General features: G+C 32.2%; 5 protein-coding genes across 9 annotated transcripts in view; 1 reads left to right on the top strand and 4 right to left on the bottom strand.

Moving 5' to 3' along the window:
* Window positions 1-26,320: 26,320 nt before the first annotated feature.
* Window positions 26,321-42,355, top strand: LOC143085546 (uncharacterized). The gene is made up of 4 exons (XM_076261971.1): window positions 26,321-26,381; window positions 28,865-28,900; window positions 30,395-30,594; window positions 38,806-42,355. Exons 3-4 carry the CDS (start codon window positions 30,451-30,453, stop codon window positions 40,114-40,116), a joined length of 1,455 nt encoding a protein of 484 aa, XP_076118086.1. The 5' UTR covers window positions 26,321-26,381; window positions 28,865-28,900; window positions 30,395-30,450; the 3' UTR covers window positions 40,117-42,355.
* Window positions 42,356-51,806: 9,451 nt separating this feature from the next.
* LOC143085529 (sialin-like) lies at window positions 51,807-74,744 on the bottom strand. 5 transcript variants are annotated; one of them, XM_076261948.1, is made up of 8 exons: window positions 74,596-74,744; window positions 63,073-63,200; window positions 62,534-62,763; window positions 57,029-57,262; window positions 56,684-56,771; window positions 55,469-55,564; window positions 53,102-53,241; window positions 51,807-52,006 (listed from the first exon to the last, which is right to left on the bottom strand). In XM_076261948.1, exons 2-8 carry the CDS (start codon window positions 63,134-63,136, stop codon window positions 51,908-51,910), a joined length of 951 nt encoding a protein of 316 aa, XP_076118063.1. In that variant the 5' UTR covers window positions 63,137-63,200; window positions 74,596-74,744; the 3' UTR covers window positions 51,807-51,907. The 5 variants fall into 5 exon arrangements, with proteins under 5 accessions (XP_076118063.1, XP_076118073.1, XP_076118053.1 ...); XM_076261958.1 differs by having other exon boundaries at window positions 63,073-63,138; XM_076261938.1 differs by lacking the exon at window positions 74,596-74,744 and adding an exon at window positions 74,277-74,335 and having other exon boundaries at window positions 51,808-52,006; window positions 63,061-63,138.
* Window positions 74,745-80,659: 5,915 nt separating this feature from the next.
* LOC143085552 (sialin-like) lies at window positions 80,660-125,004 on the bottom strand. Its single transcript, XM_076261983.1, has 11 exons — window positions 124,984-125,004; window positions 98,314-98,379; window positions 97,790-98,010; window positions 95,813-96,046; window positions 94,976-95,063; window positions 93,841-93,936; window positions 91,913-92,052; window positions 90,611-90,760; window positions 88,011-88,143; window positions 87,498-87,739; window positions 80,660-86,705 (listed from the first exon to the last, which is right to left on the bottom strand). The coding sequence occupies exons 2-11, from the start codon at window positions 98,375-98,377 to the stop codon at window positions 86,517-86,519; spliced, it is 1,557 nt and encodes a 518-aa protein (XP_076118098.1). The 5' UTR covers window positions 98,378-98,379; window positions 124,984-125,004; the 3' UTR covers window positions 80,660-86,516.
* Window positions 125,005-129,054: 4,050 nt separating this feature from the next.
* Window positions 129,055-130,570, bottom strand: LOC143046637 (protein meiotic P26-like). Its single transcript, XM_076219787.1, has one exon. It carries the CDS (start codon window positions 130,561-130,563, stop codon window positions 129,145-129,147), a length of 1,419 nt encoding a protein of 472 aa, XP_076075902.1. The 5' UTR covers window positions 130,564-130,570; the 3' UTR covers window positions 129,055-129,144.
* A 10,374-nt stretch (window positions 130,571-140,944) lies between these two features.
* The window catches only part of LOC143085519 (elongation factor Tu-like), a 6,665-nt gene continuing 3,430 nt past the window's right edge, over window positions 140,945-144,179 (bottom strand). The window contains exon 2 of the mRNA XM_076261908.1: window positions 140,945-142,280. Within this exon, the coding sequence (XP_076118023.1) occupies window positions 141,298-142,280 (983 nt within the window). The 3' untranslated portion in view covers window positions 140,945-141,297. The remainder of the gene's footprint in view (window positions 142,281-144,179) is intronic.

Genomic DNA, 144,179 nt, shown 5'->3' with positions numbered 1-144,179 from the left:
ACTATGTATGTATGTATGCAATTTGGGAATTTAAAATATTCATTTCTCCAGAGGGGTATGGTTAATCTAATTAAATGGTACATAATGACTTGACTATACTATATGTATTATTTATACATGTTATAATAAACAAATCATTTAAAAATTGTATGTTTTCGAATATCAAAAATATAGTGGTGATAATGAATAATCAGTCCCTTGCTTTAATGAAAATGAAAAATCTTGCTTCAATAGTGCAGAAAATGAATAATCTGTCCTCTTAGTTTACAAAAATAAATAACCGATCAAAAACAAATCCTCCATTCCCCCCCTCCCCCCTCCGAATATCAAAAGGTCCTGCCCTAAGAATGGAAGAACTTTTAGACCATCGATGTTTGATTCAACAAATGCTACTTGACGGAAGAACACACCAAGACATTTCTCAACACTTGACTTCTTTAGGAATCAAACATGCATTAGCGCAAACAATAAGCCGTTTTTGTTCTGAAAATGAAATTAATAGGCGATGCAGAGTAGATGGAGGGGCATTTAATCGTGGCTGAATGTTTCAAACTTAACATGTTAGAAAAGAAGGGAATATATTAGAATATTAGATATTGTCTATGTCAGTTTTTGTACATGCTCACGGAACAGGGTTCGCGGATGAATTGGGGTGGGAAGGGATGGATGTAGATGTTATATTATTCTGATAAGTACATGTATTTGATTTCAAATTTGTATTTTTCTGCATTGTACAGCATTTCCCATATTTTGAATCTGTTAATACAAACATGTTTTTCCCAAGCTTATAATATCACAATTCTCTGTCGCAACATATCAAATAAGCATCATCTAAATAATAAAGAAAAATATGAAATTAACTTGCATGCATGTATTTGTGGTAAACTTATATTTCGAAGGATAAATGACTTCTTATATTTGCTTTAACCGGAAAAACAAATGTAGCAAAGAATATATCATAATTATGTGAATAGTATTTCAACAAACATAAGACAGTTCCCATGAGGTTCTGTTTTATGTACATTCTATTACCTTTTATTCAATATGATTTTACATCTTTAATATGTGAAAGAAAAACGAGTATTGTCGGACAAATAGGTCGACACAAAAAATGGTCTCAGTCATTGACAATCTTCTTTTGAAATAAAAAAAAAAAAGTAAAAAAAAACAAAAAATCCAGATCGACACAGATCGACACAAACGTATTCAAAACCATATGCATCATGTACATGGAATATATACTAGTAGTTACATTTAAAACATGCTGTGCGCATAGTGTGTGTTATTTTCAAGTTGGACCCACATACGCGGTCGTAAAATGATGACAGGCCATTTATCAGGCAAAGGAATAAACAAGTCTGAGGCTAGAGTTGGTAAAGCATTAGCGACAGTTAATCCTCGCTACCATCATTTACGACAGCAGCAGTGGCGGATCCAAAACTTTTCATTTAAAGGAGGCACTGACTGAACTTAAAAGGGTGCGCTCCAGTCATGCTTCAGTGATTACCTATATAATCAACCAAATTTTCCCCACAAAAAAAAGGGGGGGGCACCAACGGAAAAACATAGTGTTTTAATTTCTGCAAATGATGACAGCGTATAGTACACATTGTCAACGCTTCCACAAAGACAAGAAGTAAAGGACGACATAAAAAAAAACTTAATTCACATAGTTTTTTCACTGACACCCCCACTTTTTCTTAACTTAATTTGGGAGAAATTTATTGTAAAATATGGACATATGTAAAATCGATTTTGGATAAACAAAATTCGCAGCAATTTTACACCCCTCCCCCTCTCCCACCCAAACTATTTGATTGAAGTTTTTCATCCTACATTCCGTCTGCTTTCGTGACTGTTACCATGATCGGTCATGGATTTTGCGTTTTATTCGGGACATACAACATCTCTTTTAAATAGCCTTAATTTTTGTTTGCTAGTCAAAAGAAAGGTCAATAAAAAGTTAATATGTAATAGATAAATCTTTTGTCATTGTACAAGTTTCGTGTGTGTGTGTGTGAAAATCGTCTTCTAGTGAGTCGTGTCGCTTTTTTCTTATATATCATTGTCTTGGTAGCGTTCTTTTCTACTCCCAAATGACATGACAGAGACTTGAACCCGGAAGTTGACATAATATATGTATAGAGACCCCTGTCATCTGTTAAATACAATATAATGTAAGTGCTTCCCAAGAGACTGTTGGTTATGTGTTTAGTTGGGTTGTTATTTCGTTGCCGTGTAAGCGACATCTTTTTCTGTTCATATCAGTTTATATCAAATCATCGTGTTTCGATGTAATAGAAAAAAGGTATGAAGAGAATTATAAAGCCATAGTTTTAATAGAGATTCTGCTCAGAATACAAACTTACAGAAAAAGATTGATAAAAATTAACTGTCGATCTATTTGATACATAATTGATTTATAATCCTAACAGGTGTCGATAATAAAATTATCGTATTTTGTTTTTGTCAAAATCCATTGCAATTCTACTGACTGATTTTGTAGACTCAGACACATGATGGTTTATAGGTTGTTATTCGCTTAGAACTTACCATCACAAACTTCAAGCACGTTAGTATCTGTACTATGCGTTTAGCCTTTTTAATAACTTGTTTCTTGGTTTTTATACGCCCGTCTAAAATGGGACATATTATGGTATACTGTTGTCCGTCCGTCCGTCGTCCACACTTCAGACAATTAATGAAAAAAACGCTTCCACCAACTTTTATGAAACTTTGTTGAATTGATTATTGACTATTGACGTAAGCTCCCTTTCGATTTTTATGAATTTCAAATTTTTAGTTTCCATGTTATGAAATTTTATCCTTAAAAAGGGGTGATTTTCCAGTTTTCGGACAATAATTCAAAAATGCTTCCATCAACTTTAATCAAACTTCGAAGAATTGTTTATATCTATTGACGTATGCTTCCTTTCGGTTTTTAAAAATTTCAGATTTTACGTTTCCGTGTCATGAAGTTTTATGCTTTAAAAAGGTTTTTTTCTCCAGTGTTTGGACAATCACTCATAAACACTTTTACAAAATTTTATGAATCTTCAGTGAATTGTTTATATCTGTTGACTTACATGTAAGCTACCTTTCATGTTTTTCAGTTATTAAACTAAGTACCCTTTTTTTTTTTTTTTTATATAATTTCTGATTTGATATTGTACAGTTGTGGAATTTTTCTTCTGTAAAAAATGTCGGAAACGGCCAAGGACATTTATTCGTTGAGAAAATTCATTTCAAACATAAGGACAAGGGGAGTAGCATGGGCTTACAGCGTAGCCCTTTATTTATTTATTTATTTACAAGATTGATCGTTTATATAAATATACAGTGTTAATTTCCATTGTTTAACCCAAGCGTACATTTTAGATAAATAAATTGAATGAAAACTACGGTTCCTAATTTGTACATTGGGATTAAAAATTCGATATGTATCATTAGTTTCTTTAGTTTACAACTCTGTCTTGTATTTTTCTGGTCATACTATTTCAAATATTCAATTTCATGACTGTATCATGTGTTTCCATAAGTTTACCATAGTACTATCATATGGTTGGGTTAAAAATTAATGGTAAACCCTTAGGCTAGTTTTTACTGTTTTATAGTCTAATCTTACCGTTTTAATTTCTTGACATAACTGCACGACTCGATTCTCAATTATCTATAATACTAAAATTACGAGGTCCAATTTGTCAGCCGTCATCACGTAAAAACGACGAATCACAGAATTCAACTTTATATATAACTAATATAGTACAAAGGTGTAGATTAAAAATTACACCACTCCAGGCCCTTTTGTTTTCCACGTAATTAATATTGCCAATAATTAAGAAGTTCCGGGTCGAGTCCGCTACCGATACCAATAGTATATTCACCTGTTACCTATTACCTTATCTGTACGTTCCGCATCTGACAGGCGCACCACCAAACGTTGTATTCAGGATTAATATGCTATATACACGGGTCATAACCACAGGGTTGACACTACTAAATTGTCAAATTGTTACCTATTGTAGTATTTTAATCAGTAAGACTTTCTAAGATAACAATACGAATACTAAAAATCTGGACTAAAAATAAGGCGTATAGGTACAGTTTTCAATTTGTTAGTGGGCATGAGGTAAAACAGCGAAGCAAAGAATTCAACTTTATTTATAACTTATATAGGACAATGCTGTTGATTAAAAAATACTCCATTCCAGGACCTTTTGTTTTCCAAATAATTAATGTTACCAATAATTTATAAGTTCCAGTTCGACGGGTTCAAACAGAAAGACTTGAAAGCAGAGAAAAACTGTGTATCTTATAATCGGCATGACTTTATCAGATGACAATACTAATACTAAAATAAGGCTTGCGCATAGTTATATACTTTAATTCAGTCACGGACCCGTGATATCACGGGTGTGTTCTAGTATGTGTTAAGATGATCGTTGCAAAGAATCCTGCTCAAACTTTAGTAAAAGACGGGGTTAACTTTGCATTGTAATAAATTGTTGCGATAGTTTATATTCTTTGTTGAAGGCAATTGTAGTGACCTGCAATACAAGTACCATTCAATTGAGTTTAGTTATATGTCTTGTGTTTCTGTCTCTGCGCTAGGTTTTCTATATTTTGCATGTGTAGTGAATCATGACATAAGACATTGTTACGTGTACCATGATGAGCTTTCGTGCAAGACTGCTCTGTGTATTTTTTACATGGAACATTTGATCAGACTTTGACTTTTTGACTCCTGACCTACATGCATGCATATACATGTGTGTCATCATGTTGCAGTGTGTTCCTCGGTATATTACCTTGACCTCAAAATATAATTTTCAATTGACCTTGCTTCTGAATATGTGGCATGTAGATGTATTGTCATAAGATGATGAGTCTATTGGCACGAGAAACTTCATGTAAGCTTGACCTTTGCCCTCAATGTAAAACTTGTATATTTTGTTTGAATTAAATGGAGAATTAACTGTATGATTGGCACTCGTACCACATCTTCTAAGATATATTAAATACATAAGATATATTGTTAGTTTTGTGTACCACCATGACCCTTTTATCAAAATCCGCTTTGGTTTTTTTTACAAGGATCTCTAGACCAGACTATGACTCTTGACATTTGCATATTGGATGTGTCTCTTGGTATGATTACCTTGACGTCAAGTCAGGAGTCTCTGGTTTTTGTTAGTCTTGTATGTTTTTAATGGTAAGTTTATTTTATAATTTGGAGTTTGAACTGGTATAAATTTTGTTAAGGGCCATCCGAAGCCCGCCTCTGGTCGAGGGATTTCTCGCTTTGTTGAAGATATAAAAAAGAAGATGTGGTATGGTTGCCAATGAAACAACTATCCATAAAAGACCAAAATGACACAGACATTAACAACTATAGGTCACCGTACGGCCTTCAACAATGAGCAAAGTCCACACCGCATAGTCAGCTATGAGGTCTCATAAGTGGCCTTTGACTGCTTTCTGCTCTTTTGACATTGTTACTGTCTCTTTTACACATTCCACATTTCCATTCTCAATTTTTAAGAATGTTTGGTTCAGATGAAACTAAATCCTTTAATTTCCGTGAATATCAAGTAAGAAAATTTACTGCTTCAGTAGCATCGTGTGCTGCCAGTTGTGATAGATAATGCAAAATGTTTCAATCATTTTACCTTAGATTTCATTTCATGGACATGTAGGTGTGGAATGTCTGCTTTTACATCATAAAAATTCACACAGAAGGTATACGCATATCAATAAACTGAACTCAATGCTAAGAACCATTAAAGTACACTAAGACAGAGAGCTCAATCTAGTGAAACACTTTGTTAAGTTGGTCACATTTAACTTGAAATATTACTGTCTGTTACCAAACTGCACCGAGATCCTGAAAAAAGAATGTGCAAGTTAAGTCTATTTAAAAAAGAATTCAATGGAAGTAAATAAGCTGATTACTGAAATAAATGTAGAATATATCTATTAATCACAGATGCCCCTGCTTGTGAAAAAAAAATAGTAAACGTCCACATATAGATGCAGGATTCGCGTAGTTTTGACCGTACTAAAAATGTGACCATAAGCATTGCGAATAAGTTTCAAAACATTTGGCTGAGGCAAATTAAAGTTAAAGAACGGAAACACTAGATTAGCAGTTTTCCTATCTCAAGGCTCCGGCTTGACATTTGTATCATTGGTACTCGTACCACAACTTTTTACATCTAAAACAATCATGTCCAGTGACGCCATCGGGACCCAATATTGAGCTTCATAGATCTGTGTTATGGGGTAATGTGAATCGCGTATAAGGTTCCTTACATTTGATTGAGTCAGACTTATTTAAGAGAAAGGAAACGAAAGAGTCAGCACTTCTTATATTTTTTAAAGGGACATGATAACTCTTGAACGGTAAAAGTGACACTTAAAAATTTCAAATTTGATTTGTGTTGAGGTGGGGATCCCGCTTACATGTTCAACCCCTCCTTATTCGGTATGTATGTGCTTGTGGTAAGTCAAGAGCCTGTAATCCAATGAATGTCGTTTTTTATGTGTTACATACTTGTTTTTCGTTCATTTTTTGTACATAAATTTGTTTGTTTATTTTCTCGTTTGATTATTGTTTTACAATGTCATTTCAGTGCCTTTTATTGCTGACTATATGCGGTATTTACTTTGCTCACTGTTGAAATCTGTATATGACCTATAGTTGTTAGTGTTTGTGTCATCTGGTATTTTGTGGAGAGTTCTCATTGGCACTCATGCCACATAAGGGGGAGGGTTGGGATCCCTCTAACATTTTTAACCGCGCCTCATTTTATATGCACGTGCCTATCTTGTTTTTCGTTTATTTTTTTGTACATGAATTAGACCGTTTGTTTTCTCGTTTGAATTGTTTTACATTGTCATGTCGGTGCATTAATAGCTGACCTTGCGGTATGAACCTTGCTCATTGTTGAAGACCGTGTGGTGACCTAGGCTACATTTTATAATTGTTAATTTCTGTGTCATTTAGTCTCTTGTGGAGAGTTCTTATTGGCACTCATGCACCAGCTTCTTTTATATATTGTGTTTAAGTTTTGTAGTATTTGGTTGAGGGAAACTAAAGTAAGAAGTGCGGAGCCCGTTTGTATGGGACGTTCGGGACAGACGGACTAGTACGTGTAACTCTTCATATTCCTAAATCATGGCGCTAACACAGAAGTTCTTACTATTGTGCTGGTGATACACATCCCACTAGCACTGTCATTAACACATGTACATATAATTTTATTATAAAAATATTCAATCTTAATCTTGATTTCTTTTTTTTGGTCGAATGATTATATGCATGCCCTTCACAACGACTGAATGAGTATCAAATTTGACAAATTTATTGTACATAATTATATATTTTATTATATTTTATGACTTTTCTTCCAACTAATGAAAGCTTACCAACTTATTGATCATAACTTTCCTTTATATGTCTTTTAACATTCTGTTTTGAACAAAAAGATTTCTTACATATACATCACATGTATTTCTTTCAAATCTGACATTATTAAAAAGCCATTAAAAAAAATTCAGTCGAACTTGATAATAAATGTGCAATCAAATATATATGCAAGTCGTCAACTGGTCAAGTGGCTAGATGCACATATCGTTAGCCATATAAACATCATGTCCTAATTGGGTGGTTTTAAAACTCCTAGCATAGGCGCCACCCCCACCCCCCCCCCCCCCCCCCACCCCCCCGCCTTTGTGGGAAAAATTTTGTTGATTATATAGGAATCATTGAAGCATGAATGGAGCGGGCCCTCCTTAGGAAAAGTTCTGGATCCGCCACTGTCTAGACATATTTACGTAAATAAGGGATTTTTAAAGGGGAAAAAAAAGAAAACAAAATGACTGAATTAAATAAAAGGATGTTCGATGTACTGAATACTTCGGTTTGTTTTAAAAATCTATACGATGCTGTATTTTTATCTAGTTTTCTTACCAAAATAATTAAATTGAGAAGATAAATACCTTATAGCTTCCTTTACCGTCGATGCTAAAATGTTTAATGTTATAAAATAATTTTAGCGTCTTTGACCTACTTTACCTTTTTATTCGGAGACTTGCGGTTATCTTCTGTTATTTTCAACGGGAACATTAGAATGATCTAGAATAGAACCCAGATGGAACCAAGAGGCGGATCCAGGGGGGGAGGCCTTCGTGGGAAAAATTTGGTTGATTATAAAGGGAATCATTGAAGCATGACTGGAGCGGGTCCCTCTTCGGAAAAGTTCTGGATCCGCCACTGTCTAGACATATTTACGTAAATAAGGGATGAGTAAAGGAAAAAAAAAGAAAACAAAATGACGGAATTAAATAAAAGGATGTTCGATGTACTGTATGTATTATACTTCGGTTTGTTTTAAAAATCTATACGATGCTTTATTTTTATCTAGATTCCTTATCAAAATAATTAAAATGAGAAGATAAATACCTTATATAACTTCCTTTACCGTCGATGCCAAAATGTTTAATGTTATAAAATAATTTTAGCGTCTTTGACCTACTTTACCTTTTTATTCGGAGACTTGCGGTTATCTTCTGTTATGTTCAACGGGAACATTAGAATATTCTAGAATAGAACCCAGATGGAACCAAGAAGTTGGGTTGCTTTAACCAAACAACCCGGATGTTGAACCAGTTACCATGGTTTCGAACCAAAGAACCAAGGTTCAGAACCAGAAAACCCAGATGGAACATAGGTTTAGAACCAGAGCGCCCGGATATAACCTAATTGCATTCGGAATTCTCATGACTTTTTATACCTTCAATGTATTGTCCAAATCATTTATTTATTTAAGTATATTTATATATAATTTAATGAGTCAAATCTTTTCAACTGATTTTATAAGAAGTTTTATAATATGCTGTTTATCACTGTTCAATGTTAAGGGGATGGTTGTGCACCTAAAACGAGTTTCGTGATCTTTAATCACTTAGCGTTCTATATATGAGCCGTAAAATTATTTTTTCTTGAATGAATTGAATTGTTTTAAATTTTTCATTTTGGAATCTTTTGTAATTTGCTGTGAGGTATTGGTTTTCCTAAGTGTTGAAGACTGTACCATGAATTATACTTGCTTACTTCATCATCATTTAATGTCTGGTGGGGAAAAATGTTTCTCTGGTAATCATTACACATCTTCTTTTTTTTTATGAAATTATGAATAAAACAAACACTTAGTTTAGTACTCGTCAGGTCAGTTAAAAAGCACGCCATTCACGAATAGAGTAAATGAATACACGGAGAGCATGCGGCAGCGTTATATATTTTCATGTGCCATATATATGAATTTTTATAAATGTACATGATCATATTTTATAAAGGTTACTTTTGAAACGAAAAGAGGATAGAAATAGAGAGAACCATGTGATGCACCGGTTTGCCCCGCTCTCGATCTACGAGCAGCGGCGGGTTAATGTATGTTGCCATGATTAATGTTTTGTAAATATGCTTGATGAACTGTGATTGTATATATGTTAGATGGAAAAATAAAGTATGTGAAAGTTCATGTATCCAGTCTCGTGTATTGATTTATAACTTTCCGGAATGGACCCACTGTCATCTGAAACGGGCCTAGATCATTTGGATTGTCAAATACTAATGGTTCGTGTGTTTAGTTTTCTCGGTTAAGTCTGTTTCTTAGAAACTATAAGAAAAAGGTCAATTATACTTAGTGATTTATTGTAAGGTGTACATGTATTTCTTGTTGTGTTTAAATGATCTTGGCCTAATTTTCTTGGATCATGTTAAGTTTATGTGATCGTTGTAGGATATCTTTATATTTAGGACTATCATAAGTGAATCAATATTAAAGCCAAAATATGCAAACTTTAATGACCTGACAACAGTACAGTAACTACAAATGTATATCCCTTCTTAATAAGTCTGTTTAAAGGTTTTGTTATCTTCTAATGTTACTTGTTGTCGTTTGTTTGTGTGATTCATAAGTATTTCTCGTTCTGTATATAGATTATACCGTTGTTTTTCCCGTTTGAATAGTTTTGCACTTGTTATTTTTGGGACACTTTATAGCTTACTGTTTGGGGTGAACCAAGACTCTGTGTAGGGACCGTATTTTGACCTATAATGGTTTTTATCTTAAAAATTGTGACTTAGAAGACGAGCTGTCTTATTGGCACTCATGCCACATCTTCTTATATCTAGAGAAACGTAAATTAGCTTCACATTTGAAGTTCATTTATAACTGAAATGCCACCTCACATTCATTCTAAATAATAGAAAATCTGTCTCAAAATGAACAAAGTAATCAGCAATATCAGTCTTGACAACATCAAACCTATTTTACTATACATTTACCAAATAAACCATAATATAAAAACAAAAGACAACATGAACAATTATACACCTAGGTTTTAAAAATTGTCTTCTAACGACAGTCGTATCTTTAGTCGACTTCATTCCTGATTAGTTTTCCAAAAATAATGTATTTCAGTTAAAAACAGAAATTAAAATCAACACCCTGCTCGCGGGACCAAAAAGTAACCTGAGTAATTCTGAACAGCTGAGACGATGGATGCCAAATGTTAAAGCACTATTGGTATCTGAATAGCTAAGTAAATAAATGAAATCAAAAACAGTGAAAAAATGAATGTTATCTAGTTAAAAAATGACTTCCAAAATAAGCCGTATTTAGAAGGAATATGGCACATTCATCAACTTTATACATGGAGATTGGGAAAAGAACAGCTTTCCTAGGTGTTGTTTTTATCTTTACATCTTTTCTAGGTTGTCACCGAGGATATTACCAAAGTACGAAATTTTAATTTATTAGAAGTCCATCTTACATTTTTTTTACTTTACATTTGTGAATAACTCTCTCTTCTGTCGTTGGGGCTTAGATCACTTTGTTATTGTTACCACCTTTGCATACTCATTTAAAAAACCTCAAATTCGTTTTCAAATCAGGCATAGTTATACCTTGATCATAACACTCATAAATGGCTCAGATCATATATTAAATGTTTATTAACTTTTAAAACAATACTTAACTTGAGAGTAAAATTAAATATCTTTATCAATGAATTCAACATACCAATATCTATTTGATTTAACAGATACATATAGAATATTAAGATAACCTGAATGTTAATAACGACATAGGAAGGGAAATAAAGATTGCATGATATTCTGTGCCACATCAGTAAAAAAATTGCTGGTGCGTTACTCTTCTCCTATCTTTTCGGGGTTAGGTTATAAATGTGCATTTACGGGTTCACACATACACACATGTGTATTATATTTAAAGCATAAAAACAAAATTTCTAAAGTGTTAACAATGAATGAAAAAATAAATAATTTGATTATCTATTTTTCAATATCTTTTATATCAATTTCTTTAACCTTTTTAGAGCATTTTTCGTTTTGTCAAACGATTACAAAAATTGAAAAATGCTACACACAAAAACATTTTTATTTTTGAGAAAATTTTCTAAAAAATAAAATTCAACCAATATGGGGCATTTTTCATTTTTCAATATTTCATGGCAAATTGAAAAATGCTCCAAGTTGGAGCATTTTTCATTTTTCAATTTTTAAAGGCAAATTGAAAATGCTCCACGTTGGAGCATTTTTCATTTTTCAATTTTTTAAGGCAAATTGAAAAATGCTGAAGGTAAGCAATTTCAATATTTTGTTCTTAGGAAGGAGATTGAAATTTGGTTTTTTTTCTAAAGCAATCAAATTCAATTGTTTTAATTTATTCAAACTGTTGATCAGATGAAATCTTTTAAAGACAAACTTATCATTACTTTTTATATTATCCTCGTGAAATTAAATATTGTAATATCATAAAAATTACAAATTTCTAATCTCAAAACGAAAATGATTTTTCAGAAGTGAATTCAACAGTTTTTGATACATTTATCAAACCAATAAACTTTTAAATTTGTAGAGTATTTTGCAAAATCTATTTTTTCAGCTTAAAATGAAAAATGTTTGGCGTAAATATACACGGTCTGAGTTAGTAAATGCAAAAATATTCTAAATCTTTCTTTTCTATGGCTTAATAAACCAATTGAAAAAGGGAACATTTATATCGTTGTAATTCTATATTTTCATGTTCATGTTCCTTTCCGTTTATGTTTTTCCGACACTTTATCTCTATGCAGGTTTAAATATGTACACCATTGGGTTTTAGTATCTGTTTGATGGTGACCTTGTGGCTTTACTCTGAAGTATAGCTACTGAAATCATAAATGATAAGACTATAAACACTGGACACTTTAAATTTGCAAAACACTCATTTGCAAATCCGCCGCCGCCTCAAATAAGAGCTACAGTGTCATGTATATAACCAAAATGTGCGGAATTACATGGGATTCAATAATTTCATTGGTTTTCTACTGTTACTATTATATTTATTTTTCTATTTGATTTATAAAAACATGGGATTTTTAATATCCCATGGGACAGGGCAAAATCCCATGGGATTTACCATTATCCCATGGGATTTTGGTTAAATCCCATGGGATTTTTTTTGGTCCCATGGGATAATTGTAGTCCCATGGGATATTTGTTGTCCCATGGGACAAAAAAAATCCCATGGGATTATTATTATCCCATGGGATTTTTAATATCCCATGGGACAAAATAAAATCCTATGGGATTCAAATTATAAATATATAGATATAAATATACAGTAATGTGTATGTTACAATGTATCCTATTTGGTAGTAAATTGTTATAAGATGAATCTTTTTAATTGAATATCTTTTTTCTTTGGAAATTTTATGTTAATTCAACATATTGTTCTATAACTGTCCAAAACTAAACTTTTAAACAACAAAGTAGATAATGTAAGTATTAATATATGTTTATTTATGAAATATAGAATACTTTCTTGAAACACTATTATTTACCATTTGAAATCAATGAAAAACTCTAATATAAGGCTGAACATACTAGTACTGTAAATTCAGAAATTATTGCGTGCATTTATTATTGGATTTTTGTCATTTAAGACTAATATGAGATTTTAATTTTTTACGATTTTGAGATCAGTTTAATTCATATAAAATATTTCTAAATGGGAGTTTAAATTATTGCGTTTACATCTGTGTTGCAATTTTTGCAAATATAAACCCTCACAATAATTCTTGAATTTACAGTAGCTATTTAAGTAAATCTATTTTTTTCACAATATCCCTCCACACAAAACATTAATAGTTTCTTATCATCCAGCATTGTGTGATCTTTTAGTCCACTTTTTGGTCATTCAGCGCACAGAACATTGACATTATTGTGGTTTCAATATCTTTGGTATTTAAAAGAACTTTAAATCATTGACTGAGTGATGAAAATAATAGCTGATCCAACTTTTGTCTTTGAATTTATTCTGGTCTTGTTTCTATGTTTTCTCCATTTATTCTAGATGATGAATTTCAATCCTTCTGAAAAAGAACCAATAAAATCTGAAGTATTATATAAAATTTTTTGCATACATGTAGCAATAATATGATTTTTAATAAAAATAGCTATGTGGTATGGATTTTACTGATTGTTAAAGGTTGTCCAATGTCATCAGTTGCTAACCTCTTACATCCTTTGGTCTCTGATGGAGAGTTGTCAAATTAGCAATATACCACATCTTCCTATTCTAATACTACCGGTATATAATAATCAATTAATTTATTCTGCTTTATAACATTTGGGTATTTTCCTAAGTTATATATATCATATATAAAGATCAATGTTAAAACTTTAGGCAGTTATAATAACATATTCCATTATTCACTAGAATTTCAATATATTATACAAAATGCAGACAACAGAAACAATATATCTTTAAGCTTTTGAAGTTCTGACAGAGTTCAATTTGTGTTTTATTTCAATGTAAAAATACCTTGAAATCTTCGGACATATTGGAAATTATAACATTGATACAAAAAAATATATTGTTTTATACTTATTTTTTGTGTTGTTGGCTTGCTGTCTCATTTTACAGTTATACATACATCAATAATCTTCTTCTTTATTAAAAGTAAATATGGGATATTTTTTATTTTTATAATCTGAAAACATTATATTTCCATAGAATAACTTATTACCAAGTTCACAAACACCAACGTGTTTGTCAGATACTAATTTTAAGACATGTATAAATGTTCTAGACCATATAAGTATTTGGACCGTACATTTACGGTCCCAAACATATAAGTATACTCTTACAGTCCGACCATATGCATACAATCAGACCATTTGAGTATACCCGGTACTTGTACTGTCTAATACCAGAGCTCAACCAAACATATATTTTTATTTCTACTGCAATTAAACTTTTTGTATTAATCTATTAAAGATTTCAGTTATGTTGATCTGTAATGTATATTTGTTTCTAATAAACTTGACCAACTTCTTAAAATTGGGCAGACGTACGCGTAGTCTAAATACTCATATGTTCTGGAACATAAACATGATTAACAAGCATTCGACAGGATGTCATGCTAAAATCCCTTAATATTAGTACTAAATTTTGAGTATATATATGTAAATCCACAGGCTACTTACTGAAATTAAAGAGGATACAATTTAGAGGAAGGACTGGACAGATGAATGCACAAACACTATTAAAACAGAGCATAAAACTTACCAAAAACAAGATGTTTTACATTTATCCTTCAGAAGCAGGAAAATTGAAAAGTGTTTTTTTCTTTCTCTGCTGTCCATGGTATAAACTTTAAATTCATTCATGCAAAATATGAAAATCTGCAAAAGTAGGACCTTGAACCTCAGCTTATCCACATTTTGACTTTTGAGCTGCATATTTTTTTTTCTTTTCATCTTGCTGACAATCTACATGATCTAAACATAAAAAAATGATAAAAACATAATTCTAGATTAACTTTGTGTTTTTATTTTTGTTGATACAAACAATTTTTCCCAGCTTAAAAGGAAAACATCATCACAAAAAAGGAGGTCATACTAACCTCCTAAATATTTAAACAAACCAAAATAATTACTTGATTAAGATCTTGTCATAAATTAATAGCATTGATACTCTTATTTTTGAAGACCATATATATATATATATGTCTTTTGCATACTTATATTCCTTTGTACAACAGTATGCATATTAAGATTGATTCCGAGGACTTAAAAAGGGTTTTTTCTACTCAGATCAGAGAACACATTATTACCACCAGAGACTCGAAAGCAATCGATAATCGATTTATTTCAAGGTGCAACGTATACCACGCGTATTTAAAGCGAATAAGGAACGAATAAGTAACAGGGTATCAGTCGAGCGCTGAAACGGGTACATATGTTCTATTAGGGTTATTTCACCTCTTAAAACCGACAGTTACCACCAAAGACACAAACATATTTCTTTTTTTAAAGTGCAACGCATAACACACGTTTTATTTTTTAATTTAAACATATTTATTTATAGTGGATTGGGAAAAAAGTTTTGCAACTTATATTTACCCCTTTTCGCTTTTCGGGTGCGAGTGCTGCCTTGTAGCGGCATCAGCCTACTCTTTTTCGAAATCTACAAGGGTGTCTTCAACGTGCAAGAGATATGGCTCTCTCTTAACACGGGTCAGCCATTTATCGTCCCCTTCCGACGGACTATCATCGTTTCCTGAAGACCATAGTCGCAAATGGTGTCAAGGGAGAGCCAAAAATTAATTCCTGAAATTTTCATCCCGAACGGGAATCGAACGAGGAACCATTGTGTTAGTATTCCGATGCACTAACCGCTACAACACGTTTTATAAGCGAATAAGAAACGAATAAGTAACAGGGTATCAGTGTTGCGCTGAAACGGGTACATATGCGCTAATAGGGTTTTTTCACTTCAGAGAACACACAATAACCGCCAGAGACATAAAAGCAATAGATAATCGATTTATTCCAAGGTGCAACGTATACCACGCGTATTAAAAGCGAATAAGTAACAGGGTATCAGTCGAGCGCTGAAACGGGTACATATGTTCTATTAGGGTTATTTCACCTCTAAGAACCGACAGTTACCACCAGAGACACAAAAATATTTCTTTTTAAAGTGCAACGCATAACACACGTTTTAAAAGCGAATAAGGAACGAATAAGTAACAGGGTATCAGTGTGGCGGTGAAATGGGTACATATGCGCTAATAGGTTTTTTCAACTCAGAGAACACATAATTACCACCAGAGACATGAAAGCAATCGATAATCGTTTTATTTCAAGGTGCAACGTATACCACGCATATTGAAAGCGATTAAGGAACGAATGAGTTACAGGGTATAAACCGAGCGCTGGAACGTGTACATACACGCTAATAGGGTTATTTCATCTCCAAGAACACATAGTTACCGCCAGAGACAAGAACACAAATGAAAATCATTTTCTAAAATGTTCATTTTTATACAAGCGCTCACCTCTTCGAACCAAGAACCAGATCTTCAAACATACGAATATAAAACATTTAAAAGGTAGAACGTATAAAAATCAAATAATAAACAAATAAGTATCTAACATAAAGCAACAGGATCGGTTGAGCACAAACACATATAAATAGGTCATAAGAAGGTCATTTACCTCAACAAATTTAGATCTATAACAAGAGATAAGAATATAAACAAGAGTGCACACGCTGAAATGTCTCGCCTTCTTTACTAATCATTGATATTATGTTGATAGTCTTAAGTATAAAGCTTTATAACAACTGTCACATAACTTAACATTAAGCAAGATAACAAAAACCAAATTGAATGAACCATGAAAATGAGGTCAAGGTCAGATGAAACATGCCAGACAGACATGTAGAGCTAACAATGCTTTCATAAAACAAATATAGTTGACCTCTTACTTATAGTTTAAGAAAAAAAGACCAAACACAAAAACTTAACACTGAGCAATTAACCGTGAAAATGAGGTCGAGGTCAAATAAAACCTGCGCGACTGACATACAGATCATATAATATTTCCATACACCAAATATAGTTGACTTATAGCATATAGTATTAGATAAAAAGACCAAAACTCAAAAACTTAACTTTGACCACTCAACCATGAAAATGAGGTCAAGGTCAGATGACATCTGCACGCTAGACTTGTACACCTTACAATCATTCCATACAACAAATATAGTAGATCTATTATGTAAAGTATGAGAAAAAGAGACCAAAACACAAAAACTTAACTATAACCACTGAACCGTGAAAATAAGGTCAAGGTCAGATGACACCTGCCAGTTGGACATGGACACCTTACAGTCCTTCCATACACCGAATATACTTGCCTTATTGCTTATAGTATCTGAGATATGGACTTGACCACCAAAACCTAACCTTGTTCACTGATCCATGAAATGAGGTCGAGGTTAAGTGAAAACTGTCTGACGGGCATGAGGACCTTACAAGGTACGCACATACCAAATATAATTATCCTATTACTTAAAATAAGACAGAATTCAACATTACAAAAAATCTTAACTTTATTTTCAAGTGTTCACTGAACAATGAAAATGAGGTCAAGGACATTTGACATGTGACTGACAGAAACTTCTTAACATGAGGCATCCATATACAAAGTATGAAGCATCCAGTTCTTCCACCTTCTAAAATATAAAGTTTTAAAAAAGTTAGCTAACACCGCCGCCCCCGTAGCCGCCGTAGCCGCCGCCGCCGAATCACTATCCCTATGTCAAGCTTTCTGCAATAAAAGTTGCAGGCTCGACAAAAATTAAAAAGGGTGAAGATATCAAAAATTAAATAAGTAACGAATAGGTAACGAATAGGGAATAGAGAATAAATAACGAATAGGTAACGCATAGGGAATAGGGAATAAGTAACGAATAGGTAACAAATAGGGAATAAGTTACGAATAGGTAACGCATAGGGAATAGGGAATAAGTAACGAATAGGTAAAAAATAAGTAACAGGATATTAACCGAGCGCTGGAACGGGTAGATGCACGCTAACAGGGTCATTTTATCTCTAAAAACAATGTTACCACCAGAGACATGGACACAATTAAAAATCCTTTTCTAAAAGGTGCAACGTACAACAAACGTATTATAAGTGAATAGGTAACGAATAGGTAACGAATAGGTAACACGGTATTAACCGAGCGCTGGAACGGGTACATGCCCTCTAATAGGGTCATTTCGTCTTTAAGAACATATTGTTACCACCAGACACATGAACACAATTACAAAACGATTTATTTCAAGGTGCAACGTATACTTACCCCGCGCATTAAAAGCGAATAAGGAACGAATAAGTAACAGGGTATTAACCGAGCGCTGGAACGGGTATATATGCGCTAAAATGGTCATTCCATCTCTTAGAACACATTGTTACCACCAGAGACATGAACACAATTGAAAATCCTTTTCTAAAAGGTGCAACGTACAACAAACGTATCATAAGTGAATAGGTAACGAATAGGTAACGAATAAGTAACAGGGTATTTACTGAGCGCTGGAACGGGTACATGCGCTCTAATAGGGTCATTTCGTCTTTAAGGACATATTGTTACCACCAGAGACATGAACACAATTAAAAAACGATTTATTTCAAGGTGAAACGTATACTTACCCCGCGCATTAAAAGCGAATAAGGAACGAATAAATAACAGGGTATTATCCGCGCACTGGAACGGGTACATGCACGCTAATAGAGTCATTTTATCTCTGAGAAGACATTGTTACCACTAGAGACATGGACACAATTGAAAATCCTTTTCTAAAAGGTGCAACGTACAACAAACGTATTATAAGTGAATAGGTAACGAATAGGTAACGAATAGGTAACGAATAGGTAACAGGGTATTAACCGAGCTCTGGAACGGGTACATGCGCTCTAATAGGGTCATTTCATCTCTAAGAACACATTGTTACCACCAGAGACATGAACACAATTAAAAAACGATTTATTTCAAGGTGCAACGTATACTTACCCCGCGCATTAAAAGCGAATAAGGAACGAATAAGTAACAGGGTATTATCCGCGCGCTGGAACGGGTACATGCACGCTAATAGAGTTATTTTATCTCTGAGAAGACATTGTTACCACTAGAGACATGGACACAATTGAAAATCCTTTTCTAAAAGGTGCAACGTACAACAAACGTATTATAAGTGAATAGGTAACGAATAGGTAACGAATAGGTAACAGGGTATTAACCGAGCGCTGGAACGGGTACATGCGCGCTAATAGGGTCATTTCATCTTTAAGAACACATTGTTACCACCAGAGACATGGACACAATTGAAAATCCTTTTCTAAAAGGTGCAACGTACAACAAACGTATTATAAGTGAATAGGTAACGAATAGGTAACAGGGTTTTAACCGAGCGCTGGAACGGGTACATGCACGCTAATAGGGTCATTTCATCTCTAATTACACATTGTTACTACCAGAGACATGAACACAATTGAAAATCCTTTTCTAAAAGGTGCAACGTACAACAAACGTATTATAAGTGAATAGGTAACGAATAGGTAACAGGGTATTAACCGAGCGCTGGAACGAGTACATGCGCGCTAATAGGGTCATTTCATCTCTAATTACACATTGTTACCACCAGAGACATGAACACAAGTGAAAATCCTTTTCTTAAAGGTGTAACGTACAACAAACGTATTTAAAGCGAATAAGTAACGAATAGGTAATGAATAGGTAACAGGGTATTAACCGAGCGCTGGAACGAGTACATATGCGCTAATAGGGTCATTTCATCTCTAAGAACACATTGTTACCACCAGACACAGGAACACAATTGAAAATCCTTTTCTAAAAGGTGCAACGTACAACAAACGTATTATAAGTGAATAGGTAACGAATAGGTAACGAATAGGTAACAGGGTATTAACCGAGCGCTGGAACGGGTACACGCGCGCTAATAGGGTCATTTCATCTCTAAGAAGACATTTTTACCACCAGAGACACGAACACAATTAAAAAAAACGATTTATTTCAAGGTGCAACGTATACCCTGCGCATTAAAAGCGAATAAGGAACGAATAAGTAACCGGGTATTATCCGAGCGATGGAATGGGTAATATGCGCTAATAGGGGTATTTCATCTATAAGAACACATTATTACCACAAGAGATATGAACACAATTGAAAATCCGTTTCTTAAAGGTGCAACGTACAACAAACGTATTATAAGCGAATAAGTAACGAATAGGTAACGAATAGGTAACAGGGTATTAACCGAGCGCTGGAACGGGTACATGCACGCTAATAGGGTCATTTCATCTCTAATTACACATTGTTACCACCAGAGACATGAACACAAGTGAAAATCCTTTTCTAAAAGGTGCAACGTACAACAAACGTATTATAAGTGAATAGGTAACGAATAGGTAACGAATAGGTAACAGGGTATTAACCGAGCTCTGGAACGGGTACATGCGCTCTAATAGGGTCATTTCTTCTCTAAGAACACATTGTTACCACCAGAGACATGAACACAATTAAAAAACGATTTATTTCAAGGTGCAACGTATACTTACCCCGCGCATTAAAAGCCAATAAGGAACGAATAAGTGACCGGGTATTATCCGAGCGCTGGAACGGGTAATATGCGCTAATAGGGGTATTTCATCTATAAGAACACATTATTACCACAAGAGATATGAACACAATTGAAAATCCGTTTCTTAAAGGTGCAACGTACAACAAACGTATTAAAAGCGAATAAGTAACGAATAGGTAACGAATAGGTAACAGAGTATTAACCGAGCGCTGGAACGGGTACATGCACGCTAATAGGGTCATTTCATCTCTAATTACACATTGTTACCACCAGAGACATGAACACAAGTAAAAATCCTTTTCTAAAAGGTGCAACTTACAACAAACGTATTATAAGTGAATAGGTAACGAATAAATAACAGGGTATTAACCGAGCGCTGGAACGGGTACATGCGCGCTAATAGGGTCATTTAATCTCTAAGAACACATTGTTACCACCAGATACATGGACACAATTGAAAATCTTTTTCTAAAAGGTGCAACGTACAACAAACGTATTATAAGTGGATAGGTAACGAATAGGTAACAGGGTATTAACCGAGCGCTGGAACGGGTACATGCACGCTAATAGGGTCATTTCATCTCTAATTACACATTGTTACTACCAGAGACATGAACACAATTGAAAATCCTTTTCTAAAAGGTGCAACGTACAACAAACGTTTTATAAGTGAATAGGTAACGAATAGGTAACGAATAGGTAACAGGGTATTAACCGAGCGCTGGAACGAGTACATGCGCGCTAATAGGGTCATTTCATCTCTAATTACACATTGTTACCACCAGAGACATGGACACAATTGAAAATCCTTTTCTAAAAGGTGCAACGTACAACAAACGTATTATAAGTGAATAGGTAACAAATAGGTAACAGGGTATTAACCGAGCGCTGGAACGGGTACATGCACGCTAATAGGGTCATTTCATCTCTAATTACACATTGTTACTACCAGAGACATGAACACAATTGAAAATTTTCTAAAAGGTGCAACGTACAACAAACGTTTTATAAGTGAATAGGTAACGAATAGGTAACGAATAGGTAACAGGGTATTAACCGAGCGCTGGAACGGGTACACGCGCGCTAATAGGGTCATTTCATCTCTAAGAAGACATTGTTACCACCAGAGACACGAACACAATTAAAAAAACGATTTATTTCAAGGTGTAACGTATACCCTGCGCATTAAAAGTGAATAAGGAACGAATAAGTAACCGGGTATTATCCGAGCGCTGGAACGGGTACATACGCGCTAATAGGGATATTTCATCTATAAGAACACATTATTACCACCAGAGATATGAACACAATTGAAAATCCTTTTCTAAAAGGTGGAACGTACAACAAACGTATGAAAAGCGAATAAGTAACGAATATTTAACAGGGTATTATCCGAGCGCTGGAACGGGTACATATACGCTTATAGAGTTATATCACCTCTAAGAACCCAAATCTACCACCAGAGACAACAAAACAATTGAAAATCATGTTTTAAAAGGTGCAACGTATGATACACGTATTATAAGCGAATTATAAGCGAGTGATGGAACGAATTAAACAAGGTAATAGCATGCTCCGAGACGATGTACACCCTGCTAACATGTTTAACCCCGCAACATTATGTTAGTATGTGCCTGTCCCTAGACAAGAGCCTGAAATTAAGTAGTTATCGTTTGTTTTTGTGTTACATATTTGTTTTATTGTTTATTGCTTATCGTTTATTTTTTTGTATATGAAATACGGCCGTTAGTTTTTTTGTTTGAATTGTTTGAAATTCTCATATCTGGGCCTTTTATAGGTCACTACACGGTTTGGGCTATGCTCATTGTTGAAGGCCGTACATTGACCTATAGTTGATAGTTTCTGTGTCATTTTGGTCTATTGTGGGTTGTTGTCTCATTGGCAATCATACCACATCTTTTTTTATGCAAGCGCTAACACGGTGATTTCATCCCTTCGAACCAAGATCCATCTTCAAACATACGGACATAAAGCAGTTAAAAGGTAGAACGTATAAAAATCAAATAAGGAACAAATGAGTATCGAACATAAAGTAAAAGGATCGGTTGAGCACAAACACATATAAATAGGTCATAAAAAGATCATTTTACCTCAACAAATTTAGAACTATTACCAGATATAAGAGTATAAACAACAAGAAGTAATTGTAACAGGATGCTGTTACGAAGTCTCCCAAATAAAGCTCCCATAACTCGCTATTCATATGGTCCCATGTTCATTTGATTTGATTTTTTGTCCCATACAAGAATATATATGGCTTACTGGTGGGGATCTCCACCATTTACAAGTATTCAAACAAGAGGGGGTGGTGGTGACCCCCAGGGACTTTACCTACATTTCATTTTATTTGTTTTATTGTCCCCTACAAGAATATATATGGTTTAGGGGTGGGGATGTTGACTGTTTACAAGTTTTCAAACAAGAGGGGGTGGGATGACCCCCTCAGGACTTCCTTTTTATCTCATTTTATTTGTTTTATTGTCCCCTACAAGAACATATATGGTTTAGGGGTGGGGATCTGGACCATTTACAAGATAATAGTACATTTTCAAATTGAACGGGGTGGGGTTGACCCCAAGGAACTTCCATTTAATTTCATTTGATTAGTTTTATTGTCCCTTACAAGAATATTTATAGTTTAGGGGTGGGGATGTTGACCGTTTACAAGTTTTCAAACAAGAGGGGGTGGAGTGACCCCGTAGGGACTTTCCTTTTATTTCATTTCATTTGTTTTATTGTCCCCTACAAGAATATATATGGTTTAGGGGTTGGGATCTGGACCATTTACAAGATAATAGTACATTTTCAAATTGAACGGGGTGGGGGTGACCCCCAGGAACTTCCATTTAATTTCATTTGATTAGTTTTATTGTCCCTTACAAGAATATATATAGTTTAGGGGTGGGGATGTTGACCGTTTATAAGTTTTCAAACAAGAGGGGGTGGGGTGACCCCCTAGGGACTTTCCTTTTATTTCATTTCATTTGTTTTATTGTCCCCTACAAGACAATATATGGTTTAGGGGTGGGGATCTGGACCATTTACAAGATAATAGTACATTCTCAAATTGAACGGGGTGGGGTGACCCCCAGGAACTTCCATTTAATTTCATTTGATTATTTTTATTGTCCCCTACAAGAATATATATAGTTTAGGGGTGGGGATCTGGACCGTTTACAAGATAAAAGCACATTCTAAAATTGAACGGGATGGGGATGACCCCCAGGGACTTCCATTTAATTTCATTTGATTTGTTTTATCGTCCTTTTCAAGAAAATAAATGGTTTAGGGGTGGGGATCTGAACCGTTTACAAGATAATAGTACATTCTCAAATTGAACGGGGTGGGGATGACCCCCAGGAACTTTTATTTAATTTCTTTTGATTAGTTTTATTGTCCTATACAAGAATATATATGGTTTAGGGGTGGGGATCTGGACCGTTTACAAGTTAAAAGCATATTCTCGAATTGAAGGGGGGAGGGATGACCCCCAGGGACTCCCCTATATTTCATGTGATTTGTTTTATTGTCCTTTAATCATTTCTGAAGACTGCATGTATCTATCACTTACAGTTTTCAAGTTATATTCATTTGAAAATTTTAGAAAATAAAATCCCATAGGGTTCTATAGTAAACCCCTCCCTTCTTTCTGCCCCCCCCCCCCCAAAAAAAAATACCCCTTAATAGACCCCAATGCACAAATGAACGATTGATGGCTCACCTAAACATATTAGTCTAACATTTTATGAAACCCTAAGTAAATCTGACAAGTAGTTTTGGAGAAATGCTGCGGACAAGTTAATTTTTAAAGTGGCGGAAGAAGAAGAGGAAGAAGAAGAAGAATAAAAATAATAAGAACTGAGCAAAAACAATAAGTCTCCAAACTTTGTTCGAATAGGTAACGAATAGGGAATAGGGAATAGGTAACGAATAAGTAACGAATAGGGAATAGGGAATAGGTAACGAATAGGTAACGAATAGGGAATAGGGAATAGGTAACGAATAGGTAACGAATAGGGAATAGGGAATAGGTAACGAATAGGTAACGAATAGGGAATAGGGAATAGGTAACGAATAGGGAATAGGGAATAGGTAACCAACTTGACGTCCATGTTTTTTATCCCTTTTATCCCGTCTCGTTTCGGGTTGAGCCACAGATAGATAAGATGTCATATGTGACAATGAGACAACTCTCAAAAGGAGTCACAATTTATAAAAGTATACCTTTATACGTCAAAATACGGTCTTCAACATGCAGTCTTGGCTCACACCGAACAGCAAGTTATAAAGGGCACCAGTGTAAAACCTTTTAAACGGGAAAACCAAATCTTTATCAAGATGTACGTAATTAGTGGTGAAGTGTCATGGAAATGGATAAAAAAACAAGGATATGGAAATGGATAAAAAAAACAAGGATAAAGATCCCTATACGATTCATTAGAAATTTTAAAAATGGAATACATTTGAAATAAATTTTATTTCTATTGAATTTATTTAGAGTGTTTTAAAACCAAACTTTCCTCCGTAAGTTAAGGCTTTACAGCTAATTTCCTAATGCATGTAAAGCAAACCTTTGGTTGACTTGATTGCTTAGTTTGTATAATTGTTTATACAAATTTTGTAAATAAGATTGACATCTTTAAACAATATGTATCGGCATAGTTTAACCTGTATTTATATAATTATTATATTTGAATTAAATTGGGTGTTATCATAATGATTGTACAAAAAAAAACAAAGCAAGCACGCTTACTGAAGTCTTGCTTTACATGCTTAAAAAAATACGCCGTAATAGATAAAAAAATAAATATATCATACAGTGAAAATGCGCCGCATATACAATACTAAGGAATCGCTCTACAGTGAAAATGAAAGAATAGTATCATTATTCGACAGTAAACATGACTCGCATAAAGAAAGCATCATAGTGGAATTCAGTTCAATATGAAGAAACTGAATGACAAAACCTATTCTACGTTATACAACTTTAATAATTGTGTTGAAATGAATATTTTTTCTGCAACAACATCTTACCTGTTAGTTTTAAAACACCTGCACGATCTGTTCGTGAATTGTCCTAAATATTCACCTATTTTGGTATATATTTCACAGCTATTTGGATTTAGGCGCGAAAAAAAACCCGTTCGCATCTCTTACTTTGTTTTATTAGTATTATGTGTTTCTTAACATATACTTTTTAACTAATTTTCTTCATTTTCTTCAAAAATAAAAAAAGTCGTCTGTTTATTTACCATTCTACATCAAAAATTTCTGGCATATACAGTGAAAATGATATTTTACGATCCGCACTTTACATACACTGTTGAACTAGTTAGGTGAGGAGCGAAGTACCGTTACGGTTGGTGTGAACCTTGTGACTAAAATGGCTGCATATTCACCTCAACATTTACTCTCTGTACAGACAAACCTGATTATCCGGATGCATTGTAAGACGTGAAATGTTCTAGGTAAACATATCTTGTAGAATATTAAAAAAATGAATTTTGCATTTAACCTTTTGTCATTTCATCGGAAAGTGCCAAAATAAAAAAGTTCGTGTGAAAGAATACTCACATATTATAATTGAGGTAAATTGTATTAATTGACATGGACAATAGAGGTACAATAGAAAAAACAGACAATATAACAAATACTAGGAAGTAAAACAAAAAAGATATAAACAGTCCACAAAAGCACCTGTATTTCATGCTGATCCGCCCAAGTGTATAAAATTCATCAGATGAGTCACAATATACACATCTTTTTTAGATCACAAAAGTTTTTATTTAAACAAGAACTGCAATGAAAAGACATCTTTAACACAGAAAGGAGGTACGTGTAGGGAAGCAATTGATTTGATAATTGTAAGTAGGTACAGTATTGATATTTGCAAAAACATTTGCTGCTAAACATGTAGCGTAAGTTTTCTGTATTCTGTTTTCTGTACTGTAGAATATTACTTTCGTGGTTTTACATCCTTTTGCCGTGGTTTTGCCAGTTTGTTTCTACTTGTTCAAAGTCTATGATGTTATTTGGGGTAACTTTAGGCCTTTTGTTTGAATTTTGCATTACATGATAGTTCGTTTGTGTTATAAGAAAATACATTTTGCCGGTCTGTTAAAGAAATATACTATACTTGACATATTTTCTATAACACTCTCTTGTTCTCCACAATTTTTTTTTATCTAGTTGCAAAGTATTTCAAATAAGAGCTATTTTTTTATCTTAAGGTTCATCATAAGAATTTTTATGGACAAAAGTGCGTTAGTTTTTCCCTACACATAATTTGTTAGTACTGACCAAACTGGGCAGTTGGAAGTGTAAAGCCTTGCATCCATTAGATCATTAGATATATAAAAATAGTATGATAAAAATATTTACTCTAATGTTAATTAAAAAGAAGCCCATAAAACTGTTAAATCAAAGATTATCAACAAACGGAACAAGTGAAAAACAACTGCCATTCGCATGGATTATACAGTGAGTGGTTTAGCTAGGAATAAATCCAGGTCTGATCCACTATGTTTACATAAGGAAATGTTGCAGAACGATTAAGTCTTTTCCTGCCATTTAGAAAGGCATTTATTTTGTTGGTTCTTGCAGATGGTGTAAAAATAAACTAAGTCGGGGAAATTCTCTGAGATGTCCCCTCTCGGGTACCAACGTGTTTTATTTCATTGATCACATATGCACATTAGCACAATATATATGCACACAACAATAGATGATGTTTTAGATAGTTCAACGGAGGTATATTATCATATGTTACTCAGATAGTTGTTTATTTTTCATTATCTGTTGGATGAATAAAATATTATGATGAACGTTAAATGATTATTCATGAAACAATTAAACATTTATAACCATATTTGGGTCTTTTTAAAATACCTTTGTTTTGTAAACATTTTTTGTAACTCTCTTTTAAAATTTGAGGTTTTTTATTTAAAAATAAATGCATTTCCTACCAATTTTGGATTTTTTCAACTTGATCAAGAAAACATAATGCTGTGTCTAATATATTGGACAAAACAAATGACACGGGGACAAATCAATCAACTTCTATTGTATAAATAAAGGCAACAGTAGTATGTCGCTGTTCAAAAGTCATATTTCGTTCGAGAGAAAACAAATCCGGGTTACAAACTTAAACCGTAGGAAGCAAAAAAACAAACGACAATGAAACACATACAGAAACGGGACAAGCTGACCTTTTAATTCTCTGGAACAATATCTGTTTTATAGTTTGACTGTTATAAGTAGTTTGAATATCAATATTGTTGTCATTTTTATAAATTTCCTGTTTACAAAATTTGGAATTTTTCGAAAAACAAAGAATTTTCTTATCCCAGGAATAGATTTCCTTAGCCGTATTTGGCACAACTTTTTGTAATTTTGGATCCTCAATGCTCTTCAACTTTGTAGTTTTATAACTTTATAAGTATTTTGATCTGAGCGTCACTGATGAGTCTTATGTAGACGAAAAGCGCGGCTGGCGTACTTAATTATAATCATGGTACCTTTGATAACTATTGTTAATGGCCATCACTTAATTTTCGATCTAACTATCATTTCGATTACTGTTATATTGTGGAAACTTATGCGTATTTAAATTTTAAAAAAATGGAACGTTAGACGGATTTGGCTATACTTTTTGGACCTTTTGGATTATAGCTCTTCATCTTTTACATAAACTTTGGATTTCAAATATTTTGGCCACGAGCATCACTGAAGAGACATGTATTGTCGAAATGCGCATCTGGTGCAAGAAAATTAGTACCGTCAATTTTATTAGAGAATTTGAGTCTCAAAACGATTTAAATTGGAGTTTACGTCTTTATTGTTTGATTCTGTACCTAAGGCTACTGTTTGATGTAGCCATGGTAAGCATATATAATATGTTTATTCTACATCTATAGAAGTTTCAATGACCAAAGTTGTGTTCCAGTGTTTCATAAGCCATCTACATATTTAATGCTGTTATTATTACAGGTTTTTCTTTCAACACATCAAGGGTTATTAATTTTATCTTCACGTTTTCAGAGGTCTAGTTAACTAAAGCTTACATTCTTCTGTGTTGCACTAGTGTATGGCATTTAATAATGAAAGATTGAAAAGCGATACATGTCTTCAAGGAATAATCAAGTTTAATGTGTGTCATTAAAATATGAAGATGAAGTACTCTCCACCAGAAATCAAATGATATAGGAGTAAATAAGCTGCACATTTGTTGATTATATTAAGATAATTTGAATACATTCATTACAACAATAAAGAATTATGAAAAAAAAAATATCATCAACTTTTTACATCCTCAGGTTTTGGATCAAGGGTATCTTCGTGGTTCAGATCAAGTAAGTATCATCAAAATGCACCGCTTATTGAAGATTTGTTTCTTTATAATGCATCGAAATTAATGGCAAAACATAAAAACTATTATATCTGAAAAAAGTAAAATCACAAAAATACTGAACTCCGAGGAAATTTCATAAAGAAAGTCCATAATTAAATGTCAAAATCAAAAGTTCAAATATATCAAACGAATGAATAACAACTGTCATATTCCTGATTTTGTACATGCATTTTTCTTACGTACAAAAAAAATGGATTGAACCTGGTTTTATAGCTAGCTAAACCTCTCACTTGTATGACAGTCATATCAACTTCCATTATATTTACAACGATGCGTCAACAAAACAAACGGACATAAAAGGTATGAATGTTTAATAGGAAAATATCTAATTATGTAAACAATTCAATCTTTTCTGAATATATTTACGATACTTAATAAACTTAATGAAATTCTACGCAATCAAAACAAAGATCGTTACCGATGTCCCTTTTTATATTAAAATATAAACTGTTGGAACGTTGCTTATTGTTTTTGTGGTTTTTTTCTTTCTAAAGTTATAAAAATATTTCATTATTTCAAGAAGATGCATTTGACTGCATCTGTTTCTCTTTAGTAAATGCAGATTTTAAAAAATAATTTAAAAGACACTTGTGTCTGTAAAATGGTATATACTTATCAACATGTATAAATGCAAAGAAATATAATATGTTATTATACAGATTCAGATTGCTCTGTTTACAGGTATAAAAATAGGAGGTGTGTTATAATTGATAATGAGACAAATCTCAACCTGAGACCTAATAAAAAAAATGACATAGAAGTTTACAAACATAGGTCACCGTACGGCCTTCAAAAATAAGAGAAACCCATACCGCATAATCAGCTATAGAAGGCTCTGAAATTTCTAATGTAATGTTCCTATTCGTAAAACCATCTTGTGCTAAAAACGATACATTTATCATGGCGGTCGATCGGTCAATCAAGCCATCATTTTAACATGACTAAAAATTTAAAACATTTTGTTTCTAATGTTTTAAATAAATCCATCTACATAAATGTAAATATATTGATGAATTTTTCAATTTTTGTCTTTGGAAGATGTACGCAGATAACAATATAGCATACCACTATCAGGAGAATGCAGTCTAGAAGAGATTAAAGGAAGTGTGATGCAAAAACTACGGGGGGAATGCCACCTTGGATCGTACCTGGAACACTTATAGACGGTTTAAATTCATAAAATGTCCAGCAAATAAATCAAAAACACCAGCACTACACAAAAATAATCAATGATGATTATATTTCTACAACTTACAAGCAAAAATGTCATTATTTAAAAATTGACGTTTAACCAGACGTACTCATCGAATAGAGTTGGTATGTTAAGCAAAGTTTTGCTGTTGCTACTTGAAAAATCAAAATCGATTTGTTGTGTACAGCATAAACCTGTCTTCAACGATTTAACCTACTCATATTCATAACCTACTATTTTCAGAGCCAGCTGTTCAGAATTCACTACCAATTACAGTAGGTGTAAAAGAAAAAACTATAATGTTGGTTGGAGCAACAGGTTCCGGCAAAAGTAATCTTATTGATGGCATGATAAACTATATCACTGATGTTTCTTGGGAGGATGATTTCAGGTTTTCATTGATTGATGTTACACAAGACGAAAAGAAACATCAGGATGATCAGGTAGGTTTTGTTTTCCTTATAGTTCATTGCATCAAAAATAATCTTAAAAGAGGAATGAAGATACCAGAAGGACATTTACAATCATAGATCGAAATAAACCGATACGTCATGGCTAAAAAAGAAAAAACACAAAGAGACAAATAATACTACACAAGACACAACATAGAAAACTTAAGGCTAAGCAACACGAACCCCACGATAACGTGGGGTTGATCTCAGGTGCTCTGGAAGGGTAAGCCGATCCTGTTCCACATGTGGCATTTGTGGTGTTGCTCATGTTATAACAATCCCGGTAAAGAGTTATTTAAGTATTTTTGGTCAAACAACACGGTAAATTTTAGTAGTGATTATGACAAACTACATGTATGTCGTTTTAGTGATTTAGAATAATCCTGTATTGTATTTGAAACTTGGACTTCATAATAGTAGATTGAATTTATCTAACGTTTTATGAAGGCCAAGCTTAAAAACAGTACAGTAATCTTCATTATAATGCCACAAATTCAAATAAATCCTGTTTAATAAATATTTAGCTTAAAATGTAATAATGAAAAAATTTGCGGAACTGTTGCATCGTCTTTGGTATCTAAACAAGGTGACGTCATATTTATACTCCCTATACAAAAACTATAAAAATAGATAAAATTAAAATGTCAATTGTTCTTGAACAATTGAGAGGTCTTTCCTTTCGTAATGTAAAATACATGTTCCAATAGACGTAGAATGTATTGAAAAGTTCTTACACAGGTTATGCCCCTTACAGAAAGGTCAAATCTCTTCGGTCAAATGTAAAAAAGTTGCGCCTCATCCACCTCAACGTCTTTCACTATTTACTATTTCTGTAAATACAATCGTTTTTGAGATATCGACTAAAAAGTTGTAAGGTCAAAGGTCAAGGTCAACCTTAAAAAGCTTTAAAACACACTGAAAATCCTTTAAATAGGTCAAAAATACATAATTCGCTATACATGTATGGGACATGACCTTGACCTTTGACCTTTGTCAAGGTAATTAGTCCACAATGTCATTGCTGAAGATCCCATGTGTCTAGAACCTTTGGTTATATAGGAAAAGCTAATTTTCTCTTTTCAGAAACTTAAAACAGGGGTTATGCCCCTTACAGAAAGGTCAAATCTCTTCGGTCAAATGTAACAAAGTTGCGCATTAATGACCCAAACATTTTCCACTATACAACACTTCTGAAAGTATTAAGGTTGCTGAGATTATCCCATAACAAGGTGTTAGGTCAAAGGTCAATGTCAACATACACATTTGACCTTGAGGTATTTTCAACGTCACATGAATTGATGATGAATGGTGAAGATCCTAGGTGTCTTCGACTTACGGATTCTGACTTTTGGTGGCCTACCGACACCGGTTAATTTTAATAGGGGCATAACCCTACCAATGAGACGTTGAATCTTTTCGATCCAAATGTAACGAAGAACCAGGGTCTGGTCCTGAACAAATTTTACCCTTCATTTTTTTTCTACCTAATACGGTTACGGTGTTGGAACGATAACAAGGTTTTTGGGTTTCGGAGAGATTACTCCGAACCGACAAAATATTTCGACTCACAGGGTGAGTTCCGGATAGGTATTCATGACACCGATACAAAGTGTGAACATGAAAGCGACACGTCTTACGGTTAAGGCTGCTAACTTCGTCAAATTTTGGCGGAAGAATAATAATAATAAACAGAAGAAATACAGTAAGGTATTTCCCTTTTGAAAAAGGAAAGACCTTAATTATAAACAGAAGAAATACAGTAAGGTCTTTCCCTTTTGAAAAAGGAAAGACCTTAATAAAATTAGACACTAGACGTATTTTTAATTTTCGTTTTGATATTGACAAAATGTGACTTTTTTTTTTTAAATTACATAATATTTTTAAAAAATCGGAATTCTCAATTGTGGCTTTCTAAGTGGGTACGTGCTTGTATAACGTGGAATAAAACCATTTCAAGTATGTGTTAACGTCCACTGAGAATAATTGCTACAAAAGAAGTAAAATTATTCGATAATTCGACACCTGAAGACATAAGAAAAAATAAGAACCAAACTAGTATCTCAGTTGTTTGTAAAACAATTGAAAAGTCTTTCATTCAAAAGTGAATGTTTTCGTAATGTACTTTGCACGACCTTTCGATTGATATACGACAATCATTCCATCTGAAACATTTCGCTTTTTACACTTCCGTTCCCCATCCGTTCACATTTTAGAGAGTGGAAATATGATATATGTAATGTAAAATCTAAAATTAAGAAAGGAAATGGGGAATGTGTCAAAGCGACAACAACCTGACCATAGAGTAGACAACAGCTGAAGGCCACCAATGGGTCTTCAATGTAGCGAGAAACTCCCGCACTCGTACGCGTCCTTCAGCTGGCCCCTTAACAAATATGTATACTAGTACACGGATAATGGACGTCATACTTAACTCCGAATTATACACAAGAAACTAAAATTAAAAATCATACAAGTCTAACAAAGGCAAGAGGCTCCTGAATTGGGACAGGCGCAAAATTGCGGAGAGGTCAAACATGTTTATGATATCTCAACCCTCCCCCTATACCTCTAGCCAATGTAGAAAAGTAAACACATAACAATACGCACATTAAAATGCAGTTCAAGAGAAGTCCGAGTCCAATGTCAGACGATGTAACAAAAGAAAATAAATAAAATGACAATAATACATAAATAACAACAGACTACTAGCAGTTAACTGAAATGCCAGCTCCAGACCTCAATTAAACTGATTGAAAGATTATGTCTTCATCATATGAATATCAGGCACACTTGATGATATTTAATTTGATATGAGACAACATGTTCTAGAAAGTTCGATTTTTGCACTAAATAACCCCATCCGACTAATGTTTGGAGGACAGGAATTTGATATTTGAAATGTAAAGGATAATAAGACCTTTCATGTGATATACAACAACCTTATCTTAAATGAACATTTATTTTTTGCACTCAATGACCACACACAACACATTTTTTGGGGACGTCAATTTGATATTTGAAATGTACGCTTTATAGACTTTCATTTGATATGCGATAACCCAACCATCTGAGAAGTTTGATTTTTTGCACTAAAATCACCTCACAATTCCAACTGGGAAGAAAAGGGGGTTTAATATTTTCATTTTTTAGTAGAGCTCATTAAGACCTTCAATTTTATATATCAAATGACCCAATTCGGCAAAGTGCCCAAAATGATGCAACATCAATTATATGAATTGAACTAATGAAACTTACAAAATTCATGCATGCAAAGCATGAACATTTCAAATCATTTTTTTATTTATTTAATAAATCCTTTAGTTATTTGGTCAAAGATCTTTTAGAGTACATACAATCTAACTCTCTTTCATCTTGTAACAGTATTAAAACATTTGACTTTTCTACTCTTTACACAAGTATTCCACATTCCAAACTAAAAGACAAATTTAAAGAGTTGGTATTACTTTGCTTCATAAAAAAGAATGGCCAACGTAGATACAAGTATCTTGTCTTAGGGAGGGATAAATCATACTTTGTAAAGAATCTCTCTGATTCAAACAAAAAATTCTCTGAAACCGATATTATCAAGATGCTTGATTTCTTGATTGACAACATATTTGTAACGTTCGGAGGACCTGTTTTTCAACAGACTGTCGGCATCCCAATGGGAACAAACTGTGCCCCTCTACTTGCCGACTTGTTTCTTTATTATTATGAGGCTGCCTTCATGCAGGAACTTCTTAGGAAGAAAGATAGGAAGTAGCAATATCCTTTAACTCTACTTTCCGCTATATAGATGACGTTCTTTCACTAAACAATTCAAAATTTGGTGACTATGTGGAACGCATCTACCCCATCGAATTGGAGATAAAGGATACTACAAATACAGTTAAGTCGGCTTCATATCTTGACTTACATCTAGAAATTGACAATGAGGGTCGGTTGAAAACAAAACTTTACGACAAAAGAGATGATTTCAGCTTTCCAATTGTGAACTTTCCATTTCTAAGTAGCAACATTTCAGCAGCACCTGTATACTGGGTATATATCTCCCAATTGATACGATATTCCCGTGCTTGCATTTCCTATCATGATTTTCTTGATAGACGGTTACTGCTCACAAGGAAACTATTAAACCAAGAGTTCCAAATGGTGCAGTTGAAATCATCCCTTCGTAAATTTTACGGACGCCATCACGAGTTGGTTGACCGTTATGGAATAACCGTTTCACAAATGATATCGGATAGGTTCCTTACGTCGTAACTACAATCCCCTTCCCTTTCATGAATGTGACCTACCGAATTAGACTATTTACCGGATTTGTAATCACATAAGCAACACGACGGGTGCCACATGTGGAGCAGGATCTGCTTACCATTCCGGAGCACCTGAGAACACCCCTAGTATTTGGTGGGGTTCGTGTTGTTTATTCTTTAGTTTTCTATGTTGTGTCATGTGTACTATTGTTTTTCTGTTTGTCTTTTTCATTTTTAGCCATGGCGTTGTCAGTTTGTTTTAGATTTATGAGTTTGACTGTCCCTTTGGTATCTTTCGTCCCTCTTTGGTCAAACATAAGTCATAGAGATATGGGACTACCACCATTCAACTCAGGCGTTGACCTTTCAAGTGTCACATGGTCACGGTCATTGTACACTTTGAAGGTCAAGGTTAAATTTCATCACGACTTGACATTGACCTCAAATTGAAGGTTTTGAATTATTGATCATCTTTGCAGTTTATAGTTGGTTGATATATGTTACCTTTTAAAAGATATACACATGTTACTATAGTAAAAAGATGTATGTTACCTTTTAAAAGATTTACATATGTTACTATAGTATACAGAATTATGATGATGTAACTTTTGAACATACAGTCGGACATTTTTTAGCCTCATGTATGAAATGTAGAGCTCGTCGAGAAAAACTATTTATACACAGTATCGTTTTCTGAATATGCAAACTTGAAATTGCAGCGTATTTTTTTTTGGCACTTGGTGACCTTTGGTGTAAATTGAAGGTCACATAAACTTAAGATTATTGGCGTAGGTCCTAAGTCTTTACGACTTTCAAGTTCTCGAAATACTACTTTGAAAAATTATGCATATTTTTTCAAGGGAAATAACTCCTTATAAGGATTAATAAAAAAATGATTGTATATGTTCATTAACGTTGTCATCTGTTCCTTTACATGTTGTAGTTTTCAAACCGATTCTATCTCTAATACTTTTTGAGATAAATGCAAACAAAAGAAATTGTTTCAAGGAGATATAACTCTCATAGGGGATGATGAAAGAGGAAAAACCTTGAATATTGAGACAAACTGAACATGCGTAGTACCGAAAAAACAAATAGAAATATATTTTTTGAAACATTAAGACAGTAGTAAAAAAACAATGGATGTCAAGTACGGCCTTATATTGTCAACCCAAACGATACAATACACAAAAATTGGTACGATGTACATAATAAAAGTGTAAAACAACCCCAGACATACAAAAAATAAGTAACGAGATCTTTTTCGGATGGATGAAGACAGTCTTTCAATTATCTTTTATAATAATTTAATTTTAGATATAACGCGTCTTCTGATTGGCTGACAGTGTTTTTTCTATCCGCTTATTGGCTTATCGCCACTTTGTCATGTGACTGTGATGTCATTAACGTTTTTTCATGACTTACTCCGGTTTAAAATGGAATTTATAATTAAATTTTAAGGAATAATTGTAATGTTTCCCTTATTCGAAATAACATAAAAATATGGTACACACGTTAAAACAACTCACACCTCTTTCATAGACAGAACACATTGTGAAGTCATTCTCTTAATAATATAAAAATCAACTATTTTAATGAACTGAACATAATTGGTAAAAAAAATATGCATCTAGAAAACTAAAATAGATAGGTAGAAACTATAACCTTTCAAAAAGAAGAGTTTTTCCCTAAAAAATGTTTATTTTTGAATTATGTCTGTGTTTTGACAAGTATCTCCAAAACATAATAGATTGATAAAACTGTTGACAACAAAATATTATCAGCAATGTCTTCGACATGTTCCAATCATTTTTTTGAAAGTATTCATCCTCCTTTGAAATGTTAATTCGATATAAAGTTTTATTTTATACTCTAATACGCTTTATTTCCTTTTTTCTGATCTTTATTCCACTTTATGAGTGTTTCAAAAGTGTTAAGTTTCTTGGGAATAACATTATCCGTCCATCATTATAAATAAACTCATCATAAATATGCAGACTCGAAATAGCATATGGAAAAATGCGTTTGATGTATTACTTTTGGAGTATTTCATTTTAATTTTTGCCACTAAAATGCTAAATTTTATGTTTATGACCTTTCAAAAGAAAACCTATTAAAATTTTCAAACGGAAAGAAATAATTCTATTCCTCAGTTAATATGCTTATAAGTAAGCTATTTCTTTGGGGGGAACTCTGATATAAAAAAAAAAAAGTAAAATCACAAAAATACTGAACTTAGAGGAAAATCAATTCGGAAAGTCCATAATCACATAGCAAAATCAAATAACAAAACGCATCAAAAACGAATGGACAAGAACTGTCATATTCCTGATTGGTACAGGCATAATATTCTTTAAAGAGTAAAAGATTATTTGCAAATGAAAGAAAATTTAGGTTCATATATATGTTTATCAAAATATTTTATGAATTAATTACTGATGATAGAAAAGTAAAGTGGCTTCGTTTTCCCCAATTGCATGCTACAGCAGCAGATTTTGCTTGCTGGAACAGCTCTTTCGTTTTACTGTATTGAAAAGCGCGGAACCGATTTGATGAACTACATTGTGTCTTTGTCCAAGCTAACTAAGGACATTTTTACCACGTGTGAAATTGTGGTTTGTCATTATGTCGGCTGGTCTTTTAATTACCGAACGTGACTTACTTTCGATTGTGACTGTTTTGTGGAGTGTGAATTCGCATTGCTATAAGACGTGTCACGGTACTTTTCTATCCCAAATTCATGTATTTAGTTTTGATGTTATGTTTGTTATTCTCGTCGGATTTTGTTAAATGTCTTAACGTTTCTAGTTGTCAATCTATTTCATTTTCTGTTGTATTCGTGTGTTATGGTAAAGATAATTAATCATCCAGATCATTTATTAGGTTTTAGTTTGGATCAACTAAATTTATACAATTTATTTGGTTTACAGTTTGATTCAGAAGAAATACCGACATAGCTAGATAATACAATTAATTATTTAATTACTACCACAATTTGATATTAATTAGTATTGTTATTTTCAATTATTCAAAATAATCCTTATTCTACCTTATTTTGGGAAATCTTTCTAAAAATTCAAATGTGACATCATTTTAGAAATTCAAATGTTACGTCACTGCGTTGTAGCTTTGGCTAATTCGGCTGTGTATTTTCATGTGCTAGTTTAAGTTGTTTTATATACTGTATCCGTTTTTATTCTGTACTTAGTCACTTTGGTTTTATGATGTATATCTATTATATAGTTATTATATAAAATTTACTATTTGCAAACGTATGAATTATTCTAAATAAGGATGTTCCTAACCCAGGCAGAAGACCCTGGCCGTATTGGTCGCAACGTTTTGGAACTTTTGGTCCTCTTTGTACTTTCAAATTTGTACTTTTTCGAACTTTTTCATCTAAGCGTCACCGGTCAGTCTTGGTCTGGTGTATTAAATTTCAAATCTGGTACCTTTTGTTAGCTATTATGCGTGTGTTTCTCTGTCCAATATGTTCTCCAATTTATTTGTATTGTAGTCCTGTTATGTAATGTTGTCATTGTAATGTTATATTCAACATTGCCATAAAAGTGGGAGTTTTGGCATGCCACAATACTAGGTTCAATCGACCATTTTTTCTTAAAATGTCCTGTACCAAGTCATTTTAAAATTGTGTTTCTGTTGTGTCGTAGATCTCTTCTTGTATTTAATGCATTTCTGTCAGTTTTACTTTCTAGCCCGGATTTGTTTTTCTCAAACGATTTATGAATTTGGAAGAGCGGTATACTACTGTTGCCTTTATTTAGAATACTTATCATGAACAGCAGAGAGAAGAAAAACCGCATTGAATTTGATTGTGTAACTATTTGTACATGTTACTTAACTGTATTGGATCCCTAAACGGCCTTAAAATAATTTCTTCATTTATTTACAATTTCATTTTTATAATATATTTTTTTACTCGTAGACTGTTTCACAGACAGAATGGATAACTACCTACAGAATTCCATGTATTCATGGAAGTAATCTGGATTATACCATAAACATCATCGATACACCAGGTTTCGGAGACACCAGAGGGATAACGAGAGACAAAGAATTAGTAGCACAGGTAACAAAACTGTTTCAGGCTAGAGACGCAAATGGAATTCAAACATTGGATGCCGTTTGTTTTGTTACACAGTCACCTTTAGCTCGACTTACACAAGCCCAGCTATATATTTTTGATTCTATCTTATCCTTATTTGGAAAAGATATTGAAAGCAATATTTTTGTTTTAATCACCTTTGCAGACGGCAAAACTCCACCAGTTCTTGATGCACTTGAAAAGGCACAAATTCCATTCAAAAGACATTTTATATTCAACAATTCGGCTCTTTTTGAGGCAGGTAATATTGATACAACTAAGAAACAATTTTCCAAAATGTTCTGGAAAATGGGAGAAGATAGTTTCAAAACATTCTTCAAGCATCTCAAAGTAGTGGAACCTAAAAGCTTGCAGTTGACAGCAGATGTCCTTCAAACCAGAAGTCTTCTGGAGGTAACGATTGAAGGTTTACAGAAGCAAATAAGAAATGGAATGATTCAACTTAACACAATCCGACAAGAAGCAGAAATATTGAAACGTCATCAGAGTGAAATTAAATGTAATACAAATTTCCACTATGAAGTTGAAGAAGTAGTAATGACACACATTGATTTAGAACCTGGAGAATTTGTAACAAATTGCCTTCAGTGCAACATCACTTGTCATTATCCATGTCACGTTAAAGCAGATGAAGACAAGAAGCGTTGTAGTGCAATGGGAAAAACGGAGAATTGTAAGATATGTCCCCAGAAATGTCATTGGACTAAACACAGAAATGCTAGTTTTAAATTAGAAGCTATTCCACAAACCGTCAAAAAAACTTATCATGAATTAAAGCAAAAGTTTGAAATTGCAAAAAAAGAGGCAACCAGTCAAACTGCTGTTCTAGAAAAGGTTAAAAGGAAGTTTCTTGACTTGAGAAAAGATGTTTATGATAAAATTACTGGTGTTCAAAAATACGTTAACGACCTTGACAAATTTGCTTTAAAACCGAATCCTCTGAGTAATTTAGATTACATTGATCTTCTTATCGCAGCAGAGGAGCATGACTGTAACTATCAATGGGAGGACAGAGTTAAATTACTGAAAAGTTTAAGACAAACAGCTCAGATGATCCACGAAGCAACATCCGGAACATTACAACCTTTTAAAGATACAGATGAAATTCTTAGAAGCTTTGACATCGATTAAAAGACCTTCAAAAAACTATTTATCTTTGAAAAAAATTATGTAAATTTCGAGATCCAGTTGATATCTCCTAGTGCAACAATACTATGATAGTTTAACATTCAATGAGTAGTTAATTGAACCATGAGTTTTATATTTACACTTAGAATTTAATTATAATGCAGTTTATTCATCTTGTAAGACACCGACCGAAAGTTTAAAGAAACATATCTTTAAAGTGTTGTAGCTCAACTAGAAACATTATTTGTGTCTCACCTACCACACAAGTCGCCAAATACTGTACAAAGGCATAACTACCCGGTGGCGGCTTCTTAACTATTTGTATATGTATATTTTCAAAGGTAGAAGATACTAATCACAACAGGATACCAATATGGTATATAGTTTCCTTACAATGTCTTCATGTCAGTCAGATCTCGACCACATTCCATGGATCAGTGATCTATGTTAAGATTACGTGACTAAGTGAGTTTCTTGGATACTAAATAAAGGCAACAGTAGTATACCGCTGTTCAAAACTCATAAATCCAGGGACAAAAAACAAAATCGGGGTAACAAACTAAAACCGAGGGAAACGCATTAAATATAAGAGAAGAACAACGACATAACACCGAAACGTAACACACACAGAAACGGACCAAGCATCAGACAAAACACCACGAGAATAACAAATATAACATGAAAACCAAATACATGAATTTGGGATAGACAAGTACCGTACCACGTCTGATCTCAATATCTCAAAAATAAGAGAAAACACAAACGACTCAACGTTAAAATGCAACACACACAGAAACGAACTAAAATAGTGCTATAAAATAGTGCTATAAAGTTGGTATGATAAATATGTGGTATATGGAATGATTGGGAGGGATACATGTCAGTCTGTTTAGTTGCATCTGGCATTGACATAATTTTCATGATTCTTTGGTGAATGTCAAGTTGCTTGTGCTTTTGTATTTTTTTTAATGCTATAAAAGAGGGACGAAAGACACCAGAGGGACAGTCATAAACATAGGCCCACTATGTGGTGAATGGTATAATTTTATATTAACTGGGTCGGTCTGGCAGGTATCCTTTGTCCTAGATCTCGTTTTCGTGGTTCATGTCATAAAGTGTTATTTTTGCAAAGTTTGGTCCCCTTCTGGGAAGCTATAAGTAAATGATTGGCTCATAGAATAATTGTAAAGTGAACATGCCTGTCTGTTTGACTACAACCTTATTTTTATGCGTTTTATTTGTTATTGTTTCCGGTTTAAGTGTGTTTCTTTTGGTTCTTTAAGCAAACTATATTTTTTATGGAATGTTTGTCTGTCTTCCAGGGTTTATCTGACCTTAACCTTTGTGTCGTCAATTAATGATAATTCTATTTTTATGTGATACTTGAAGACATTTTTATGATCCAACATGTATTCGAATCACTTTAATATACAAGTGATATAAGGGTTGCTTATCAAGTCCATTTACTAGGTTTTTTTACATATTGTCAGTGCCAGTCAAATAAGTATACGATTCGATTTTCATCTTCATATTCAATTTCTTAACGTTTATATTAGTAAAATGGTAGTTTAAAAGTTAGAAACAATCACATGGAGTCGTTTGATTTTATAAGATGTTGAATGATTTATCGTTTCGACGATGACGCATAAAACAAACCCCAAAACGAAGCAAGACATGATATATATCTCTTGAAATTTAATGCACCAACCATATTTGCGAATTGAGACTTGTGGATGCAGTAGAATGTATTCCCGTGCTTGTGGTGTATGACCTTATATTTGGCCACTATGGGTTGCCTGCTTGTTAGAGAACATTCCTATGTTTATTATATCTTTTTTCTTGTGAATAGGATGGAGAATTGATTTCTTGCTCGCATACCATATCTACGTATATCAATTTGTGTGTAAACATGTTACTCATATATTCAAGTATGCAATTACTAATTTGTGTCAAGATTAATCTGCTCATAAATATTTTTTGACAAATCGTTTGTCTTGTTTTGTCTTGTCTTGTGTATTTAACAATGGCTTATCTGGATGATCTAAATGGCTTATAATATGTATATAGCGGTCTGACACGATATGTTTTGATATATTGAGGCTTCCAAATGAAAAGAATGATATTAAGCGTGTGTATCTTTCGAATTTATAAGTATGCCTCATATACAGGTAAATTAAGAGGAATTAAGTAAACAGCTGTGTTAAACAATACATGTGTAGTTTTGAAATAAACATACTAAACTAGAAAATCTGTTTTCTCTAATTCTAACACGATTTATCCCTTTCATTATATGTAAATTATTTCTATTTAATCAAAGGGTTGTTCGTTTGATCTTAGATCTTCATTGGTGCAAATTCGGTTATGAAGTCAAATTATCTTGCTTTCTCCGGAAATATCTATTGTGACGTCATTTAAAAGTATGTTTCGCAGATCATTGGAAGGAAGGATTAAATATGTCCGCATATTGTTTAAAAGTCATTTGAGAAAGCATATTCCACCAACACATCTTTTTACGCGATATATATCCACTCTCGACGGTTAGATTTTTTTATCCGTCTCGTTTGGATAAATATTGTATCACACTCGATACAGTAGTATACTATATATGTAAACTTAAACAAATGCATAACGGAATGCTTCAAAGAGATACCAGAAAAATCTAAAAAGTAAATTACCAAAAAACGAATTCAAAGAAAAATTAAAAAACGAAAAACTTTCATATTCCTTAATTGACATTTCCTTAAGTAGGAAAGAGTGGATTAAACATGGGTTTAAAGCTTACAAAATATCTTACTTGTATGACAGTCCAGATATTCCATCATACTGACAACAAATATGTGAACAAAATAAACAGGCATACTACTGTCTGCTTGTATCTATACAATGGATAAAAAGGTCAAAAAAGGGATAAAGCAGTAAAGTTCATAATTCAAATAAAAACAAATAAACATGTCACAAAAGAAAAACAAAATGGCATATAAAGAAAGCATATAAGCGAACATAAAAACAAGGATTACAATATAATACAATGAGTGTTTGTTTAAGTATCGAGTCACTCTAAAAGGATATTACCAAAAATAGATACAATAAGAAAATGTAAGGGAACATAGAATTAAGAATGGAATTGAGAAATGTGTCAAAGCGACAACGACCTGACCATAGAGCAGACAAAAGACTACCAATGGATCTTCAATGAGCAAGAAACTCCTGCATCAGGAGGCATGCTTCAGCTGGCCCCTTAAAAAATATGCATACTAGTTCAGTGAATATGGATGTCATACTAAACTCATGAAAATCATACCAGACTAACAAAGGTCAGAGGCTCCTGACTAGGGACAGGCGCAAAATTGCGGCGGGGTTAAATATGTTTTTTGAGATATCACCCCTTCTCTTTACCTGTAGCCAATCTAGAAAAACAAACGTACAACAATACGCACAATAAAACTCAGTTTAAGAGAAGTCCAAGTCTGATGTCAGAATATGAAACAAAATAAAATAAACAAAATGACAACAAAACATAAATAACAAAAGACTACGACTGACATGCTAGCATTAGACCTCAATTAAACTAATTGAAGGATTATGTCTTCATCACATGAATTTCAGGCACTATCCTTCCTGTTAGGGGTTTAGTATTATATACCATCATGAAATATATGAGAAGAATATAACCCGTGTCATGTCAACAACTGGTTTTAGAATTAATGTGTTTAATGTCGATGCGAAGACCCTACAAGTCAATATTAAAGCAAAAATATGCAATCTTTAATGACCTGGCAACAGTATCGTAACTATATCCCTTCTTAATAAGTCTGTTTAAATGTTTAAAAAGCATGATAGGAACGACTGCTTATCTTCAAAGGGTGAGTTATATTTTTTTCTAAAAAAAAAGCTGATCTTCAATTTGATAAAAAAAAATGTTCTTGTTCAGCAGATGACAAAAAATATATTCAAAACGACCAATCCAGATATTCTCCAGACGATACACAGCATAGAAAACTTAAGACGGAGAAAAAAGAACACAAGGGTGATCTCAAGTGTTCAGAAAGGGTAGACAGACCATGTCACACATCCTTGTTTCATCAGTGAAACGGATATACCATAACGGTCAACCAACTTGTGATATCGTCTGTAAACTTACGAAAGAGGGGCAAACGATACCAGAGTGACACTCAAACTCATAGATCGGAAATAAACAGACAACAACATGGTTAAAAATGAAAACAGGCAAATAAAAGTAAACAAGACACAACATAGAAAACCAAAGACAAAGCAACACGAACCCAAACAAAACCGGGGAGTGATCTTATGTGCTCCGGAAGTGTAAGCAGATTCTGCTCCACATGTGAAACCCGTCTTGTTGTTCATGCTATTACTAATCCAGTAAATAGTCTGATTCGGTAAGTCACATTTGTGAAAAGGGAAGGGGATTGTAGTTTCGAGTTATGGAACATACCCGATATTATCTGTGAAAAGGATATTCTAGAAAGATCAACTTACTCGTGATTGCGTTCGTAAAGTTTGCAAAGGGATGATTTCAACTTCACCATGTGGAACTCTTAGTTTAATAGCTTCCTTATGATCAACAATCAAGGAAAGCATAATAAGAAATACAAAACCAGGAATATGGTATCCATTGGTGGATATATACTCCGTATGCAGGCGCCGCTCAAATGTTGCTACATAGACATGGAAAGTTCACAATTGGGAAGCTAAAATCATTCATTTTGTCGTAAGGTTTTATTTTCAATCGATCCTCATTGTCAATTTCTACATGTAAGTCAAGATACGAGGAAGACTTAACTTAATGTGATGAGATGATTTTTCATTTCCTATTGTTGATTATTAATTTTATATGGTGACGTGTCCTTGTCGCTATCTAATGGTGTTCATACATTTCAACTTGATTATTAATTTTATATGGTGACGTGTCCATGTCGCTATCTGATGGTGTTCATACATCTCAACGTGTTCGAATTGCTCGTATATATTAAAAAGGATTTGATTTTAGTGAAAGATTTATCTGTGGAACGGAAAAACAATTACATCAGGGTTTTCTTTATCACAAACTAGTCATAACATTTACTTAATTTTATCATCCTTACAAGGCCATTATTTGTATATATAAATCAACATGCAGACATCTTAGGTCGTGTTTACACCAAACCTCATGTACAGTAAACATGTTTACAATTAGTTTACCGTAATGAACACTTGTTTCACATTAAATTTGTTCACATCTATACACCTTGTTTAATTACCTGTACATAATATAATATAAGATTTGTTCACACTTGTAAACTATGTGTCATTTAAATGTTCATTACGTAGAACCGAATAAATTTTTTTCGGACAACTTTTCTAGCAGTTATGGAACGATCATTTGACTTAAAAAAGGGAGGAGTGTTTCTTGAAAAATATTCTTATCCCCAATTTCATAGGACATGTTCTGGTTATACAGATGATAAACGATAGATTTTGAACCCATACATTATGGTGATAAATATTGAAAACAAATATTTGATTGTTAACATCGAAAAAAACTGAATGAAAACATTCGCGCAGAAAAAAAAAACATAACTCCCCTCCCTCCCATTTGAAGTTATGTGGTTGCTCCTTTCTGAAGTTTATTTTGATGATTTGCAGTAGTTTAAAGATACTAAAGATGTGTCGATTACGCGAAGAACATGAAGGCTGCAGTTGCGTGCTAACAAACGAAGAAAAAAAATTGTGAGGTTTTCAGGATAAATATATTTCTTTTTCTTTTTGTTTCTTCTCCGAGGAGTATTTTGCAACAGGGATTGGGTATTTTTATTATATTTCTAAGTGTATTTTAACGGGTCTGAGATACTAGACAATCAACACAATTTATCTCACACTTTTTAGTAATGCATTTATGAATAAATCGTTGTTTGAGTGAAGGTTAGTGGCAAATATTTCTGTGTACACTCAGTCGGTTCGGGAAAACCTATTTAAATGAATCATATAATGTTTTTTGCAATGATAACGCTTTCAGTCTCGATAAGGGGTTAATAAAGCTACGTAAAGTGTTTTGTTTTATAACAAATACATGTATCAAGTTTAAACAAATATTTCTGTAAAGAACGTTATTAATACTTGCCACAAACATCCAATTTTATTCAAAAATTGTTTCTTCCTTTAATATACATGGTAAAAAAAATGTCAATGCTTAGGCCGTGTTCACATTGACCTAAATTCGGTGTTGTGTAAGTGTAACTCACACGTAAACTAAACAAAATTACGTTCCCATTGATAAAATTCAATGTTTACATGTAGTGTAAAACATGTTTTGTCTACATGCAGTCGATACTCGATGTAGGCCTTGTGTAGATTAAGTGTACACAAAACTAGGCATTTAAATCATTAGTTTCACTGTGTATATTTAAGGAAGAAACAATTTTTGAATAAAATTGATATTTATAACAATTATTAATAAAGTTCTTTACAGAAATATTTGTCTAAACTTGATATATTTATTTGTTTTTTTTAAACTTAACGTAGCTTTATTGAAGCCCTTATCAAGACTCAAAGCAGCATCATTGCCGAACACATAATTCATTTGAAAATTAAGGTCTTTCCGAATCGACTTGACTTGCACAGAAATGTTTGCCACTGGTCTTTACTGAAACAACGATTCACTCATAAATGCAATACTTAAAAAGTGTGAGGTAAATGTATTGTTTGTCTAGTACATGTATCTCGGATCCGTTAAATTACCCTTAAAACTAAAAAAAAAAAAACATTACCCCCTCCCTTTGTCAAATACTCCTTGGAGAAAAAATACCATTTGAAACAAACAGCAAAGATAGGAATAATATGGTGATCCCTAATATATCATTCCCTCTTCTCCTTCAATCTCTGTACCGATGTAATGCATTGGCTTTATGAGAATAAAATATATATATTTTTCGCCTGTAAGCACGCTACTGCAGCCTACGTTTTCTAATGCTTAATCGGGACATCTTTATTATTTTTAAACTACTGCAAATCATCAAAATGGCTTTCATAAAGAAGCAACCACTTAACTTAAAAAAGGGAGGGGTATTTTGTTAATTAATCTGAGCCAGAAATTTTCCCGCGCAAACGTTTTATTCCGGTTTTTTTTTCGATGCTGGTAATCAATTTTTTTTCAACATTTAACGCTATAATGTATGGGGAAACTCTTGATTTAGAATATTTTTGTATCATCGGTAGGACCTTTTTTTTTTTATCCCATTGGGGTTCAAAATATTTCCATCGATACCCCCAGTCCCCGATTTGAAGTCAAATGGTCGTTCCCTTACTGCTAGAAAAGTTTCCGAAAACTTTGCATTCGGTTCAACGTAATGAACATTTAAATAACATAGAGTTTACAAGTGTGATCAAATCTTATGTACAGGTAATTAAACAAGGTGTATAGATGTGAACAAATTTAATGTGAAACTAATGTCCAGTACATTAAACTAATTGTAAACAAGTTTATTGTACATGGCGTTTGGTGTGAACACGGCCTTAGTCATGTGTACACTTAACCTACACAAGGCCTACATTGAGTATCGACTGCATGTAGACAAAACATGATTTAAACTGCATTTAAACATTGAGTTTTATCAAGTGGAACGTAATTGTGTTTAGCTTATGTGTGAGGTACACTAACACAACACCGAGTTTAGGTCAATATGAACACGGCCTTATTCGATCAGATACTTCACATTCAAAAATGTATGGCAATATTCTTTACAAAGCACAAATTAGTCGGCATATTCTTATAAAATATCAAAACATACACATATACTATAAATCAACAACACATAATATAGAATCTAATATATCACAGACACGTTGACTTGCTCATTTTAAAACACATTAATGAATAAAAACGCATTCAAAATCACTTATCGTCTTCATCCAGAAGATTACCAGCATTTTTCTCCTCAGGTGGAATCGTTATTGTAAAAGGTTCCCGAGCCCATGGTTGTAATTCACCACTAGCAAATATAATATAAAATATTGCATCAAATAGATAAATGGCTGCTACAATGTAGAAAACTATCTGCCACGGGGCTCGAGTTTGTGCCTGTAAAAACCAATACGTAATTTAATGGGTTAATTATATTATAAACCAGTGCCAAAATAAAAAAAAGACAAACTCAAAGTCGTGTTATTGTTTTACAAAAGTGTAAATCCTTTTTTGTGAAATGGGTATAGTATTATTTCGTTGTCATTCTTCTAAGAAGAAATAATGGATAGTATGTCCGAATATAACGCATTACAAAACATTATATCACAAACAAACAAAGAAAAACACAGACACAAACAAAAAACCCAAACTATATTCAGATTCTTATAATTCACCACTATCAAATATAATGTAAAATATTGCACCAAATAGATAAACGCCTGTTGCTTTTTAAAAATGCATGATGTGATACCTTTTGATAATGTAGAGGATCATATTTTTTATCTATCTAACAGGTTAATTTTAATCAAGTGAACTACGTTTATTCAAATTTCAAAGAACATTTATAACATGTTACAGTTGAACGCCAAAGTCTGTGCTGAGTGTGCCATGGATTAGAAGTTCCTTTATAGTGGAAATTCGCATAGAAACCAACAAATACACCTTTACAGCTTCAGCGTACGCACGTACTTTTTCGAAAAAGGGTGGTTGAAAAGTTTTTAAAGTTAATTAAAGTTTTTAATCCCATTCATCTGATGCATTGTCTGTTGATATAATCAGTGATGTTGAGTTGAATTATGCTATAGCGTAATATGACTGCCTGTAAAAGGGTTTGTTTCCTTTGATTCCTTTGTTTGTATTATTGCGTTGTTCTTTCAATGACGAGTATCACTTTTCCGTTGAGAGATGTTCCATATATCACAGCATTAACAAATAACTTCATATGATTACAATAAAAAAAGTTCTCGTACATTTTTTTTTCTTTCAAAAACTTATCTTTTCTGTGATTGCTCCTTCTGCGATTGCTGTGCTTGGGGATATGATTCCTGTCGTAGACGCCAGTGAATTCGATATTCAAAGTAAGTTATGATTGACAACACATCCACTATACTGAAATCCTGCCGAACTAACAGCAAGAATTACCAATACAATGACCAAGGCGGTGTGGAAACAGTCGACATAACCTAAACCAATCAACATCGAAGCAGGAACTAATTTTGCTGAAATAAATTATATTATACACATTAGTAAAATTAGGTAGAGTATCCTCTTATTTCTAATGGATTATGTTCTATCTATTTGAGAGGGCGGAATGGTTTAACCAAAGATTTGGAACGTAATGATTTCAGTCATGAGTTTTATAAAAATAAATATTAGCATATATTTGACAAACATGTTTTAAATATTAGTATTTTTAAATTTCGGAATACTACTTTAATAAAAGGTGGGCAATTTAATTAGACTTACCAACAGTGTCAAATACTTTACGGGTATAAGTAGTCGATATTAACTTTCTGTTCCGGAAAAAATCAGCAAGCCAGCCTCTCAAAATCACAGTTGCCCAGAAAATAATATATGGTAATGACGAAAACAGTCCATTCTGTAAGTTAATTTTGTATCAGTTACTTCAATTGATCAATATTAACATTACTGTATACTACAATAATTGATACAAAAAGTACTAAAGGCACTTGGTTTATATTTTCCAAACTTTAAGCATACCTTTCAATCGATCCAAAGGGACTGTTTACAATAAACAGTGAGTCAGTTTGAATATAAAAGGCCCAATTCTATCACAAATTTGAGTTTGTTTCTATGTTTTGTAACTGTTCTATGCATTTTATTAGATAGCACTCATATCAAATAATCGTTGATGGTTGATAACAAACTACAAATGAAGTCATTTCACCCCCTGCAGCACACAATCATTGGACTCATTGTTGAAGAAGAGGGGCAAAAGATACCAAAGGTACATTCAAACTCACAGATCGAAAATATACTAACAACGGCATTACAAAAAAATAAAAGACAAACAGACATATAATTGTACACAAGACGCAACATAGAAATCTAAAGACTAGGCAATATGTTAGTATGGTTTCGTTCAGAATACGAAGTCCAGGAGAATTATGAATTTGCATGTTGTTTAGCAAACGGACGTTGATTAAACATTCATCAGTCAACCAATCAGCCCAACTCTATTATTGCAGAATCAAAGGAAAAGTGGGACCGTTGCGCGATCCTTTAGATTATTGGCCATATAATTTCTAACATGTTTATGTATCTCCTTATCACGTATAGCAAGATTGACTATCCTCGAATTTTAAGAGCAGGGTTGTATTCCTCAAGGCAAATAAAGTATGACTGATTGCTATTATAATTTTCTAGGTCATCCTAGGAGGGGTTGTATTTGCTTGTGAATATTAAAGTTAAATATTGTTTTCGTTATAGTCCTTAATAAATATCATTGAGCTGTACAAAGTCAAAAAATTGTTTTCCATTCGTTTCATGTTTTGGCATTTGCTTTTGCTATATCATTTTTTTCATAGCTGCATTCAACTTCAAAACATTGATTGAAAATTGATCGCTTACATTTCAGAGTAACAGTGACATGCTTTGTTTAGATCAGTAACTTTATTTTTAAAAGAGACCCACTTCCAAAAATATCTGGCCCTGTAAGAGAAGCTTTGACATGGTTTAAGGGATATTCATACCCAAAAGTCGAAATCAATTTGACAATTCATGACACAATGAGAAGAACAATAACAAACAACAGTACAGAAAACACAACATAGAAACTAAAGACTGATGAAATAGTTAAAAAAAAATATGAATACAACTTTCCGCTATATAGGTGATGTTCTTTCACTAAATAAATTCAAAATTAAGTGACTTTGTTGAACGCATCTATCCCATCGAACTAAAGTTAAAGGATACAACAGATACAGATAAGTCGGCCTCAACTTGACTTACATTTAGAAATTGATAATGAGGGTCGGTTGAAAACAAAACTTTACGTTAAGAGATTATTTCAGCTATCCAATTGTGAACTTTCCATTTCTAAGTAGCAACATTCCAGCAGCACCTGTATACGGTGTATATATATCCCAATTTATACAATATTCCCGTGCTTGCATTTCCTATTATGATTTTCTTGATATAGGGTTGTTGCTCACAAGAATGCTATTAAATCAAGGGTTCCAAATGGTGAAGTTGAAATCATCACGTCGCAACTACAATCCCCTTCTCTTTCATGAACGTGACTTACCGAATTAGTCTATTTACCGAATTTGTTATCCCATAAGCAACACGACGGGTGCCACATGTGGAGCAGGATCTGCTTACCCTTCCGGAGCACCTGAGATCACCCCTAGTTTTTGGTGGGTTTTGTGTTGTTTATTCTTTATTTCCCAAGTTGAGTCATATGACTTTTGTTTGTCTGTTTTCATTTTTCCTTTTTAACCATGGTGTTGTCAGTTTATTTTCGATTTATGAGATTGACTGTCCCTCTGGTATCTTTCGTCCCTCTTTTATCTAAAGTTTTACATTTTTAATCATCATTTACAGTAAAAAGGTGCAATTCATTATAACCATAATGCAATCAATTATCGAAAGAGGACTGCTTTTTAAAAACGATTATGAGTTCACATTTTAAAAACTTTTTCTACGTTGTTTCCTACATACAATCATTACTTTTTCACAATAAACCGAGAGATCATTCTTGCTGGTACATTGGTCTTATACTTTTTTCTGATTTATCAAACATTGCAGTTTCTGTGATTACAGTTGTGATATCAAGCTTCAGAACATCATTCATGTAAGTTGGGATGTGTGTTAGCAGTGTATAAAGACCCAATCACATGTTATATTAGTTACCACTATGGCATAATTCGGCATGGACTGTGCAATCTCCAACCAGGGCACCTGTAGTTCCTTTAAAATCACGAATAAGAGTTTCAAATATAAATCTCCAGCCTTCCTAGCAATTTATTTTGAATAATGCATGTTTTCCATTTTGTGTTTTTGCGACTCTTTTATTACTTATATTATTTATACATGTCTTTTAAAGTACGTATTGTGTTATTCATTTTCTTATCTCCAGTTTTTCATAGAAGAAGATATTAAAAATTTTGACAAACAATTAAAGAAAGTCTTCATACTTAGTTGAACAGTTTGTTGGTTTGATTTTGTAAGAAAAAGGTTTAAGTACAAAATCAAAAATTGGTCTTGGAAAACATGGTTTATTCGAGTAAAAATTTAACTTTGAACTAACTGTCATTAACAGCTATGTACTCCTAGATCGATACATTTGTGCCCTTTGATTTTGTTTGTTCGCCGGCATGTGGTTACACGTTATTATTTACATTATTTTTTTTTGTCTTTGTTGGATAGTTGTAGCATTGACAATGACGAAATTTCCTCTGGATTTTTATACTTTTTCTGTAGGTTTTTATTTTACCATAAGATGTGGTTTTTATATTTTTTATGAAATCAGTTTTCTACAACTCTTTATAGTAAGTATTCGGGAAAAGTAATATTTACAAAGTACAGTTCTCAGCATAGTTTGTACTCTGTCACAAGCTTAACTTTGGTTGATGTACACCCATTATGAAGTCATAGATTTAGATATAATTGAATTTTACTCTTCGTATTGTTATGTGTTTCTTTGTTCTACATTGACTAGAGATAGAAGGTGGTTGAGATCTTAGAAATCATGTTTAACCCCGCCTTATTTTTGCTCCTGTCCCAAGTCAGGAGCCTTTGGCGTTTGTTAGTCCTATATTTTTTTTTTAAACTTTAGTTCATTTATATGTTTTGGAGTTTGGTGTGACGTCTATTTTCACTGAATTAGTACACAATTTTATTTAGGAGCCAGCTGAGAACCACCTCCGGGTGCAGGATTTTCTTTCTGCGTTGACAACCCATAGGTGGCCTTCTGCTGTTTTCTGTTTTCTGGTCGAATTGTTGTCTCTTTGACATATTCCCTTCTCCATTCTCAATTTTGAATAAGTGTTTATAATGGTTTACCTTCTTTTTAGTGTCATGGGTACTGTTTGCTAATAAACCCATTATGTATTCTTTTTCCTCTCTTGAAATTCGTTTGTGCTCGGCTGGTGTATCACTTACAAACCACATCCATAAAACTAACCATATTAAACTTGAAATGCCTAATAAGAAGAGACAAGAACATTTTGTATTGACTCAGTCAGAAGTAATTTCGATTTGTGACATATTTATAAAGGATACTTCCCTATGCTTAAGCTTTTCAATTTCCAAGTTAAAATAGAACTAAACTCAATAATAGTAGACAACTCACTAATAGTAGAAATCTCACTTATAGTAGACATCTCACAAATAGGCGACACCTCACAACGCCTTCTCGAAGTCCGTCTAAATGTTGTGGTTCTTAGCATTATGTTTCATATGAGTTTCATAAAATGTAAATGAGACAAACTTCAGTAGGAGTGGGAAACGAAAATATTTGCAGTTTTCAAATTTATAAAGAAGCATAACTCTACAACGATAAGTGACTCACTTCCAAAATTTAAACTCTGTATGCTAGCTGAGGTTTTTTATCATTGCCTAAGGTTTGGATGAAAAAACTTAAGTTTGAGTGCGGAAACAAAAAAAAATGCAATTTCCAAACAAAAAAGTAGCATAACTTTAGAACGGCAAGTAAATCATTGCCTAAATCCAAATTATGTATGTTAGTTTTGGTTTTCAGCATTTTGTATCAGTTTCATAAGTTGTGTGAGGAAACGGAAAAGGCATGAACGGACGGACGGGCGGGCGGAAGTGCAGAAATACGGAAATACGGTCAAGAGGTAACATTTGATGCCCCTGTTGCCTCTGGTGGAAGCATTAAAAGCACGAAGATAAAGAGAATTTAATGAAAATTATTGTAGCATGGATAGAAAGTTCAGTTAAAGGAAACTTCATCACTGGGTCGATGCCACTGCTGGTGTAGTTTTTATTCCCCGATGGTATTACTAGCCCAGTAGCCAGCACTTCTGTGTTGATACGAACTATCATTGATATGGTAATAATCATAAATTAACTGTTTACAAAACTTTGAATTTTTGAAATACTACGGCTTTTCTACCTCAGAAAAAGATTGCCTTAGTTGTATTTGGCAATACTTTTAGGAATTTTTGTTCCTCAATACTCTTCAACTTCGTACTTTATTTGACCTTTTTAACTTTTTTATATCCGAGCATCACTGTTGAGTCTTTTTTTTTTAAACGAAACGCGCGTCTGGCACAAATACAAAATTTCAATCCCGGTATCTAAGATGAGTTTATTCATGAGGAAATTTTAATTGCCACTTATTGAAATCATGGACCAAAGTTCAGTTCAGTTTAGAACGTTACCTCTGCTTACATGTGCATTTAAAGGTTTACTTGGTTGAGTTATAAAAGATGACCTCAACATTTTAACGTTGCGCTTTTTTTTAAACATTAACAATTCTATCTTCGTGCCTTATATATCATGTACTGTGTAAGACGCTAGATTAAAACTGAAGAGGAAAGGTAACATCTGACCACCGAAATTTTTGTTTTTTAGAACCTAGGTGGTCAAGTAGTCTAGCGCGTCGGGCACAGTATAAGAGGATTTGGTGCCACTATATCTCAGTAGCAGGTGTTCGAATCCAGGCCAGGGGAAACAGATTGCGAATGCAAATAAACAGATCTTGAATTATTGGGCTGAGGTTTAGACGAAATGTATATATATAACTAAAGACTTAATAGAAAATACAGTGGGCATTGCCGAATTAATACATACACCAGCGACGGTGAATACGTCAACCTTAATTCACCACATAATATCACTGCAGACTGTAAAAAATGTTCAAAATCATGTTTATTTTCTCCTTGTATTTCTTGTTTTATTGTTTACTATAAATCTGTGCCTTAAAATTATTTTAGCATTAAACATTTGATTGAAACAACTGATTACTAATATTAAATGCTTTTGTATACCCAATCGTCGATGAGGCTGCTTTAAACATATTGAATTTTACAATTTATCTGTACAGTAGCTTCGGCATTCGCATGGTATATGGTGTATTTTTACAATTGAATTTTAAATTGATAAAACATACAAGTAGGTAAAGCCGAGGTTGAGGAATCTTTCAGCGAACATTGCCTTTCACCTAAATGATTTGGTAAGGGTTATATAACTGAAGTTTTACGTTAATGTGCACACATCAGTTTTAGTTTCTTACCCCGTTTTTGTTTTATGTCCATGGATTTACGAGTTTTGAACAGCGGTATACTACTGTTGCCTTTATTTACGTATCATGGCCTTACAAATAAAGTGTTGCAAACGTACTTAAAAAAGGTTATTCAAGCTCATATGCAGTACACTTTAAATATTTCATATTTATTAACATACCACAGACGTAGAATATGGACGGCCAACCTCCAGCAAAACCATGTGCACACATCAATGAACCAAGTGCAAATGTTACAACAATGCCAAGTTGTGTACCTGGAATGAAAACATTAACTTCACAGTGTTATTTAAAATGAAGTTTTATTTCGATGCAGAATAGATTGCAGATTTGAAATTGATCTTCTATTATTGTCTGAAATAAAGTTTTGTAGTCATTTTGGAGGTATCAAATTAACTGTTATTTCTGCTTTCAGTTTGAATGTTTCTTTGACGAGACAAACTTAAATATATGATTGCAGATGTTTTAAATTGTACATGTTGTTTGTAAACATCAAGTTTGTTATTTATACATTTTGTTATATCGTGGATTGCAATATAAGACAAGTGACAATACAATAAATAATCCTGTGTATCCTACAGACAATAACCACACAACACCTTTCAACTTTAGAATGTATTTGTTCTTTTGTCATGATCTGATAATCTAAGAAAGTAGATAGTAGATGCAGAATATGAAATAAATGAATGCTCGAACCTAACGATTGCATTGGGCTAACCAAGGCGATAAAAGTTTTACCTGTGTAATGTCCAAAATAAAATAAAAACAGATTCAATGAAGCGTTACTGTCCACCTTACTTCGTTTTTCTGGTTAAACAGGAATATGATTCTCATAATGGAATATATTAAGGATGACACTTGAAGAAAAAGAACCGAGATATTATAGTACAGGGGAAGACTTTTCGATACAAAATCATTTTTGAGCTTTTTGAACCTCCCCTGTTAATTTTTAATTTATTTGAATTCACTGAAAATGAGAAGTAATAAGTCAATGGAGCTGCATAAAGTGTCTTTGAATATCACATGGGAGAGTCCAGATTTAAAACAAATACATATGGCAGTATAGCGGAATCAAACTACCGTTATCAATAGTTTTTACCTCTCTTTAAAGTTTCATGAACTGTCAAGAGAACTGCTTTTGAATAGTCTTTATAATTGTTCTCCACACACCAGCTGTTCTTACGTAGAAATACATTGGAAAGTTCTAAACTAGAACAAATGTTGACAATTCTACCGTAGTACAGACTCTGCTAGTTCTATCTCTAGAACACTTTTTATAGGTATTTTATTTATCTATTACAATTTTATTTACATTATTTATTATTTGCTTATTTGTTGTTTTTTTTAAATGCATGAACAGTAACCAAATTACTTACCAGAGTACATCATTGCAGTAAACTTGCTTCGTTCTGATGGAGGAACCCAGTTACCAAGAAGAGAATGCATAGCCGGAAATACTGCTCCCTATTAAACATGTTAAACATTATCGGTTTCCAAATTATCAAAAATATAAAATTATTACAATATACCTGTAGGATGATCTTTTTATCTGGTTTGAGTCATGTGAACTCATTGAATCAATCAGATAGATTTTGTAAAGAACATATTAAAATATTGTCGTTGCTTTGCACAAATGAAGTATTTTTTTCATTTAGTTTTCTGATTTTTTTTAATTACTCTCTCTCTCTCTCTCTCTCTCTCTCTTATAATATATGACTTACAGTAGATAAACCGATAACAATCCTAACAACTACTGCAAAGATGAAGCTAGTTCTAGCAGCAAATGGTGTTAACAATGTGAATATCATTGATACAAACATGCTCCAACCAGTCACAATCTTTCCCCCATATCTTGTAGCTATCCATCCTGCTGGCATCTGTGTTATCAAATAACCCCAGTAGAATCCACCAAGTACATATCCTTGTATCTCTGGATCCCAATTTAACTCACCGCCCTATATAAAAACCAAGAGACTAAAATAAAGAAAAGTCTAACTCTCTTTATTATTGGTCTGCTTATTTATAAATTCGATTGTTTTAGTCCGTCAGTGATGGACCAGATTCTGTTATTCTTTAACCAATTCATGTCCATTTCAGAACGTTCCAAGCACACAAAATGGTGCAATTTTGTTGAAAATCTTTTCCTGGTTTTCGGTTTAATCATGATGCATTAAGATATGTCGTAGTCTGTTATATGTTTGATGATTTTTAACAGTTCATTAGCTACTAAAACACCCACATGTTTTCCAGTGTAAAGAGATGATTTGTTTTATTTCGTATAATGTAAACGGACAAATCCTTTCTAATTCACAACGTACCAGACAATGAGTAATATATTTCATCATTATTTTGGCAGAAACGGGTAAATATTGAAAAGTTGACTTGAGTTCTATTTTCCAATTGGAACTAAATTAATCATTTCTTTAAAGGTCTGTTTAATGGTTTTACACTCATAATTTTGGGGCCCTTTATAGCTTGTTGTTCGGTGTGAGCCAAGTCTCTGTGTTGAAGGCCGTATATTGACCTATAATGGTTTACTTTTATAAATTGTTATTTGGATGGAGAGTTGTCTCCTTGGCACTCACACCACATCTTCCTATATCTATTTTGATCTTCTATACAATTTTAAGATCTCTCTTTAAAAGTAACATAACAAAAATACTGAACTCAAATTCAAAACAGACAGTCCTTGACAATGAGATGTTTTACAGGAAACAAAAGCAAACCCAAAATCAAACACATTCTTCCTATTTTAAGATATTAAACTCATCACTATTGATGATAAATCTTTATGAGAAATATGATATTGAATAATGCAATTAAATATATAAAAGAGGAAGAACGAACCATTGAAAGTAAAGGATCAATGAGACATCTTACACGATACAAAGTCTCAGTCTTGGCTCAACTCAAGATAAAAAAGAAATAAAAGGATTTATTATAATTGTGGCCCGCCATGACATTTGCAGGCTTATGGAGGTAGAACGTCATTGTAAGAAAAATTATAAAAATGATAATTTTTTTGCTGACGCCGAACTATACATCATATATAAGTTTTGAAGAAGTTTTACTTTATCGTTTGAAGTGAAAAATATTTGAATCTACATTTTAAATTGATACAAAAAAAATCAAATTTCTGCTCTATAGATTTCCTTTCATAAATGAAATCTGAAATATATTCCTAACAAATGCACCGTATAAAATGCATTTAAGAGAACACCTACTTATAAACTGTTACGCGTCGCATACTAAGTATAGAGACATGCATAATAAATCTAAATTAAAAAAAGGAATTCTTAAAGCTTAATTTGACAAATTTTAAACTAACTTCATTTCAACAAGTTCAAGTTACATGTTCTAAAATAGAGCTAAGAATTGTTTGTATTGTAGTAAATTTAAGTCTTTGAAATTTTATTCAAATACGCTATTGAACATTACTAAGAGCCAATAAATACAATAATTTTGTATGTTATAAATTAGTGCCTTCAATAAATAAAAGCCGTCATAGAACAGTCTCATTTTCATACCGATATTCGAAATGACTCGTTTCATTGCTATTACAACAAATATGTCAAATTCACATGACTGAGAGTTTTGTTTCGGAATATTCTAGATAAATATACAAAAAGCAAATTTTAGACAATGCCCTCCTAAGCCTGGAAGTGGCTAGTCACATATAGTTAACGGCGTTTTTCTCACAATGACGTTCTACCTCCATAAGCCTGGATATGTCGTGGCTGGTCACATATATGCAAACTGCTGGTATATTTGCAGCCACATCATCAAAATGAAAATAACACTTTATAAAAATAGAACATAAGCAATAGTAAAAGACAACTGTACAAAAAATGACAATATAACTATAACACAATGACGGGATGTATAGATACCGAGCCACGTCAAAAGGTTATAACAAAAAACGTAATAAACAGTAAAAGTACAAATATACAAAGAAAATAAAAAGAACAGTATAACTCGTAATAAGAATGATTAACAAGGTCGGTATTTAGAATTCCTACTTAAAAAACACCATGTATTATATGTATAGGTGTCAGACCACCAATTACTCCCTCCAATTTAGAACGTATGTAAAAGTAGTCCTACTTTGACACAAAATAGTGCTTTTGATGTCATTGTTTACTTAAACTAACCAACAAATTTGCAGAAATGAAACTTTTGGTGAAAGGGAAATATATTTAGACTATTTTGAGCCAAAATTCACTTGTCTATGAGTTTGCATTAAAAATTCAGGATTAATGCGCTACATAGTACACTAATTTAAGATTTCCAGAAAACCGGGAGTTATTTTGGTAGTACCTGTCTTTTCAAAATCAGAAATTTGTTACAAGACTTTAAACATTGGTTGAAAATTGGCATGTAGGAAGGTGATACATGTACAATTCAGGATATACCTGGTTTCCTTGAAGTTAAACTTAAGGTAAAATATTTAGAAAGCTGTGAAAATTGCAAAATTTGGTTGAACAGATAGGGATTTTTAATTGGTGGTCTGACACCTTTAAGGGAAATGCGGTGAAACCCCAAATTCAGAAAACAATTGATTTTTTGTACTTAACTGATCATATGAAGTGATAGTAGTCACATTTCAATCTTTTTGGGGGCAAAAAGTCACATATTGCAAATTTAGAGCCTTAGACCTGAATTTGTGCTATTTTTAGCTTTTCCCACCCTGACAATATGCTTTCACATAAAAAAATGTCCCAAATTGTTATAAATGCACAGCAAGATGTTTCTGTGGTATTAACATTAAAACATGGTTATTTTACCACCAAAAAAAGTTCTTGTCATCAAGATTTAATGAAATTATTTGATTTTTATCCCTTATATCATTGCGTCATAGCATGTATTTGGCAGATAACATAGCCTGATGTAAACATTGCAAAAACTCACAAAAATCCCATTTATTATCTCAAATGAAAGTTTTATGCCTTAAGTTGTATCAACTGATAGAAAATAAAAACAGTTAAATGACCATGACTGCACTTTTGATCATTTAATAGTCCCATTACTTACACCAGGTGTAAAAAAGGGGGGTCAATATTCCTTGACTCTTCAATACCTTGAATTTTTTACTTAACCCATTGTAAAAATTGTGGAAAGTCTTTTAAGAAGTAGAACAAACAAGAAAAAAATCAACAAAACTGATCTTGATATTGAAAGTTTATGTTCCTGTAGTCCAAAATGAAATTTTCAAGTATTTTCTATCAAAGTCATACATTACAGTCAGTTTAAATTGAGCTGTGAAATTTGTAATATAAGTCACATTATGCTCAGATAGAATGTTTCTGACTTCAATTGACTAAGGATTAAGAATAAAGCAAAGCAAAGATTTCTGAGCAACTTTTTTGGCTCTTTAAGGGAAATGCGGTGAAACCCCAAATTCAGAAAACAATTGATTTTTTGTACTTAACTGATCATATGAAGTGATAGTAGTCACATTTCAATCTTTTTGGGGGCAAAAAGTCACATATTGCAAATTTAGAGCCTTAGACCTGAATTTGTGCTATTTTTAGCTTTTCCCACCCTGACAATATGCTTTCACATAAAAAAATGTCCCAAATTGTTATAAATGCACAGCAAGATGTTTCTGTGGTATTAACATTAAAACATGGTTATTTTACCACCAAAAAAAGTTCTTGTCATCAAGATTTAATGAAATTATTTGATTTTTATCCCTTATATCATTGCGTCATAGCATGTATTTGGCAGATAACATAGCCTGATGTAAACATTGCAAAAACTCACAAAAATCCCATTTATTATCTCAAATGAAAGTTTTATGCCTTAAGTTGTATCAACTGATAGAAAATAAAAACAGTTAAATGACCATGACTGCACTTTTGATCATTTAATAGTCCCATTACTTACACCAGGTGTAAAAAAGGGGGGTCAATATTCCTTGACTCTTCAATACCTTGAATTTTTTACTTAACCCATTGTAAAAATTGTGGAAAGTCTTTTAAGAAGTAGAACAAACAAGAAAAAAATCAACAAAACTGATCTTGATATTGAAAGTTTATGTTCCTGTAGTCCAAAATGAAATTTTCAAGTATTTTCTATCAAAGTCATACATTACAGTCAGTTTAAATTGAGCTGTGAAATTTGTAATATAAGTCACATTATGCTCAGATAGGATGTTTCTGACTTCAAATTGACTAAGGATTAAGAATAAAGCAAAGCAAAGATTTCTGAGCAACTTTTTTGGCTCTTTAGGTGTCAGACCACCAATTACTCCCTCCAATTTAGAACGTATGTAAAAGTAGTCCTACTTTGACACAAAATAGTGCTTTTGATGTCATTGTTTACTTAAACTAACCAACAAATTTGCAGACATGAAACTTTTGGTGAAAGGGAAATATATTTAGACTATTTTGAGCCAAAATTCACTTGTCTATGAGTTTGCATTAAAAATTCAGGATTAATGCGCTACATAGTACACTAATTTAAGATTTCCAGAAAACCGGGAGTTATTTTGGTAGTACCTGTCTTTTCAAAATCAGAAATTTGTTACAAGACTTTAAACATTGGTTGAAAATTGGCATGTAGGAAGGTGATGCATGTACAATTCAGGATATACCTGGTTTCCTTGAAGTTAAACTTAAGGTAAAATATTTAGAAAGCTGTGAAAATTGCAAAATTTGGTTGAACAGATAGGGATTTTTAATTGGTGGTCTGACACCTTTAACGGATACGGAATATTTATCAACACAGTTTTGGTATCTTCCAAAAAATTTAGTTTTAAGAAAAAAGACGACGTTCTTTAATATAACCCTGCTTCATCAACTATCTGCTCAGATACTGGTGACGTTTCAAAAAGTCTGAGTATCGGCTACAAGTGTTCGAATACCGAATGAGTTGGAAAATGAATATCCAATATGCATGTGAAGTTCGTTTATTGCTGCTAAAGTGGAATTCATCTGTAATATCAAAATTTAAATCGTCGCTTTTGTCATAGGCTCAGATACGGTTATGAAAGTTTTTGTCAAATTTAATGTATAAGTCTTAAAAAAAAGTCAGAAGAAGCCGTATCTTTTATTTCTTTAATTTCTAGTTCTGAAGAATGAAATAATAGAATTCAATCCGAAAGTTTTTGATTGATAGAACATCATCCGTTTATCTGAATTTGAAATGACAGAAATGATCTTATTGTTTTTTTAAGTGCTTAAAGGAAATTCCTATTCATTTGCAAATAAGAATTGTCAACTTACAGGGATAGAAGACGCATCCGAAAAGTTATGATCTTTCTGGCGAAAACAATTACTATCTTTATTTGAAATAACTGTAGAGTTATCAATAGTATATATCGAAGTCCTATTCACCATGCAGACAATCGCAACATTAATGTTGACAAGCATCGCATACATGTTAAGTAGTCCAAAAAATCCTAAGACCGCTAGTGCAAAACGACAAGAACCTAACAGAGGTACATGTATAGATTCTACAAAAAAAATAATTAAAAATAATATAAGTTTTTTATGAACACAGTTTCTCTTATATTCATTCTAAACAATTCATTAAATGATGTTTTACTAAAAATATAAATGACTGAATGAAGTACAAATTAAAAAACTAAATTCCATACCTTACTTATTCTCTAAATTCCCTTTTCTAATAATTTTCTTAATCTCTAAATTCCCTTTTCCATTAACTTTCTTAATCTCTAAATTCCCTTTTCCATTAACTTTCTTAATCTCTGAATTCCCTTGTTCATTGCTTTTCTTAATCTCTGAATTACCTTGTCTACTACCTGTTCTAATCTCTACCTCCCCTTGTCCATTACGAACCAGTGCACTCGTTGTTCCTTCTTCCATTTCTGTGACAAAATATTTCACCGGTTATTTATTTTTAAAACTTACCACTGGTCTTGTTAATTTTCTATAATGAGAACAAATTTTAGTAAAAATACGAAAGTACCTTGATAAAATCCTCACTTGATAAACTGTTGCTGAACGCGTGTACATGTCCTTCAGAGACCATCCATTTGTTATCGTCTTCTTTTTGGGATAAATGACTTTGAAATGAGTTTGTATGTCATGAGCAACATGCCATGTATTGTTTAACATACAATTCTTATTTGTCCGGAACACCCCGGTATATCCCAGGTTGCTGTAGGAGTTTGTGTTGTTTTACACTTTTATTTTCTGTGTTTTGTTTTGCAGACTGTAGTTCGTCATTTTTAGTGCTTTTTTTTACTTTCGAATCTTATTTGACGTCTTGATATTATTTTACCATTTAGCTATTTTAAGTTTCGCAAACAAACAAAAACATTTTCCTTAAATGAATATGTAACTGTTATTTTGTTTCAACGAATGTCTTCTGTTACAGATTCATCGTACAAAAAATATGTTGAATCTTAAAGTCAATTGTGTGAATTTCATTTCCCCACGAAATTCATTACGAAATTCTGATTTTTGTTTTTTGCACGCAAGTACTAATATGCAAAGTACAGATGAAATATATCTAAATATTCCCCATTAGTTAATTTCTTGCCTTCCAGTTCAGTCTTTATATTGTTTCAGTACAATATTTTTACATAAAGTTATTTTCAAAAGTAATCAGCAAGATTCGTACATTTATGGAGAAAGTATCGAATAGGTTAACCAGTTTAATAATCTTTCCTGGTGAATTAGTCTTTATGTAAATCATGTACGTGAATATATTTTAACCCTATAATTATTAATAATAGTAGCATAATAATCTTCGAAATTTAATCCAACGTATCACACCTCAATATGTTTTCAGTTTTCTGATGGTAAAAATAACTTACTATGCATTAAAGTTCAGTGATAATTGTCACGGAATATTTTAAAATTAGGAATCGTTTTTTTTAACTCATTGCGAACTAAATAAAGTCAACAGAAGAATTCCGCTGTTCAATGGTTATAAATTGATTAATCGAAGACTTTTCCGGATCATAAACCAAAAACGAGGGAAACACATCAACTATTAGAGGGAAACAACGAAACAACAGAAACCCTCAACCACAACAAAATGAAACACAAACAGAAACATACATACAAACAAACTATTTGATACATATAACAACAACCATATTCATGTACAGTAATAAACAATTATATTATAGTACTTTACAACATTCAACAACATGTAACAACGGACACCCCCAAATGACAGTACACCAGGACAACACAAACGATGTTAATATTGCGCGTCACACGAATGTATCAGTGCCACAAAAACTGAGGTATATTTTGTGACATTAAAAGGTAAATCGTGTTATCTTATGTATTTTCTTAACCATGATAGGTATTTTTTAATTCAATGTGATGTGACAGGTTTGAAATGGTGTTCTTATTGGAGACATATCATCAATAAAATTGAGAATGGAAATGGGGAATGTGTCAAAGAGACAACAACCCGCCCAAATAAAAAACAACAGCAGAGGGTCACCAACAGGTCTTCAATGTAGCGAGAAATTCCCGCACCCGGAGGCGTCCTTCAGCTGGCCCCTAAACAAATATATACTAGTCCAGTGATAATGAACGCCATACTAATTTCCAAATTGTACACAAGAAACTAAAATTAAAATAATACAAGACTAACAAAGGCCAGAGGCTCCTGACTTGGGACAGGCGCAAAAATGCGGCGGGGTTAAACATGTTTGTGAGATCTCAACCCTCCCCCTATACCTCTAACCAATGTAGTAAAGTAAACGCATAACAATACGCACATTAAAATTCAGTTCAAGAGAAATCCGAGTCTGATGTCAGAAGATGTAACCAAAGAAAATAAACAAAATGACAATAATACATAAATAACAACAGACTACTAGCAGTTAACTGACATGCCAGCTCCAGACTTCAACTAAACTGACTGAAAGATTATGATTTCATCATATGAACATCAGGCACAATCCTTCCCGTTAGGGGTTTAGTATCATACCATCATAACATATATGAGAAGAACATAACCCGTGTCATGCCAACAACTGTTTTTAGAATAAATGTGTTTAGTTCCGATGCAAAGACCTTATCAGTGACTCAATATTAACGCCAAAATATGCAATCTTTAATGACTTGACAACAGTATCGTAATTATATCCCTTCTTAATAAGTCTATTCAAAAGTTTAGATATACACGAAACCCTTTCTTTTAAAAACAAATATTTTGAGCCTTTTCATGAGGTACATAGAAATGAAAGTACAAAAGGTCTAGTGTATGACCCATGCATATAAGAATAACCTTTAAAAAAAAAGCAAAAATGCCAGGTCCAAACAAAAAAACAACATATCCTACCGTAGTCTAAAATCGTTCATCTTGTCAGTTCGTTAGGTATTTGTATTTGAACTTAACACACGGGGAAACTCAACATTGACGTCACTACGCTACTTCCGGTGTAGAAAAACAGTGCAGAATACGTTTTTTCTGCACTTTTGAATAAAAAAAACATTTCTTAAGGTAAGCTTTCATTGTTGTTCTCAATTATTGCTAAAAAATTGCCAATTTTCTAATGTCCGTTTCAATCCCGACTTCCGAATGTCTAAAAACATTCTAGAACTTCACAACATCCCACTTCCGGCCTCCATTGCTTTGTGTACATTCCATTCAGCGTCATCAATCTTGTGGCAGGCAATACAGGTCAAGCAAATCGTATTTTTAGGAATTTTAAAATGACATGCTCCTTACGTCTTTCGCGATTTTCCCGCGAAAAAAGCCCAACCAAAATGAAAGGAAAACAATATGAAAACATAATTTTGTACAGGAATACAGAGTAGGTTGATAAAAAACAATCTACATTTATTTTTAATAGAATTTTCTTTTTCTTGATTATAAAAAGGTCGATATTCTGACCATCATGACTGTAGGTAAATATTCATACAAAATTCCATTGATGTCAAAAGGGATGGCAAAAAAAAGAGTTTTCCTGTTGAATAAAACCCAAAATTATTGCAAACTATTTTGAAGCAATATCCCACAAAGAAATAACATAATTGCCGTAGACTGAAAAATCCCCTAATTGACAGTAGAGCAATTTGATAGGGTAGAACGAATTGACATCACGTGATTTTGACGCCATTGATATTTTAATGTAAACAAACAAGGTCAGAAGGTTCAGTATGGGACAGCATCGTACATTTTGTTACTGACAAACAATTATGAGTTACCAAGCTTGACAATGCATGGTAATAAAAACTGAAAGCTAAGTCTACAGAAAAAATAGGAAAAAAATAGCCTTAGGATAACGACTTATCAACACACCTGGATACAACACCCTGACCAACAACGATAAAAAGACACAAAAACAAACAATAAAGAAACATTACACTTATATCCATAGATTGAACACGACGAACCCCAAAAGAATCCGATAATGACGTATTCAAGGAGCAAGACGTTTCTACTTTATAATTTACACTTGTCTATATCCTCATGCGGGTAAAAATTAGTCGCGTTTCTTTTTTACCAATCGACCTCGAAGGATCATATCTATACATTATCTTATCTGTGACCGATTGGGGAAGGGTACATAATGGAAAGACCATTTTAGATGAAAGATAAGCGAAAGATACCAGAGGAACATTCAAATTCATCAATCGAAAATAAACTGACAACGTCATCGCTAAAAATGAAATAGACAAACAAACAATAGTACACAAAACAAAGCATAGAAAAATAAAGACTAGGCGACACGAAACCCGCTAAAACTTGTGGTGATATCAGATACTCCAGAAGGGTAAGCAAATCGTTCTCCACATGTGGCATCCGTCGTGTTGCTTATATAAGTACAAACCCAATAAAAAGTCTAATTAGGTAGATCACATTCCTGAAACTGGAACGGGATTCTAGCAACGACTGTAAGTCATCTGCGTAACGTATATTTCATAACGGTCAACCAACTCGTGATGGCGTCCGTAAAACTTACGAAGGGATGATTTCAGCTTCCTTATTTGGAACTCTTAGTTAAATAGCTTCGTTGTGGGCAGCAACACCCTATCAAAGAAATCATGATAGGAAATACAAGCATCAGAGATTTGTATACGTAAAACAAAAGAAAACAGACCTCAAACTGAAATTTGAAATCAATGATTTATGACGCAATACTTTTGCTTAGATTTTAATATATTAAACAACGTCTGTATAAATAATAGTATATCAATTTAATAATGCTTGTGATTGTTTCTGACTCCTCGCTAAAAAGTAAAATTACAACAATACTGAACTTCGAGGAAAATTCAAATGGCAAAATCAAAGCTCGAACACATCAACAATGGATAACAACTGTCAAATTCCTGACTTTGTTCATGTAGACAATGGTAGATTAAATCTGTTTTTTAGAAACCATAATGTATAAGAAACATCATGCTTTAATTAAATCTTCCGTTTAAGTGTATTTTGTTCAGACAATATTCAAGAATATAACTCGTTTTGACCCTATGGACGCTTTTAATTTTGAAATAATATCAAATGAATAAAATAACGTCTTTTGCAAAACATTAAAAGAATGTTACTTATAAAATATAACAAACTGTGATTTAATAGTATTGAAAATGGGAGCCTTAATTACTTATTAGTATTTATGACACATATATGTTTAAGGTTCATTGAATAAAAGGCTTGTCTGTTCAATTACACCCATGTTTTGTTTTAGAATGTCATAAAATCAATTTGCTGTCAACGGAAAAAGATGTTTGAAATTCTTTTTATTCAGACAATATGAAGCCGGTACACGTTTCATGATTAAGATAAAAGAACCGACAGCTGATATTGTCATAAATATATCAGTTGTTAAAAAATATGCATAACATATTTAGTTCAGTTAACAGATCATTATTTTGAGTTAATGTCAATATTAAATCAAATTTTACCTATGCATCACTGGTGGTAAGCGGATGGTCGTAACTAAAAGTTACGACCATCCGGAGATGGGAGACAACTCTAGGGATAAGTTTTTCTTTTCCGATTTTCGTGCAGTAAAAGGTTCATTTGAGCCAAGCCGCTTGTCTCACATACACTTATCGTGAGTGCGTTGATATTAAAACCAAATTTGATAGACAAAATCATTCCAATTTTCGTAAAATAGTCATTCAAAAGTTCGAGCATGATGGTCGTAACTTTAAATGTGTGATGGTCGTAAATCCAACTATAATATTTTGGATGATGGTCGTAACTTTGAAAGATGACCGTAACTCGAGTATTTAGACAATTTTTATTAATGTATTTTAAAAGTAAAAGTAATAAACTCAGATGTCATATATGATTTGTTACAAACAATAGTATTTGTTACTATGATAATGGTATGCAGAAATTGAGCTAGAAAATTATTAAACACACACAGTTCTGATGTATTCCAAACGCTCATCATTTAGGAGTAACAGTGAAAACTTATCAACTTGCATTAAGCCTAAAAGTATGCTAGGGTTGAGTATTACATTATGTAATTTTTTTTACTGTACGTTAAGGCATAAAATTATTAAATGCACGTGTATTCCCTCATATTTTTTTTATTTTCGACTTTTTTTTTATCTGCAATCATGTCGGCAGGTGAAATTATTAAACGTACAATTCTGAACAATCATTTTTAACTTTTAATCAGCTATTGCAGTTCTTGTAAACTATAGGCCTTGAAATATTCGGCTTTTGGTGGTTCATGCGGAAATTAAATCCACAAATACACTTCGGAGTCCTGGGTTGAGATCAATATCGTAGCTGCTACGTAGATTTTGACTATTGAACGTGTAGCTATAGACTAGTTGCTACAAAGATATTGATAGCAGCTACGTAGCCGTTACAATATTGAACTCAACTCAGGATTTTTTAACGTGCTGTCTTTATTTTTTATCGATTACATAACAATTATATATTGCGGTATATCATTGATATTAGTTCTAAGTATTGGTACGGAATGAAAACTGAATCCATTGTGTCGCAATGAAAATTGTATTAACCTCGAAAGTAGGAATATTGTTGATATATATTTTACACTGCTACACGCGCTGAATTTAAGAGTAAAATAAAATACTAGTTTGTAGCCAGGCTTAAGCTTGTAACCAGGATAATATGTCAGAGACTTAGGTAGAACTAAAGGTACTGCGGCAACTATCACATACAAACCCCACGGTATGCAGGTTGACAATTATGTGTATGTTATATGTTTATATTGTATGAATGGCTACACGCTACTCATGGAGTTCGTAATGGACATAACTTTCCACCCTATTATCAGCTTGATTTCACCCAATAACAATATGACTTCTAAAAATCCAGGCTAAAAATAAAGCGTATGTTCTCAGGTACGGACCTGCGAATTCGCGGGAATAGTCTAGTCTAGATAACGACCTTCATAACCTATATATCAATATTAACTTTTAGATTATTTTGATTCCTTACTAATGCTCTTTCGACTTAATGTATCAATCTTAAATTGTAGATTTCAAAAAATCAGCTAGTAGGTACATCCTCAAAAAGTATTTACAATGTTTATCTTTTCAAAAGATGCAAAATCTAAAGAAGAAAAAAAACATGTATTTCATGTGATGTCCAATTTATTAAAAAATGCCTTTCCTTAAAATCATTTATTTTGTAATTAAAAATGATTTGATACATTTCGTGCTTTTTATTTTCAACTAAGAATTATCATAACCAAGGCTGTGTTTCTTGTTTTAAAATGAATTCTCCACTTTTGAGAAATTTACATTGTTAATGAATTTAATCGCTTACATTAATTCAACTATTTGCCTGTGGTTAGTTTTATACAATATATTTTCAGTATATATGACTGTCATTTCATTTTGTATTGTTTCGTTCGATTCGTTCCAATTTTCTTCCGTTTCGCACTTTACAGGTACCCCTCTCTTTACCCCTTTTAGTTTTTATCATTGGTGAAAACAACGTACTTCACAATTATATAATATAATATATTCATATAATAAAAGACACGTTTAAAACTCTTGACTTGCCTTGTTCGGTCCAAAACATTTTACTGATTTGAAACTTTAATCAAAATTCCCCCAAACTAATGTCTGAAAACTTTTTTAAAATTTTGAATTGATAAGTGTTACACGGATTGAAATTGCTTTATTTTACGTTGTATGTAAAAATTTTAAAAATTCTTCAGAAATAAGTCATATAATATATGCATACAATAAAAGACACATTTAGAACTCTTGACTTGCCTTATTCGGTCTTATTTAAAACAGAGTTACGACCATCACAAATTTTCGTTACGACCATCCTCAACATTTTTGTTTTTTTAGTTACGACCATCATGCTCGAATTTTTGAATGACTATTTTACGAAAATTGGAAAGTTTTAATGCATCAAATTTGGCTTCAATATCACCGAACTACCGAATAGTATGTATGAGACAAGCGGTTTGACTCAAATGAACATTTTACTGCACGAAAATCGGAAAAGAAAAGTTTATCCCTAGAGTTGTCTCCCATCTCCGGATGGTCGTAACTTTTAGTTACGACCATCCGCTTACCACCAGTGATGCATGTATTATCTCGAAATTGATATCAGAAGATTTAAATTCCAAAGGTCTTTTTATCTATTCATCTCAAGACATATATATATAAAAGTAGCATACATAGCTTGAAATATAACTACAAATGGAAAATAGAATTGAGAAGACTTTTGGTGGTTTACTAGGAGATTCTACGCATTTATTTTCATTGAATTAAATTTGCTTAACTTGTTTTGTTAAGACGGATTGTTGCTATTCATATTATTTCAGAATGGTTAATAATATAACGTCACAGTACAGATATTGTACCAAGTACCCAAATTGCACCTATTTAGCAGAAAAATCAGCAGAAATCTCAGATAAAAGTTTAAAGACTAAACAATTTGTATTTTTATGAACTGATAGTATACATGTACTTTAACATACCTGAATATTTGTATATATGTACAAAACATTTACCGTATATATCAACAGATGCAGTATTCACTGGAAAAAGTAAAATCTACGGAAAAGACATTAACAAAAAGCAAACTTTTAAAAATGAGCAAATAAGATATGTAACAAGCATTCATTTATTAAAAAATTAATAGTAAACATGGACTCATGTAAAGTTGTTCTGAATATTTGAACAAATAAAGCAAAACATCTGTTATACGATTTCTAAGGATGAAATTGGGTAATCCTTATTATATAATAATGGATTGTTTGAAGGTTAGTTTTACACAATTTTTTTATGATTCTATATGGATTCAAAATTAAATTGATGGAACAATTATAGTAAATAATAATACATCTACAAAATAAACACAGAATGGAAACGTTTGTCTGGATCACAAATAAACGTAGGTGAAAGAAATGTCAAAATATGTGGTTTTTTGTGTACCATCCAGTTAGACAAGTCTGGGGAGTTTTTTTCGATCAAAATATCATCATAACCAAAAGAGGCTTTATATTTTTCTTTTTTTAAATAGTAATTATTAAAATTAATATCATCTGAATTTACTTATATGTTTAAAAAAAGAAGTAAGCTTCCATGTTTATGTGTCTTGATCATTTACTTTTCGTTTTAAACTTTTATAATTTGAAATTTTACGACCTTTACCTTTACACTGAACGTTTGTTGTACTAAAAAATGTCCCACCGAATTCTAACTAACAAGATGTTTGAATCGAAAATATTCTTCGCCGAATTAGCTGTCACATGACTCAAAATAACACCAAAACTTTAAAAAATACGCTTCCTTTAGAAGGCATATGATGTCTTTGTCCACACTGAACATTTATGTTAAGAAAGATATTTTGTTGTAAGATTCTACATTTTCTACAATTGCAATACTTCGGTGACGAAAATGTATATGTTGTTTTAATGAAAAATTGATATTAAAAGCATTTAAAACTTCATTAAAGTCACTATACATCCTAGTTTCTCTTACTTAGAGAATGGACACCAATATTCATTGTTGTGTTCACAAATGTATATATATCTATATAAACAAGTCTAAATTGAAAACATGAAGAACGAAGTTAAAGACCAATGAATATCCAAACTTCCAAAATGTTTTGCCAAATACAGCTTAGGAAAACTTTTCCTTTGGTGGAAATCCTTAGTATTTCGAAAAAAAAAAATTTGTTTAAGCAGCTAATTTATAATTATGACCCTATTAATGATAACCAATGTCAACACAGCAGTGCTGACCTTTGGGCTAGTGATACATCCAGAGGGGAAACTTCCACAAGCTGTGAAATCGACCATGTAGTTATAGATAAACTCAACGTATACACCAGAATTAAAATTTGAACGCCAACCGCGCATTTCGTTTACAAAATCAAATGCGCGTCTGACATACACAATCACTCTTAGGTTTTACAGGAGTCAGGAAACTTTTTTTATCATTTATAGTGTTATGGGATTTGGTTTAATTACAAATCTTATCAAAACAGCTACTATACACATTTTAGTTATTGTGGGACGTTGTCTTATGAATGTAAAACCCTCAACATTATTACCACAGAAAAAATGTCTAAAGAATTTTATACCATAATTCATAGCTGATTTACTTCATATACTAGTTATGCAAACTGGCAATAATCTAATCAATTAATATATAAATATCTATATAAATATGATTACTCAGTAGTATTTGGGATTCTTAAAAAAAACATTTAATGATCACCAACGGGTTACGATTAAAACTTATTGAAGCCTTTAACTATTCACCGAGAGTCGAAACAGGGTGCAACAAATTTAATCTTATTTAGAAATATAATCTTCTCAATTTTTCCTCAGATAATTCGAATTCTTAATTTTGATACGTAACTAACAGTCCTGCTGATGAAAATATTTGATCTAACGGTATTGAGTTGATGGAATGACAAAGATACGATAAACTAAAACTGTAAGCCTTGTAAAGTTGATCTTCTTTATAGCCTACCTTTGTTCGGAGTACTTCTAAAAGACAATCGAAACGTATTTTAATTTTGATTAAGGTAGAACAACACAAAGATTTTTTTACTTCCAATCACTAACCTTTGAAATGCTGTAACTTTCTTATGAATGCATAGAAAATAGCAAAAGAGGTATATATAGATAGATAAAAGATAAATCTTTTAAATGAATGCAATATTTTTATTATGCAATCATTATGTAATCAATTATTATGTAATTAGTGGCAAAATGTGGGTAAGTTCACATGAATGAATTTAGCTCTATCATCTCTTTAACTATACAGAAAATTCTAACGAAATCTTAATCAACACATCATGGGCTTCAAAAGGGTGTCTCAGATTGTCTCTATGGTATTCAATTCTCTCATAAATCTCTAATTAGTGCAAACATCCTCACCACATAAAAGAAGATAATGTTTAATTAGGTGTAAACATTTTTCTATACATTCTATCTGAAATCTGAGACACCTTTTTGTAGATAATGGCCATAAGAACAACATATAATAAAATCAACCCTCTAGGGATACCTATGAAGAAGCTAATTTCATTTGAAAGTGGAAATTTGGTGAAAAATATTTTAGACACAGTTAACATTATAATTGGTTACATAATTGTTATATAATACTAACATTACATTAATTTGAAAGAGTAATCTGTTAGCTATCCAAAACTATCACTTTTATTAATTTCCAAGCGTTATTAAGAAAGTTACAGCATTTTAAAACTTGAGAGTTATAAAATCTTTGTATTGTGCTACCTTAATTTTATCTATGATTTGTATAGTGTTTTAATTAAAATTCAGTTCCCCTTAGGGAGAACAAAATAGAAATACTATTTGTAATAGGAATCCGTTGGTCCAGTATAATTTTGGTATTCGATACTCGGTACTACGGAGCGATACTCGAGTACACGATATCTCATTGACATCCCTTCATTTCATCCATATATTTTAACATACATACAAGCACGCGTATTAAGACACATCTGAATTTTAATTAGGTTGAAAGTTACTGTATATTGAATACTATCGTTTCTAGACTCAAAGCAATTTGGAGCGTGAGATATTGTTTAACTACGTACTTGCTTGTGGTTTAAGAAACCTTACTTTCACCTTCACTCTCTATTTTGGGATTGATTTTCTTTTGGCTTATCTAAAAACAACAAAAGTAATTATTGATGCATAATGTTCTAAATAATGTTAAAATATACATGTTCTATAGAAGAAAATTTCTATTGATATTTTGAAACAGGAACAATAAAAAAAAGATGCGGTTTACCAAAATGTCAGGTATATCTTTCGGAAGTACCACTTTAGAAAGGAAAACATTTCTTTACTGTTGTAACTTAACTGGCAAATTGGCCCCTCGAGGTAAACGATTGTGAAAAAAATCAATCTTACCGTGTAGAGAAAAAACGCCTTTTACCAACAACAAGAAAATAGAACTAAAGTCTGGATCCTTATTAAATATTTATATTTGTGTTACGTAACTCACGAAATCGGCATATGTCTTGTCATGTTAAAGTACCCGGGTTTATTACGCATTATTTATTTCAGATTGAAATAAAAAGTACGTAGAATATTGATTTAAATTGTACCAAGATAATTTTTTATGGAAACTATAAAAAATTGAAAACTGGAACCAAATGACAAATTTTTGTGAACTGCTTCTCGTGAAAACATAACATATTTTATATACTGTATCTAGGACACTTCATGTTGTATTTATGAATCAAAAAAAGTAAAAATGTATTATTTCGTTCAATTAATATCTATTTCCCGTCTTGCAACTTTTCTTCCCAATCTGGGGCTTTAATAGGAAAAAAAAGTGTTGACATTAAATGGGAGGAAAACATTTCAATTTACTTCTCTTTCATAAACCTAAGATTATGTGATCTGATAATAGAATAACTACATCCCATCAAAGTCATACACTGTTAATTTTTCCAACGAAGATAGTGTAAAAAAAATACACAATAGACCGTTTACACAATTCTACAATATTTTACAAAAGTGACTTATATTCATTACTTCATTTATTACAAACACGAACGTCCTTATAATCTTACAAAGCAAATAAAACTTGAAAAAAGTCTACTATAGATCGTTTATATCGTAATAATAATTTTTCTACGTACACTAAAATAAAAAAAATAGCGATGAACACAACCTGAGTTCTAAAATATATCTTATCAAATTAATCAGTCTAACATATTCTTAAGCCGTACGCACGTTTCGTCTGCACAAGGTTTATCAATGGTGCTCGAATTCAAGCAAACCAAACCAAACCGTACGGTGACCTATAGTTGATAATTTCTGTCATTTTAGTCTCTTGTGGAGAGTTGTCTAATTGTCAATCATACCACATCTTCTTTTTTTAGATGAAACCGAAGATCATTTCAAGTCAAAACTGGCTATAGTCATCCATAATTTGTCGTAAAACAACTTAGTGTTTCGATTAGTATAAAAATCTGCAACATATATATTTTACTGTAAAATAGCCGAACCAATCGTATGTTTTGTCAACACAAAGTACTACTTATTGGGCTGGTGAAAACAATTGGTATAAAACGTACACCAGCAGTGTCACCAACTCAAGTGTTTTAAAACTTATATAATATACTAGACTTGCACTTTGTAACGGGTGTCGCTCATTTCCTATATATAAGAATAATCAGTTACAATCGAAATAAAAAGGTGAAAGCAAATTCAAACACGGAATTAAAAAAAGACTTTGTAAATCAGACTCCTGGAGAGTGGTGCCAAAATTTTTCAAATTATATTCGAAATTAAAATTAAAATGTGGTCTTATGCATAAATATATTGTCCAAATTATTTGCAAACCAAACCCAATGTCATTTTCCATTGTTTGCAAGTATTAATCCAGATAAGTAATGTGATTTGAAATTGATTATTTGTTTTATATTGAAAATCATATGCATTTGCACCTGATTTAATCTGTATGGATTTCAATTGATCTCAAATTGATATAAGTAACTTTTTATCAAGGACGATGAAATAAAAAAAAAAAACAGCCCAGTAGGAAGTGTTGACTTGAAATAGCATTGATATGTTCATAATTATATATCAACTGTTAACAAAAATTTGAATTTTTGAAATACCAAGGCTTTTCAACATCAGGAATAGATTACCAAAGCTGTATTTGGCAAACCTTTAGGAATTTTTGGTCCTCAATGCTCTTCAACTTCGAACTTTATTTTGCATTTTAACATTTTTTTATTCGAGCGTCACTGATGAGTCTTTTGTTGACGAAACGCGCGTCTGGCGTAAATATAAAATTTCAATCCTGGTATCTATGATGAGTTCATTTATTGACAAACATGCCGACAACTACCTGAAAAAAGGTTTGGAATATGAATATAAAAATTTGATGAAGTATATAATGCTCATTTCATATACGTATTACAATCTATCAAGTTAATCTTGAATTTTTTTAGTTGATCATGTCTTTTTTAAATATATATGACGCATTTGTGGTCTTCCTTGTCAGACTGATGTAAATTTAGATTGATTTTTTTTTTACATCGATTGTTTTATTTATATACACCTGTTGCACTACATTTGTACTGAAGTTATGATATGAAACGTGTCTGATCTTGATACCTTGGTAAATACGAATCCCAGGAATTTGAAATTACCTATAATTTGGTGTTTATATTTTCAAATACTAATTAATATTTAACCAAAGACCTGTGTAATTTTTTGTATAAGGAAGTAGGCCGCTAATTTTAGTTTTCAACGAAAATCGAAGGAGTAAGTTCTGAAATGGTTGATATTGGCCCTAAGATTTTAAGGCTTTTTAAACAGCCCATTATACTACATAGTTTCTTGTAAAATAGATATTACTTTAATAGCAAAATAGCTAAAAAGTGCGAGACTTGATGCCACAGAACCAGGTTCAAACCACCATTGTTTTTCTTAAAAAATGTCCTGTATCAAGTCAGGAATATGGCCAATGTTATATTATAGTTCGTTTCTGTTTGTGTTACATTTTAACGTTGTGTTTTCGATGTGTCGTTTGTTTTCTCTTGTGTTTGAGTGTGAATTCACATTACTATGAGACGTGTCACGGTAATTTTCTATCCCTAATTCGTGTATTTGGTTTTGATGTTATATTTGTTATTTTCATCGGATTTTGTGTCTAATGCTTAGTCCGTTTCTGTGTGTGTCACATTTTTTATGTTGTGTCGTTGTTCTCCTTTTATATTTAATGTGTTTCCCTCAGTTGTAGTTTGGTACCCCGATTTTGTTTTTTGTCCATGGATTTACGAGTTTTGAACAGCGGTATACTACTGTTGCCTTTATTTAAAAGTTAGAAATATTGAATTCTTAAATATGCATTACATTGTTGTAACATCTGTTTTGGAAACATTTTCAATAATTCTAAACAATTTTTATCTTATTCAACTTTGACGGACACCCACGATCCACACTATTTTTGTTTCTTGAAATTCAACAGCATGACTTGTGAACTTTTGGTTACAGGACATTTTGGTAGCCGCCAGTGGGTTGCTCAAACTTTTAGGTGCGACAAAATCACAAAATCATCGTATTTTGACAACATATCTAACATGTGCTGATTTTAAAGCCAAAAGTGAAACATTAAATTTACCAAAGAACTAAGATTTTGAAAGATATCCATTTGAGAACCATTTATGGCCATTTCTAAATTTTATGATAAAGTTGAAATTGAAGGTCAACTTTTGCCTATGCGAACCTTGTATATTTCATATTTTAATTTGTTTTAAAATCGAAATATAAGAGACACGAATACCAATATTTCATCAATTCATGAATATTTTGGAATCAACAGTAACCTATTGCATCTCCTTAGAATGTTATATAAAAAGAAGAAGGTCATACACATTTTTGATTTTTTTTTTAATTATCAAACTTTATAACCTTGAATAAATAGAATATATTTGCAGTTTAGGATATTTACATACCTTTTACGTAAATCCTTTACCTTTTCTATTTGTTGACAATTATACGTATTCTTACAAGACATAAAATCAGAAAAGTTCATTGACAATTTATTATATTTTTACAATTTTTTTAGTTTAAAACAAACCCTTTGCGTTATTATTATTTGCAGTTCCGCAAAATATGTATTCACACTTGCTGATATAAAATATATTACAATAAAAAACTCATCAAAGTTAAAGTACTTATGATTCCGTACGTCAGAATCGATTGTATGTGAGTAAGTAAATATGTAAGGGAGTAGATGTATTCTGTAAAATAAAGGTATTCAATAATTTCATTGGCAAGATACCTGTAAATAAAACTTTTCTTTATGAACAGTAAATCTAGCTGACTTTCTTAATTTTGATTATTAATAAAGGCCTTAAATATTTAAATCCAATTCAAATATATACAAAGCAAGATTTTTTTTTAAAAATGAGGGATTCTCATCAACTGCAAACGAAGTCCATTCATTTAAACATGTGAACAAACGCAATTGGAAAACTGAAAGCTTAAAGTTTCCCGTAGATAGTTTGCTTTTTACTTTTTGTATTTTATCACTTCTTTTTACCTGTTGATGTATTTTCTATAAAAAAAAAATATGTCAAGATATTCAGATGTTTGCTGTATTTTTGGGCGGTTGTAAAAGCTTTAAGTCTGGCTGTTTCTAAAAAAAATATTAATTAATTGCCATTCAAAACAATGAATTCAATTTTAGATTTTGGTTATATATATAGGTATCAGCGATAATGTTTAAAGAAAATTTCATGTGCTACTTCTATAAAGCTAAAATGATAATGAATGTTTGTTTGTATTAATGTACCTGGTTGCTGGATCATTTGTTATTCTGTTCTGATCTTTTTATATGCAAGAATCGAAGTAGCATTACCTATAAAGGTATATAAGCTAAATGATAACATCATCTTTAAGTTCGACAATTATTCATTCAGTCATAAATACCAAAATGAATATATACACAAGAGCGAAGTGTACAAAGATACATTTTGACGTAAATCATTCTGCGTAAACAAGGGGCGAGTTGGATTTGGTAGTGCAATAGCTACGTTAGACGTAGTGATTGGGTTACTGAAAACTAGGCAACTTTGATAAATTAAATGGGGCAAAGTAAAATGAAGTTTCCATGGGAATAGCAGATTATTAAAAAACTTTAAAACTTGCATTGCCCGAATGGAAATAATGAGAAAGGCAAATGATGACCAAAATAGAGCTGTGTTTGTTAAACTACTACGACGAGTCCTAGGAAAAGCGAAACTTCTTGCATTATATACCTTTTACATAGACGTAGTAAGCTTGCATGTTAACGACGATTCAGATATATAATGGTTAAACACAAGCTTCGAACATGTTACCTGGCCGTTTAGACAAACAGTAAGAATGACACAATATCCAATGAATCCTATTAATTACATTTTGCTTGTATATCATAAGGTATGCTCGCGATACTAGGAATGTAAAGTGTTCATGTTAAGAGTATTTTGTCAATACAATATGTGTGTGCATATGAGTTATATGTTGTTGTTTTTTCACTTCAGTGTTTCTGTTTTTCTTCTTAATGTTGATGTGTTTCCCTCGATTTTAGTTTATAACCCTGATTTAATCTCTAAATCAATTTATGACCTTTAAATATCGAAATACTACTGTTGCCGTTATTTATAAGAAGGAAAAATATAGCCGAAATACATATAAAACTTCAGAGTTTAAAAGCAACACCTAAATAAAAATAATCATGGATATTTTCCCTGAGGTTCTCGAGCTCCGCCATGCACTTAAAGAAATTATCTTAATTCACCATCATATCTGAAATGAAGACATAAAATACCAAGAGAACAATATAAAAAAAACTTCTCTAGAGGTGTTTAACTTCAAGGACTACCAACGTATATCTTGCACATTCGGTCGACAAAAAATATGAAAGCAGCAATCTATATATTCCGGAAGGATTATCGAAATTTACAGTAAATTTAAATGCTTAAACGATTGTTTAAATTCCTGACTTTGTTCACTTTTCTTTGTGGCCGTTGTACTTTACAATTTACTTTACAATGAAACATCAATAAATGCAATTTTGCTTTTGAAATTCTAAAAAGCACATCAAACGAATGCATACATACATATTCATGACATGGTAAGGCTTTCTTTACCATTCATAGAGTCGAGAAACATTTCAAAGAATACATGTATCAGCGATAAATTTATGATCAATCAATTTAACACCCAGTCTCCCATAAAACAATGCAAAACAGTCCACAAGGGGGGTCATCAGATTCGAATGAAACTTTGTGTGCTTAAACATCATTATGAAAGAAGTTCATATTAAAAATATTTCATCTGGTTCCCATGTCTTTCAGCTTGGAGATTCTGTAATGTACCGGGAACCAGTTTTCCCATGTTTGAGGCAGTATTTTTCTATGAAATTGTCAACACCCTGAAACTTATAAATGCGAAAAATAACGAGATGGAGAATGATGATTTATTGAATAATCAAGTGTTAAAGTTTTAGAAACTCATTAGTACATACATTTTTCAAGATTCAGTTTGTGGATTATTTATTACAAGGGAGATAATCCATTAAAAAATATTTTCAGAAAATCATAAAAAGTACATACTTTAAAAGCTATCTAGCCTTTGGTCCATTAAAAATATTAAGATAACTCACTTTGTTTTATCAATTGGAATACTTAATTATGCATTTTAACTAATACACTTGCTGGGGTCTCTTTCAAGTACATTGTAGAATTCTTCTCAAAAAATGTCTAAATTTACATTTCTCTCTATAAATCAATGAATTTAAACTAGTATTTTGTGGATAATTTTGAGAATGTAAGTGTTTCTTTTTCAAAAGCAGTACAATAATTGACAAATTAATTCAAAGTAACAATGACCATAGTTCAATTACAATTTATGGTACCATATATATTGAATTTATATGGTACAAAGGGAGATAATCTAGTAAAAATGATTTTTAAAAAACTTAAAATAACTTTTTTCAAACTTACCAATTCTCGGTACATTAAACATAAAAGTATATATCTATTTTGGTTATATTAAGAGACATAGTTATGAACGCATTTAAGCATATACAATGGTTGGGCTCTTGTTTTAGTACTTTCTAAAATTCTCCTTGAATACATGTAATATTCAAATTTGCTTTTCTCTGAAATCAATGAAATTGATATATCAATCTGTTGACAATTTTGTGAATGTATCTTTTTTCTTAACCACTATTATACCTAACAATGTTAAACTTACAATGAAGACAATACAATAAAAATAAATAATGCCATTAATATTGATTATCTTTTACACAAAGGGAGGTAATTCTGAGAAAAATACATTTTCAAAAATAATTTAGTGTTCTGCTCTTGATAAATCTTAAGCCTTTCAATACTTCCTTTCTTTTCATAAAGATAAATATAAAACAAAGCCTACAAAGGTGTATAAAGAGAATGTTTAGACTAAAACAATCAGGATTTCTTGAACTATTCGGTTGAAAAATGTAAAAATTTGCAGTTGTTAATTGATAACAAACATTTATAGAATAACAATCTGTATATCCATATAGTTTCAAAGAATAGTTTTAAAAGAAAAGAGAAATAATTTAACAAGTTGTAAATACCTAAAAAAAAATACAGTCAAATTAACATTGATTTTTATATGACCAATAGTCCATTTGCCAATTACCGATTTGACTTCGTTATTACACACTTTTTAAACAAATAACTTCCCTTTGTCAATCGTAGACTGGTTCCATACCAGACAAAATTGGCTTTTGCCAATGCAAAATATGATGAATTGAAAGTGAGTTATTGGCGGTTTAACTAATTTTTCATGAAAAATAATTTCTGATGTCAAAAGTATTTAGATTAACAACAAATTAATGTAATTAAAAGATTTGAAAGCCTTAAATATAACTCACATTACGCATAGGTAAATTTGCTCGTTCTTCTAGCTCTCCATTATCAATGAAAATTAATGTCCCTTATAAGGGAGACAACTGAAAGAGGAATCTCGAATTACAGGGTCAACTACGGGAATTGGCAAATAGCTTATTGGATAATACAAAGAAATCCTAAATTATAAAAACAGACTTCTAAACTAACGTGTGCTGTCATATTTTACTAGAGTTAACTCATCATTATAAAACAATCTAATGTATTTAAATGTTTCTTTTTATCAAATAATTATAAAACATTTTTTTCTTGCTTTTTAAAGTTTACATCTTTAGATTGAAGTTTTCAAGATACTAGGCAAAAATTTAAAAAAAAGGTGAAAAATCGTCATTATAAAGCTATAAGTCGTCTGACAATTTGAGCCATGCAGATCTTTTTGTAGTCCTTTGTTTTTTGCCCCTATAGTTTCTATACACCTATATATTAAACTATTACAGTTTATCCCACTTCAAAATAATACGCAAACACGCAAATAAATGTTTAAAATCGCCAATGAAGGACAATAACACCAATAGGACGTAAACTGGCAAGTTTAGCCATTGCATTGTTGTAACATCTTGTCATGCTGATAATTTATATCGATACTGCACTATTCATGTTGCAAAAGTGATATATAGCGATCCTATATTCTTTTGTTGGTTGCAGCGGCGTTAATATTTAGTTCTTTTTTTTAACACCAACAACTTTATCAAAACTTAGATTTTAGGAAATTTGGACAGAGCTTGTTATTTTTTTTTTTTTTTTTTTTTGGTATGGTTAAGAGATAATGTCTGAAGCAAACTTTAGAAATACTTTATATATTTTATGTCAAAATTACACTTTTACACTGACACGAACAATCACAGCCTTCATAACGAGGTATTTTTCTGTTTTTTTCCACCTTGCTTTTATAAAATGCTTCGCTGAGCGCAGCCTGATACAACCGGAGATGTCGAACATTGAACAGTTCGTGCATTTTGGACACAATACTCATGCTTGATACTGTCTGAATTTGGATTGAAATCAAATATTTGACATAATATATATAATTCTGACATAAAATAAATGTGTTCAAAGATCTAACAATTCTATTGTGCAATACTCTGCAATTGAATTCAAAATTTGGAAAATTTGGGAAAAATATGAATCCCTTTAATGAATTGGAAAACACCACCCCCCTTTTTTTACCTTATTTTCCAGAGAGATCCATACACTTTAACACAAGTTATTGTCTTGAAACCTGAAAAATGCTTGTTTTGGCCCTTTTTGACCCCTAATCCCTCCATATTTGATTTATTAACCCCAAATTCCATCCTATACTTCCTTATGTTATACGGAACCTTGTGGTTCAATGTCAGAGAGATCCATACACTAACACACAAGTTATTGTCTGGAAACTATAAAAATGCTAGTTTTTGGTCCCTTTTTGGCCCTTTATTCCTAAACTGTTGGCCCCATAACCCCTAAAATGACTCCCAACCTTCTACTTGTAATATTAAACATTGTGATACAATTTCAGAGCCAAAAAAAAATACTAATGCACAAGTTATTATCCTGAAACTAGAAAAATGCTTATTTTTGTCCCCTTTGTCGGCCTTATTCCTAAACGGTTGGGACAATCATCCCTAAAATCGATCCAAACCGTCCTTTTGTGGTATTGAACCTTTTTTTTTAAATTATAGAGATCCATTCACTTAAACCAAATGAGTTTTTTTTTTTTTTTTTTTGCAGTCGTTTAAAAAGCATACAATATAAAAGTATATTGTGGAACAATGTATTATAATAGGTTCTTTTTAATTTTTTGAAGAAATTTTACATTTCTTGGGCCTTTCAAATAACAGCCATTAGTTATTAAATCTTCATTGTTTTCTTAGTTATTATTTGGGAAATCTAACAAACTGACTAAAGAGACCTTCTATAAATTCAAAAATAATTGCAATATGAATAAAGCAACCGATGTTCAATGTTCCCCCAACTTCTAATTGTTTGAACTGGGCTCATCTTCAGCCTTGACCATTTATCTTCAGAAAGCAATTTCATAATTAAGATTAGATAACGATTAATTATACTAGATACTTTACAATACGAACCGATGCTCGGATAGAAAAACGAACAGCATTTATATATCCCCAGCTGCAATGTGATGCTGAGGGGGACAACAAGAATAGATATTGGGTATATGTTAAGGATACAACATTTCATCTCAGAAGTTAACCAGCCAAAAAATTGTACACCCATTGATCGCTACACGATCTGCAACAAACTGGGAAACCCGACACGATGTAGTTAGCTCTATATGACATAGGCTGTTATATAACAAAAGTTGCATTTTCATTTTTGTACAATATTCTGTTTCAGTGTAATTTAAATTTGCTTCCATTAATATCACATTTTTTACGGTCACCATGAATAAGCAAATATAATATTATTACAAGCGTTAAGTTTTGATTTGCAGTATTTTAAGTTTCTGCATTAAGCTAAAATTCTACAATTTTTTTGAAAATTTAACTATTACTGGTTAGAACTGTTTTAGTGAATCAAAACTTATGTCTTCCCTGTAGAAGTCACTCTTGTCAAAAAAAGACTGCAATTGTAAATAAAAAATATGGTGCGTGAGTGGAATTATGCACTGTTTCCAATAAATTTTTAAATTTATGAGTCAAAGGGGTTAGTACATGAGTAACATAATATATGGTACACTTAGTTGGGATAGTCATGATATAAAATTATTAAGTATATAGTTTATAGGTGGGTATCTGAACAGTGTTTATAAGGGGAGCGAACTCCAGCAAAAACATCATTGTTGTACTCTAAGGTGTGATTGAAAAAATATATATGATTTAAGGTAGGAATATGAACATATTTCAAGCTATTTAACCATCAATTGTATGTAGGGGCAGGGCATGACCCCAATGATGAACTAGAAAGGCAATTAAGATTAAATATGGGTTACGGATTGGGTTCTGAACTTTTTTAAAAGATAAGTCTAAACAGTAACATCATTATATGAGGGAGCGGAACATGACCACAGGGAAAAAGCCTTAACTGTACTGCAAAGGTCTTGCCCGTTCTGTGGCCTATAAAATAAAATTGCTTACTACCACTTCATTTTAATTGTGATGTCTCATAAGCAATCAGTACACTTCTCTTTCATATTGACATGTCATGACAGAATGTTGTGTTTTAGGCTGACATATAGAATTACCTAGTTGACCTTGACCTTTTATTTGACCTTGAAGGTCAAATATCAAGGTCATTATCCATGGTACACAACACATAATATGTAGGTGCTGACATTGTTTGTCAAGTATTAAAAAAATCTTCAAGGAAGAGACAAAGGTGTGCTCTAGTAAAAAAAAAATGGGGGTAAAAAATCAAATAATTTGACCTTGAGGTCAAAGGTCAAGATCAACTGGCAGTTTTCATTTTATGAGACATACTGTCTTATTGTAGTACACCTTCATGCCAAATATCATGAGATAGTGTCAAAAGATAAATAAGTTTTCATGATTAAATACACAGATTATTGTGGAAAATATATGAAAATAACCCATTTTTATTCAGTTGCCATGGTAACGGTGTAAAAGACCCCAGCTCAAAGTTCATAAAACTTGTAGTACACATGTACACCTTTATATAAATATTTAAAACATTAAAAAATTCAAAATACTTTATGAGATTTCATGTCCTTTTGATGATCTTTTTACCAAGTATCCAAAATATGCCCAAAATGCCCTTTTTGGACCGGTCAGCCTCAAAATTTAGCAATACTCAAGCTTTAACATTTTGTCAAGTTTCAAAGTACGAATAATGCTTGTTATAAAAATCAATTCAAATACCAGTTAAACATAACCTTATCTAGCATATTCAGAGTAACAAAATTGTGATATTTTTGTAGATTTTTTTGGAAAATTACGCATTTCCAGTAGATGGCGCTGTAAAATCTAAAAATAGCTGAAAATAAAATTTCACAGTTAGAATTTTTTTCTCTTGACTATCATAACATGTGTGCAAACTTTCATTTCATTTGGTTGACATGTCATGTGGACCCACTTATATGCATTTTGCATGGTTCTATCAAAGACTGGGTGTTAATAACAGAAAACAGAAATATAATGACAATATATTAAACAAACAAATCTGACTCACCAAAACAACAGGCATCATATAGTGTACGTTCATAAATATTGGTTTACAAAGTTGTCGTGAAAGACTTACAACAACTGCATAATACAAACACGTGACATCAAATCTTTAAAGCTTATTATAAAATCATAAAACAAAGTCATTTTATAACTCGGCATTGAATCAAAATATATGATATCACAGAAAACGCTGATTTGTATATTCCTCTAGCCATATTCATCAATAACAATGTATTCCAAATCACATATCATCGTCAGTGTCCAGAGGATTACAAGCCTTTTGCTCTTCCAATGGAATTTTTATTGTAACAGGTTCTTGTGCCCATGGTTGTAATTCACCACTTGCAAATATAATGTAAAATATTGCACCAAATAGATAAATACCTGCTGCAATGTAGAAAACTATCTGCCACTGGGCTCGAGTTTGTGCCTGTAATAACGAATAGGTATTTCAATAAGTTTAGTATATAATAAACCAGTGCAAACGTTGAAGAAACGACTACAAAGTTTTGTTTTTATTTTACCAATACGACAATCCTTACTGAAAATCCTGTTTGGGAAATGACTGTATTATAAACTCGATTTTTCCGGTGTCGTTTTCTAAGAAAATGAATATGTCAAAATGCAGAAAGCATAACGAAACGTTACATCATAAACAAACACACCAAAATAAAGCAACAGAAATACGATATTCACATTATTGATATATTACTTTGTCTTTGACACAATTGCATATTTTGAGATTTCAAACGTTTTACTAATGTAGCGTATCATATCATTTATCTACCAAATAAGCTAATTGGAATCAAGTCTGCTACGTTTATTCATGTTGAGGTGCTGAGTGTGTCGTGAATTAAAAGTTTTCTTATAATTTTAATGTTCAGAGGAACTTTTCATATATAAAAAAATATACGACCACAGCTGCAGTGTGAGACGAACATACCATTTCGAAGAATGTTGTTTTGACAGCGTTTATTGCAGTATTTAACCCCGTTCATCTCATACATGATCTGTTGATGTAAGCAATGACATTGAATTAGTTTATGCTATAGCTAAATCTGACTGTCAGTTAACAGATTTTTTTTCAATTTTATTCGTTGGTTGCTGCCTAAATGGTGCATATCACTTTTCTCTGATTGATATGCCAAAAAATCACTTCATTGACAAATAACAACACATGATTATAATACAAATACGCACAATTTTGTTTTCAAAACCTTACCTTTTCTGTAATTGCACCGACTATAATTGGGGATATAATTCCTGTCGTAGACGCCAGTGAATTCGATATTCCAAGTAAGATACCTGCATAGCTAGGTGCTATATCAATATGATTAACAACCCATCCACTGTACTGAAATCCTGCCGAACTTACAGCAAGTATTACCAATACAATGGCTAAGGCTGTTTGGGAACAGTCGACATAGCCTAAACCAACTAACATTGAAGCAGGAACTAATTTTGCTGAAATAAATCATATCATACACATTTGATTAATGAAGTAAAACTAGGTGGAAAGTATTATTTTATTTCTAATGGATTATTTTCTATCCAGTTGAGAGGGGGATGGTTTAAACAAAGATTTGGAACATACCGATTTCCATCATGAGTTTTGATTGCATATAGAACAAATCAGTTTTATAAACATACATGTGACAAACATGTTTCAAATATTACTATTATGAAATTTCAGAATACTACTTTGATAAAAGGTGAGCAGTTTAATTCGTCTTACCAATAGTGTCAAATACTTTACGGGTATTAGTAGTCGACATCAATTTTCTGTTCCGGAAAAAGTCAGCAAGCCAGCCTCCACAAAATACAGTTGCCCAGAAAACAATATATGGTAATGATGAAAAGAGTCCATTCTGAAAGTTAATTTTGAATCAGTACTTTAAGCCTCGGTCACACCTTACCTGATAGCAAGAACGGACGCCTAACAGATGAAAATAAAAGTTGTCTGTTGACAAAATTGTTATGCGTTGGGGGAGTCCGTTGATGTACTGACCGAATAAAACGGACGTGTAACAAATGCATAACGGATACACACCGGATATGCAACGTACGAGAAACGGACACGTTCCGTACAGAACGGATGTCGAAATTACATCCAACGGACGAGTACCGCATAAAACGGACACCTAACGGAAGCGTACCGGATAAAAATGATGAACAAGATATACGGAAAAATTAAAGGAGTCAAAAATAATACATGTAAATCGCATAAATATTCAAAATGTTTCTGTGTAACTGGTTTTGGTTTGTTCTTCAAAATTCCGCGTCCGTTCGAGCTATCCGGTAAGGTGTGACCGAGGCTTTAGTTTGTTAATAGAATGAAATTCATAACAGTGTAGCTATGGCCATTCATTGACAGGGGGAAATTAGGTGAACGTTCGTCTGTAATGCCCACTGCTCACGACGTACTTATCATAGAAATTTAAACTGTGAGGTCACCAAAGGTTCTAAACGCCTAAATAAAATAATTAAAAATACTAATCAGGAATAACCTTTGTAATTTGAAAATAAATAAAAATGGCCTTCAACACGGAGTCTTGGCTCACACCGAACAGCAACCTATAAAGGTTGAATACTTAAAATTCTTTACCTGATTTTTTGTTATGGTTTGACCATCAATTTCCCTAATATGATATCGCACGTTCTTTCAGATTATTTTTTTTACTTAATTGGCTTTAAAAGTTACAATGCATGATGTCGTCTGTTTATGTAGTTCATATGTGTTTTTCGTTTCTCGTTGGTTTTCCCGTTTGAATGGTTTTACACTAGTAGTTTTGGGGCCCTCTATAACTTGCTGTTCGGTGTGAGCCAAGGCTCCGTGTTGCAGGTCGTACCTTAACCTATAATGGTTTACTTTTATGAATTATTACTTGGGAGGAGAGTTGTCTCATTGGCACTCATACCACATCTTCCTATATCTATCTATATCTATACATTTTTTTTTCAACAAAAAAATACATCACAAGAATATAAGTTTTGTAAGAAACGTGAGAAATTGTGTTGGACTTGAAGATAAGGCAAAGTGACAAATATCTGAAAGAATGAATCGTTTTATGGTATTAAACAAAGAAATCAAATGATTTTTTAATTATCCAGAACTCTTCACAAACAAAACCCACATGTATACGCATTGAATAAATAGTAGGCCATTCTTAAATGATCACACCGTAGAAGTAGTTGTGCTCTTAATCAATGAGATATTTTGTGAATTAACCCCATCAACTTAATAGTTTTTTTTATAATGGATAAACCTATTTTTTTTTTATTATTATTAAATAATATCATCTCTGAACATTATTATTCTTATAAATGACACGGTTGTATGTGATGATTATAATAAATATTTAAAACAAATTCCTTTCAAGCTTTGTGAAAAGAAAGTTTCATTTTATGTATCGGAATGTGTAACAAGTGAATTTCAATCCCCACTGGAAGGCCTCTGACAGACTGGGTGAGCATAAAATCATAGCCGTTGACAAACAAATTACAACCTACAAACGTTTTACTGTCGACCACACTGTTATGCAATTAATTCTATGACAATTGTATACTTAATTAATCAGAACATAAAATAATAAAAGCACATGATTTATATTTTTGAAAACATTATGCATACATTACAATCAATCTCAAAGAATTGTATTCTGTAAACAGTAAGTCAGTTTGAATATAAAATGCCTTATTACATTGCAAACTTTAGTTTGGTTTTGTTATTAGATTACACATTATTAAAAAGAATCATTGCCTGCTGTTTACAAACCAAATATAAAGTTACTCCAACCTCTTGCAGCACCTGACTATTGAACTCATTGTAAATATATTCTCGTTCAAGATAAGTAGTCAAGCAGTTTAAATAGGCATGGAACTTTTAAAACGAGCATTCCGCCAACATTTATCGATCAACCAATCAGCCCATGCAACCGTCTTATAGCGGAATTAAAGGGAAAGCGCGGGCTGAAAGACACAATTTTCGCCATATTGTATACTTGTAAAGCCGGAGAAATTGATACTTGATAAGATAATACAACTGTGTTTCATTGTTTTTATATGTATTTCATCGTTTGCCAGCTTTGTTTAGCATGATGATTTCACAATAATAAACTCGGAATATGGATACTCCAAAGGGTAGTTTGCACTTTGCACGTTGCTCTTTCGCTACAGATCCTTCGGATTATTCGCCTTATTTTGTTTCCACGTGTTTGCATATTCATTTGTCTTGAACATCCAAATTTCTAATCTTGAAATCCGGGGAAGGGATTTGTTTTCCTCATGGCGAATAAATTGCTTTTAAAACAAAAGAAAGCCGCTAATGTTACTTACCGTTGTGATATCGAGTTTAAGAACATCATTCATGTAAGTTGGAATGTATGTTAGCAGTGTATAAAGACCCCAATCACACGTTATATTAGATACCACTATGGCATAATTTGGCATTGACTTTGCAATCGCCAACCATGGTACATGTAGCTCCTTACAAAAAAAGAAAATGTCAAAAATCAATCTTCAGTCTTATTTACAAGTTATTTTGAATGATGCAGGTTTTTTCCACTTTTCATTTTGCACCTATATCATTTGTCTTTAATCTGTTTCTTGTTTTTTCTCTTTTTTATTTCGTTCTTTGAGTCTTTCCTAAAGGTTTTTCAAGTTAAAAAGCATGCTGGTTTTATTTTTAATTTTCATAAAATTTCCTTACAAAATCATAGATCGATTATATTTCTTTTTTTTTTTTTTGCTGTTGAATGGCGTTTTGTGACCGTTTTCATTTGTTGGATAGTTGTCACATAGGCAAAAAAAGAATTTTCATCTGTATTTTTTTTTTTTTTTTTTTTTCTTTCGACATATGGTGTGATATGAATTTTCTAGTAAATCATTTTTTAACAGCGCCTCATTGTGCGTATTTGGATATAGAGGGCAGCAGCCATGTTTAACTCCGAGACATTCTGTGTGTGATTTCCAAAATCAGGAGCCTGTAATTCAGTGATTGTCGTTTGTTGCTATATGTTATATATATATATATATTTTTATATTGTTTTGTACATAAAAATTAAACCATTATTTTTCTCGTTTAGTTGACTAACTATTGTACCTTCAATAAATTAACATGCATAATGGGTTTTTATTGTGATTAAGATTTTAACACAATGTCGACTACTGCACCCTAATTTGTAATTTTTATTTATCATGTCTGTTTATTCTGTTCAATATTGTTGTCAATTTAATAGAATGTTATGCAACTTTCGTACAAGTGAGAGGTTAATCCAACATTTTCTACATAAGAAAATGCCTGTAGGTAAGACGTCAGGAATATGACAGTTGTTATTTATTCGTTTGATGTGTTTGAGCTTTTGATTTTGCCATTTGATTAGGGATTTTCTGTTTGGAATTTTCCTTAGTGATTTTAATTGTTTTGCTTATTGTTGAAGACTGTTCTGTGACATTTATTAGTAAATTCTTCTGACATTTTGTCACTAGTAGAGAATTGTCTCACAATCAATTTTTTTTATATTTTAAAGCAGACAGTTCTCAATCTTATCTCTACTTTTTTCACAAGCTTCAATATGTCTGATGTTTACTCATATGGAAGCCTTTTATTTACATTAGATATGTTTTATTTTGTTTTACCTTCATTTTAGTGTCATGGGTACTGTCTGCTAATAAGCCCATTATGTATTCTTTTTCCTCTGCTGAAATTCGTTTGTGCTCGGCTGGTGTGTCACTAACAAACCACATCCATAAAATGAACCATATAAAACTTGAAATGCCTAATGTGAAAGAAAAGAATGTTCTTCAATTTATTAAAAGCATTTAAACAACGACTAGATAATAGTTTAAATTATCGTAATGAATAAAAAGTGAAGACTCTTCATACATGAGGGGATATAAAAAGTCAACAAAAACATGTCTCGTTTATAGTACGCCCATTAAAAACAATACGCATCGTTTTCTAACAAATTTCTATAAACAATGATTGTTTCAATGAATATCAGCTGATAAAAGATTTTTTCATACTTATTTGGCCTTTCAAACTTTCATAGAAAGATATTTTAAATTTGTTGTATTAAACCCTTTTGTATGCACTGTCGTTATACTTTATTAAAATTTTGTCATTCAACTTATTAAAATCGAAAATGAGTTTTGGCTCTTAAAAAGATCTTTGTAACCAAACATTTTTCATTAACGTTCGTTGGCAATGTTTGCCTGGTTCTTGCTTTCTTTTAAAATCTATAAAACAAAGTATATTTTTTAATTGGATATAGGAAGATGTGGTGTGAGTGCCAATGAGACAACTCTCCATCCAAATAATAATTTTTAAAAAGTAAACCATTATAGGTCAATGTATGGCCTTCAACACAGAGCCTTAGCTCACATCGAATAACAAGCTATAAAGCGCCCAAAAATTACTAGTGTAAAACCATTCAAACGAGAAAACCAACGGTCTTATCTATATAAAATAAAAAAAACTCGTAATACATCAACAAGAAGTGGTCTTCAATCTGAAAAGAAGGTCCATTGGTCTTTAAACCAGAAATAATCTTTTTGATTTTGATTATTTTTCAAATTACTAACTTTTTTTGTGAAAATATTGACAGCAGCTTGTGTATCTTAAAAATAACAAATTTTCTTTATACTTAATACACTTATTTGTATGAACTATGTACAACATGTAAAATGCAAATCCTTTTCGTAACTGTTTATTCCAATTTCAGATATCTTTGACTTATAATATAATACCAGATTAAATATCATAACTAGACGTTGGTATTGCCTACAAAGATCTCACTCATCTATGACGCTCGAATAAAAAAAGTGAAAAGGGCCAAATAAAGTACAAAGTTAAAGAGCACGGAGGATCCAAAATTCCGAAAGTTTTTGTAAAAAACAGCCAAGGATAGAAAATAGTTGACTGTTGTTGTAACATATAAAGGCGGTCTATAACATTACAGGGAGATAACTCTGGAAAATTCAGCTTAACGATATAATCGCGTTCTATTAATGAAGAATTACCAAGTTTCAAAGTCATCAAAATTAGTGTTTATCAAACTGCTATATATCCAAAATTTTTCCGTTAAAGTGTGCGGTTTAAGTTCTTTGAATTTTTTTTCCAATTTCTATCAAAGGGTCAAAGTAACAAAATTGACAAAATTTGATGAAAATAAAACGAACCAAATTAATGTATGTCTATGTGTTGGAACCAACTTAGATAAAAGACATAAGGATGAACATAACATTTGATTTTTTTCAGCAGATGCGGAAGTTTAAAATTGAAAACAGTCATTCTTTCATTCCTACCAAAACTTATAACTGTTGTGATGTTGGGGTTGCAATAGAGTCAAATAAAATCAAATGAATAATGAAGATAAAGGGAAATCAAATGTTAAAGTTGTGACGTAGATAGAATATTCATTTTAGGAAAAATTCGAACGACTTAATTAGTGACGCAATTTATCGAAGATCAAGAACAGAAGACTCCATTTACTGTTGATATGGAAGTCGCAATTATAAATATAAAATAAATTGACGAGTTAAATGTTTATTGTCAATTCACCTACCACAGACGTAAAATATAGATGGCCAACCTCCAGCAAAACCATGTGCACACAACAATGAACCAAGTGCAAATGTTACAACAATGCCAAGTTGTGTACCTGGAAGGAAATTATTAGCTTCACAATGTTGTTAAAAAAATATTGTATTTCGATGCAGTATGTTTTCTGAAATAAAAGCATCGTATAATTTGTTGAAGTTATTACAGATTAACTGACTGTTTTATTTTCTTTTAGTTTAGGATTTTAGTGGGTTTTTTTTTTTTTTTTTTTTTTTTTTTTTTTTTTTTTTTTTTGCGGGAAGTAAAATAGTAGGTCCAGTAACAACCCTTTTTGGCCCTAAAATATAGCAGTTTTACAAAATTGTTAAAACTTAAACTTGAAGCTATTTCTTGGAAATAGAGCTCCGTAAATATGGATCGTTTTTGACAATACAATGAACGTTTTTCGGGATCTAGCAACATAAAGTCATGCTATATTACTGATATCATCACAATTTTAGCCTTTTAGCTAATTTGTAGCCGGTTTCCGTCTAAAATGGAAGTGAACGCATTTGTGTTCATTCTTAATATTTAAATATAAATATAGATATAAATCAGTTCAAATCTTTCACATAATACTAATTGAATCGACTGAAATAGACACTTAAGTGTTTAAAACGTGTATTAAATCTTTCATCAAATGAATATGAAATTTGAGGCCAAAATCTACCCTTACCGGACCTACTCCTTTATTATTTGCAGATGTTTTAAATTGCACATTTGGCTGTAAATATCCAGCTTTTTATCTATGAATTTTGCTAAATCGGTGATTGCATCAAATTTGACGGATTATCTGGTCGACATCTACAACACTTCACCCTAAAGCTTCTTTAAAATTTTAGAATATTTGTTTCTGCCATAGGCTGACCTTTTATTGAAATAGTTTGTATAATAAAAGTGTTATAATAGAACCCATAATATGACATGAGTAATATTGCAGGTTGGATAGGAAAATTTCTAGGAAAGAAAATTTTTTTTCTCTCTGTGATACGACAAAATAATACATTTATGTAATCATTTTATTTATTTATTTATTTGTTTTATTCATCAATAATTCTTCCTTTATAAAACAATAAGTTAAACACAACCAAGCTACTTACCTGAATAAGTCATTGCTGTAAACTTTGTTCGTTCTGACGGAGGTACCCAATTACCCAGGAGAGAATGTATTGCTGGAAACACTGCTCCCTATTAACAATGTTGATTTTAAGATTATCTTTTAAAATAACCGTATTACATATTACTTGTAACATTTTGGAATCGGTTTCCTGTGTGGTCATATTATATGATAAAAAATTCAATGGGCCATGCCAAAACATAGGTATCTGCATTAATAGTATCGCTAGATTCTAGTACCATTAATGTGCATATGAGTATAACAATAATATTAACTGTTCTTATTACATAGTTGAATTGGAAGCCTATGAAAATAAGTTTATTTAATGGATACATGAGTTTACCCGGATCGTATTAAAACAATATAACCGTAAAATTTAGGATGTGCTATTACATATATATTTAGTCTATACTTAGTCTTATAAAGGTACTGGTACATGTTAACTTCCAAAACAAGTTTGTACATCTATGAACGATTTAAGTGAAGTTTAAAGTAACTTCTGGCAACGAATTTATGTATAATTGCATGCAAATTGATGATATACAGCTAAAAATAGTAACGTTCAAGTTTATTTTCGAAGCATGTAAAAATTTAGAAGATATAGTTATCATTGAGACAAAACAAATGACTGTCAAAGTCTTCATCACGTAAATCTAATTAAATATCGGTCACTGTACGGCCTACCGCATAGTAAGCTTTAAAAAACCTTGACATTACAATTGCCAAAAAAAATTAAACCAGAAAACTATGATTTTTTTTTTTCAAAACAATAAACAAAAACTGCATCAAATATATATATTTTATGCAATTTATTACTTACAGTACACATTCCGATAACGATCCTAACAAGTATTGCAAATATAAAGCTAGTTCTAGCAGCAAATGGAGTTAGTAATGTGAATATCATTGAAATAAACATGCTCCAACCAGTCACCATCTTTCCACCATATCTTGTAGCTACCCATCCTGCTGGCATCTGTGTTATCAAATATCCCCAGTAGAATCCACCAAGTACATATCCTTGTATCTCTGGATCCCAATTTAACTCGCCACCCTAGGTAATAATCAAGATAATGAAATAAAGACAAACTTTTATTTTAGTTCCTTCTGTAGGAAATACTCAGACAGTGTCGTATTTTCGTTAATTAACGTCTTCATAATAAAATAAAAAGACGATGGAAACAATGCACAATCTATCGTCGACCAAAGCGATCCAGGTAATGATAAAAAGGGAACTGGTCAACAAAAGCTTAAACCATATACTAGAATATATAAATAATTACATATTTAAATATTTGGCAGAAGACACACGTAAAAGTTTCGGTCAAGTACAAGTGTCAATTGAATAAAAATGTTTTTTTTTAAATTCCACTGATTTCGTTCCGTCAGTCATGAATCAAATAGTTATCAAAGATACCAGGATTATAATTTAGTACGCCAGACGCGCATTTCGTCTATATAAGACTCATCAGTGACGCTCATATCAAAATATTTATAAAACCAAATAAGTACAAAAATGAAGAGCATTTAGGATCAAGTTGTGCCAAATACGTCTAAGGTAATCTATGCTTGGGATACGAAAAACTTTATTTTTTTCGAAAAATTCAAAATTTTGTAAACACGAAATTTATATTAAATGACCACATTATTGATAATCATGTCAACACCGAAGTGTTGACTACTGGGTTGGTGATACCCTCGGGGACGAAACGTCCACCAGCAGTGGCATCGACCCAGTGGAGTAAATAGTTATCAGGTACCAGGATTATAATTTAGTACCAAAATCTGTTAGCCTTGAAACAATTTTTTGTCATTTAAGAACGTTGCATGAATACAAAAAGGTGCGTTGTTGTATGAAAACTTTTCATTGTTTCCTGTTCAATTGTGCTTCATTTAGATAAGTATGGTATGTTTTTAGTAAGATGATGTTTAACCATATGCTAACAAATGTTACCATTTGATCAGTTTCAGGAGATGAATTCAGACTTTGTCTTGGATTGTTTTAACTCTCTGGTACATTTTAAAAGGACAAAGTCCTTCACCGGGAAAAATTAATCCTCATTTCGACAGGTACGGGAAAATAATTTCAAATTAACGGAAATACTGACAATACTCATATTTTCGAATAAAATTTTATGTATTATGTATCTGAATGTTGTTGGTATGCTATACAGTTTTAAAAGATCTTCACTCATGTTAGGATAAATAGACGATTTGGCTTAAAAACTGATTTCATACAATAACATAGTTGATTCAAAGGCATTTGTTAGGCTCGTATTATTTTTAATTTCAGTTTATTGTGTACAATTTGGAGTTTTGTATGGCGTTCATTATCACTGAACTAGCATATATAATTTGTTTAGGGGCTAGCTGAAGGACGCCTCCGGGTGCGGGAATTTCTCGCTGTATTGAAGACCTGTTGGTGACCTACTGCTGTTGTCTGTTCTGTGGTCGGGTTGTTGTCTCTTTGACACATTCCCCATTTCCATTCTCAGTTTTATTATAAATGACATAAAAAGGAGTTGGGACTATGTCTACCAATTGCCACGATATATGGATTCAGATAGGGAACTGCACGTTTTTTGGAACTAACACCAAATGAACAATACAAGCTAAACATGCAAATAGACACAGTATTACTAGTGCAATTGTTGAGTAATTTTCCTGTTGATATCCATTATGATATGTTTTAGAAGGATGAGCTTGAGCCTATATGACAAAATAAGACGACTGATGAAATAAATGCTCCATCTCTCTCTCATGTCTCTCTCTCTCCATTTCTCTCGTATCAACTTACAGGAATAGTAGACATATCCGATGAGTTATATTTCTGACGATAACAATTACTATCTTCATTCGGATTAACAGTAGAGTTTTCAAAAGTATATATCGCAGTCCGATTTACCATGCAGACAATCGCAACATTAATGTTGACAAGCATCGCATACATATTTAGTAGTCCAAAAAATCCTAAGATGGCTAGTGCAAAACGACTAGAACCCAACAGAGGTACGGATTCTAAAAAAAGACAACAATGAAATATTTTAAACTTTTTTTATACAAGCTATTCCTGTTACATACATTTATGTAATTCATCAATTGCCGTTTTTATATATATGTACCAAATGAGTGTTTTACACAGAATCGTAATATAATGATAATGAATAAATAGAAAAAAAGGTGAAAATACTGAATAATTTGATATTCATTTCAAAGAGCTACTCATATCATTTTTAGAGACACATTTAAGGTTACGTAAACAAGTAAATATTGTTTGAAAGAATATGCATTGTCTAATATTTAAGAGGTATATTGCATTACCTTTCTTAATCTCTAAATTCCCTTGTCCATTAGGAACCAGTGCATGCAATGTTCCTTCTTCCATTTCTGTAATAATATATTGAAAAACTGAAGATGCAAAAATATCATCTGTTACAAATTACTTCTAACAACCTGATCTGTTCTTGTGAATCACTTTAATGAGAAAAAATCTTGATTGACACAAATACCTAGATTAAAATCATTTGCCGATGCTGCATTCATGTTCTGTATGCGTAGAACCTCTACAGTTAACTTTGTGGGTTTCATTTTCCTACGAATTTATCACAGGACTTTGTAATTTTTGCACTTCAAAATTAACGATAAAAGTGCAGATGAGTTCTAGCTAGCATACTCCTTCCCTTAAATAAATACCCAGCCACTCAATTCAACTTTTTTTTACTGTTTAAGGAGAACAATAACATAAAAGAGGGACGAAAGATACCAAAGGGACAGTCAAACTCATAAATCTAAAACAAACTGACAACGCCATGGCTAAAAATGAAAAGGATAAACAAACAACAGCACACACGATACAACATAGAAAACTAAAGAATAAACAACACGAACCCCACCAAAAGCTAGGGGTGATCTCAGGTGCTCCGGAAGGGTAAGCAGTTCCTGCTCCACATGTGGCACCCGTCGTGTTGCTTATGTGTTTATATAAGGCTACTTTAAAGAAATTTTTGGTAAGTTTCGAATTTATTTTTAACCAATATTTTCACATCTGGCCTGACAACTGTAGCCAGAAGAGAGCTGATGATAAAGATAAAATATTCTTTTAGGTTCATTGTAGATAATGGATGATACTTTATATATATAAGAAGATGTGGTATGAGCGCAAATGAGACAACTCTCAATCCGAGTCTCAGTTTGTAAAAGTACAAAAGTAAGGACTTGAACACGAAGCCGCCGAGCACATCGAACAACAAGCTATAAGAGGCCCCAAAAATTACTAGTGTAAAACCATTTAACGGAAAAATCAACGGTTTAATCTTTATAAAAAAAAAAGAAACGCGTAACACTTATGATCCACATCAACCAGCGACGATTACTGCAAACAAATGCAGGTACCAACCTTCGCCCTTATCTGATAGAATAGTGTAACATCACAACATAGAAAGACACACTATGAAATATCAATTGAAATGGCTTATTTAACCAAAAGACATATAAACACAACGGAAAAAGTTCCAAGTTTGAAATTCGTTATGTCCTCATGTAAAGTTGACTTTAGCAGTATTTGGGTATATTCGGCATTGAGCGTTCTTGGTGAAGGTAAATTAAATAGTTTCTTTCGGACGCTTGAAGTTCATAAAGTGTTGTTTTTATTTTTTACACCACTCGGTTGATATCGCGTCTGGTCGACTATCAGTTCCCGAACGTAGTATCGGTATGTCTATAGTGACATGATTTATAATAAACCTGTCTTAAATCGTCCGTTTATAAAATTTGAAATTATTTTGAAATGCAATCAAGCAAAGTTAACCTATGGTGGATTTGGTTATCGTATTTTTGTCATTTTTGTTCATTTCACTCTTCAAATTTTTATTATTATAATGGCTTGGCTTTAAAATATTAGTCATTGAGCGTTCCTGTTTTAGAAAATATTTTGGACGCATTAAATAAACTCTTCACAGAAATCAGAATTAGAACGCTTGATAAAAAAAAGGCTGAAGGTCTCGCTTGTTTTACTAACAATTGATTGTAAGTTGAAAGTCTAAAAGATATACCTGACACGTTAAATAAGAACAGAAACATTCGAGGACATATATGACCAGCAAGGACCTTCAACCAAATATCCGAATCTGGTATCAAGTCAACTTGTCTGAGGGATTTGAACTTTAGTTTTATAATGTTAGGAATTTGATAAAAATATCTCGTTTTTATATAGGTTAGGACTTAGTTTGTTCCTATTTGAATTGTGCTGCACTAGTCATGTTTGGGCCATTTGTAACTTGTTGTTCCGTGTTTAAGGTCGTACTTTGGTCTATCATTGATAACTTTTTATACAATGAAGGTAACTCATTTACACTAATAGCATATCATCTTCTTCATGTTCTTCATAACGCAGTTATTTCTGTTAAAAAGAAAAAAAAGTTATTGCCTTTTTATAAGGTTGAAAGAAATTACCGTATAAAAAAAAATATATATAAAAAAAAATCTGTTTAATTTCTACATTTGGGAATGCCTGTAACCAAGTCGGAAATATGACAGTTGTTGTCCATTCGTTTGATGATTTTTATCACTTGATTTAACCATTTGATTAGGGACTTTCCGTTTTGAATTTTCCTTGGAGTTCAGAATTTTTATTATTTTACTTTTTGATATGCAAAATGATAGAATTTAGAAAGAGAGAAGGTACAAAAAATACAAAATAGAGAACACCATGCTCAACAATGAAAAATAAGAAAAGAAAAACAGTTTTAACACATTCCACAAGAATAGGATCTAAAAATAGATCACAAAGAACCACATAAGAATGTGTGGTGAACTCATTTGGATAGAGAGATTCTGCTTCGCAAAGTGGATTGTTGTTTTGCTAATAATGCCAGTACAAATCCATTGATTAATAAAGCTACAATCTTTTAACGGTCACAAAAAAATTCAGATTCGTATTTTTTTCCTTCTGTCTTTTTACCCCAAAACACTGCCTTTACCCTAAAATAAATTTTAAAAATACGAAAATACTGACATCTTCTAAATTGAATAAATAATCATTAGCATTAATTAAGTCTTTTATCCCGAAAGTTGTAAATGTAGTAATAAAAGATAAGAACGATTTCGACAAAGTGCCTTATAGTGGACAATTAAAATCATAAGGCCAATATAACAAAGACTCCGACAGAAATAAAAGATGAATTGACAAATGACGGAGTCAACAAAACATTAAGTTGGAACTAAATATTGAGACAAACAATCTGTTTGACATACTGAAATGAATTCCATTCTAAAGAGATGGTCACCCTGCAGTGTATATTCCACTATATTCCAATGCATCGGGGTTTTTTTCCTGTCAAAATTAGTTGAACCATAAATGACGATATGCCATTCTTCTATAGCGGATTGGTAAATGTTTATTTTCTTACCAATTGACATTATAACATGTATATCTGTAATTTTATTGATGATCGGTTGGCTATAGATTCGTAAAATACAGACCATGATGTATAAGTAAAAACATCATAGATTTTGATAGGAAAAACAAAACCCGAAAAATCAACCTAAAAACTAAAATAATTTAATTTCTTTGCAAGACTGCTGATGAGGTTTGATTTTTATTTAAAGAAATTTTAAACCTATGTAAAAAGAATTAATTGGGGAATATTTACCAATCTATACAGGTTTAAGACTATTTATGACGTACCTAATAGATCATCATTTATATTTTTGTTTGCATGATGATATTGTTCAAATTTTGCACAAATAATTTTGTGCAGACAATATTCAAGAATGGAACTCATTTTGATCCTATGGACTCGTTGCATGTTTTAAACAAAATAAAATAAAAGAATTTCCTTTAAAAAAATACCTTAAAAGAATGTTTATTATTAAACATAACAAAATTTCATCCTATCAATAATATTAAAATGTATCATTCGACCCTTGATAACTAATTATTATTTATGACATAAATATTTAACGACATTGTCTCAACGGGGCCTTTTATAGCTGACTATGCGGTATGGGCTTTGCTCATTGTTGAAGGCCGTAAGGTGACCTATATTTGTTAATGTCTGTGTCATTTTGGTCTTTTGTGGATAGTTGTCTCATTGGCAATCATACCACATCATCTTTTTTTATAAGTGTGGTGGGTCTAAATCCCTTATATATATTTATTTACACTGACTTTTTGTTTTATAACGTCCTAAAATTGGTTTGATGACACGAACAAAAAATGGTTTAAAAACCTGTTTATTCAGACAGTGCGAGACCGGTATACGCTTGATGATTACGAATAAAGAACCCGACAGCTGATATTATCAAAATGTACCAGTTGGGAAAAATTTACATTAATTTATCTAGTTCAGTTAAGATATAGAGAGAAATTATTTAATAATATCCTATATTAGATTTCAAAATAATATGTAATCAAATGTTAAGAAATATTTAAATTTTACCTATCGTGCATTATCTTGAAACGGATTCTATTTTCAAAGGTCTGTACTATATTTTTTTAGACATACATAAATGAATTAACATACACAGCGTAAATTTAAATTGCAGCAACATTCAGTGGTTACCCTGGATATTCCGCATTTATTTATTATTGGGTTATATTTTCACATCTTGTATTGTTCAGACAGATTTTTGCTATTCATGTTATCTTGAATTATCTAAATATATGATACAGGTCTGGAATGCTTTGTCTTTATAAATCTATTATCACACTATCGTAACATAAAGAAGCTTACTGGGTTTTTTCATTTCATTGGTAATTCCTAAAAATATTATCTAAAAAAAAGCGAACATTTTTTGGTTTTAAATAAAATGTGTATGTACATTACTAATTTGAAAATATAAACTTTACCTTCACACTGTAAGTTTGCAGTTATGTAAAATGTCTCCTCTATTCGAATTAGAACTAACAAAAGTATTGCATCGAAAATATATTTCCCCGAATTAGCTGTCACATGACTTCAAATGATAGCAACTATTCGTTTCCTATTGATGGCATATGATGTCATTGTCTATTTTATAAAAATGAAAATTTTACGTTTCTAAATATATTTCACTGTAAGATCTATTTTTTATACAATTGCAATACTTTCGGTGACGGAAATGTATATATAGTTTTAATGAGAAATTCATTTTAACTACATTTAAAACTTAATTTAAGTCACAATGCATCCCTGATCTAAATTTTATCGAGAGGTGCCGGACAGAATTTGATAATAACCAGAAGGAATCAATGTCCTTTTCTTTTTTCTGCAAATGTCCCCAGAAAGTAATACATTTAGCACATATATCATATGTACAAATGTGTGGGTTGTTAGATTATGAATGTGTAAATACTTCTTAAACTACACCCCAAATATAAGTGCTTTTGTTTTAGGGAAAGCCTAACTATCTTTGCTTAAAATACTCAAATTAGAATAAAGGCGAAAATGGCCATTGTTATATTACAGCTCGTTTCTGTGTGTGTTAAATTTTAGTGTTGTGTTTGTGTTTTGTTGTAGTTCTATTATATTTGATGTGTTTCCCTCAGTTTTAGTTTGTATCCCAGATTTTTTTTTTCTTAATTGATTTATGAATTTTGAACAGCTGTATACTACTGTTGCCTTTATCTATCCTATTTAAAACAATTTACAATACATGGATTTATAGATATGAAATAAATAAGGGAAGTTTAAAATGAAATAAGGAAATCCATTTTGGTATTTTCATAGGCTTGAAATCGAAAAATAAAATGTGTTTACTTTTTGAAATAGATTAAAGTTAAAAATAGCAAATTATGCAACGAGATTCATGACTGCCTGTCACTTGAACATTCAAGAAATATTTTCGCAAGGAATAAGGCATTATAAGCTTAAGGGTTCTTTAACTTAAGAAATGTTTTCATTTTAACCAAAACTACCTTAATATATTTATCACAAATGTATCAACATATTTGTAATTAATTTGATAAAAGTACTGAAAATAGCAAAAACTTTAATCAAATTTGTTCAAAACGTCACTAAAAAAAATAATGTATTTAATTTCTTAATATACTTGGATATCAAAGTCTACCGGCAGTGTAAAAACAAGAAAGATTATCAGCAGATACCCTCTGGTTGTCAATTTAAATTGATGAAAATCCTATTTCAATACTGTATATATAAATATATTAACACACACAAGGTGTCCAAATGTATGATTATAAAAACTATATCAATGTTGGCAGTTTTTACTTATTATTGAGCATAATTATGAAGTCAATGTAACATAGCCGAAGAATTAATTCATGTGGAAAACTAATTTCACATTTTGTCATTTAAGAATAATATACCTGCGACATTTAAAGTCAACATAAAAATTTTATAATTTGATAATTACTATAGGAGCTTAACATATACTTCTTTAAAAGTATCACTTCGTATATTTGATTCAATTAAATGACACTTATTGTTCAGGAATGTCAAATCGTACTTCAACAATGTCATATATTTTCAAAATTTTTTTTCTTTAATTCAGATACATAATTACCCTTGTAATAATCACGGTTTTGTAGCTTTCTACCTGCTAGCAAACAGATACATTGTAATTAGGAAGTTAAAAACAACACCTAAGACATTAAGAAGCTTTTTTGATACACCTTCATCAGGAACACTGTAAAATGTTAAAGCCAGGGGTGACGAATACATTAATATTTCAGGCGTTTATGTCCATAAATTACCAAAAGATATAAACTAAATTCATTACGGTCAAAATAGCTCGAAAGAGTTAGAACGTGAGTGTTTAATAAACTTCATTAAAGATACCAAGCTTACTACTTGTTACGCCAAACGCACAATCGTTAACAGAAGATTTTTATCAATGGATTTCAAAACAAACTATTTAGAAGGTTAAACGAAAGAGGAAGCCAAAGAAGATTTCAAACAATAAAACAATTGAAATGTTGCAAAGCTTTAAAAGGTCAGGTCCAATATGAACGATTTTCCAAGGCTAATCATCTGAAAAGCTTTCAAAGGACTTTTATCTTACTCAAATGAGTTGTTGCAATTTCACTTGTACATTCATCTTGAGTGCTGGTACTGTTTTATGGTTATTATTGTTTATGTGTACAGCTGGCTAGAGTTAAATTGAAGAATCCTCTCAGTAAGAAATTTTCTAGCTGTAAATAGTTATCGAAGGTAGCAGGATGTAAATGTTGTTGATACTTATACTTTTAAATCTTTCGAGGATAACTTTGTTACAGTGCATTTTGAAATATTTCAAGTAAAGTTATTTATTTAAATTGCTTCAAAATACAAATACATATATACCTACTTTTGATCAGAAAATACAGAACTACTTGTCTACAACTCAACCACAATGTTATTATTTATTGTTCACTAGTACTAGTTTTAAGAGTAAGGCGGTATAAAACCTGCAAAAAAAGTACAATAACAAAAAATACTGCACTTCGAAGGAAATCGAAACGGAAATCCCTAATCAAGGGTTTGGGATTCGGAGAAAAACAATTTTTGGGGTTTCATTTGGGGGGAAAACTTTTTTTATTAAAAGTTGTATTATACTTTTGCATTTGGTAAAAAAAAATGTTTGAATTTTGATAATTTTATCCTAGGCTGGGTGAAATACCTCTTAAACAACATGTTTTCTCTTGATGTACCTGAGATACGTGTGTAATATAAAAAAAAGACGGTCAAACAATTTTTATTAAAATGTTCAAATTTAAACTTTATAACCTAAAATAAATAAATTGTATCTTCAGTACAGGATATTTACATGCCTTTTACGTCAATCCTTTGCCCTTTCTGTTTGTTGAGAAACATTCTTACAAAGACATTAAATCAGACAAAGTTCAGTGATAATTTATCTGTTTTTCTCGTATCACTTTAAAACAAACACTTTGTGTAATTTTTATTTGTATTTTCGAAAAATGTATTTATACTTGCTGATAAACTTATGAAAGATAACTGACTTACGATTCAGTACTGAGGTACTATAAGTTCTGTACTGTAAGTAAAAAGTAAGTAGGTAAGTAAGTAATTAAGTAAGTAAGCAAGTAAGTCAGTCAGTAAGTAAGTAAGTACGTCAGTCAGTCAGTCAGTCAGTCAGTAAGTTAGTCAGTCAGTCTGTACATTCTGTTGTAGAAACATCCTGTAAAATACACGTATTCAATTATTTTCGTGGCAAGATATCTGATATTTAAACTGTTCTTGATAAACAGCTAAACTAACCGACTCATAATTGTTTTCGTTTATAAGTGCCTAGAATATTTAACCAAGGAGTAAATCCAACTTGAATTCAAGATAAAAAAACAAAACTGAAGGGTTCTCATGAACTGCAAACGAATTCAATCCTTTATAATATGTAAGCCCTATACAATCAGAAAAACTGATATATTCAAGTTTGTCAAAATCATAGTTTGGAATATATAATATAAAGCAGACATTTGAGCTCGTTTAAAACAAACATGACAGTTCTCTGAGGTCGTATATTATATAAGTTATCACTGCGTAATCGATAAACAGGATACTATCGATATGAAATTTAAGTACCGCGAAAGATGAATTTTTTTAGATATTTGAAAATATATATCCACGTTAATTGGACTCTGGTGGACAATTGTCTCATTGGTAATCATGAGACATCTCCTTATGATAATTTGAATTATAAATCGGCATGACTACAGAGAGGATGAGACCAGAGTGAGTAAACATTGTAATCCCAACTAGTATATGTTAGGAAATATTTATACAAATTAAGCATTAAGCAAAAAAGAATAGTGCACACTGTGAAAAATAAACAGTTGAATCATGCTTGCAAAAATTAAAAGATCACAGTTTTTGTGGTGTATTTGAATATTTTTTGATGATCTACATCTGATTAACACTTCTGTTCAGCATTCAACAATTGTGTAAGTCATCTTTAATGTAGTTAATGGAATGCAATTAGAACTATAGAAAAAATGATTATACATTTTGTATTACAAATACATGGACAAATCAATTAACATAAACTAATTCCACTGTAAACAGTAAGAATCTGAAGCCAATCAGATTTGAACCATTATGTGGTTTGTTTTTTTTTTTTGGCATCCAGACCAGGATGACCTGAGCAAGAAATGACACGCCTTTATGACATTTTTGTATCATTGTTCTTAAAATTTGATATTGACTTTGTTTTTTACTGTTAATGATATATGTAGTTACTATTATAAATGTAGATGAAAGTCAAGTTTGTTGTACTTAACTATAAACTAGTTAGCTTTGATACGGTTTTACAATCACTATAAGTCGATACCAATGCTATTGGACGTTCGTTCCCGTGAATATCATCATCCAAGTAGTGTACATCCCAGTGTTGACATGCAATCTCATTCATGCGATCATTTTCTGTAAACTTTAGACTTCAAATTCATGATTATTTCGTTTGAAACACTTATGTGTTTCTACCATGGTTACCTCTAGTCAAAGACTGCACTAGCCAGATTTGAAAAACTCACTTTATGTTATTGCTGATGTAAATCAATGTTGCGTCAGGATAACTAAAATATTTTATATTAAATATATGTATTTGTCTATTATACGTGTTTTTTTTTTAAATCTTTATTTATATGATCGTGTGAGGATGTGTTTGGTTAATATGTTATTTCTTTAAAACTAATAATTTTACTAACCAATTTTTTTTTTTATCGAAAGTAAATCTCCTGTGTTATGATAAATAAAAATATCAATCATGTGTTCAAGTATTTTCATCAACGAAAATTTTCCTGTTACTAAATATACATTATTCTCAAAAGTTTATATTTTTTCTACTTTTGCTTTACAAAAATATTAGTACAAAGATCAACTCTTTCGTATAATAAAAAAGTTGTTTTAGTGAACAACGTTAACACTATTTTAAAGCCCAATGTATTCGAATATTTTTAATTTGTCCTTCTACAATAAAGAATATGATATCAAAAATTAGTAATTCAAGACACTAATAACTCATCTGCATTCTGATAAACCATGAACATGTTTGGTATTTCAGATTTTTATGTTGTAACTTTTCAATTTTAATGCTATAAAACGGTAAATTGTTATTTATCAGACTGATTAGAATTATTTTCTGACTGCTTAAATTTTCCTATACAGTTCTAAATTTAGACAACATGATATCAATAAAGTTTATTCTTATTCATATTTCGCCTTCGGTCTAAAGTAATAAATTAGCTTAACTTCTCTATGAGGGGTGAAGCTTACATGTAATATCTCTGTTTAAAGAAACAAACTATAACCACCAGACCATAGCTGGTCAGTGACCTTGACCCTAGTATATAAGCACCTGTTCCATAATAACTTGTCATTATTTTTCTAGAGGGTGTGAAGTGAACACTTCACTTGAATTCTTTTTAGTTATTTTTATTTTTATCTAAGATTTTGGGGAAAGTTACTAAAGTTACATTTAACTTGTCTACGATGTACGACAAGTTCTAATGTTATTTTGTTAATTAGAAATAATAATTCCTCAAGTGTCTATGATGTATGACAAGTGTTGATGGAAATGAATTTAAAAATTTCTTGTCTACGATGTATGACAAGTGTCGATGGAAATTAATTAAAATTTGTATTGTCTACGATGTATGACAATTTTATATATTCATTAAGTTTTTGCCTTAGTACGATGTACAGCACATTTGTTACTTAATTCATACTCCTGTTTGTTAAACAGGTAGATATTTAAAAGTATTTCTATTCACCTGAAGGTCGTGAGTACTCTTCAGAATTTACACGTGTTTTACCTGCACAGGTACACATTATTTTATTACAATGGCTGAATTTGATTATGCAAATGTATTGCTTTTGCAAGATGTTTAGAATTATGTTTACACTTACAAGGGTGATGGTTATGATTTTCATCACCTCTGAGTTGTTTTAGAAATTAAAGATGATAAATTTAATAGGAAAACAAGAGGTATTTTAAATCCTCTTCTAAAACAGTTATAAAACCTAGTAGTTTTATAAAAGATCATAATGGCATTGCAATTTGAAATAATTGACAAAGCAACAGAACGAGTCAAAAGTAAGTTTTTAAAATCTAGTGCTACTTGTATAGCTTCAAAATCTCCTTGATTTGTGAATTTTTCTCAAGACAGTGCTGTTGAGATTTAAGATAGGCATGTATACATATTGATGCATTGACTCATTATTATTAATGTAGTAAAGAACATGTATGAATCATGAGGTTTGAGACAGTTTCTCTGCCTTCAACTTCAAAAGAGTTTGTAGAGAATTCTGCTGCTTTATTCGAATTTTGCCATTAGAGGCTTACTTTAATGAAACTTTAGTTCTAATTTTGATCTGAACTACTGTAATGATACTGTTCATGTACCTCCTTTTGGAGTTTGTGCCATGGCTGATGATAGTCCAGCTGAGAACTGAATTTTGATACGTCTTTTGATCCTGCATTAAGGTTTTCAGAAGCCTTTAAGGCTTCTCTTAGTGAGATTAATGGTCCATTATCTCATCCTGTTTGTTGAACAGTTAAATCATGATTTTGCTTGGAAAATCCCAGAATTGTTTAAAAAGGCAGAGAACTGAGTCTAAGTTTTCTTCTGGACTTTCTGTGACTGTTAATAATACTACCATGTCAGTAAATACCAAATCAGGAAAATATCAAGTTCATAGAGGAGTAATACTATCACCCTGCGAACTGTGAGAATCCTAGTGTGTCTAGGATAAATAACAAGATTGAAATGGCACTGCCTAGAAAGGCCCACTATGTGGTTTCAAAGATGCAGGAAACCCAGAGATACTTTATTAAGGGGTTGATCATCACCCCTATTGTTGAGGATTTTATTGTAAAATTCTATTTGTTTGTTTGACCATGGGTTTCTATTTAAACGCATAGGAGATCCTCAGAAATATCTAGATGATAAAACTTATTTGTAATTCTGATGTGATAGTTGATTTATTACGTTTTTAGTTATGATTGCATGAAGCAAACCTGGTGATTATACAAAGATTCTAAAGCAAATTCTAGATTCCTTGGAAGAGGTTCCAGGTCTAGCAATTATTTTACTCCCAGTTGTTATGGAAAAGGCAATATCAGTCTTTTAACTGTGGAGGCTCTGTTGGTCAACAGGGCATATACTAGTAGGCAATTCCCTTCATTGAGAGGGAGAGGTTTTCCAAAAGGGAACAGAGAATCTCAAAGAGGTCACATTTCTCAGCCAGTTGCTATATACAGTAGATAACTTAAATATTATGATTCGGAAAATGTTACTAATGATCTATTGATATTAGATTTAATAAGAAATGGTTATAAAATTATTTTTAATGATGTATATACGTACCACATATTTTAATAAAATACATTTCACCTTTCATAAGGATGAAATAATTTCAGAAGTCCAAAAATTGATAGCTAAGGGAGCTATTTAAGAGGTTGATCGATCATAGGAAAATCAGTTTATTTCCTATATTTTCTTAGTTCCTAAGAAAGATGGGTCTTCAAGGCCTGTTACCTATTTGAAAAATTCAAACAAACTTAGCTTGTGGCTAATCAGCATTTGGAGCAGGACCATTTATCTTTTGTTTTGATGTAATTCTTAGCGATTATTATCTATATATAAATAGAGAGAGAGCTAACATCTATAGATCTCACAGATGCATATTTAAGTATCATTTATGATTATATCACAATTTCCTGATTCATGTGGAAAGGACATTGCTATGCTATTTATGTTCTTTGTTTTGGATTGGCTTCTGCATCAAGAGTTTTTACTAAGGTTTTAAAACCTGTCTATGTATTTTTATGAAATAATGTCACTTGAAGTATATACATGCTATAGTTTATACATTGATGATTCTTTTATTATGGATCAGAATTTAGATGGTTGTATTGTGAATACAGAAGAAGTGGTGCAAATGCTTGATAAGCTGTGCTTCGGAATAATTTTTGAGAAGTTGGTACTCATTCCTTGGAAGCACATTGTTTTCCTTTGTCTCATTATTGATACTGAGCTATTTAAGTTTTTTCTGACAGATGAGAAATGGTAAAATTATCTCCCTTGGGAAATTCTTCTAAAATAGAATTGTGTAACTGTCTTATTGATGATTTGCATCATATATTGGTCTTGTGGCACATGCTTTTAATGCAGTACATTTGTGTATCTGTGGGAATGTTGCAGAAACATGGCGAGAAATAATGTTGAAACACTGTATAGTTGTTACAGTGTTTATTATCATCAATTTATAGGTGAAATTTTTAACAATTTAAATCAGAAATTAAGAATTGATTTTTAGATCCATCCAAATAAACATTTGGATTGGACCAGATGCCTCATTAGAAGGATTTGGGATTCAAATTTGAAGAAAATTTTTCTGTTGGTAGATGGAGCTTCTTTAAGAACATGCGCTCATTTCATATAGATTTCTTAGAATTGTTGGCTATATTTTTCTTTTGGAGAGAAATTTTTAGTCACAGAGAGTTATACAATCAGAAAATACAATTTCAGTAGCATTTATTGTGCAATAGGAGGTATAACCTCTTTGTCATTTTTAAAACATGCTTACTACAAATATTTCATTATTTGGGCTTTGTGTTCAAGAAAGAACATTTTTATCACAGCTCTTTATATTCCTGGTAAGAAAATTACCAACAAGCTCCTTTCAGAGATGTTTGTACTTTTCATGGTCAGATTTAAGACCTTATATTTTCCCATCTTTTTCATTGTTGGGGATAATTATAAAGAAAATTATTAGTGATAAAGTTCAGAAGGCTCTTTTGATTATTCCTTTTGGTCTGCTCAGAGTTGGTTTTCTTTGCTTAGACCAATTTTAATTTATTTGACAGTTAAAAGTTCTGCTAAACATAAAAGTTAGTAACAATGTTACATACTGAAGAATGCCTTTCCGTCAGGAAGAGATTTGATTTAACTTTAATATAAACAGGAGATTTCAGAATCATTTGTAAAATATATTTACACTTCATTTTGAAGATCATGCATCTATGATCAAGCATTATCAATATTTTTTGAGAAATTTCATTATTTGGTGTGTTCAAAGAGAACCAATTCCTTATCACCATCTAAAAAGGATGTTATTGATTATTGAAATTTTTTGTAAAACACAAGCTTTTCATATTCAGCATGTTTAATGTGAATTTTACTTGTTTTATGTTGAAACAGACTTGATCCTTTAAGAAGTAGATGTTACTAAATTTGTTTGTTTACTACATGCATATGTGAAAGGTTGCTTAAGCCTGAATCTGCAATTGAAGAGTTAGATACTCTTTCATTGTGGAGATGAATTTAGTACTATCATTTTAAGTTCTTTATATTCATTAGAGGATTTAACATTGAAGACTGTCTTTTATACTTGTGTCTTTATTTGCCTTGACTACAACTGCCAAAGTACAATCTTTATCAGCTGTAGATTTACATTCTATGTTTTTCATTCAGAGACATGGCACTTTATTTTTTCATATACATGAGTTTTTGAAAAATACTAGATCTGTTAGTTAGTCTACCTAATGAGGTGATCAAGGGTTTTGATAAACCAAAACTTTGTGTTGTTAAGACAATGATTTATCTTGTTTTGTGTACAAAATATGTTAGAGAATTCATCTAAGTCTTTTTGGAAAGTTTAAATAGTTAGAGAGAGTTCTAATTTTAGCCGAGGTTTTAAGGTTTACTCATTTAGAGGAACCTCTTCATAAGTGCATTTAGCTTCAGGATGTTCTATTAAAGACATTATGGCAACAGCTTAGTCTGGACATATGGTAAAACTTTTTATAAGTTCTATAAAAGGGAAAGTGAATAATATCAGTACTAAAACACTTTTCTTCAGTTGTAGTTACTGGATGATCTTGTGATTTCTATGCTTTATTAAATGTTGGCATTTATAAAAATTGTTTTTAGTTTGTGTCTACACTTTAAACAAGCTAATTTATTACTTGAGACCGAAGGCGAAATATGAATAAGAATGTTTCTTCATCCAAGCATATCTTGGATGTGCAGGATGAAGGTCATTCTTAGAATATGAGCCTGAGGCTCGAAAGTAATTAATTCCCTCCCTAGGGATTATCAGTCAGACCCACCCTTTTTCCAATGGGTTTTATATTTGGTCGACACAAACTTGCTTTAAATTATGACAAGTTATTATGGAACAGGTGCTTATATACTAGGGTCAAGGTCACTGGCCAGCTATGGTCTGGTGGTTATAGTTTGTTTCTTTAAACAGAGATATTACATGTAAGCTTCACCCCTCATAGAGAAGTTAAGCTAATTTATTACTTTCGAGCCTCAGGCTCATATTCTAAGAATGACCTTCATCCTACACATCCAAGATATGCTTGGATGAAGAAACATTCCATTACATTCATAACATTTAATCTTTAATTACATTATAAAGCAGATATCGAAAAATTGCTAAAAGTCTAAATCTATTTGACTTCTCAACTCTATGTACTCTACAAAAGTGGGAGAACATATAGATTACAAAACTAGATTGTACTTCCGGTTGAGGAAAAGGAAACCCGTTTTCTGAACTACTCCTGATATTTTTTTAGCAATACACTCACTACATCTGTATATTCATATAGCCTACCTTGTCAGTCATTTCTATCATAAACCTTAATGACAAGAATACTTTAAAACTTTAAACAATGGGTATATATGGATGTTGGAACGAACTTTCTACCAATTAGAAACATGTAAACAAACAAAATGGCGAACGAGTTAAAATCTCGTGTAACGCAACTACCGGATAAATATGCAGACAGCATTACCGGTGATGAGATTGATAACATTGACAATGAATTAACAGATTCAAACGCATGGGAAATCCCTGTCAAGCATGTTCAATGCGACAACAAAACCAATAAAGTTACTTTCAAAACCACAAGGCAAAGCGTGTGAAAAACCGCAATTATCGAACATTTTGGGAAGTCGAAAACCAACTGCCAACCACAAAAAAACCTGCAATGTAATCAGGGTAAATTTTGATATTGGTCCAGACAGAAATAATTCTGTCAAAGTTAATAGTTTCCACTCTGGATCTGTTGTCTTTCAAGGGGCAAAATGTGGTAAATTCTCAGACCATTTCTTTGAAACATTAAAGGGAAAATATGACTTGCTCGACTCCGCCGATGATACAATTGTCAAATGTGACTTAAATGACTCAGGTGATGACACAATTGTTAAAAGACCGACTACACCTATTTTAGATTTAACAAAATCAAAAAGTTGTGAAGATCTCCAACAGATTACAAGTACGCCCATACGTGCACGTGTGTCAAATACAATATCTGGAAAATCAAATCATAATGAAAATTCACCAAGCATAGAGTCACGCAACACAGCAAAATGATGGATTCAAAGCTTGAAGAAATTCATACCTCACTTAGCACGATGGATATTATAATGAAACATTTCGTAGTAAAACTTAATGACATAAACTTTGCAATTATGAAAACACCAGATGCCTTATCAGCCACAATTAGCGAGATGCTTAACAATCATAAAACAAAAGTATCTGAATCATTATCCACAATAGAAGCAAAAATCAAACATTGTGCCACTGGAATTGATTCTCTTCAAACAAAAGCAAATGTAGGTGACAATCTTGTAAAAGACTTAAAAGCTAATCAAGTAGAACACAAAATCACTATAGATAAAATGTCTACATTAATTGTAAAATTAGTTGATCGTATCGAATCACTTGAACACTGTATCATACTGAATCCACACAAAATTGAAGAATCAGATGTGCATATTACTTTCAGGCCAACAACTGACAATGATAAAAATATGTTCACTAAAAGTGTGTGCCATGATTTTCTACATTTGAAAATGCCTGTACCAAGTCAGGAATATGACAGTTCTTGTCCATTCGTTTTTGATGCGTTTTGTTATTTGATTTTGCCATGTGATTATGGACTTTCCGAATTGATTTTCCTCTGAGTTCAGTATTTTTGTGATTTTACTTTTTTCAAACATATTATCTGACATCTCAACAGATCAAATTGAAACTGACAGGCATTGAATGGACAGAAGTTACGGGAAAGAAAAGGCAACTCGAATCTACAAATAATGAATCGACAGAAGTTGTAAGAAAGAAAAAGCAACCCGAACCTAAAAATAAACCGCCACAAAAAAAATTCCATATAATTGTGACCGCTTGATCCTGAGCGATTCGGTCATTCGAAGGATTCAAACAGAACGCCAGGTGTGTCAAGCGGTTCATTCGAGGAGGTGCCTCTACATGTACCAATTTTATAGAAAAGAAGGGGGCAGAATTTAATACCAAAAACGTACTTCTACACATTGCCACTAGAGACCTACAAAATAACGGTATTTGTTAAACTTCTCGATATGTTTACAAAACACTGGATACATGCCAAAGTATATGTGTCTCTTATTACAAGCCGGAGAGACTTTTCCGATAAAATGGTGACCGAAGCAAATCACATCATATGCAGTGTATGCACGAACTATCCAAATGTTACTGTTATTGAGCAATTTAGACAATCTGATAACATGTTCCATGACCAAGTTCATCTCAACAATCTTGGACTCTCGGTCATTATCAAACATTTGAAAGCTGCTATGAATCTGTCAACGCCGTCTCCCAGACCATTACGACACCAGTATGGTCAATCAAATGGGTCTTGGAACGATCGACCTTCATCTGCGCCTCCATTTCAAAATATTCAATTGCCAATGAATAACATGGACATGAAAAGACCATTATCCAATCCGTCCGCTTTCGAAAGTCCTCAAATGACCAACCATATTTCACCTATAAACATGATGACTCCGCCGCCAGCAAATCCTTCTATGCAATGGTTTCCTCCGCAAATCCCTATGAACATATGTGCTCCATGGCGTCAACCCTGGAATTACCACCCTATACATCTTGGCCACCGAATATTGCATCATTTCATCCTGATGCTCAACAAAACATTCACAACTAACCAATGATAAACAAATTATGAATTTAATCTAGTCATGATAGAAAGTATTTTGTTGTTGTAACTGTTTATTATTATTATTTTTTTATTTTTTTATTTTTTTATTTTTTTATTTTTTTATTTTTTATAATTATTATTCCTTTTTACAGCACATACATATCTTATGTAGCTTGTTATTTTATTTTTATGTTTATAATCAAATGATGAAGTAGAAAAAAAATCATCAGTGTCCACTATCATATATGTACATCCTTAATTAACCCAACCACATCTATTATTGAATCTAGAATGATTAACAGATTTGACCAACAGTCGCTCCTCAAAATAGCCATGTGGAATATCGAAGGGCTTATTAGTTCAAAAATAAATGGCAGTCACTTTTTACAAGTTATTTCAAATTTTCATATCCTTGGCTTGGTAGAAACATGGCTAGAAGATGTCAATGCCGGTACTAATTTACCGGGGTTTGGTCTAATTGTTGCCAAAACAAGAAAAAAGCCAGAAGAAACTCGGGGGTAGTAAGCATTTATGCCAAAACATCCGTCTCTAAAGGTACATCAATATTGGCAAACAAACATTCAGATATAGTTTGGACAAAATTAGAACACAAATTTTTCAACCTTCCTAAAGATATTTACTTAGCTTTTGTTTATATATCTCCTGAATGTGCTACCCATAGTGCAGACGATATTCAATCTATGTATACTCCCTTATTAGAAGGAATTGTAAAATATAGTAAACTTGGTGCTATCCTTATCCAAGGGGACTTTAATGCTTACACCAACACTATGTCTGACTTTATTGTAAATGATGAAAGAAGTCATTCTAGTAATGATGATGTTTTTTTATAAGTTTGATATTAGTTTGTCAAGAAATAATCTTGACAATAAAAGAGTAAATAATAGTGGTAAACATTTACTTAAAGGGGCACTAGCCGTCAAATTCATGGTCACCAAATTGACTCAAATTCTCATATTTGATTTATAACAATGTAAAATATTTATCTAAACTATCAAAAGTCTGAAATAAACAGTTTACAGAGCATGGGGTAGATAATATATAGGTTCGTTTCATGTGTATGTTAGTCCAGACGCCATCTAATTAACTATCGATTTGACCTCAGATGACCGTATAAGCGATGTAAACATAAATAAAGATATGAATAGATTAAACCAACACCTGCAATTGGATTTTTATAGGTCTGTTTGATTTTATTTTATAGATTAAAAAAAGATATTTCTCATTGTTTTTAACCGTATAAGAATGATTTCATGTGCATCGAATTAGTAATCAAATGATTGACCGTAGTTTCACTTTCATTGTTGACGTTCTTTTTCTTTAAATAACCAGTACACGTACAATGCATGCGTTGTCAATCTCTAGCTAGGGGTTAAATTGAAGTTCACATGAATACGGATTTAAAGAGGTCGACTCATTCACTTGCAAGTGAATTACTAATTATCAATGTTTCTTAGCGTAATTTGACAAAATTGAACATTTTTGGCTGCAAAAAGCGAATTGTTATTTCACTATTTCACTTTTATTATTGATTAAACAGAAAAATCAAACTTTAGATTTTTTATATATCTCGTAGCTGGTACCCTTTTATTATGTGTAAAGAATCAGGACTTAGGATCCTGAATAGTCGAACCACATGTGATTTATTTGGCAGACCAACCTGTATTACTTATAATGGGAGTAGTCTTGTAGACTACTCAATTGTATCAAATGAACTTTTTAATTCCGTGGAGTTTTTCCAAGTACATGAATTTACTGATTTATCAAACCATTGTCCTATTGTATGTGGTATTTTGTCTGTCATTGTCAACATCTGTATTTTTTCTTGAAAACTTGATGATTTACCTGGTAAATTCATTTGGTCAGATGAAGCTATAGAGCTCTACAAAACAAATATTCAAAGTAAAAATATTAAAGATACATTTTACAACTTCATACAAAAAGATTTTGGTGAAGTCAATGGAATGGTTGGCGAATTCAATTCAATTTTAATAGAAACAGCTAATATGTCCACAAAATTCACTAAAAGGGGTAAACCTTAAAGAAACAAATCTAATAAAACACAAAAAAAACATGGTTTTCGGAATCGTGTGAAGATCTGAGGATCTCTGTTAAAAACTACGAAAAATTTGTTAACAAATTTCCCTTCAATGCTGAATATAGAAAATCTTTTTATACTTTTCGCTCTCGCCTCAGACGTAGATGTAAATATGAAGAGAAACAGTACAAAGAAAACATTTGTAATGAGTTGGATAATTGTGTAGAAGTTTTCTGGAAATTGATTAACAAACTCGATCAGTCATCAACTGTAAAACAAATGAATCATTACCATATAATTCTTTTAAGGAACACTTTGACAAATTAACTCTTGAACACCCTGAAATGAATCGTTTTCAGGAAAATGTCACAAAAAACTTTGAAAGTCTAAAGGCTAAATTACCTTTTAACAATGATACAAAAGAGCTTAAAGGTGTAATCACACCAAAAGAAGTCGTAAAGGCCATCAAATCACTAAAAAATGGTAAAAGTCCATCTATTGATTGTATATCTAATGAGATGATAAAAAATGGTACCAACTCTACCATGGAATCTCTTGTTAAACTTTTCAATATTGTCTTTAATGAAGGTATCTTTCCAAAAATATGGAATGAGAGTCTTCTTGTTCCACTTCACAAAAAGATTAGCAAGGCCGACCCTTGAAATTACAGAGGGATTTCTATCAGTTCGAACCTTGGAAAAGTGTTTAACAAGATTATACATGCCAGATTATTAAAATTTACACAATGCAACAATTTGATAAGCAAAAACCAAATTGGTTTTATGGAACATAATCGAACAGCTGATCATATTTTTTCATTGAAATCAATTATTGAACAATACAAGATTAAACATAGGAAAGTTTATGCTGCATTTATTGATTTTAAAAAAGCCTTTGATATGGTATGGAGAAATGGATTATTCCATATACTATTAACACATGGTATTCCAAAGAAAATTTTTAACATAGTTTTTTTCAATGTATACCAAAACAAAGAATAGAATAAAATTTTATGATGGTTTAAGTACACCTTTCATATCTGAAAGAGGTGTCAAACAAGGCGATGTTCTAAGCCCTTTGCTATTTCATATTTTTATTAATAATATTGTTGAAAATTTAGAAAAAAAACAAAAGCACAGACCCTGTGCTAATTGGTGATGATAAGATTCATTGTTTGTTATATGCCGATGACTTGGTACTATTGTCAAGTAGTCCAGAAGGACTACAATGTAGTCTTGACACTCTAGCTCAGTTCTGTACAGATTGGAAGCTGGAAGTAAATTCTACAAAATCAAAAGGCCTAATATTTAATTCTAACGGCAAATCATTTCAAAACTTTTTTACTATCAACAAATATCATATTGAGACAGTTGATAAATATTGTTATCTTGGGATAACTTTAAAATACAATGGCAAATTTAACCTTGCCTTCAATTTATTGATGGAAAAGGCTAGAAAAGCTCTATTCAAAATAAAGAAATCTCTTAGTCTTAACAATTCATGTAGACTTTTAGAAAAACTTTTTGATACAATGAGACTTCCAATTTTATTATATGGAAGTTAAGTTTAGGGTATTGAATCAATTAAAAAAAAATACTGAGAATGAACCATATGAAAAGTTTCATATAAAATTTATGAAAGAAATTCTTGGGGTTCACTGTAAAACTTCCAACCATGAATGTCGCAGTGAGCTTGGTAGACTCCCCTTAAAAGCTAAAATTTTGCTGTCTTCCATGAAATACTTAGATCAGTTAATCTCATCTAACAAAATCTTAGCTCATGACATATTTATTCAAACAAGAGAAAACAACCTATGGACAAGTAATATGAAGAAATGTATCCAAAATCTGGGTTTCTCATATTCAACATCTTTAAATGTACCTATTACACCTATGCTTGCTCAAATAAAACAAAGAATTCATGACCAAATTTTACAAGAACAGAATTCATATATTACAGAATCATCAAAATTATCATTTTTTCGACATTTTTGTTTTTCATATAAACGTGCACACTATGTTGACCAATTGAATATGTTGAGAGATAGGGCACCTTTGGCAAAACTAAGGCTAAGTGCACACAATCTTGAAATTGAAAGAGGTAGATATATTCAAGTTAACAGAGAAGAAAGGTTGTGCAAATTAATTATGTAATAATAAAAATATTGAAGACGAAAATCATTTTATCTTGCACTGCACAAAATATGAATCACAAAGAAATGTTCTTATATCAAAATTGTCCTATTTTAAAAATTATGACAAACAATCCAAAACGGAGGATGAATATATCAAACTATTACTTAATAGCAAGTGTAGAAAAACACTTAGATTAATATCATCTTTTATTAATTGATCATTTGAATTAAGGAAAAATGTCCTTATAAATGAGTAATATGGACAATTTGAAGCTATAACATACAATATACTTATGTCAGTAGTCTATTCTTATAAATTAACCTATATATATTGATATATTCATACCCCAAGGGTGACTGGGGTATAGAAATATGGTCACTTGGTCTTCTCCCGACCGACAGTAAAACGCTTGCCGAAGTGGGGCGTCCGTTTGGCTGTGCGGGATGTATCAAGTTCGCAGTCACGTCCGGTCAGAAGGGGGACGTTAAATCCGATGCCTCGTGTAAAGAGAGGACCACGCTCTTCGCACGTTAAGAACCCTTGCAACAACTCTTTGGGGGTCCGTAGGTGGCCTGTTGCAAGGCAAAATTTCTGTCCCTATCCAATATACCCTCATTTTCCAGTGGTAGTCCAAATTTCCCCGACCATCATCCCAGATGGCCTCTATTGTATCAACCTACCTATTGTATTTATTGTGAACTTGTTCTCGTTCTGAATATGCACGAAATATTTGCCACTGGACGTTAAGCAACCAACAATTAATCAATCAATTAATATATTTATAACTGCACATTTTATTGTTCGAAATGTGTCCAATGATATGCTATGTAGTGTTGTTTAATTGCTGCATCATTACTATTTGTATACTTGTTGTATGGGCCGTTGCCAATTATTGTAATTGAGTGTGTGCCAAAAAAATATTTGTATTTGTATATTTGTATATTTGTTATCACAGGTACCAGGCTTATAATTTGATATGCCAGACGCGTGTTACTCTACATAAGACTCATAAGTGACGCTCATATCAAATAAAAAAATTATAAAGCCAAACAAGTTGAAGAGCATAGAGGACCCAAAGTTCCAAAATGATGTGCCTAATATGTCTAAGGTAATCTATGCTTTGTGATAAGAGAAAACATTCATTTTGTTTTGTTTTGTTTTGTCTCCGGCAAGATACAAAGTTCCAATGTCATGCATAAATCTGTCAATGATAGACCGAAATGGTATTTATCTTTATGTAGAATAAACATTCAATACCAAACAATCTTTACAATCTTTTTGACAGCTAATTCAAGACTTTTTTTATATATATAATCATATTGATGATTTCTAGATGCCTTCTTCTTTTGACTTGAAAAAGATTATTTTCAAATTTATCTTAAAGAAAAATATATAAATAGGGGGAAATGTTTTTCAAAATTATGCTCTTGATATTGCACTTAAATTGAAAAAAAATACGTCTGTCTATATTTCGTTAAAGTCATTTATGTCTGAGAACTATAACCGGATACTAACTTTATCTTCAAGTTGACTGCAAAATAAATTATCTTTAAAATCAGTACAATGAGGCATGAAGGTAAAATTCTGATCGATTAGTAATAGACAAAAAGGTTACAAATATAAACTAAAGGAATCACAACAACAGGTGCGTCAATAGTCATCAAAGGTACCAGGATTATAATTTTGTACGCCCGACGCGCGTTTCGTCTTTATAAGACTCATCAGTGACGCTCATATCAAAATAGTTATAAAACCAAACAAGTAAAAAGTTGAAGAGCATTGAGGATCCAAAATTCCAAAAGGTTGTGCCAAATACGGCTAAGGTAATCTATTCCTGGGATAAGAAAATCCTTAGTTTTTCGAAAAGTTCAAAGTTTTGTTAACAGGAAATTTATAAAAATGACCACATATTTGATATTCGTGTCAACACCGAAGTGCTGACTACTGGGCAGGTGGTACCCTCGGGGACGAAACGTCCACCAGCAGTGGCATTGACCCAGTGTAGTTATCAAAGGTACCAGGATTATAATTGTGTACGCCAGACGGGCGTTTCGTCGTTATAAGACTCATCAGTGACGTTCATGTCAAAATAGTTATAAAACCAAACAAGTACAAAGTTGAAGAGCATTGAGGATTCAAAATTCCAAAAGGTTGTGTCAAATACGGCTAAGGTAATCTATTCCTTGGATAAGAAAATCTTTAGTTTTTCGAAAAGTTCAAAGTTTTGTAAACAGGGAATTTATAAAAATGACCACATACTTGATAAACATGTCAACACCGTAGTGCTGACTACTTGGCTGGTGATAACCTCCTGGGCCGTAACTACCTATGAGGCAGGGGAGGCAACTGCCTCCCCTGAATTTTCTACACCATTTTTTTTTTTAAGTAATAAAATGAAATACTGACAATATGTATACGAAGAACTGGAATCTATATTATAAACAACACAAGTTTACAGTTTTAACAGTGTTATCATGATACGTGACATATTTGTTATTTTTCGGATTTTTGATCGAAAGTGAACCGTTTCAGTATTTAAAAAAAAAATCATGTGGCCGCCCGTCTGTTATTCAGTATTCGCTCGAGAACACATATGAAACTTTGCAACAATGCTTTCGACAATTTTGAATAAAACTTAACTATTCACATTTATTTAGGGGCTCAATTGAGCAGAGGAAGTTCCCTTTGTATTGTGAATCTTTTATAATATCGGAAATTTGTTACCGGCTGTATCAGCTGTTGGGTCAACGTCACCCAATCGTACGAGAACATTATGGTCAATGCCTTAGTAGTTAAACACTCCCATTCGTTGTAGCAGGGACTTTCTATACTAAGTATATACTAGTTTAGAAAATCCCTGGTTGTAGTTATATACATGTCTGTTCAGCTTTCAACAATATTGAAATTCAAGGTCTTCGATAAAGAAAGATCTTGCGTTCTATGATCTTGCTGTATATATATATATATATATATATATATATATATATATATATATATATATATATATATATATATATTTAACTTACCAGTTTGATTTCTAACAAAAATATCTTTAAATACAGATAATAATTGTTTGCATAAAAATTGCTTCCAGGATCCAGCAATACTGATGTTTCTTTGAGTAAGGAAATCGAAGGAAAACGGGTGATTTTTAGCCATTTTACTGAGAGAAAAAAATCGGCGGGGGGGGGGGGGGGCTGCGACCCCCAACCCCTCTATCTTGGGGGCCTCAGTCGGCAGCCCCCAAACCCTGCCTCCCCTGAATTCAAACCCTAGTTACGGCCCTGCCCTCGGAGACGAGACGTCCACCAGCAGTGGCATCGACCCAGTGGTGTAAATAGTTATCAAAGGTACCAGGATTATAACTTAGTACGCCAGACAGTAAAGACAAGCAAAGTAGTATATAGCTGTTTCATAGTCATAATGCAGGGTCACATTCAAAACTGACCGAAACTCATCAACTGTAAGAGGAAAACAACGGAACAACATAAACACTAAATTTCTACAAAAAAGTTTTATAGGTTAGCATCTCCTGCAATGCATGCATCAATTATAATAGCATATAAGGTTTCAATTTACTGTACCAGATGTCACACTTCGACAATTAATCAATGAGTTTGACTGTCCTCTTGTATCTTTCGCCACTCTTTTAATGTTGACAATTGGAAAGTTTGTCACAGATTTTAGTTTGAAGCCGTCATTCTGTGACATTATTGAGGTAATGTAAAGATATGAAACAGACCGTCTTCTTTTGATAGCATTTACCTTTAATATCAATTTCACTAGAACTAATAAGATGTGTGCATTCATTGGAAAGTGGGTTCCTAAGGTACCAGAACAACATTAATATACTGGCATTTAAAAGTGAAATTAAAGAGCTATGCAAGATGATTGTTCTTTTTGTCTTCGGTGATGTTCTGAATGGTATGATCAAATAATTTTGATGTGTTAACATCTCTACATTTGGTGCTAGACAAAATACCGACATCATAAATTGTATCTTATAGTATAACCCATCTCAATTATCCAATTCAGAACTCTTGCTTTTGTAAGGCATATAGTGTACTATGTATGGGATCATTTTGTTGAGTGATAGATTTCAACTATAACCGTGACCTGTTTAGAAACAATGTAATGATCAGGCTGGTGAAAGTGTATTTTGAGAAATGTATTGTTATCAGGATTTTTTACAATAATTAGAGCGGTGAGTATTCACTCTCTCCTTAAGTCTTTGTGGGATTTCGACTTAGATCCGTCCACAAATAGTACACTCAAAACCGTTCACAATTTTAGAAGCGGAACAATTCAGATCCTTATGACTACGTGTATTATAAAGGCAACTGTAGTATACGGTACCAGTATTCAAAAGTCATAAATCGATTGAGAAAAAAAAACTGATGTCGAAGAATATTTCAAAGAGAAAATCAAAAAGGTGTGTTCATATTTATTAAACAAAGTGAAACCAATCAAACGTTATATTCTAAAACATATTTACCCCCCCCCCCCCCCCCCTTTTCATTTTTTTTCACTTAATCTATGCGTAATAGCCCTTCTAGTTAATTTGTCCCGGACGGATTTTGAAATGAATCTAACGGAACTATAAACATGAACGAATGAAGTAGATGTTGGGTATACGCCAAAGAGATAGCACCAACTGAAATCAAAGATATCCCGAAAGGACATATAATGGCAACATGCAGTATTCAATAATTGTAAAATGTCATGCATAAATTACTCGAATGTATAGATGCAAATCATAAAAAAAATATGTAGCAAGCAAATCAAAGGTCTGCCCTTCAAACTAAAATTCTTCAAATAACATGAAGATTAAGGAGAAAGCCGGTAAAATTCGTATAAGATTAAAAAATAACAAACCTTTCACTGCGTAACGGAATATTTACAGGAAAGAACTTTACTTCTCGAGAAATCATATGGACTGACAAATTCCTCATAATTAACTTTATAGCATGAAAAAAAATCATTAAAAATGTTCATGTAAATTAACCCCTAAATGTCATTCGGGTGAAACAGGTCACCTTATCTTTGTAGTATAACTAACATATACCAACTTGATAGTTCAAGAACTATATCATATGTTTTAAATGTCCGCGTATTTGATTCTCTACCCACAAACAAATAATCAGCTATTAATTGCGTGCTAATCATTCACACTACACGTAATGAACACGTATGGTCCTACATAATGCATCCTGTCGATACTTATATGAAGGCAATGGACAAAAAAATACTAAGATCAGGGAACAATCCTATAACTTCAAAAAGGGGAGGGAAGTATTTTATTTCTATTTTTTTTAATCCTGATCCCCAATTTGATGGGGGAAAAAATTAACCTGGCCAAGCAGATGACAAAAAAAGATATTAAGTTTACACCTCGCGAGAAAAAAAATCTGACTTTAGATTGCCGTCATGACTGTAATGTGATTCGAAATTTTAATTAAAAAAAATAGTACCTTTCTTACTTATGACAAATGCATTACAAAGATTTCTGCAGTTTATCAAATTCGGAGACCTCTATAAAATTGAATATGAATAAAAAGGCTAAAGTAACGTACGTTAAAATTCTTTAATGGATATATAAAAGTATTAATTAGAATTTTTTTTTTATTTTGACTCAAATTCATTTTTAACTGGCATTACTTTAAAGCAAAACCACACACTACTATCCTTAGTTTAACATACAAAATGTATCTTCTTAGATACAGAGAATTAGGTTATAAATTAGCTTGATTTTAAAGTTAATATATCTTTTGATTGTCTTTATATTCAAAATTAACGAAACGCGCACTCGTTCTCGTTCTGACGTTGTCTTGTTGCTACTCGCATACGAGTTGTACTCGAATGGTATGGATTTCTAAGGTGGTGTTTCCTCTTTTGATTATGTGGTGACATATATAGATATAGAAAGATGTGGTGTGAGTGCCAATAAGACAACTCTCCGTCCAAGTAACAATTTATAAAACAAACCATTATTGGTCAAGGTACGGCCTTCAACACGGAGCATTGGCTCAGACCAACAGCAAGCTATGAAGGGCCCTAAAAATTATAAGTTTGTTGAATTTATTTAAAACCTGTCTTGGTCATCCTTTGATGTCTCATAGTTACCTCAGAATGTCTTTTTTGTTGGTTGTACTCTGGCTTTGATCTTTCGTATATTTGCTTGAAAGTGGGTGAGACCTGTTAATGTTTTTTTCATTTTTTTTTCATTATGAATTCTTTTATTTTTTTTATTAATTATTTTGAAAGAATGACTTGACGGTGTCAGAGCTTTAACACTTTAAAACTTAAAAGTACAACGTCTGCATTTAATCAAAGTGATGGGAATCACTTATGGAAAGATTAAAAAAGTAGTTTGAATTATTTCATATTAAGGTATGGTGGGAGAAAATGAACTTTAATAAAGATCTATTGCTGAAAATTGCATTAAAAGGGGGTCTTTCGATGGAAAAGTGCTTTTCCAGTGTTAAGATAAAATGAGCTCAAATTAAATAATATGGGTCTCTTAATTTGCACAATTTTATTTAAACTGCAGTTTATATCTTATCCAAATAATGTTGCCTGTTCTGAACATGTGGCAAAAAAAACAAAAAAATGCAAATCATAAATTCTTCTACTAAGTAAATGTTACCAACTATCCTTGTAAGACATTAAAGCTAGACCAACAGCTAAAAACTTTACAGTGTCATCAAAAATAATATCAACATGTTGTTTTGGGGCATTTTGTAAGTTGAAGTAAGTTTTGGTCAATTTTTAAAGTATTTTTCAACACAGGGCAAAACATACTTTTTCAACGTAAACAAATTAAAAATATATATATTTTATTGAAATGTGGATTCTTTCTTGATTGCAAAAATATATATTCACTTCTTATAAAAATTCAAATGACTAAAATAGACATTATGATTGATGGGAATAAACTAATAAACAATGGTATGTTATAATTAAAAGTTTTAAAACTTTAATACTGTTTCAAGCCAAATCCTGATAAAAAAATAAGTGATCTAATCTAAATTGTCGATTAATTACAGATGATTATTGGAAATTAAGTAAATTTCATGTCCCAGTTTAGATAAATTTAGAAACCTTTCTTTTTTCATCAAGGGCCTCGTTTGCCAAGAAGTCTAAGTAGTTCTTCTAAAGTAATCACTAGACAGTCAACACTGGGGGTTTCAGGGCAAACTCCGCCCGTGCTGGGGTTTTCGACTCCAATATTAATTGATTAGGACTGTTAGTTTTCCTATATCACATTTGAATGGTTTTCTCCAGGCACTCCTGCTCCCTCTACTAATAAAAACTGGGCGCCACGAAATAGCCGAAATGTGGCGCTTAAAAGTGACGTTAAAACATCAACAATCAATCCATCATTTTTTCTTATTGAAACTACGATGTTTGTACAAAGTGTTTAATTTATCAACTTTTTTGTAACTTCAAGTCAGATGGCGGATTCGTTTGTTTGTTTGTTTGTTTGTTTGTTGTTGTTTGTTTGTTTGTTTGTTTGTTTGTTTTTTTTTTTTTTTGGGAGCTGTTCATCCTTGAATTGGAGAACGAAACGTTTTTAGTCTCGCTACGATTGTTGATATTTTTTGATTTTATAGAATAGACTACATGTCACACCTTTTTCAGAATCCAGGAAACGCCCCTAAAGGTAAACATAGATTTGAACTGTGAATTATATCTGAGGTAGTTAATGCACACCTTAGCTGTGCATTATTCAGATTATCATTATAGCACAGTAAGAACAAAGAGATTTTACCCATGTCATGTGTTGATTTCGTTTTTGATTTCGTTTTAATGTTTCTCTATCTCTATTATATATATTATACTTTTGAAGATAATAGAGTCGGCAAAACACACACACAAAAAATATAGTAAAAATTCTCCTTGCTTCAATTATTTATTGACCTTGTCTTACTAATATGTTTTCTAGAACAACAAATAGAAATTTGTTACGATAGTATGAACAGAATAGAACTTCTACTATAGGCATTGGGTGTGTATGTGTTTGTGTGGCTAGGGTGAGGTTTTTTTTAGAATTAAAAGATTGATGATTGATGTCTAGCCAAAAGGATAGTTTTATTATATAGTACAAGATGGCTTTTCGTGGAATGTATGTAGATAGTTATAAGAAAATGTGGTATGAATGCCAATGAGACAACTCTCCTTCCATGTCACAATTTGTAAAAGTAAACCATTATAGGTCAACATACGGTCTTCAACACGGAGCCTTGGCTCACAATGAACAGCAAGCTATATATAGGTCCCCAAAAACTATGTGTTTTCTGGAAATATAGCATCATTTAGGGCAGCATAATTCTTCAGATAGCGTTTGAATTTTTCATTTCGAATTATTAATAACAAACTGATTTCTCATAAATTAACGTGACAAGACTTATAATTATGATGCACGTCGATCTCTTCTGAAATGAATCATCGACACTCGAAATCAAAAAGTTAAAATTCAAATCAAGTGGAAAAGCATTTATGATCTGAACTTCCGAAAGAATTTTTCAAATATTGGTTCGCAGTTTTTGAGAAAAGAAAATCTTTCAAATAAAAAAAAATCACACTTTTTTAAACCTTGAAGCCTTATTGTAAATTTCTAAAAGTATAAACACTCGTTGTTGACCTTTTGTGAGTTACTGAGTGACCGACATAAGGCCAGACAGACGGAACCGTCCACTATCTCACCTGGTGATATACTTAGAACGAAACGAAAGTGATCAATATAAGTAAAATGATAGCATGGCATTTTAATTGGAATATTTCATCTTTGGGTTCACGATATTTCCAGTATTCTTCTTAACATTTGATAGCGTCATTAACACTGACATTTTCAAGTGAAATTACTCATAGCACAAGAACAAGATGAACATCCGCTGGCCTGTAATGATACTGGAAATTAAGCAGAAACTGTCGTAGTCATCTGTGATACCTTTTATTACGATATAATAATAGACAAATTTTATTAAAAATAATTATGCATACAAAAAATGAATGTTCGACAAGCGCTGCTAAATTCTATCTGACAAATTCACTTTTCGTTTTATCTGTTTGCGTGCTATAATGTTCTAAGTCCCTTAGTTTCCTGCGTTGTTCTATTCTCCACCTCTTTTTTATTTCCGACTTCTTCATTCCTATACTCGTTTTCCTACATTTAGAATCAATACCCTTCGAATGACCTGTGTTCAAAGAGGAATCATTTTTGCTAATAGTATCTGAATCAGAATCGTCATAATCATCAAAAGATTCATCTTTAATTTCATTTTTAACACATTTGGTGCTAGAAAAATGTAAAACTTGTGGAATTTTATCATTGTTAATGACTATTTTTTCTTCAATATTTTTGACAATGTCATCTACGCTATCAATAAATTGAAACTCTATTTTGCTGTATGTATTTTGAGTGCTCTCAAAACTTCTAAATTGTTTTTCAATATAAATCTTCAATTTTTTAATTTCAATCATTAATTGGACATCCGAAGCTTCTTTTAATGTAGCTTCCAAGATTTGCTTAGTATTTGTGACAGCTTTCTTTCTATTCTCGGCATCACGAATAGATAACTCGAGTTTAGCCTGTTCACTGTGGTATGTTTTTTGGTATGCCTTTGTCCATTTACTTTTAAGTTCCTCAATCTTTTGCAGTAATGTTTTCCAAAATTGATCGCATTTCTGCATTTCGGTATTGTAAGTAGCGCCAATGTCAACTAAAGAACTTCTTTCAGATTCCAACACAGCATCTAAATCTGCCAATAAAGCACTAACCTCGTTTGTAGTCTTGCTTACGGTGTTTGATTCTCTGAATTTCTTAGCAGCTTCCTCGATAGTCAGAACATTTTTGCATTTTCTATGTTTGACTGAAACACATATTGAACAGCATGGACAATCATGATCTACACAGAATAATTCCAGCTCTTTAGTTTTGTGCTCGGAGCACATGTTCTTAAATGATTTCAAAGCATAGCCGTCTTTTAAAATGTCTGATATTGGAACAATTTCATGGTTTGAACTTAATTTACTACTTTTATGACATCTTGTACATGTTGCGCAAAGAGTGTCAGAGCAATCAATACACACGGAAGACGCTTCTGATTTCGTATTAACATCAAATCGTTCGCATGACATGCATATCTTTTCTGTACGTTCTACTTTATGTTTTTCGATTAATCCGACAAGGAGAAAATTCAGAGGCAACTGTTTTGCCCATTCCTCTGGCGTTATTCCTTCAGCAGGGACAGAAACCTTAGCTCTACAAACTGGACAACCAATACTTGTATTGTCTTTTTCAAACACGGAAGTAATATATGTGGCAATACAACTTTCGCAAAATGTATGTAAACATGGTAAATACTTCGGATTATTAAACTGTTCTAGACAAATTGTACACGTTATTATATCGTCATCCTTTATACAGGAAGTTAATACTTCAGCAGTCGCCATTGTATATGCTCTACGAGTTTTGTATTGTTATGTTTTGTATCACTTTACCTATTAATTGCAGGTAACAACAAGTAATTGCTTTTCTAAAAAGCTTGCTGTTTTATAGCTTATCATTCCGGAAAAGATAAGGATAAAGGGATTTTTTTTCTACAAGTGTGGAGTTGTGGAAATAGATCAGTGTGGATAGTATGTTGGATGTTTGTGTGTTTTCTGGCAAAATGAGTTCAGTTTTTCCCATTCAGTTGGGTTCTATAAATTATGTTCCACATTTTTGATTTTTGATAGCTATGAGAGGAACACATAAGGTTCACTTCTACATGATGTGATTTAAATATGGGAAACAAATTGTTAGTAATAGTAGTATACACATCGAGTCATGAATATACAATCTGTCGATACCTATATCTTGACATTGCACAAGGTCATTTTTTCTCTCTGACTGTTTTAATGATGTCTTTACACTAAATTCATTGGATGTTGGATGTGTACTGATTGATAATGTAGTCTTAGATGCATGATTGTTTTATTAGATGTAAGTGGCTTTGAACTAGCTGGCAGTAACTGTGAGATCTCTTAGATCTGTACCTAATGTCTTTTTGTTGTTTGGATATACAAGTACCTGGCCACGTCCACTCTGTGTAGCATTTCTGTTTATATCCATATGATGAGTTAAGCCTTTTTCAACGGTATTTTATAGTTCGTTCTAATGTTGAACTATTACGCGACTGTCCCAGGTTAGGGGAGTGTTGGGATCCCGCTAACATGTTTAACCCCGCCACGTTCTATATTTATGTGCCTGTCCCAAGTCAGGAGTCTGTAATTCAGTGGTTGTTGTTTATTGATGAGTTACTCATTTGCTTTTCGTTCATTTTTTGTACATATATTAGGCCGCTAGTTTTCTCGTTCGAATTGTTTTACTTTTGCAATTTCGGGGACTTTTATAGCTGACTATGCGCCAGTATGCGGTATGGGGTTTGTTCATAGTTGAAGGCCGTACTGTGACCTATAGTTGTTAATTTCTGTATCATTTGGTTTCTTGTGGAAAGTTGTCTCTTTGACAATCATACCACATCTTTTTTATATTACCCATGAAAACTTACCATTGACCAAAATGAGGTTAAGGTCAGATGATACCTGCTAGACCGACATATACAGCTTATAACCATTCAATAAAAATATAAAGTTAACCTATTGCTTATAGTATAAGAACAAGAGTGCACACCTGAAATGTCTCACCTTCTTTACTAAGCATTGATATTATGGTGATATTCCTAAATAAAAAGCTTTACTACAACTATTACATCAACTTAACATGATCCAAGAAAATCAGGTCAAGGTCATATAAACCAAATGAGAAAAACATGTACACCTATAATCATTCAATACACTGAATATAATTGCCTATTGCTTGTAGTTTATAAGAAACAGAATTAACCAAGAAATTAAACATTAACTATAACCACTGAACCATGAAAATGAGTTCAAGGTCAGATGACACCTGGCAATCCTTCCATACACCAAATATACTAGACCATCAAACTTTATCCACTTATCCATGAAATGAGGTCCATGTCAAGTGCAAACTGTGTGAGGACCTTGCAAGATACGCACATACCAAATATAGTTAACCTACTACTCATAATAAGAGAGAAATTAACACTACATAAAACTTAAAAGTTCTTTTTCAAGTAGTCACTGAACCATGAAATTGAGGTCAAGGACACTGGATGTTTAACAGAAGGAAACTTCGTAATGAGGCTTATACATGTATATACAAAGTATGAAGTACCCAGGTCTTCCACCTTCTAAAATATAAAGCTTTTAAGAAGTAAGCAGAAGTAAGCCAACACCGCTCCTGCTGTAGACGCCGGATCGCTATCCCCATGTAAAGCTATCACAGGCTCCAGGGCCGTAACTAGGGTTTGAATTCAGGGGAGGCAGGGTTTGGGGGCCGCCGACTGAGGCCCCTAAGATAGAGGGGTTGGGGGTCGCAGCCCCCCGCCGATTTTTTTTCTCTCAGTGAAATGGCTAAAAATCACCCGTTTTCCTTCGATTTCCTTACTCAAAGAAACATCAGTATTGCTGGATCCTGGAAGCAATTTTTATGCAAACAATTATTATCTGTATTTAAAGATATTTTTGTTAGAAATCAAACTGGTAAGTTAAATATATATATATACAGCAAGATCATAGAACGCAAGATCTTTTTTTATCGAGGACCTTGAATTTCAATATTGTTGAAAGCTGAACAGACATGTATATAACTACAATCAGGGATTTTCTAAACTAGTATATACTTAGTATAGAAAGTCCCTTCTACAACGAATGGGAGTGTTTAACTACTAAGGCATTGACCATAATGTTCTCGTACGATTGGGTGACGTTGACCCAACAGCTGATACAGCCGGTAACAAATTTCCGATATTATAAAAGATTCACAATACAAAGGGAACTTCCTCTGCTTAATTGAGCCCCTAAATAAATGTGAATAGTTAAGTTTTATTCAAAATTGTCGAAAGCATTGCTGCAAAGTTTCATATGTATTCTCAAACGAATACTGAATAACAGACGGGCGGCCACATGATTTTTTTTTTAAATACTGAAACGGTTCACTTTCGATCAAAAATCCGGAAAATAACAGATATGTCACGTATCATGATAACACTGTTAAAACTGTAAACTTGTGTTGTTTATAATATAAATTCCAGTTCTTCGTATACATATTGTCAGTATTTCATTTTATTACTTTAAAAAAAATTGGTGTAGAAAATTCAGGGGAGGCAGTTGCCTCCCCTGCCTCATAGGTAGTTACGGCCCTGGCCGCTTGACAAAAACAGAACAAAAGACAAAAACTAAACAATCAGGAATGAACCGTGAAAATGAGGTCAAGGTCAAATAAAACCTGTGAAAACGACATGTACATCAAAAAATATTTCCATCCACCAAATATAGCTCAAATAAAAAGGGACCAAAACTCAACCAGATGCTCCGCAGGGCGCAGCTTTGTACGACCACAGAGGTTGAACCCTGAACGGTTGGGGCAAGTATGTACACAACATTCAAGCTGGATTCAGCTCTAAATTTGGATTGTGATTAAATAGTTGACACAGCACAGGTTTCTGACACAGAATGAATGTGGTCTAATGAACTTAAAATATTTTTTTTGCCTTTGAGCAATTCACTATGCTGTTGAATATCAATCCTCTCAAAAAAATGTTTGAAGAAATTTTCTTTTTATTTATAAAATCTGAAATGAGAAAAATTTTAAATCCCTTCTCCCCCTTCTCTCACTAAAAGTGAATATACATTGTATATTGTATAAAACAATGATTTAAGTTGATTCAACTACTATTCTGGACAAAGAAAGATAACTCCAATTGAAAATTTCTTGCTATTGCCAGAGACATATAATACAAGAGATTGGCAACTCTAGTAGAGTCTATATAACGGCCAATGAAATCACTTGGCCACCGGAAGTGCTTGGGATTATGATGTGACCTGGGATGAAGGAGGATCGAGATGAGAAAATTCCGCCATTGTTGTTAAAAGAGACGATACGCTTACAGATTTGTTTTCTCGTTTATGTCGATTGCTTTCACAGCTAAAGCATGTAAGTATATTCAAAAGATACATTTAACTAGTTCTACCAATTTGTTTATACTATAATGTGCTGAGATGATGCAGACCAATTTAAATTCGGTCCATTCAGCTTCCCCTCTTTATTGCTGTAGAACCGGTGTGGCCCACCATTTTTTTCCATAAAATTTAAAATTTACGATTTTATATACAATTTTAAAGTGTTATTCTACTCCCGATTGTTATCCCGTTAAAATTATACTATTTTCGTATATTTTGATCAAATAGTGTTTTCATAAAATACCATCAAAGGTGATTTATTTTTTTCACATTGATACCCAATCCAGCCATGCGAGAATTACCTTTTTTTCATAAAACTTAGAAATTATCGAATAAATATGCAATTTAATGAGCCTGTATAAATTCCAAATGTTATCTTGTTAAAATAAGATCAGCGGGGCATATATATGTGTATACCATGGACATATGTACACATTCCCAATATATTCTTCTTTTCTTTATAAATTTTGCCCATTATTCTCTATTCTTTATTTATTTTAGCACCCCATCATTCTCCAAACTTGATATTTTGATAAAATGTTTCCTCTTGATTTTACTTTTCTGATTTCAATTTATGCAGTTATTACAATACTCCTATTGTATGAATGTAAGACAGTGTCAGAAAGTCACAGGACAAAAGTCACAATTCATTTTTTCTGATTATTTCTTTGAACAAAAAAACGCTTATTTCTATTCTTGAACAATTGTATATAAACCAACTTTGTAAACAAAAATAATCAAAAACAATTAAAAAATGTTCAAATAATTGTTGAAAAAACAAAATGTCAAACTGGTTTGGCACTTAAATGGCTTCATGGTGCCAAGAAATTTTTCTTTTGCATGATTAAAATTAAATAAATATTTTTCAAATATAATGACACATTTATTAAACTTTAATATGAATATATGTATTAAAAAGTAAATATTTAAAGATATTTCTCTTATATATACAAACAATTGTCAATAGATTATTTGTGACTTTTTGTCCTACCAAATTTGTGACTTTATGTCCTGTGACTTTCTGTCTGTTTACCTTTTGTAAACACCTTCCCATTGGCGGATCCAGCCCCTTTTCTTGGACGATCAATGAATTTGAATGGGGACATGTGGTTGGAACCCCCCTTTATCCTGGGTTGATCCGCTCCTGCTTCCAGACCCTCATGAGATAGAAGCAGAGACTAAGTAAAGTTGATGTCAGCAACTTACATTGTATGTTCACTGTACGATGTTTAACAATTGACAAATATATCAAATATTTGTTCCTAATAGCAAGCTTGAAAGGTCCATACATGACAAAATGAAATTTAAAATAGATTTTGCATAATAAAAACCTGCAGAATGTTGTATGACATACATGTAGGAAGTAAAGTTTAAAAGTAAGACAAATAGATGTTGTATAATAGGCTCTACAAATTCAAATTTCTTTTCAACTCTAAAATATTTTTTTTTTTTAATTTAGAATGCCAAAAGAGGAAAAGATGTAGTAAGTTAACAAAAGGAGTTAAAAAGAAAGGTAATCCTCGACCATGGACAGCTGTTGATACCATTATGGAGGAGATATCTGTTGCAGTTTCAATCCACACTGAAGATGAAAAGGATCATCCAATTATAACAAATCTCTGGTCGAGTTTGTACGTTCTGAGGAAATTTCTATTACATCAGAAGAAGTCAAAGGAGAACTCTTGTTAGATGAACACTCAGACCATACTTATGCAGCAAAAGAACAGCCATTTGAGAATGAATAAATATGTACGCTTGAATTTGATTGCCATGCTGATTTTTTTCTTGCACCACTGGAAGGCACAGAGCAACTGATTACACAATACATTTGTTATTGAGATATTTGCAGTGAATGAGACACACAATGAACATGAAGAACCTTGCCTTTCTCTCATTCTCCCTTTCAGACTTTATGCAATTTATTACAAGTTAGCATCAATGATGCATGTACATATATCCTTAGCTGTACAGATACCGAAATTTGCATACTGTTGAACTGTACCAGATCAGTTGCAGGGGAATTAGCATGAAGCTCTCAGTTATCATTGACAGTAACATTACAAGTGAATGTTTGATAATAAAAATATTATTTATACCTGGAATGAGTTTTGTTCTCTTATATCTTGGTTTAATTATTGAAAAAGGATGGAATGATGTGTAGTGATAGTCTAGATATATTGTATACATAAATACTTGTTCTGATTCTCAGTCTGACTGGTCTTTTTCATTTCAGAATAATGAGATGTATGACAGTGTTTTTTTACAGAACGATGTAATTTGGTTTATCCAAAAGCCACACCAAATTAATTGGTTTATATGATTTATAGATATGCTTACTGTGGGGGGAAAAACATAACAAACAAACAACATAAAATTGTACGGCTTGTGATAATGGTGAAATATATAATCATGCCTTTATTATCTTTGTGTCTTTCCAAAGTTAGAAGCCTGTAATTAACTTGTGGTTTGTTGCTGTATATCATATTTGGATTTTTTTGTACATAAATCGGGCGGTTAGTTTTCTTGTTTGAATGAAACCTTTTTCATACATGTAAATAGACCTTGTATAGTTCGCAGTGCAGTATGAATTTTACTCATTTCTAAGAGCCTTATGGTTACATACAGTTGTTAATGTCTGTATCATTTGGTTTCTTGTGGAGAGTTCAATATTATATTGCATATACTGTACAGAAAAGAAATGTCATACACTCGCACATCAATATATTAAAAATATGCCATGAAATATTTTCCACTGGACGTTAGGCAACCATCAATTAAATCAGCCTGATCAACAACAAAGGTAGACGCATTTTCGTGCAGTTTGTACAAAGTAAACCAAAAGGTTTTAACTTACAAATCAAGTCAAATAGTTGTAAAATTATTTACACATGTGCATGTCCGTTTCAAAACTAAAAGGAGATTTTAACTAGTCCAAAAGTTAAAAAGAAAGAAAGAAGGGAAACATGTACATTTCGAAACATTTAGATATCAATGCGGCATTAAAACTGGTGTATGCTTTGAAGTCAACTTACCAAGCTGACAGAAGTATAACATAGTAAAATGTTTCTTCTTACAAAAATTGTTACATGAAAAGGCAGCAATACCTGCTGCTCTGAGTCTTTATCGTATATTTATCAGTTCCTTACACTTAAACTATGGTTTAATCTCTTTCTATTCGAGGTGAAAGGTGAGACTTATATTGCCATTTTCTATTAAATGATCATTAAATGTAAGTCCTAAATACACAATCCGCGAAAAGGAGAAACCATAAATAAACCATCAATCATAAAAAAAAAAACTCAATGCAAGCTCATAATGTAAATTTCGAAAAACACACTTAGAAAACAATTTACCGACAATCCAAAAAAAAACAAACTCAATACATGCCCAATTAATAAAGAACGCAAAAAGTAATAATTTTTTAATTATCTATAAAAATTATGAATATAAGACAAAGTTGATCATGATTAACGGTAAATAAACAAACAAATTAAGTTTTTTTTCTACTCGTTAATTAATTGTTGTATTTTTGGAAAGATTGTGGACACCTGTGGTGTTACAACTTCTTGTGTACCAGGTGTCAATTAAACAGGTTGTGATTTACCTGACCATCGAATAATTGAAGCCTAATATACATGTCACACTGTGAAATTATGTCTCCGACACAGGTGTATATTAAATAGAAACCCATTATGAAACTATCAAATAAAATGAACTCTGATACAATTTATTAAGTGTCAACTATTTAATATCGTTTTTTTTTTTAATTCAATATCAAATTATGTCTCTTTTTCAATAATACAAATAATACAAATCAAAATTAAAATGACATTGAAATAAATATTTATGCATGAACTCAAATTATTTAATTAATTATGTTAAATTAAACACTGAAACAGTTAATTTATGCTTAAACATTCACCCTTACTTCGAGTACTTTTAATACTTTGATAAAGACTCTATTACCCAAAGAGATCTCGCGAGGTTTAAATGTGGCCGGTGTGATATTACGGGATTTCGCCGAGTTGCCAATCTCTTGTATTATATGTCTCTGCTATTGCACAATACTGTGCAATTGAAAATATTTGCTATTGCACAATACTGTGCAATTGAAGATTTCTTGCTATTGCACAATACTGTGCAATTGAAAATTTCTTGCTATTGCACAATACTGTCACTGTGCTTAAACGGCTGTGGGTAACTTAAGTTACCCACAGCCCAAGATGGAGCCGCCTTGCGTCGGTTAGATACTTTTCTTCTATAGAATAACAATACCACGAATGCATCAATTAAACAACTGAATTTAAAAGTTGTATTGATCGTTTAGGGAAACCCCTAAACTGGAAAGGTGATTAAATTCTACAAAATAAACGATCACAGCACGATTTAAAAAAACACTTAGGCTGTCCGTAACTTCAAAACAACTTGTCCGTAACTTTTTTCATCATACCAATAGAGATGTCCGTAACTTTCAAAGAATCGGCATACGCGGATGTAATGTTTAAACTGATGATAGAGATTGCATCGAATACATATTCACAAAACGAAGTAGATGTCTAGTATGATATAATTCATTGTATCGATGGAAGACAAAATTGGGAAAAATATGAAAAAAATAACGATAAATCCGCAAAACTCGGGTCTCATTTTGTATAACGTCGAGGTATCCGAATCGCCAAGTTCGGAGGGTTGTTTCCGATCATAGCAGTATGATAAACTGTTGAAACATATCATTGTTCGTTTTTATTTTTGAACAAGTAGACTACACAAGTATTTTTTACACATAAATGTAGCATGTATACACTTACTGATTTTCTGCCAGCAACGACAAGGGTAGCGTGAATCCGGGATTTTGGATTTTGGAGGGGAACCCAAATTGCCCAGGCATGCAGTGGATAGACTATACGAGACTTAAGTGCACAAACTTTTTCCGTCTTTTTGAAAAAGCCAAAAACACTTTTCTCTCATCCCCACAAAAACCAAGATTTACAGTAAATGGGAAAATTTAAAAAAAGGACATTTTGTATAAATGAATAAACCTAGTTTTACAGCAGCTGCATATTTCATTTGTATGCAAGTTGCATTAAATCTCATTAAACTGAATAAAACTAAAAGACACAATAGGTAAAAGTCAGTGACAATAAAAGAAAAAGAGCAGTCAACATAGTGTAACAATTTGACATAATATATAAAAATATAAATAACTACGTAGGACAACAGGGTAATTTAATAGTCTAACAACCCCTGATAACATACAAAGAGAGAAAAAAAAAACATACTAGGAAACATATTCAAAAAATCATAACACTATAACTAACTGGTGGGATGTATAAATACCGAGCCGCGTCAAAGAGTATTCATCAAAATACACATAGAAAGAAACAGAGGTGAAGGTAAACCGCAAACATATAATTAAACTCAAAACATTAAAGAGTATGGAAAAGCCTTGGTCTGACAAGCGAAAAACGTCGATAAGACGCACATCAGTAAATAAAAGTTCAAACCATAACCAGGATGGAGTACCACAAACCCCACATAAAACTTCTGTGGTGTAAGTATGATGCGTTAATAAAATCACATTTGGTGGTGAATGAGTAGTATAAACGGCCGCGAAGGTTACAAATATGATGTTAATTGTCTTCTAATTGTTGAAATTATAATTCTTAAAATTTTAAATCAAAAGTTACCCACATCTAAAAATAAAGTTACGGACAGTCTGCTTAGTTTCGATCAAAAAGTTACGGACATCTTATGCATTTTTTAAAGTTGACCTTGCGCTTTAGTGAACTCTATATTAACAAATTTATGGTAATTGTTAGTCATTTCTTTGTTCAATAATCCTAAAAATATTTACATTCTGCATGAAAAACGTCGCAAAAGGTACATTTTGTATGAATTAAATATCAACGAGTTTAGAGTCCGCCATCTTGGGCTGTGGGTAACTTAAGTTACCCACAGCCGTTTAAGCACAGTGACTGTGCAATTGAAGATTTCTTGCTATTGATCATGCAGATAGAGCCAACAATGCAATTTTCCATATAATAAATATTTCCAAGGTGCAACTCTTTTTTTAAATTGTTGATCCACACAGATTTACAAACTTTTCAGAGACATTGCTAACAGAAACCTGGTTCATCATCCTTAATGCCTTGTGGTTTCCCATCAAAGTTATAACTCAAGACACCTGAACAGTTAAAGAAAGAACAATCGAAACTACTCTCATTCTAAATATAGATGGCTGATGACATTCCATTGCACTACATACATTTTACAATAGATACAAAACTCGAGAAGTACCTTAAGAAACCTTTTCCAATTGTTTAAAAATAAAATCACCACTAAACATAAGTATTCACAAATCTAACCAATCTATACTTTTCAATTGATAAAGAGGCATGTATTTTTGTTTATTGTTTTGAACATGAATCAGTTTGTAATTTTTCTTGCTTGTGCTGTTTATTGTTCGTAATGTCTGCACCATGAAGCTTGCTATCTGGATTTGAATTTGTTCATTGTTGAAATCAGCACGGTTATCACTTGTTGCTAACTTTTACAGCATACGATATGGTCCCTTGTGGAGAGTTGTCTCATTTGCAATCATACCACATTTTCTTATTCGAATATAATAATAATTCTAGTAGGTTGCATGTCTTCTACATGATTCCTGCACAGAACATGCCTTTTGACCAAATTATTTCTGTTATAATATTAGATTGAAAAAATAATTAATTGAATGAAAACTGAACACATTTTTTCAATGAGCTTCAATGATCAATAGAATGAAAACAACTAATTTTTTCAATGAACTACAATGGTATACATTCACATAAAACATACATTAATTTGTAATTCAATATTGGTATCAACTTAACTGTCATATCTAATTGTTTTGTTCTCTCTTCTGACTGTACTGTTCAAAACTTCCTCCATCTTTTAATCTTATTTTTATACTTAAATGTTATTTCAGGTATAATAAATATTTGTTGTTTGAATATAATAAATTCATGCATTTGTAGATTCTTAATCATACTTTTTGTTTCGTAACATTTGGTAAAAAAACACATATACAACATTTCAACTACTTTTAAAATGATCTATTCACATGCTCGCTACTTCACGTTCCTTCTTTTTGGCTTTCTTTATCTTTTTTAAACCTTCTTCAAATGCCTCAATGTCAACAGCATCCAAAATGTTTGTTACAACACCATAGCCTATTGTCTGTTTTCCGTCACGGACTGTAAACCTCTCTCCAAGCTCTAAGGCCATCTTCTTCAGTAGCGTGAATGTTACTTTGGTATCTTCTCCTGGCATCACCATCTCTCTGCCTGGAGCTTCTAAAAATCCTGAACAATTCCATGTTCTGCAGAAAATATGACCTTGGAAATAATCTGTCAAGGGCTTTTGTCTACCACCCTCATCTTTACCCAATAAGTAAATTTGGGCCTCAATTTTGTTCACCAGTTTAATTTCTCCTGGTTTGGCAATAATCATACCTCTTCGAAGTTCGTCTTTTTTAGTTCCTCGGAGAAGACAGCCTATTTGATCACCAGCTTGGGCCTCATCCAAAATCTGTCGAAACATTTCAACACCTGTGATGATTGACTTTATTCTCTTGTCATAACCAACAATTTCACATTCAGTACTCTTTTTTATTCTTCCTCGCTCAAGTTTTCCTCCTGCGACCGTCCCTCTTCCTGGAATTGAATAAACACTTTCAATAGGTAAATAGAATGGTTTGTCCAAATCTCTTACTGGTTCTTCAATGTAAGTGTCAACAGCATCTAAAAGTTCTTTAACCCTGTTTTCCCCTAGTTCAGGATTTTCTCCATTCAGAGCATTTAATGCCGACCCACATATAACGGGAGCATTGTCCCCATCAAATCCAAACTCGGACAAAAGTTCTCGCACTTCCATTTCAACTAATTCCAACATTTCCTTATCAGCAGCATCTACTTTGTTTACGAATACCACTATTCTCTTGATACCTATCTGTTTGGCTAATAACAGATGTTCACGCGTCTGTGGCATGGTTCCATCTGTGGCAGCTACTACTAATATGCAGCCATCCATCTGTGCAGCACCTGAAAAAAAAAAGCAAATATTTTAATAAGGTTACTAGTCTCTCCCTGTATTCGACAAATAAACATGACACATTCAATGTGACACAAAATTTAATTTTTCATTTTACACAACACCGGGACATTTCGCAATGATGTACAAATGTAGCAATCTTTTCTTTTTCTTTGCCATCGTTAACTGTTATTTATTGGTTCATAAATGTTTTTTAACACAGGGTTTAATCTAGGATTTTTGAGAAGGAAGTGGTCAAGTTCTTGGAGAAGTTAAATGCATTACCGTTTTGTTTGCATAGTGTTTTTCGTGAACATCATTGAGGGACAATGGTTTTATTTGAGCAATTAAAAATATAGTTGCTGTGTTTTATTTGATTTTGATATTTTATAAAATGTATGAATTGAAAATTCTTAGTAAAAAGGTTTAGACATGTAGTTTTTATTTGTTCATTCAACCTCTTGTGCTGTCAACTTGAAGATTAGTTTGTTGCCAATCTAATTAAAAACCGATCTCTCATCGCTCCCGTTTTCTGATATGCAGCGTGGGAGATCTAACGAAACCCGCTTTGAGGTCACATGTGAGTGAACTAGAAGTTATGAATTTATAATGATATGCAAATGAGTTGACTACCTATTAATAAGCCAATCAAAAAAGTCTATGAATAATTTTGACTGATGATTTCGTGGTAAATAAAATGAGTTACATCCCTTTGCCTTTCGATAAACTTTCAAGATCGTGGAAGACTCAATTTTATTGGTCGAAAAAGACACACCTACAAGGTCACTCACATGTGACCTCAAAGCGGGTTTCGTTAGATCTCCCACGCGACATATCAGAAACAGGAGCGATGAGAGATCGGTTTTAAATTAGATTGGATTGTTGCTTGCATAATAACAGGAGTGTTATATTATCATGTGTTATTCCAATATTCATCTTCTTCAATCATGTCAATTTTTTTTTATACAAGAGTGCACACACACTGAAATGTCTCGCCTTCTTTGCTAATCATTGATGTTATCTTGATAGTCCTAAATTTATTACAACTGTCATATAAACTTAACATTAATCAAGAAAACTAAACATTGTCCAATGAACCATGAAAATGAGGCCAAGAAAAATGAACCATGCCAGGTAGACATGTTCAGTTAATTATAACAATTATTCCATACAACAAAAATAGTTGACCTATTGCTTATAGTTTAAGAAAGACAGACCAAAACACAATAACTTAACACTGAGCAATGAACCATGAAAATGAGGTGAAGGTCAAATAAAACCTATTCGACTGACATATAGATAATAAAATATTTCCTTACACCAAATATAGATGCCCTATTGCTTAAAGTATTAGAAAATAAGACCAAAACTCAAAAATTTAACTTTGACCACTGAACCATAAAAATGAGGTCAAGGTCAGATGACACCTGCCCGCTAAACATGTATACCTTACAATCATTCCATACACCAAATATAGTAGATCTATTGCATACAGCATAAGAAAAACAAACCAAAACACAAAAACTTATAACCACTGAACCATGAAAATAAGGTCAAGGTCAGATGACAACTGCCAGTTGGACATGTACACCTTACAGTCTACACCAAATATACTAGACCTATTGCTTGTAGTATATGAGATATGAACTCGACCACCAAAACTTAACCTTGTTCACTGATCCATGAAATGAGGTCGAGGTCAAGTGAAAACTGTCTGACAGGCATTAGGACCTTGCAAGAAATGTACATACTATATATAGTTATCCTTTTACTTATAATAAGAGAGAATTTAACATTACAAAAAATCTTAACTTTTTTTCAAGTAGCCACTGAACCATGAAAATGAGGTCAAGGATATGGGACATGTGACTGACGGAAACATAGTAGAACACATGTATGAGGCATCTTTA

Source organism: Mytilus galloprovincialis, chromosome 1 (assembly GCF_965363235.1).
Source record: "Mytilus galloprovincialis chromosome 1, xbMytGall1.hap1.1, whole genome shotgun sequence".
NCBI lineage: Eukaryota > Metazoa > Mollusca > Bivalvia > Mytilida > Mytilidae > Mytilus > Mytilus galloprovincialis.
The sequence above is the reverse complement of the archived record's forward strand: the minus strand, read 5'-3'. Positions and strand labels throughout refer to the sequence as shown.

What these genes read in the sequence shown, in the direction of transcription:
- LOC143085546 (XM_076261971.1), top strand. Translation starts at nt 30,451, where the DNA reads ATGTTGGTTGGAGCAACAGGTTCCGGCAAAAGTAATCTTATTGATGGC. An exon ending in AGAAACATCAGGATGATCAG is followed by an intron (nt 30,595 to 38,805) that starts GTAGGTTTTGTT and finishes TTTTACTCGTAG; the next exon opens with ACTGTTTCACAGACAGAATG.
- LOC143085529 (XM_076261929.1), bottom strand. Translation starts at nt 63,136, where the DNA reads ATGGAAGAAGGAACAACGAGTGCACTGGTTCGTAATGGACAAGGGGAG. An exon ending in TTGTTATCGGTTTATCTACT is followed by an intron (nt 56,772 to 57,028) that starts GTAAGTCATATA and finishes CATGTTTAATAG; the next exon opens with GGAGCAGTATTTCCGGCTAT. An exon ending in GTCCATATTCTACGTCTGTG is followed by an intron (nt 53,242 to 55,468) that starts GTATGTTAATAA and finishes TCTTCTTATTAG; the next exon opens with GCATTTCAAGTTTAATATGG.
- LOC143085552 (XM_076261983.1), bottom strand. Translation starts at nt 98,377, where the DNA reads ATGGAAGAAGGAACATTGCATGCACTGGTTCCTAATGGACAAGGGAAT. An exon ending in GAATTTAGAGATTAAGAAAG is followed by an intron (nt 98,011 to 98,313) that starts GTAATGCAATAT and finishes GTCTTTTTTTAG; the next exon opens with AATCCGTACCTCTGTTGGGT. An exon ending in TTAAACTCGATATCACAACG is followed by an intron (nt 88,144 to 90,610) that starts GTAAGTAACATT and finishes ATTAACTTTCAG; the next exon opens with AATGGACTCTTTTCATCATT.
- LOC143046637 (XM_076219787.1), bottom strand. Translation starts at nt 130,563, where the DNA reads ATGGCGACTGCTGAAGTATTAACTTCCTGTATAAAGGATGACGATATA.